Source organism: Moschus berezovskii, chromosome 13 (assembly GCF_049115385.1).
Source record: "Moschus berezovskii isolate FMDL1 chromosome 13, NW_MosBer_1.0, whole genome shotgun sequence".
Classification (NCBI taxonomy): Eukaryota; Metazoa; Chordata; class Mammalia; order Artiodactyla; family Moschidae; genus Moschus; species Moschus berezovskii.
Genome location: NC_142472.1, coordinates 53,903,494 through 54,042,861, shown reverse-complemented (window position 1 = coordinate 54,042,861; position 139,368 = coordinate 53,903,494). Strand labels below are relative to the sequence as shown.

General features: G+C 47.6%; 1 protein-coding gene across 2 annotated transcripts; it reads left to right on the top strand.

Annotated features, from left to right (window-relative positions):
* The first annotated feature begins 22,157 nt into the window (after nt 1–22,157).
* Nucleotides 22,158–85,320, top strand: USP12 (ubiquitin specific peptidase 12). Of its 2 annotated transcripts, none has more exons than XM_055426346.2 (9): nt 22,158–22,407; nt 56,221–56,301; nt 63,717–63,930; nt 68,977–69,203; nt 71,356–71,432; nt 71,553–71,636; nt 75,051–75,248; nt 78,175–78,253; nt 82,114–85,320. In XM_055426346.2, the coding sequence occupies exons 1-9, from the start codon at nt 22,360–22,362 to the stop codon at nt 82,213–82,215; spliced, it is 1,110 nt and encodes a 369-aa protein (XP_055282321.1). In that variant the 5' UTR covers nt 22,158–22,359; the 3' UTR covers nt 82,216–85,320. The 2 variants fall into 2 exon arrangements, with proteins under 2 accessions (XP_055282321.1, XP_088698823.1); XM_088842697.1 differs by lacking the exon at nt 22,158–22,407 and adding an exon at nt 53,434–53,642.
* The last annotated feature ends 54,048 nt before the right edge of the window (nt 85,321–139,368 follow it).

Sequence of the window (139,368 nt, the reverse complement as noted above, 5' to 3'; positions counted from 1 at the left end):
AAGTCCAAATGAAAGCCAATCCTACAGGTTAGACCGTGGACAGGAGGCAGAGCAGAGAAGGCAGAGACTGGGTCAGAGACGCAAATGGAAACCAGCATGACATAGTGCACACTTGATAAAGGAATGAATAATTGGATTCTGATCTTAAGGGCTTCGCTGGTGGCTCAGTGCCTGCGATGCAGGAGACCCAGGTTGATCCTTGGGTCGGGAAGATCCCCTGGAGAAGGGAATGGCTACCCACTCCAGGATTCTTGCCTGGAGAATCCCATGGACAGAGGAGCCTCCCAGCTGCCCCCGCCTGTTTTGAGACCCATGACCCAGGTCCCACTCAACTCTTACTCTTTCTTTTCTCTTTCTTGCCCTCATAAGTAATTGTCTTATTTCTGAGCCATGTTCTGTTTTTCTTTTCTCCATGTATATTTTGTTTGACATTGTTTAACATCTGCAGAGGCTGAAGTGCATCCTAACTGGAAAGCCAAGCATTATTATTATAATTTGTATCTTAAATCATGGAAAATTCATTCCTTTCCCCTTGTAGGGTCTATTCTGCAATACACGGACATTGTGTCGTTCTTACTTTTCATGCATAGGCAAAACCAGAATTTATCTTTCAGATCATCACAGTATCCCTTTTCTGAACTCCGAAACATAGTTATTCCACTAGGGAAACTGAGGCATGGGAGAGAAGACCTTTGATGTTCAGGGGGTTCACCTGCTGTCTCTACCTGCCCCCAGCCCTGCCTGGGGGCAGCAGCACATGCCGAGGTCATGTGTAATCTCCACTTGCAGTATTTAATGCCACCTTGTCAGCATGTTTCTCCTTAAGGGTCACCCTAAGTCACTTTTGCTTCTCCTTCACTTCTCTCCAGTCTCAATGGAAATGAACAGCTGGCCGGCCATCCTTGCTCCCCTCCTCCCCTCTGCTCTCCTCGGGAGCAGAGTCCTTTTGTATCAAGAGATCATTCTTTAGTCACCCTCGAGCCATTTCTCTCCCTGGAGGACTCACACCCCTTTCTTAAAGGTCCGACCTCAGTTTTATCATTCTGAGCGGTTAGTCATCTTAGTCATCAGATGGCTTTTCTTTGAAATCCTCCCTAAGCGCTTTTCCTCTCTAAGCGCTGAGGTCGGAATGAGTTGGATACTCTTTGCAGAGCATTTCCAGGAGGGCTGAGATCATAATCCTTTTCATAATTCTTAGGATTAAAACATAAAACACAATGAAGTAAACCACTGACAACTGTGCCCTGACAAATAAGGAAGCAAATACATGGAGTTAGGGGATTACCCTCATTTCTCTTAAACATTCCTGTTATGTTTCTTGCTCTGAACCAGGTCCTTACCTGCTAGGCTGCTGTCCTCCCCGATGTCCATTTTCTCCTTTGTAATCAAACCCCCACTTATTGGCTGGACAAGTGACCCCTCAGATTAGGGACTCTTTCTTAGGCTCCATCCTAGCTCATTGGGGCTCTGATCAGCGGAATGTTATTGGAAGTGTTGCTTGTGACTACTGACAAATAGTTTTAAAGGGTAAGCTCAGGCCCTGCGACCCTTTCTCCCTTCTCCTTGCCTGGAAAAGGAGATGAGATGGTAGGGACCAAGCACCTTCAGGGGCCATGAGGATGCTGTCTGCAGAGGGAGAGCTGGACAACTATCAGCCTGGACCCAGATGATCACGTCAGAGCAGCCTGGGCTGCCTACCTTCTGTTTTGTTTTATGTGTGAGAGATACTCATTTCTATTTTCATAAGTGTGTGTGTGTATCTGTGTGTGTGTATGTAGGGGCAAGAGTATGTATTTATTTCACGCAGCTAAACTTGACTCAATGGCCCTTAGGAGGTGTTTGTATATGGTTTATTTTGTTTCACTTGCAGAGAATGATACAGAGACTATCCAGCTGGTTATGTTTTCCTCTCCTCTGTGTAAGAATAGCTCAAGTGTACCAAATGCTTACTGGGCTTCCCAGGTGGCTGAGTGGTAAAGAATCTGCCTGCCATTATAGGAGATGCAGGAGATGAGGGTTCGATCCCTGGATCGGGAAGATCCCCTGGAGGAGGAAATGGCAACCCTCTCCAGCATTCTTGCCTGGAGAATCCCATGGGCAGAGGATCCTGGTGGGCTACTGTCCATGGGGTCACAAAGAGTAGGACATGACTGAGTATGCACGCACCACTAAATGCTTACTCTTTAGCAGGTATTTGGTATGCCTTGATATTAATCCTGACATACATGCTTCTACGATGCTGCTTTTATTTTCATTTTCAATGAAAGTACCCTGACACAGAGAGGTAGATAACATGCTAAAGGTCACACAGTTGGTTAAGAGCGGATACAGGATTTGCATCCGACAGCCTGGCCCCAGAGCCCACCGTCTTGGTACTTCATATGAATGTGGATTCTGTTCCCCAGTTCAGTTCAGTTCAGTCGCTCAGTCGTATCCGACTCTCCGCAACCCCATGAATCACAGCACGCCAGGCCTCCCTGTCCATCACCAACTCCCGGAGTTCACTCAGACTCATGTCCACAGAGTTGGTGATGCCATCCAGCCATCTCATTCTCTGTCGTCCCCTTCTCCTCCTGCTCCCCAAGGACCTATCAAAAAGGTGTTCATAATAGCTACCGTTCACTGAGTCCCTGCTCCATGCAGGCGCACTGCTGAGACAGAAAGCAAATTCTAGAAAGCTTGGACTGAACTGGGCAGAGCGGAAGCAGAGTGACCAAGGCAGCCAGGGGCCTGAATGGCACGTGTTTCCAACATCAGAGCACCTTTCAACAGTGCTGGGTAGCATAACTTTCCTCTCTTTCCACTGATGTATTTTGAAATTGTGATTGATAGATGCATTCTTTTTGAAGCTCAGTAATCCACGATTCTTTCTTGTACTTCTGTCTAAATTATTCTCTTAAATTGCTTCATCTGGACTCTCCCTGTGTTTTATGTTGAGAATACTGATATCATACAAATCTTATTCATCAAATGCTTAGATTAATTCTGGAAAGTACTTACTCTGAGGTACATCTTGTCTTACTGACTCATATCCAAACTCATCACGAGACAAAAGAACATGAAGTATAATAAAAATACAGTAATTTCTCAGCTATTAACCTGCAGATATTATACATGACTTAAGCTACAAATAAAGTCAAATGAAAGATTCTTTGGTGTCACTTAATGAACTAACATTTAAAAATCATCCCCTTTTAGACTAACAGTCTTGGGAAAATTCAATACTCAATATACTCAATAAACTATTGATTGATGGCACGTGAAAATAACCATTCTTTTTTAATTCTCCTTCAGCTGTTCTTTAACAGGAGAAAACTCTTCTCCATTTGCATTTTGAACAATTAGTAAGGTGAACTTTCAGTCCAAATTAAGCCATCTTTCCCCATGAAATTCTGTCATACATTTTCATGCTCCTCTGCTTCTTGAATAATCAATCTCACCATCTTTTTAATTGAGAGCTACATGTGAAAGTGTGACTCATGAGTATAAATCCTACACACTGTAACTTTGAACCAATACTGCAAATTAGGTTCTCTGAGCCCAATTTTTTTTCATGCTGATGCACTGTAATGATACAAATAATATCAGCTGCAGGATATAAAAGCTACTTTTCATAGCAAAATTGGTTATAGGGCTTTGAACTAACCAGCCAGTGCTTGACTATGAAAGCCGTACAGTTTCTGTAGTGTCACGCAGTACTGTCAGAACAAATGGTGAAGCATGAAAACCACTCCTTGTTGTACTGCAGCACGCCAGGCCTCCCTGTCCTTCACTGTCTCCTGGAGTTTGCTCAAACTCATGTCCATTGAGTCAGTGATGCCATCCAACCAGCTTAACCTCTGTTGCCCTCTTCTCCTCCTGCTCTCAATATTTTCCAGCATGGGGGTCTTTTCCAAACCACTTAAAAGGAGACAAACTCTGTAGTTTTGATCACTATTAAAAAATAAAGTTCTGTATTGCAAAAATGTGGCATTCAAAAAAGCAAACTACAGATTTGTAAAATTATACAAGACAAAAATATAGAGAGCTCACAAAAATAACTTAAAAAACCATAAGATACCAACAGAAGCATAGGGAAAGACTACAGATACAAAATTCATGAAAGAAGAGGTACAAACAGCTAATAAACATAACAAAAGTTATTCTAAAAATCAAAGAGATGCAAATTAAAATACACAGTGATTTAAAATATCTCACCTTAGCAAACATTTTAAAGTAATGCTTTGTTAAATAGAAGTGATTGGAGTGTACATTCTTGCTTTGTTCTGATCTTAGGGGGAAATCCTTTGGTCTGAAGCCATTAACTATGATGCTAGTTGCACATTTTTCATAGATACTCTTGATACCATTGAAAAAGCTCCTTTTTATTCCAAAATTCCCTTTTGTTCTCTAGTTTGCCAACAATTCTCAAGGCTGGCAACAATGTCACAAGACAGACACAGATTCTCTGCTGTGGGAGTGTATGCTTGCACACTGTCTCTAAAGTCAAGTTAGCACTATGTATCAAACATATGTGCCGTATGTTTAATTTTTTTTCTTTGGCCACACCCTGGGGCACGAGGGATCTTAGTTCCCCACCGGGGATCTAACTGCCTGCAGTGGAAGCTTGAATCCTAAACCCTGGACCACCAGGGAAGTCCCTGTGCCATATTTTACATCAGTACTTTTGCTTCCACAAACCAGACCTAAGACAGTCATCTGATATATGTCTAAAGATTTATTTACAAAAATATCCATTGAAATGTTATTCGTAATAGTGACAAACTGAAAACTAAGGTAAGGTCAGTGGAGAACGGTTAAGACAATTATGGCTGAACAGAAAAGAATAATACGCAACCATTCCTTTTCAATTTGCAGAGGCTTTTTAATGCTTGTAAGTGGGGGGTGGTGGTGGGGGGTATGATAAAGATCAGTTCTGGGCCAGGAGTCTGGCTTCAGTGTCAAAGAGGTGAGATGAATGGATGTGAAGTGACAGGGCTCTGAGATCCTGACCAGGGACATGATTTGGGGACCAGATACTGAGGGAAGACTTAAATTAGGGTCAGTTCAGTTCAGTTCAGTTCAGTCGCTCAGTCGTGTCCGACTCTCCGCCACCCTGTGAATCACAGCACGCCAGGCCTCCCTGTCCATCACCAACTCCCGGAGTTCACTCAAACTCACGTCCACAGAGTCGGTGATGCCATCCAGCCATCTCATTCTCGGTCATCCCCTTCTCCTCCCACCCCCAACCTTTCCCAGCATCAGAGTCTTTTCCAGTGAGTCAACTCGTCGCATAAGGTGGCCAAAGTATCACAAGCCCACAAATCTGCGTGCAGTGGGGGAAGAAGTAGAACCCAGTGTAGAGAAGAAGCAGAGCGAGAGTCATCTGTGAGGGTCAGAACAGAGGAGTCAGGGACCATGCTGCCGATGCAGGAGATGCAAGAGACGTGGGTTGGACCCCTGGCTTGGGAAATCCCTGGAGGAGAAAGTGTCAACCCACTGGGGCATTCTTGCCTGGGAGATCCCAAGGACAGAGAAGCCTGGTGGGCTACAGTCTATGCAGTCCCGAAGAGTCAGACACTACTGAGCAACGAACACTTAAAGTAACTAAGGTTCCGACAGGGAGAGAGGGGAGGAAGCCATGATTTCCCGGGGGGCAGGAATATGTTTATCTTATTCCCTACTGATTCCCTAGCTATTAGGAATTCCCTGGTGCTTAGTAGGTGTCCAGAAAACATTTCTTTAACAAATGTTTGTATGCAGGGTAAAGAGAAGAGACACATAATCAAATTCCCAGCCATAAGGAAACAGATTTATTTATAAAACCTAGTTTTCTTTGCTAGGAGGATAAGCTGTATGAAGAGGAGCATTGGAATTTAAATGGAAAAGTTATCTGTCAAGTCCAAGTACGCTAGACTAAGGAGCACACAGTAGATAATCACGATGGTGGACTGGAAATGTTCACCTGCAGTGGTTTTCAGAATCAATGACATAGACCAAAGATGAACAACCAAGTGTAAATCTATTAAACGAGAATTGGGGAAATGTAGATGCAGACTGGGTATTTGACAATGTTAATGTAAGGTCAAAACGGCTTGATAATGTTAGGTAAAAATAACTCAGACACCAGGTAAAGTGGTGCAACAGGCTTTAATGGGGAGGCGCCCCCGGGTGAGATTCCTGGACCCCACAGAACGAGGTCGGGGAAGTCCGCCCACAAAGACAAAAGACAACTTATATAGCTTCACAGCAAGGTTTGGAATGGTGGTCTCTCACAGGTCAGTTAACCGGGGGGCAAGACTGGGTTGGTTGCCCGATCTGCTCAAGGCTGTGCTGACGCAGCGGAATAGTTCTCGCTGTTTCTGGACAGGAGAGGGAGGTTAGGAGAGGAGCCTACAGGGAGGCTACCAGGAGCTGCTACGTCAAGGACATTCCAGCAGTGGGGGAGGGAATGAGAGAATAGAGCACAATATTGGAAAATCCCATGGACGGAGGAGCCTGCTGGGCTGCAGTCCATGGGGTCGCTAAGAGTCCGACACGACTGAGCGACTTCACTTTCACACATTGGAGAAGGAAATGGCAACCCACTCCAGTGTTCTTGCCTGGAGAATCCCAGGGACTGGGGAGCCTGGTGGGCTACCGTCTGTGGGGTCACACAGAGTCGGACACAACTGAAGTGACTTAGCAGCAGCAGTCAGAGTGCAGCAGGGCTTTTTCCCACCAGCGGGAAAGGAAGAGGAGAAGGAGAAGCCAAGATGGTCACCGGGGGTCCGGCCTTACATTCAAACAATTATTGTTTGTTTAGGTGTGATAATAATAGTTTGGTGATCTCAAAGAAATACAAAGAACTATTTACAGATAAAGTAAGAAGATATTTGGATTTTCTTCAAAGTCATCCTGAGGTGTCCAGGGGTAGGGGTACAGATGAAACAAACGTGGATATGTATTGATAACTGCCAAATTGGGTGATGGCAAAGGAACTTTCTGGGGTGATGGGAAAATTCTTTATATTGATAGGGTGTGACAGTCAAAAAAGTATATGCATGCATGCTGAGTTGTGTCCAACTCTATGCAACCCCATGGACTGTAGCTCACCAGACTCCTCTGTCCATGGAATTTTCCAGGCAAGAATACTGGAAGGGTTTGCCACTTCCTACTCCAGAGGATCTTCACGACCCAGGGAGTGAATCCAAATCTCCTGCGTCTCCTGCATTGGCAGGCAGATTCTTTACTACTATGCCACAGGGAAGCCTCAAACAAGTATATGATTTATCAGAGCATATTGTACACTTAAAATCCATGCATTTTACTACATGTAAATTTTCTGTAGAAAAATTGGATGATGAGTAAATTGGGTTCTGTTTGTTCAATGGGTAAGTTGGGTTGTGTTTACCCAATGGGTGAATTGGGCTCTAAATTGGGTTACTATTCCCTCTGCTTTTTTAATATATTTGAAAATATTTATAACAAAAAAGAAAAAAGGAAAGAAGAAAGAATCTACTTCAGTCTTGGCAGTAGGGAAATTATTTAAATTAGAGTTCAGTTCAGTTCAGTCGCTCAGTCGTGTCCAGCTCTTTGTGACCCCATGAATCACAGAACGCAAGGCCTCCCTGTCCATCACCAACTCCCGGGGTTCACTCAAACTCATGTCCTTCGAGTCGGTGATGCCATCCCGCCACCTCATTCTCTGTCGTCCCCTTCTGCTCCTGCCCCCAATCCCTCCCAGCATCAGTGTCTTTTCCAATGAATCAACTCGTTGCATGAGGTGGCCAAAGTATTGGAGTTTCAGCTTTAGTAGTGGCATGGAAAGAGGGCAGGAAGATTAAGAGTGAGATCTTTTAGGTTCAAACAGGTGATGGATTGCTGGATGGAGCAGGATTTGGCCTCCTTGGAACACTCACCTGGTGTTGCAGAACTGTGGTTGGTTTGGGTCGCTTTGACCCAGGCATTAGAACAGGAGAACACATCATTTAGTATTTTCCAATGCAATTCCCATTTTCTCCAACCAGCTTCTTAGCTGCATCATCAAAATGCCTGCTTGATATTCTCATCCACGGAACTGCTACTCCACAATTTCTCAAGGGAAGAAAAAAAGAAAACAGTGAGAAGAAATTTTCTTTGATGTGCTTTGGTTTTAGGGTTGAGACTTTCTCAGACCATTTCATAGTAGAACCAGGAGGAAGGATATTTAGGGCTTTCCAGGGTATGCTTAATCCTAGAGATCTGGTACCTTCACTCTTTCCCTGGATAACTTCTTCTGTTCGAACTATGTCAACAGAATAGACAATATTGCCATGTTCATGTCTGTTGAGTTGTTTTCATTTTTATATTTGAATGGAAGCAATCTCTCAGGTGATATTTTCCTGGAGATCTGATATTCTAATTACTAAAATGACTATGAGTGGTGTTTGATGTAAGAGTTAGGGAGCAGGGGTGGTTGAGGAAAGTTTTCAGGACAGGTTGGCAGGTCCTGAGCATGTGACTAGTGTGAACAGGTTCTAACATGGCATGTGCCTAGGCGGGAAGGCAGGGTATTCACCCAGAGCTTTACAATAACGCTCTGAGTAACTTTCAAACATATCGTTAAATGCACTGTCCCAGAAGTATGCTGACAGGATGGAAAGAAGACACTACCAGAGGCAGCTCTGGCCTGGAGGTGGATTGTTCCCCCAGTCCTCCTCCCAGTGGACGCGTTTATCTAGCCTCTGTTCCTTGCTTCTTCTCTTCTCCCTTTTTTTTTTTTTAAGAGCTTAAATGTTTTGTCTTCTGGTTCTGAAGATCAGAAGTCTGACACATGCCTCACTGGGCTAAACTCAAGGTCTGAGCCAGGCTGCATTCCTTTCTGGACAGTCTAGGGAGGGGTCATTTCCTTGCCTTTTCCAGCCTCAAGGGACCATCCACATTCCTTGGCTTGTCCCCTTCCACCATCTTCAAAGCCAGCGTTCTAGCATCTCCATGACGCCCTCTCGTCATCACATTGTACTTCTTCCCTTCTGACCGAATGCTTGCTTTGGCCAGGGTGGCCCTCATCCCCCAGACAGTCTCATGCCTCAAGGAAAGCTGACCTACAGTACAGGTCTGGGGGCGAGCCTGCTTAGTCACCCAGCCAATCCCACACCTGGACCCTGCCAGTGATCTGCTCAGAAACTAACTTGTGTCCGTTTCTCCACTTAAATGTGGAGGAACTCCATGAGAATGTGGATGGTCATCTGCTTTGCCAAGAACCTGGAACAGTGTTGGGCACAGAGTTCTCATTTAATGAATGAATTCATCTTTTCCATTCCTCTTCGGCAAACTTTAATCGACCACCTACTTTATGTCAGGGACTCTTCTGAGTGCTGGGGATGAGAAGATGTATAAGACTTAAGGATGGGCTTCCCAGGTGGCTTGGTGGTAAAGAATCCACCTGCCAATGCAGGAGACGTCAGAGACACAGCTTCGATCCCTGTGTCCAGAAGACCCCCTGGAGGAGGAAATGGCAACCCACTCCAGTATTCTTGGCTGGGAAACCCCATGGACAGAGGATCCTGGCGGGCTACAGTCCATGGGGTCATGAAGAGTTGTACACTACTGAGTGACTGAGCATACCTAAGATCAAGGAGTCTAGCAGGGAAGACAGACAGTTTCCTAACCACGCGCCATGGGAAACACTGTCGTGAAGTCCCACAGAGAAGGCCGAGTGGGCAAGGCTTCGCAACACCTCCAGCATGGAGCAGATCGTGAAGGATGAAGAATTAGGGCAAATGCAGTGACCACGTACCTTGTTGCCCAAACCAGGACACTGTGGAGAGTGAAAGGAAAGCTATTCACAATTACACCAAACAACAGGTGTAGGCAGAGACTGCTCTGGGCAAACCATGCCATGTGCGCGTTGGCGGAAGCCCGCGGGGACGGGGAGATGTCTGTGTGTTGTGGTGGGGGAGGGACCAGGCTGGCATGGCAGGTGGGGGCCCGTGTGAGGGTGTATTCTGGCCAGCAAGGAGCCTAGGCTTGTCCTCCAGGGTTGGGGCCTATAGGGCTTCTTGGCAGGACAGCAGCAGGATCAGATCTGCATTTGGGACAACAACTCTGGCCATGATGGGGAGAAAGGTCTGGAGGGACACAGATCAGAGGAGGGAGATCAGACCAGAGGAGGGACACAGACCAGAGGAGAGAGACAAGACTGGAGGAGGAACAGAGAATAGAGGGGGAACACCAGACTGGAGGAGGGAGACCAGACCAGACGTGCATGCAGAGGCTTGTAGCAGGATGCAAGGGCGTGTTCCAAAGGAAACATATCGACTAGGTGCTCCTGAGTGGCCCTGACGGACGGGCAGATTGGGGAAGGCAGAAATGGGTGACGCGCATGTTCCCAGCCTCGGAGACTGGTGGCTTCTGCTGGAGACAAGCAGAGAATGACCTCGGCTGCTTGGCAGACTCTGAGAGTCATCAGGGAGCAGACACAGGAAGCTGAACCTTGCAAGGCCAAGTGCCCAGCCAAGCGGGCAATCCAAGGGCTGAGTCACTCCATCCAAGGGGTCAGCACAGGTGGAAAAGAGGAGTCCAGGTGACTCACAGGGCCCAGGGAGGCCCGTGAAGGAGCAGTGCTGAAGCAGCTGGGCAGTGGGGCAGGAACCGAGGGAGGCCTGGTTTCACATTGAGCCACAGGCATGCCTGGTGTGTTTTAGCCTCTGCATCCTAGTAGTGATTCCGAAAGGAGCGGGGACCCCTGGGCAGACCCGTGGGGGCACTCGAAGGCAGGCCTTAGGGTGGGGAGGTATACTGGGTGGCAGAAGAGAAGCTGTAGGCAGGTCAAGGTGGGGTCCAGAGGGTGGAGGAACTCAGGCTAAATGAATGCATTGACATTGTTTGTGTATAAGTCCTTGGTGAGTATTTTTCATGATTATTTTTTATTGTGGTGAAATGTATAATCCATAGCATAAAATTTACCATATTAACTGTTATTAAGTATACAGTTCAATGGCACTAAATGTGTTCACGTTGCTGTGAACCATCACCATCGTCCATACCACAGAGCTTTTCATCATCCTCAATGGAGACTCTGTACTCATGAAACACTAGCACTCCATTCCCCTCCTCCCAGTCCCCTGGCAGCCACCATTCTCCTTGTCTCTATGCATTCAACCATTTTATTATTTATTTATTGGCCACATTCTATGGCACATGGGATCTTAATTCTTTGGCCAGGGATTGAACCCTTGCCCCTGCAGTGGAAGCACAGAGTCTTAAACAATAGACTGCCAGGGAAGCCTCTGATCATCTTAGGTACTTCATGTGAGGGGAATTATACAGTGTGGCCTTTTATGACTGGCTTATTTCACTTAGCATCATGGTTGCAAAGCACTTCCATGTTGTAGCATGCATCAGAATGTTGTTCCTTTTCCAGGCCGAATAATATTCCATTATGTGTATTTGCCATAGTTTGTTTATCCATTCATCCATCGACGGACACTGGGGTTATTTCCTCCTTTGGCTACTGTGAATTCATTGCTCTTCAAATCAAGCAACCACACACTGTTCTGACTGAATCATCTTGTTGAAGAGAAAAGAGGAAAGAATTCATGAGAACGGTCATGCACTCTTTTACGTCACTCAGCCTGGGGGCCAGCAGAGGCCAGTCCTTACATGCAGTATCTCATTTATCTCCCCAACAAGCTGATGATGTCAGGGTCTTCCCCTTTGCAATAAAGAGGAAACTGGAGCTTAGAGGGTGAAGAGTTTGTTCAGGATCACAAACTGGACATCCTGTCGGGGCGAAGGAGGGGATCCAACCAAGATGACACCCTAATACTTTTTTAAAAAAGTGTACTTACTATTGGCTACACTGGGTCTTCATTGCCGCTCGAGGGCTTTCTCTAGTTGCGGCAAGTGGGTTCTCTTCGTTGAGTGGGTGGGCTTCTCACTGCAGTGGCTTCTCTTGTTGCTGAGCACAGGCGTGGGGGCGGGTGGGCTCGGGAGTCATGGTACACGGGCTTCATTGCTCTGAGGCACGTGGGATCTTCCCAGACCAGAGATTGAGTCCATGTTCCCTGTGTTGGCAGCCAGATTCCAATCCACTGTATCACCAGGGAAGCCTGAGATCCCTAATTCTTAAGTTGAAACCCTCTAGTATTTCAGAAGTCAACCACTGCTAACAGCCAGAGAGTTTTATACAATTTTGTTTTTTCCCTTATTTATTATTTTCGATGTCTGTTTCCTATTTCTTACGAATGATTAACTATTGAATCCTTAAAGATAAAAAGCTCCTTGCCGCTTGCAGGCAGCAAAGATGAGGGAGCAGTGGGGACCAGGTGTGGCCAGTTTGTCAGAAGCAGCAGCCCCTGGCTTGAGCATTGAACAAATGGGCATGCGTTTCCCTATTCCCTTGAAGACCTGTTGAAAGAAATACTGGTATCATCTGTCATTTTTGCTCAAGCTTTGTGCCAGTAAGCAGATATATCTGCTCCTGTGTGTAACTGTTGTTCAAAAGAGAAATAAAATTTCTACTATGCTTGGTGAGCTTCTCTGGTGGTTCAGACAGTAAAGAATTGGCCTGCAGCGCAGGAGACCTGGGTTTGACCTCTGGGTTGGGAAGATCCTCTGGACAAGGGAATGGCTACCCACTCTAGTATTCTGGCCTGGAGAATTCCATGGACAGAGGAGCCTGACAGGTTACAGTCCAGAGTCACAAAGAGTCGGACACGACTGAGCGACTAACACAGACACAGACACGCACAGACACACACACACAGAGACATACACACACACATACACACTATGCTTAGTAGAATTGGCCAGAGGGAATTGGGAAAGGCTAAAGCAAAAAAAAAAAAGTCCTACAAAAACGCCCAGAAAAGGTTACGATGCAGAAGTGCCTGGGAGGGTGAGCACTCTTCTGGAGAAAAGCACTGGACCGTTTCCTGGACAGGTGTCAGGCAGGAGGTCACGTGATGGTGGCCGTGGGTTCATTGGTTATATGATCACGTGAGGGTGATCTCAAAAGAGATGAAAAGAAATATCACCTCTTTTCCATTTGGGCCTTGAGGATGGAGCACCAGGAACAGGAGACCAGACAGGGTTTTCTGGGTTCACCTTCTTTCTTCCCATCTCTCATTTCCTCCGTGACCTCTTTCTTTTGACAGAGCGGGAGAAATACCCATGGCTAGACCTCTTGAGGCAGGCACACAAAAGCTTGCCCTTCTGTAAAGAGACTGCTATCTTTCTTAACTCTCAACAGTCTGAGCCAATATAGACAGAAGAGCCCAGAGTCTTACAGGAGGTAGTGTCAGTCGTCAAATGTGTTCTATTTAGGCAGAGATGGACCAGAACTGAACTAGGCTCCCACTGACAAGTTAGTTAACATTTTAAACAAATTTAGATTGTACTCAATAATTTTAAAATATTGTCACATAACTACATCTTTTGGTTTTAAAAAATTCAATTTACTCAACTTTTGAAATTGACATACTTTTGTATATTCCCAAACTCAAAGAGCATAAAAATAGTATGCACCCATTCCCACTTCCTCAGTCCTGGGAAATCACCATGAACAGTTTCCTGTACGTTCGACAAGAGTTTCTGTACGCTAAATATAGTTTGGAATTTTTGCCTTTGTCTAACATCACTATGCTCGGCTGTTTTAATAGAGGATTCTTCTAAAAAGAAGAAGTGGGAGTCACGCCTGTCTGTCTCAAGTGATGACAGAGTTTGCACATCTCAGGAAACCCTCGGGGGCTACAATGCCCCATACTAGGTGCCCTCGGCAGGCTCCTCAAAGTCAAGTGCACAGGAGGCCCGGTGGGTGGTAAGATGCAAAAATGGCAGTAAAATCACAGGTCAGAGGCAAACGTTTACAATACAAACTCCAAGTACATGGTTAAATTCTGGTGAATCATACAGAAAAACTGCCCTGACATTTTTGAGAAGTAAGTCATAAGGAGAGGGCAGGATGAAGTAAGATGCTGCCTGCACAGAAAAATCCTAAAAGCACAATCGAGAAAATCAGAGTCATGACTGGGAAAGTTAGATGTAGGTACTTCAGACTTTTAGAGTCCATGAAGTGCATTTTCTCTCTCTTTTTTGTCCTGATGCACTTTCTTACGAGAGCTGAGCAAATGCTGAAATGAAAATGAGAAACTCCAGACGGAAGAGACTCAGAGAAGCATTGGAGTGTCTCTGAGTGCTTCCAGAGACTTCACATTCACTGTGTGGATTATTCAGCATAAAACAGTTCTACCTGCTCTGGAGGGGGCATGCTTAAAGAGGAGGTGTTTATCAGTTTCTGTTCATTCACTGACATTTATTCATTGAGCACTTAACTGTTCTTTCTCAGGCCTTGGGGATAGCTCTAAAACAGACAGGGTTCCAGTTATCACAAATTTACATACGGTGGCATCAGGGTGGGCCTCCTCGAGGAGGTGACCATGTAAAGGAGGAGAGTGTTTCTGGGAGAAGGAATGGCCAGTACAGAGGCTCAGAAATGGCTTGGAGCTTGTTGGTGTTTGAGGAAGAAGATGGAGGTGAGTGTTACTTAAAAGATATAATTATGTTACTCTGGGATTTTCCAATTTTCCCCTTTGAATCAGGTTACCCTACTGTCTAGTAAGTGGTAGAATTCTGGATGACCTAAAGAAAAAGCAAGCACTTTCTTTGCACAATGATAATACTACAAATCGCACAGTTGGTACTTCAGTTCAGTTCAGTTCAGTTCAGTTGCTCAGTCATGTCCGACTCTTTGCGACCCCATGAATCACAGCACGCCAGGCCTCCCTGTCCATCACCAACTCCTGGTGTTCACTCAAACTCATGTCCATCGAGTCGGTGATGCCATCCAGCCATCTCATTCTCTGTCGTCCCCGTCTCCTCCTGCCCCCAATCCTTCCCAGCATCAGAGTCTTTTCCAGTGAGTCAACTCGTCGCATGAGGTGGCCAAAGTATTGGAGTTTCAGCTTTAGCATCAGTCCTTCCAATGAGCACCCAGGATTGATCTCCTTCAGAATGGACTGGTTGGATCTCCTTGCAGTCCAAGGGACTCTCAAGAGTCTTCTCCAGCACCAGTTCAAAAGCATCAATTCTTTGGCGATCAGCTTTCTTCACAGTCCAACTCTCACGTCCATACATGACCACGGGAAAAACCATAGCCTTGACTAGACGGACTTAGCTGACTTAAAGTGATTTGTGTACATGTTTTCTCTCTCAACTGGATGGCAAGCTTCTCGAAGGAGCAAGCTTTTTGTTTCTGAAGTGTTGGAAGTATTCAACAGACATGTGTCACTAAAAAAATGCAATCCAGATGCACAAAGTTGAGTAATCACATGACTGGAATGGTTCACGTTTGTATCCAAGGTTGTCACTCTGGCTGTCTCTCTGTGCTCTCCCCTTTTTACAGGAGATAGAGTGGCTGATTGAAACATCTGAAAACATATCCACTTCTCAAATCACACTCAGCAGCTTTTGCACTTTTTCTAATCAGCCGGGATGCTCCCCAGTTTTCTCCACAGTCTCCCACAGTCAGGCCCTGCTTAGTAAGGAGCCAAGTACTGAATAAACCATTCTGGGTTACCGTTGTGCTCACCAGAAATCAAGGTTTTTCTCCCCAGTTACAGACCAGTTAGTTTGATGTCTCCTTGAGATTCTCTACCACGTTTAGGCTCAAAAATGGCAGGATGAGGAATCTAAATGGAGAATAAGAAGGACAAGAAGCAGGTTTTTCTCTTTTTTAATATTTGTTTATTTTTATTAAACATTTCATTTTGTATTGGGGCACCACCATAGCCAGTTAATGATGTTGTGATGGTTTCAGGAGAACAGCAAAGGGACTCAGCCATACATATACATGTATCCATGTATTTATTTATTTGGCTGTTCCAGGTCTTAGTTACAGCATGTGGGATCTAGTTCCCTGACCAGGGATTGAACCCAGGCCCCCTGCATCGGGACCATGGAGTCTTAGCCACTGGACCACCAGGGAAGTCCCAGGAAATAGTGGAGTAGGCTGCTTCTACAACTTAGTACGGATGGAGATGGCCGTAGAGGTTCCAGAGACCATAGCCCTTGCTGGTCATTGTAGGTTGGATTTCATCCCCTTAACTTTCCACCCTCATCTCCAGAGATACCATGGACCACTCAGTGCCCCAGCCTTAGATGAGCCTCAGGCTCAGATGGGTATCCTCTGTGGTCCCTTCCCTCACCACTGTTCATCCTGTTCTTCCAAGTTGTGAAGCTGGCCTCACCTCGTCCCTCCTGCAGGCAGACGTTCTTCATTTTCTCAGCTCGTTTTCCATAAAACTCACCTGTTCATCCCCAAAGGACCATGTACTTCCTGAGGGCACAGATTTCTCTTAAGCATCAGTAGATGACCAATTGATATTGGTTTTAAAGAATGAACTAATTTTTTTCAGTTTTAAATAAAGTATAAAGGGGCTGTGCCTTTGGCCCTCTATTTGAAAACTTGGATTTAAACAATGACAACGTTTTGATATATTAGCTACAATACCATGCTGCCCAGCAAAGTGGAGTTGTATATCCATAGAGCATATGCTTCAACTTCATTCGTCTGAATTCGAAATCAGTCTTGAAAAGACAGTCACTGATTTGTTGATTGAAACCAACAAAAGAACATCACTGTTTTGATTAAATGATGGGGGGACGTCCCAGGTGGTGCTAGTGGTAAAGAACCTGCCTGCGAATGCAGCAGACATTATAGACGTGGGTTCGATTCCTGGGTCAGGAAGATCCCCTGGAGGAGAGCATGACAATCCACTCAAGTTTTCTTGTCTGGGAAATCCCATGGACAGAGGAGCTGGCAGGCCATAATCCATAGGGTTGTACAGAGTTGGACATGACTGAGGCAGCTTAGCATGCTGGACAGCTTGTTGTTGTTCAGTTGCTCAGTCATATCCGACTCTCTGCAACTCCATGGACTGCAGCACTCCAGGCTTCCCATCCTTCACTGTCTCCAGGAGCTTGCTCAAACTTATGTCTATTGAGTCAGTGATGCCATCCAACATCTCATCCTCTGTTGTCCCCTTCTTCTCCTGCCTTCAATCTTTCCCAGCATCAGAGTCTTTTCCAATGAGTTGACTCTGCTTCAGATGGCCTAAGTATTGGAGCTTCAGCTTCAGCATCAGACCCACCAATGAATTTTGTTGTTCAGTCCCTCAGTCATGTCTGTTTGTGACCCCATGGACTGCAGCACACCAGGCTGTCCTTCACCATCTTCAGCAGCTTGCTCAAGCTCATGTCCATTGAATTGGTGATGCCATCCAACCATCATTCATTCATTTCAATGAATATTCAGGGTTGTTATCCTTTAGGATTGACTAATTTGATCTCCTTGCTGTCCAAGGGACTCTCAAATTTGAAAGCATCAGTTCCACAGTTCTAAAGCATCGGTTCTTTGGTGCTCAACCTTCTTTATGATTCAGCTCTCACATCCAACTGGACAGGTAAATAATGTTAATTACTTCCACCAATAAGGTTAATTCATTAAACTGTCAAGGATTGGGAGACAGAGGGGAGAGACCTTGTGTTTTCATCGTTTGGGTCTGGCCCCTGGCCCTGCACTGTGTGGGCAGTGCTGAGATGAGCATGATAAAATGAGCACAAAATGATCCAGGTCCAAGGGCCTTGGGAGCTTACGTTAGAAAATGCATCTAAAAATGCACAATGTTTTTGGCATTGTGCTTTGTACCATTTATTAAATAAAAATTTTTTAAAAATGCATCTAAAATACAGATCAGGTGACTGGCACACAGCAGAGCCTTGTCCCATCGGAGGGAGTGAGCTGGCAGCCTGCGAGCTGTACTCGCCCATCCTGACTATGAAAACGTCGAAAAGCTTGCCAGTCTATGCTGAGTGCCAGACACATTTATAACCGTGTCTCCAGACTTTATCCTCATCACACTCCTCTCTCTCTTTATTTAAATATGTTGTTGAGTCACTAAGTTGTGCTCCTCTGTCCTCCACTATCTCCTGGAGCTTGCTCCAATTCAAGTCCATTGAGTTGGTGATGCTATCTGCACATCACACCCGTCTCACCCCTCTGGGGTAGGCATAAACATTACCCTTATCTTCCAACTGAGGAAAGTAAGGCAGAGCACTATCTCTCTGAGTATATTTTGTAGCTAAAACCTGGATTTGGGTCCCAAAGGAGTGAATACCTTTCAATCTCATTCTGTTAGAATCAAAATGAGGCACTTTGACGTTTGCTGGGTTAGCAGAGTATATACAAGTGTGACCTCTGGAGCCGGGTTAAAATCCTGGTTCTATTGCTTACTAGTTGTGCAAGCTTGGAAAGTTATTTTTGGGCCTCTGTCTCCTCATTTGGAATGAGGTGATGGTGGCACCTACTCCATGCCTGGTGCACAGAGAAGCCCTTGATAAGCACATCCTGTCATTGTGGGTGTCTTCTGCACTTCTCCCTACCTCCTCACCATGTCCTTCCTTCCCCATCAAGGGCAACATCTCACTCACTGATCTCAGCTGGTTGCAAACCCTGATGCCTTTCAGGGGAGAAAGAGGCAGCAGAAATATACAAAGTGACACATGGTGAATTGGAGGCAGGAAGAGAACAGAAAATACAAAGTGACTTGCAAGGAACTATACAAGGAAATATATAAAAGATTGTGCAAAATTATTCGGATGAAGCCATTTAAATAAATATCGTGCTGACCAAATGGAATCAGCGTGGCCCTAGGTTGTTTACTTGGTTGGTCCCTAAAGTTATCTGGGTGTAAACTGGAGCTGATATACTCAGGAAGGCCCAAAAGAAGTCAGTTGCACACAAACTCATCTTTTCCCTGCATACAATGAAGCTCTTTGTGAAGCTGATATGGCTGCAGGTGAAAACTGTGTTCTAAGCCCAGATAATCCCTTTCAAGCTCTGGGGGCTAAAGTGTGATATTTCAGCTTAATCTTATCTTCAACTGCATTACAGGTAGTAGAAAACAAAAACCAAAAAATGCACACCAGGGCAGCACCTAGCGCTTGGAAGACTCTCTTTACATTTGTATCTTCCTATTCAACCTTAGGCTGGAGACCCGAGGCATTGAGATATTTGCCTTTCAGATCTGTGATGTCACTCAATTTATTTAAGTTTTTGACCGCACTGCGAGGCATGAGAGATCTTAGTTCCCCGACCGGGGATCAAACCTGCATCCCCTGCAATGGAAGCACAAGAGTCTTAACTGCCGGACCACCAGGGAAGTCCTGCACCTGAATTTTGATGGCTCTAAGTTACAAAAGTCTGTACAGTCAAAGCTCTGATTTTTCCAGTAGTCATGTATGGATGTGAGAGTAGGACCATAAAGAAGGCTGGGTGCTGAAGAACTGATGCTTTTGAATTGTGGTGTTGAAGAAGACTCTTGAGAGTCCTTTGGACAGCAAGGAAATCAAACCCATCAATCCTAAAGGAAATCAATCCTGAATATTGGAAGGGCTGATGCTGAAGTTGAAGCTCCGATACTTTGGCCACCTGATGTGAAGAGCTGACTCAATAGACAATACCCTGATGCTGGGAAAGATCGAAGGCAGGAGGAGAAGGGGACGACAGAGGATGAGATGACTGGATAGCATCACCGACTTAATGGACATGAGTTTGAACAAGCTCCGGGAGATGGTGATAGACAAGGAAGCCTGGTGTGCTGCAGTCCATGGGGTCACAAAGAGTCAGACATGACTGAAGAAACTGAACATCAACCAACACAACTCCAGGTAATTCTACCAGAAATCTATGTAGAAAAGTCCTTGTTCTTAAGTGCACGATTGCAAACTCAATCAGTTGTGTCCGACTCTTTATAACCCTGTGGACTGTAGCCTGCCAGGCTCCTCTGTCCATGGGTTACACTTACACATAAATCTGGCGGCCTCTGTTCCATGGACAAGGAAAGATCTTTGGGCAGCATAGATAGAGGTGGGGCTCAAGTTCTGGTGCAGACCTGCTTGATGGGACAAGATGAAGATGGATTTCAATTCAAATAGGGGAGACAGACAGCATCGAGGGGCATGGTGACACTGGTAGGAGGCCCAGGCACACACTGGAGGCCTAAGCAAGATGAAACATAGAAAGAAGGAATTCAGGTGGGTGATACTTCCTGGTCTGGGCAGAGAAACAGGGAGATGAGCACCCAGCACCCTGAATGTGTTTTTTGGAGCTTTCTAGTACTGGCTCCGGAGAAGGCAATGGCAAGCCACTCCAGTACTCTTGCCTAGAAAATCCCATGGACGGAGGAGCCTGGTAGGCTGCAGTCCCTGGGGTCGCGAAGAGTCGGACGCGACTGAGCGACTTCACTTTCACTTTTCACTTTCACACATTGGAGAAGGAAATGGCAACCCACTCCAGTGTTCTTGCCTGGAGAATCCCAGGGACGGGGGAGCCGTCTATGGGGTCACACAGAGTCGGACACGACTGAAGTGACTGAGCAGCAGCAGCAGCAGTACTGGCTCGGGTATCAGGGCAAAGAGGGTGGGCCTGGCTTCCCAGGAGGCAGGTACCTGGAGCATCAGGCCAGCTACTATGGGACTTGGTTACATTCTGTTTGCAATTTATTTTCCCCCAAGCAAGCTTATAATGGAAATCACTATGGAAACAGCATGCATGTACCAAAAATCTATTTTTCACCTAAATTTTGTTTGAATGTTTTGTTTTTTTGAATGTTTTGAACTGAGGAGATAAGGAATATCTGATTTTAGAGATGTGTCTGAATTTCTGCCCCACTGAAATGGGGGAACCCAAAAAAGCATTCCATGACCACAGTTCTTTAATCGTGAAAAATCACAGCTTTCTAATACAATAAGGGCTTCCCAGGTGGCTCAGTGGTGGAGAATCTGCCTGTCAATGCGGGAGCCACAGGAGATGCGGGTTCGATCCCGGTGTGGGGAAGATTCCCCTGGAGAAGGGAATGGCAACCCACTCCAGTGTTCTTGCCTAGAGAATCCCATGGTCAGCTACAGTCCTTGGGGTCGGTAACAGTCAGACACGACTGAGTGACTGAGCACACATGCCCGCTAATACAATAATTTATACTCTATTAACTTGAACTTCTTTCTCAAATAGGAAGAAGTGAAGCTGAGCTGCCTGACAGGAAGGACAGGGTGCGACGATGCATTTTACAAAAGCGGAAAATAGTAACTGTCCTCCTGGCTAACACCAGCTTCACCATTTCTCACGGGACCTTTTTCTCACTTGCGGGACTACTTGTCCCTGGGAACATCATCATCACTGCTGGGTTGAGATCTTTCCTATTTTGCAACTCGACTTTCAGAACAAATATATTTAGAAACTATATTTATAACCAAATTCTAAATTTATGGCCAACAAGCAGGCGGGAAAGCAGCTTCGCCCCCTTCCTTGTAATTTACCTTTCTTGATTCAAAGAGCTAAATACATATAGTTTCTTCTTTGCCCCTTTCACGTTTATTGAATTAATTTGTCTTTCGCTAAATCATGGTGTTTTGACCCAGGTTATTCACCCAAAGTGTGTAAAAAGAGACAAACCATCTTGAATTTTAGCTGTTTGGGATGTTGGATGACCCGGGCTATTTTAACTGTCCAGAAGCAGGTTTCCTCCCATCGCACCCAGAATTATGGAGACCGCCCCTCAGTTTTCTGGCTGGGCAGTGGGGGCTAGCTGTCCCCTCGGCCTTGGTAGAGGCTGGAGGTCAGCTCCTTTCAGGATGGACTCTGGTTGCCCCCGTGTCCCTCCTTGTCCCTCACCCGAAGCTCAGGCTCTAGGACCGCGAGGGCCGCGGGCGGGAGGCGGTGCCGCTCGAGCCCCGCCCCGGCCGAGCGCGGGGTGGAGCCGGCGCGGGGTGGAGCCGGCGCGGGAGTTCCCAGAGTGGCGCGTTCAGGGAGGCGGAGGGAGGTGGAGGGAGGTGTCCGCGGGGAGTGGGCGGGGCTCGCGGCGGCGGGCGGGGCTCGCGGCTGTGGGCGGGGCCGGTACGGGAGAGGGCGGAGGTGCGCGGCGGCGGGCGGGGCCGGCGCGGGAGTGGGCAGGGCGCGCGGAGGTGGGCGGTGGCGGAGGGCGGGGCGGTGGCGGAGGGCGGGGCGGGGGCGGGCGCGGGCCGCGCAGCTGCCGGGCAGGCCGGGCATTAGGGCCTCGGCGGAGCCCGCTCCCCAGCGCGCTGGGCGGGGTGCGCGGCGGGCAGGCGCGGGTCTCGAGGCAGCGGCTGCGCCCTGCGCCGGGGAGGAGCCGGGGGCGGGCGGGCTGCCGGCAGGCGGGGGCTGGGGCCCGCGGCGGGGAGTGCCGGAGCGCCGGCGGCGAAAGCGGCAGCGGCGGCTGAGCAGGCTCGGTGCGTGGGTCCGCGGCGGCTCGGGGTCGGCCCGCGGTGCGAGCGGGCGGCCCGGCTGCCTCCCTCCCCGCCCGCCGCCGCCGCGATTGGGTGGAAGATGGCGCTGGGCGGATGGAAATCCTAATGACGGTCTCCAAACTCGCCTCCATCTGTACCATGGTAGGTGCGGCGGGCGGGCGGCCCGCGTCCCCTCCCTTGCCGCCCGCGGGGCCTAGCGCGGGGCCAGCCGGGGGCGGTTGGACGGTGCGGCCCGAGCGGCCCCGGGGCGCGCGGGGGCAGGGAGGGGTGGGGGCCGGCGGTGCTCCCGATCGCCGCGGCGCTGGGGGGCCGGAGGTGGGAGCACGCGCGCGGGTCCCCCGCCTTTGCGTCCGGAGCGCGCGGGGCCGCGGCGGGGTAGGCAGGTCCCCCTGCCGGCCCGCGCGCACGGAAGTCGGCGCAGGTCTCCTCCCCGCGCCCTGGCGAGGCCGCGTCCCCGCGCCTGGCCGGGGGACGGGTGTGTGTGTGTGTGTGCGCGCGAAGAGGGAAACTTTCAAGTGCTGTCGAAACTGGTCCCCCCACCCCCACCGTGTCTCCTCCTCGGAGGGGACCGAGCCCCCCGGTTTGCAGCCGGGGAGTCGTGTCTGGGAATGCCCGCCGGTTCTGAGAACAGCTTAAGCGTTCCTGTCGTTTGTTTACTTGAACGCACCAGACACATCGGTGTGTGACTTGGAAGTATTTCTGTGCGGGAACTGACGGCAGCATCTCTGTCTTGTGTCGTGTCGGGGGCCTTTAAGTCGAAGGGGGAAAGAGCTCCTGCCTCGTGGACAAGTCCCGAGTTAAACAGAGCGAGCGTGCGTTTAAATCATGGTGCTCTGTGCGTGCCCGGGGGACCCGTTGTCACTCCACACGGTGGGGGCGAATTCGTTTCCTTAGCTCCTCATGGCTTTAACATCTGGCGATCTTAGTTATGAGCCGTCTCAGAAAAAAAAAAGTTATTCTTCTACCACGTGGGCCTAGCGATCACGTTTATTAAAGACTCCTGCAGTCTTTCCTTCTGTTTTACGCCTTCCCAGCCCTTTTTGTGCCTGTGGGAGATTCCCCCCGCCCCCCACCAGCTGTCTTCCTTGTATGGCTGGTACATTTCCTGTACCTTTCTTTAAGGAGCGGCGAATCCGATCGGAAAGATGGCTTTTAGCAGCAGATTTCTGAACTGCACCCTGAGGAACAGTATTTTAAAAAATGGCTGAAATCAGGTGGGGTTAAAATCTACACTATTAAAGACATCACGCTGAAGAATGAATCAGGAAGAGTCCATTTCCTCAAGTGGATGTTTTTCTCACACAGTTCACATTTTAGGAAAGCATTGATGTTAAAGGGACCGTATTAAAGAGTGATTTCCAAGGGTCAGGTAGATTAATTACGTTTAGATGTGCCAGTTATCATCTTACTCTGTTTCAGAAGGAATGTGATAATTAAGTCTTTGAAAATGATAATCTTACCAGATTGCTGAGCCTGCACAGATTGCCGGGTCATGGTTCCCTGTCAAAGTCTAGAGTTTCTGGAGAGATGTGTCTGTCTTTCCTGACTGCTTATCCACTCCAGTATTTCAGGTATACATTTAGCACCTACTTCGTGCAGGAGGGTGTGCTGAGCACTGGGGATACAGCAGTGGTCAAGTGGGACTCTTGCTTTCAGGGTTGTTAACTTTCTAGTTAAGGGAAACAAGCGTCATTCACATCAACGAATTTATGGATGCACTAGTCACATTAAGAAAAGGAGGCAGAGCAATTTGCCACGTCAGACACTGAGTAAGTGGGATCTTGATCTCAAGAACCTTATACTCTAGAGTTCTTTCTAGGGCTTCTGCTCTGGTGCATTAATTGCGTGTAGTGTGGTGTGTGTATTGTTGGCAGATACAGAAACATCAGTGCTCAGCCAAAAGAGATTGCTCCTGAAGCAGTGTTAAAATTGGGTGTGTCAGTGGTCATATTTGACTAAAAACTCTGATGCTGTCTGAGATAGGGCTGAACATCTCAAAGTAGCCTGCTGTCTTTTGCTTAAGGAACACTTCAACTTATCTTCTGAGATATCACCAAGTTGACAACCAAGAAAAGCAAAGTATTTACCTGTGTGCCTTTGTAGATTTCTGGTGCATTCACTGCTCTCTCTCAAGCAGGTAGCCTTGCTTGAATAATCTTACACCTGTCCATCCCCAGCCTTCATCCCCACTCATGTCTTTTCACAGCATTTTTTAAAATCTCAGTGGTACTTCCCACACTAGCTGTGTTGTAAAGTTTTCTCTTATTGCCTTATTATAATAGACTGTAAAGGCCTTAAGCGGAGGGACTATTGTTTATTTGTGCAGTTTGGTACAGCACTACCTTCTGCGGACAGTCAAGAGTTTCTTTGGGTCCCTTCCGTCCCATGTCGATGTCTGGAGGGAGTGAGTTTGGCTAAACGTGGATGAGATTGAGGTTATGTGTTGGGTGATGGGAGGAGGGGGCTGGATCTCTCAGAGAATCAGCAGCTGTGAAAACATTTATAATGAGTTGACATTTTATTCTATAAATAATAAAGTTGACAGTATTTTATTTCACCTGTCAATATAAGGCACTTGGGCAAGTCAGCAGTCCCTTGATTGGATTCAGTCAGTCAGTCAGTTCAGTTGCTCAGTCGTGTACGACTCTTTGCGACCCCATGAATCACAGCACACCAGGCCTCCCTGTCTATCACCAACTCCTGGAGTTCACTCAAACTCATGTCCACAGAGTCGGTGATGCCATCCAGCCATCTCATTCTCTGTCGTCCTCTTCTCCTCCTGCCCCCAATCCCTCCCAGCATCAGAGTCTTTTCCAGTGAGTCAACTCGTCGCGTGAGGTGGCCAAAGTATTGGAGTTTCAGCTTTAGCATCAGTCCTTCCAATGAACACCCAGGATTGATCTCCTTTAGAATGGACTGGTTGGATCTCCTTGCAGTCCAAGGGACTCTCAAGCGTCTTCTCCAACACCACAGTTCAGAAGCATCAATTCTTCAGCGATCAGCTTTCTTCACAGTCCAACTCTCACATCCATACATGACCACGGGAAAAACCATAGCCTTGACTAGATGGACCTTGGTTGGCAAAGTAATGTCTCTGCTTTTTAATATGCTATCTAGTTTGGTCATAATTTTCCTTCCAAGGAGTAAGCGTCTTTTAACTTCATGGCTGCAGTCAGCATCCGCAGTGATTTTGGAGCCCCCAAAAATAAAGTCTGACACTGTTTCCACTGTTTCCCCATCTATTTTCCGTGAAGTGATTGGATTAAGTACCTGTTAAAACTGAATCTCTTCCGAAGTGTCTTCTCCTAGATCACTGTTCTGCTGGCACGGGAATGTTAGTCAAGTTTGTTGCTCTGAAGTGAATGTTACAGCCTAATCGAGTGAGGGATTGCATTTAGGCTGCAGGGAATCCATCTGCAGGGTGCCTCCAGAAACGCCTCTTACTTACGATGTCCAGGAAGTAATTTCAGTATCGCATGGTGCTTGTTTTGCCGCCAAAGTAGCTTCTGACTTGGCCTGGCATGGAGTAGCTGCTGCTGCTAAGTCACTTCAGTCGTGTCCGACTGTGTGCGACCCCATAGACGGAAGCCCACCAGGCTCCCCCGTCCCTAGGATTCTCCAGGCAAGAACACTGGAGTGGGTTGTCATTTCCTTCTCCGATGGGTGAAAGTGAAAAGTGAAAGTGAAGTCGTTCAGTTGTGTCCGACTCTTCACGACCCCATGGACTGCAGCCCACCAGGCTCCTCCGTCCATGGATTTTCTAGGCAAGAGTAGTGGAGTGGGGTGCCATTGCCTTCTCCAATGGAGTAGCTACCTAATTTTAATATTATACTTCATCATGGTGAAATAATGGGAAAGTGACAAATGCATGTAGAGGGGTGACCTGTGTTTTGAAATCGAAGTGAAGCTGTAGAGCAGCTTGTAGTGGCCGGGACCAGGTGACCACACTGGTCAGGGCCGTCAGGAAGCACAGTAGTGGGGGCTCCGGGGATGTGAGAGGCATCTAGGCTTGTTTGGGTTGTAGGAGTCCTGGCCGGGAAGGGGGCATGGGCTGGGGCTTGAGTAAAGGAGAAGTTGTAAAGGAAGGTGGTAGGCGTTGGGGTGGCCTGGCTTCTTACCCATCCCCAGGCCCTGGGGTCAGTTAGGTCCCCTGGAACATGGGACTGCTGAGCCAGGACCACAGTCTGACAAGTTTGCTTTGAAAAAGGTGTGGGAATCTTGAAACTGACTGTACTTACTGCAGGAAAGTCACAGGTGAGACTGGCTACTTGTCTTTTCTTATTGAGTCTCACTGGGGTCACTCACCCATGGTGCCTTGTTCATGTTGGTGAGGGTGTGGGGTAGGCTCTTCTTGTAGTCTGAATGTTCTATTAAATAATGACATTCTGTGTTCCTTCTCAGGAAATAGGGTGGATGTGCTGTGCTTAGTTGCTCAGTCATGTCTGACTCTGCAACCCTGTGGACTGTAGCCCATGGGGATTCTCCGGGCATGAAGACTGGAGTGGATTGCCATTCCCTTCTCCAGGGGATCTTCCCAACCCAGGGATCGAACCCAGGTCTCCTGTGTTGCAGACAGATTCTTTACCATCTGAGCCAACAGGGAAGGGTGGATGTAGTTCTTTTATTCGTGAAATATTTAATTAATTTTTATCTATATTTTAGTAGTAAAATTAGTGTTGCTATGACAGGAATAAAGTGAGTTGCTGTTGGTTTTCTAATTTTTCTGTTTTTATGTTAACTTAGGAGGGATGAAAACTTCAAAAATAAGGAGCCTTCTGTCATATAATTGGTTGGATAGGGAATGTTTGAACATGTGTTTGAGGACCTTAGTGGATCAATTTGGCCAGTATACATACTGGACATAAAAAATTATTCTCATTATAGAAAATTTGGAAAATATTCTATTAAAAAGAGTTTGGAAACTCTGAAGGCAGCAGAAAATACTTTACCTCCCAGAGCTTGTTTTGTCCTTTTTTTTTAAAAAAAAAATCATTTACTTTTGGCTGCGCTGGGTCTTTGGTGCTGCCCGTGGGCTTTCTCTAGTTGCGGTTGGGGCACAGACTTCTCATTGTGGTGGCTTCTCTTGTTGTGGAACCACAACTCAGAAGTTGTGGTGCATGGGCTTTAGTTGCCTGAGGCATGTGAGGTCTTCCACCATCAGGGATCGAACCCTCGAACCTGTGTCTCCTGTATTGGCAGGCAGATTCTTTACCACTGAGCCACCAGCCTCCCTTTAAAGTCAGATTAACTGAAGCTTTCCTGAAAGTTTTACTGTCTCCAGAAAGATTATGTAAGCATTTGTTTATTTAGCATTAATTCGTTTCCAGCAATCTTCATTTTTTAGATTTAAATGATCTGATGTTGTTTTGATTTCTCTCTCAGTAGCTCTGTTCTAGAAGCTTAATATAGTATTTTATAATGTGTCCTACCGCATGGTATAATTAAAAAGAGCAGTTGGACCAGAAGGAAAACTCTAGTCCAGATTTTGACATTTAGATCTGCACATATGGGAAAGTCTCTTAAAACTTTCTGAGTTCATTTTTCTCATCTGTAAAATAAAGGGGTTGGACTAGACACTAATAAATATTCCTTCTGTGTTTGTTTCCTTCTAGATCTAAAACTCAGTATTCTCTGATCCTTTTAGAGTTTATAAATGACTGTTGATTTCATCATTTTGGGAATGTTAATCTGTTTAATTAATTAATTTTACTTTTACATTTTTGACCCCCTTCACCCAGTTCTCTCCACACTCCACCCTTGTTGCCTCTGGCAGCCACCACTCTTGTTTTCTGTATCTGTGAGTCTTTTTTTTTTTTTTAAGATGCCACATATAAGTGAATTCATATGGTATTTGTCTGTCTGAGTTACTTCACTTAGCATAAAAATAATATCCATTCATGTTGTTGGCAATGGCAAGATTTTTTTTTAGTGGTTGCGTAACATTCTGTTGTATACATATACCTCATGTTCTTTATCCATTCATCCATTGATGAACAACCTCCTGTTTATCCATGCATCCACTGATGAACATTTAGGTTGTTTTTCCATATCTTGGCTATTGTAAATTGTGCTACACTGAACATAGGGGTCCATTTATCTTTGAATTAGTGTTCTCATTTTATGTGATAAATATCCAGAAGAGGAATTGCTGGATCATGTGGTAATTCTATTTTTAATTTTTGAGGAGCCACCATATTGTTTTCCATAGCCGCTGTATCAACTTACATTCCTGCCAACAGTGAGCAGCAATTCTCTTTTCTCCACATCCCCACCAACACTTGTTATTTTTTGTCTTTTTGACACATCCTAAGAGGTGTGAACGGAGAAGGCAATGGCAAGCCACTCCAGTACTCTTGCCTAGAAAATCCCATGGATGGAGGAGCCTGGTGGGCTGCAGTCCGTGGGGTCGCTAAGGGTCGGACACGACTGAGCGACTTCACTTTCACTTTTCACTTTCACACATTGGAGAAGGAAATGGCAACCCACTCCAGTGTTCTTGCCTGGAGAATCCCAGGGACGGGAGCCTGGTGGGCTTCCGTCTGTGGGGCCACACAGAGTCGGACACGACTGAAGTGACTTAGCAGCAGCAGCAGCATGAGGTAAGGACTCACTGGCACTTCTAGTTAACGTCAGATTGGCAAATACTAGTAACGAAAATGGAAATCTTTTAAATAAGATGCAGTTATTTTAGTTCATTTTCATCACAAGAAACATGAGTTTATTAATAGTATATGCTTCTGAGAAAGCACACATTTATTTTGAAGTTAAGTGGGTTAAATCATAATATTCAAACTAAGAACATGGATTGTCTTTTTTTTCCTGTTTTGAGTAGTTTGTAGGAACTGCTGCTTTTGTCTGGGAATAAAAATGTTCTAAATTTGCAACATTCTGAAACATGTTTGAGAAGTTTAGATAAGTTGGGAATAGTAGTTTGAGAAGAAAAGTCTTATTTTTTACACTGAAAAAAACCACACCAACTTGTCATCATCGGTAGAATGAAGTTTGTGTGTTAAAATCAGCTTCTGGCCTTATTTCCTTTTGGATTTTCCTGTTCTTTCCTGGGGCCACATTGTTGCACTGGATTCCTTCCTGCCTCAGTCCCTACCGGGGTGACACCTCTTGTTGGCCGGTGGTGCAGTTACTGAACCTGCTTTTCAAAGAGGATTGTTGAAATGTCTGTAAAATGCTTTGTGTTAAAGATAAATGCTAGGTATAATGGTAAGTCATATGAGATGCTGAGTCAATAATTGAGAGATCCAGTACTGTTGAAAATACCCATATAGAAGTCGTCATCATTTAAAACCTTATGCACAGTATTTGTATTAGAAGAAGAGAGAGATGGTTTGTATACATAATTCATCTTGGAAGAAAAACCCTGAAGTCTACTTTCCCAGAAGTACTCAGTCAAGAAGAATTTTGTGATGGTGTAAAGTACATGATATTTAATATAAAACGTGATTTTGTGAGTGGCTGTGGGTCTTCATAATCCTGTGTGTTCACTGGCTTATCCTTTGCTGCTGTGGCTTCCAAAGAAAGATCAGCTTTTTCTCAGAGTTGTGTGACATCTATAGAACGATGTCGAAGCTTGCTTAGGACCTCCATCTGTAGTAATCCACACATCGAAAGCTGCAGGCCAGTAAAAATTAGTTTCCAGCTCAGAACAAGAAGTGGATATTTTTCCAGTGCCAACTGACAGATGTTCTTATTGAAATGCTTCATAGGTTCAGGGAACCAACCCTGCACTTCCTACTTGTGAATAGTGGTCTCATAATGATATATTTTAAAGGAGTTAGAATATTGTTGCCTTTGATTTTATTTTAGCGCTTTTTCTTTCGTGACCTAGGCCAGGCTTCTTCCTGATGCTAAGTGTGTAAATGCTTTTCATGGAAGGCGTGATGGATTTATTCTTTTTAAGCTAACAGCAATGTGTTCTCCCCCCCCCCCCCCATTAAGAGTGCCTTTTCTTCATAAGCGCTTTGAGGAAGTATTCACGGGGACCTGCATGCTGTCAGGGTGCACGCGGTACTGAGAATATGGAGATGAGCTTGATAAGCTCTGGTCTCACAAGAGCTTCCTGTTCATTGTGTCCCGAATAGGTCATAGTTATGCCCAGAGAGAAATCCTCTTGGCTGCTGGGCAACCAGGAGCTGTCTGGATTGACCAGAGACCCTTGACCAATTGCATCCAGAAAAGAACCTGCCTGCCAGTGCGGGAGACATAAGAGACGTGGGTTCAGTCCATGGGTCGGGAAGATCCCCTTGAGAAGGAAATGGCAGCCCACTCCCACTTCTTGCCTGGAGAATGCCATGGACAGAGGAGCCTGGTGGGCTACAGTCCAGGGGGCCACAAAGAGTCAGACACGACTGAAGCGACTTAGCAGACATGTACGCGTGAGAATGGTCTTACCTGTGTGTTCCTATGGGCTCCATACTTAGGACTCCCTGTGTGTACTATGACGAGAAGAAGGTTGGGAAGGAGGCCAGCCGTATACAGCACATCGGGGGTGAGAAATAATCAGTGTGTGAAAGAGGAAGTGGTCATTTCTCCCTGGGAGAGAGATGAGGGCTTCGGGAGGAAACCTCTCGGAAGAGATCGGAACTTTGTGCTGTTGCTGTCGTTCAGTCGCTCAGTTGTGTCCGATTCTTTGCGATCCTGTGGACTGCAGCACGCCCGGCTTCCCTGTCCTCCAGTATCTCCCGGAATTTGCTCAAATTCGTGTCCATTGAGTCAGTGATGCTATGTAACCATCTCATCCTCTGCCGGCCCCTTTTCTTGCCCTCAGTCTTTCCCAGCATCAGAGTCTTTTCCAGTGGGTCGGCTCTGTGCATCAGGTGGGCAAAGTATTGGAGCTTCAGTTTCAGCATCAGTCCTTCCAGTGAATATTCAGGGTTGAATTTAGTGCAGGGAAGTCCGTCATTGTGTGGGCAGGAAGAGAGGGGATTCCAGAGATGAGCAGAAGTGCAGCCTCCTGGGATCTGCATTTATCCTGAGAAGGTGTAAGTTCAGAGGAGAGTTGGGATAAAGGTGCAGTGGAGTTAATAAAGGTACATTGATAAATTTTACTACATTGATTGTTAAAAAGTTGTTTTTAAAAAAAGATGGTGACAATAACATGATGAAATAGAAGGCACTATTTAATGGTAGTTAAAAACTTGTTAAAAGTCTTGTCCCCTATCCAAAAAACCTCCTAAAAAACAATATTAGAAAATTTAAAGTTGTATATACATGGTAAAAATTAAGGCTAAATATATACCTACACAAGAAATGATTTTTCTTGCTTCCAAACTAGCTGAAACCTTATCACTCAAATTCTGAGGGCAGGAAAATAGGAAAGATAAAATTAAAAAAAAACAAAAGAAGAAGATAAACAGAAAACCAATGTAAAATGGAAGATATAAGCTGTTTTATTAATTATAATAAATCTAAATGGATTAAATTTACTGTATTATAGTGAAGGAACTATCAGATTACATAAAGAAAAAAATATCGCTTAAAAACCTTTGTAAAACAAAAGGACAATGTGTATAACAATAACACAATACTATCACCACTTCTTAAGAACTTAATGTACAGAGAGCCTTTCTAGATATTTTAAGATCATTTAGTCCTTTTTTTGTTAGTCTCGTACTCGTGTGTGTGTGTGTGTGTGTGTGTTGAGTCCCACTCCACTTACTAATTTTGTGTATTTGGATGGACCACTTACGTGAGATGCAGTCATTCTCCCCATTAGATCAAATGAGAGAATGTCCATGAAGGGAGATGATCCACGTGGAATTGCTTTCTTTGCACTGGAAACAAAAATGGAGACCCCCGTGGTGGTCGGTGATGGGCATTCGTCCTCAGGGGCAGAGGGCGGGGCATGTCTGACCACCTGGGCTGTGGCATGGCAGCGGGCTCCCAGGTTCCCTTTGACGAAGTAGAAGTCAGTGCAGAGTTTGAAAATGAGTATTTTAGTGATCCTGGTCTTGCGGTGCTCAGGTAACTGATGAAGCACAGTTTTAGGTTCTCTTTCATAAAAAAAAGTCTTTTAGGAATTTATGGTTCATAGACTTTTTTTTTCTTTTCTGTTTTTTCTAATGAGGTATCTGTGGGCTTGGTTCTCCTACAACATGCAGTTCTTTGCCAAATTATTTGTGCTGTGAGGGAGCAGTTTACTTGTGATGTCAGCTAACTTCTTGTTTCCTTCTAGTGACCTTTTTTTTTTAAGGTCTAAAATTATAGTGACTCAACTGTGTTAATCTCTATAGTATTCATCTACCTGGGTTTTTCAGGAATGCCTGAAAAGAGAGCTTTAGTAATTCTTTCAAATTAGGATTGTAGAAAGAGAGCCCTTCTGGGAACAAAGAAAGGAAGTGGTGGAGTATGTCCTAGGGGCAAGGAAAGAAGAAAATAAGAGCCCCCTATTCTCTGGAGTGGAAAATATGTTTATAATGTGAGATCCTGTAGACAAAAGCATTTCCTCTGCTCTGAACCTCAGTCCAGAAAGCCAGCCACTGTCATTTTGAAGAATTTTGTTTTCTTTTTTCCCTAGAATGTTGTTCCACAGTTTTTTGTTTTTTGGTTTGTTTGCTTTCCCTGATGTTGGGACGATTCCCTGGTGTTTAGTCTGCTTCACACAGGTGCTCTTCTGCGGGATGATCAAGGTGGTACCTTGGGGTAGCAGTTGGTACTTTTAAGTTTGCACGAGGAAGATGTGTCTTGAAATAGCAGCGGAAGGGTGTTCTGGTTTCTACTGAACAAGACAGCATGTTTAGACGGTTTCAGACTTCGACCATCAGTGAAGTGGCTTTGGTTCATCCAGCAGCAGGCAGGGAATGGAAATCAAGTGTTCTCCGTGTCCCCTTGAGGGAATCAGGGTTACTAAAGGTGAGCAGAAGTCAGAACAGTTTTGAAATGTCAAAGGCTCAAAACTAGATACAGTTAATCAAAAACGAAACCCCAGGTACTGTATTAACGACTCTGCTAGGCAAATTTATTATTTTTGTTTTCGTTAATTTGCATGTCATTCTTGACTAGTTTCTCTAGTTTACTAGTGAGTTTCATTTGTTTTGCTGCATATTTTAACTCGAAGGAGACTTACGTCTCCCTCCCAGGGGACGCAGCTAGCCCACAGGACGGTTCCCCTCCCTGGTTAAGCAGGTGCCGCGGGGGAGCTGGTCAGCCCAGCAGGAGAAACCTAGGGGAGGCACCTATGAGCTCTCTGGTGGGTTTTCCCTGTGAAAATCCAGTCCTCGCCCCGTGACCACGCTTGCAAATCTGCCCCGTTGTCTTCTTGTTTGAAGACATTCATGCATTGCCCTTTTCGACGGAAAAGACATAAGTGGACTCTCTCATCTTTTCTCATCTCTGCTTGTGGTTTGTTTTTATTCTTGTCCTTTCGAGGTGGCGTGGCTGCCTCTCGCGTGTCCTCCCGCCTCTCCACTGTGGTTGCGGTGGTTTCACCCCCGATGCCATCTTCTCTCCTTTTCGCTCCTGGAACTGCGCTGTGGTTCTTATGCCACCCCTGTATGTTGTGTTAGTCGTGAGCTGGCTCATCTCCGTGGTCACTTTTGAGGCGGGGTGGTGCCTCTCTCTTGTCCTCCCACCTCTCCCCCGTGTGTTAGACATGGGGTTGTAAATATGCCTCTGAGGTTGCATAAATTGTCTTGAGCTATCAAAATGAGGATTTTAAAAGGGAGCACTTTGAATGCGTTACACCACCTCGTCAGCCTTGCTCCTGCTGAGAAGTCAACTGTCAGTCTTACTGGCATCCCTTCTAAGTGACTCGTCCTTTTTCTCACACCGCTTTGAATTTTGTCTCCTCGTCTTTGACTTTCAATGTTTTCACTGTCACGTGCCTGGTTGTGGGTCTGTGTGTTTATGACCTATAGATTCTTAAATTTGGATTTATGTTAAATGTCTATACGTTGAAAGTTTGTTTGTTTTTTTTAGGGGGGTACGTTTCAGTTATGACATATCAACTTCATAGGCCAGAGTGATTAAATTCATTCAAAATCATTGTGTCTCAACTGAGAATATATTACTGCAGTTAAATATTACAAACATTCTCAGAGAAGACATTCTTGAGAAAATTGGAAGCAAACTAAAATGAAATGATAGTATGAATTCCTTTCATGAGTTGTATATTGGCATGCCTTCAGACTAGCCTCGCTGAGTATTTATGCTGTAGATGAAATTGCTCGGTGTGAGCTCTTTGGAAAGGCAGTAAGTACTCCTGAGGATGTCCTGAATGCTTATCGGATGGTGTATTGGCTTCCTAGGGCTTCTGTAACAGGAGCTGCAAACTGAATGGCTTAGAACAAGGGAAATTTATTGTCTTACAGTCTGGAGGCCAGAGTCCAAGTCCACAGTCTTGACAGTGTAGTGCCCCCTTGGAAGGTGCCGGGCTCCCTGCCCTGCCGCCATCATCTGAGAGCCTCACTTGGAAGCCTGAGCCTCAGGTGTCCCGTGGCTTGTCAGTGACCACCGTCCCCTGTGTCCCTTCACATCATTTTCCCTCTCTGCCTGTCTGTGTCTCAGTTCCCCTTTTTATAAGGACACCAGTCATACTGAATTGGAGTTCACCTTCGTGACCTCATTCTAGCTTGATTACTTCTGTAAAGACCCAGTTTTTAAATAAGGTCACAATCCACGCTCCTGTGAGTTAAGTTTTACATCTTTTTTTTTTTTTTTTTGGTGGGGAGGGCGGGAATGGACACAGTTCAGTTCTTAACGGGTGGCTTAAAGGAACATTACCATCTCAATCCTTTCAGAAATCAGATAGGGACGTAAAGAGCTGTAGTTTTTTGGTGGTGAAGGGGGAGCAACCAGTTTAAGTGTCTTTTAAACTAACTAGTGTAAATACTCTATTTACTCTATATACTTTTTTTTTTAGGTAATTAATTTATTTTTTATTGGAGGCAAATTATTATACTCTATATACTTGTGAGCCAAGATTGGACCTCTGCAGTGGTGGACACTTAATATTGCATTAAACCAATGATGGCTGACATTTTCTGGAAGTGGGTATAGTTGGCTAGCTGTGCAATTATTTTTCCTTTGTGATTGATCGTTTGCTACCTTCTACCCAGCTTCCCACTCCCAAGTATTTCACAGATGTGTGGTGTTTTCTTTTAGTTACATGGATACTTACTAAGAAATTTTACTGTCTTACTGATTATAACAGGAAAAAAATGTGATGGACAGCAATGTGTAAAGAAGCCAAAAGTCACCAGTAACCCATTCATTAATCATTTACTCGTATTTGATAACATGTTTTTGTTTCTCTACTGGTCTTTTCCATACATGGCAGACATGAGTTTTAAACACAATTTGTATTATTAAATATGCTCTTCCCGTCTTGTGGGTAATTGAGTTAATCATTAATGCTGGTGCTCTCATAGCAGACGTTTCATTTGCTCTGTTCTCCGGCCTCTTGGAAACCAAGATATGTTTATTTTTGTTGTTTCTCATTCTCTCTTCTGACAACCAGAGTTTGTTGTTACACATTTACAGTTTTGGAGTTTAAAAAGAACCTTTTGACAACCGGCCCTTTACAGTAAGTATGTGGTGCAGGGAAGCTAAATCTGATGTCCTGATATTTCACAATGACGAGCAGATTCTGAATGAACTCCTTAAGCATCGTGGTTTAGATTGAAGCTCAATGGGAGCTAGTGTACGTTATTATTAATTTGTCCTTCCTTCTGAAAAGCTGCCAAACTGGAATGGCAAGCATTGGAAGAGAGTGGCTGTGCCGGAAGTCTCCAGCCAACAGACTGATTTCCAAAGGTCTTTTTGAAAGTCAGTCGATTGGTGCTCATTGACTCTCCCATGGAAGCAGTATATAATTCAGTTCCTTAGCCAAACGGATAAGGCCTGTTTTAGCTGGAGTGTTACTGTGGTTCAGCCACATTATGACACGTGGTTCATGCAGAGGGGCTGCTGTTGCCACCTGGGAAGGTGGAACTCAGTCTCATGTTTTTGCTGCCTGTTGTTTTTCAAGAAGACTCCCTGGGGAAGGTCTTGCACTTCCATAGTGACCTGAAGCTGACCTGACACTGGGGAGGGGCTGTGATGAGGAGGGGGAGCTCTGTGACTCTGACCCGCATTGGGCTTTCCCCTCTGCCATTTACTAGTTACAGCCGTGGGCCTATTGCCTTCAACCCTTGAGTTTATTTTCTGTATAAAGTGGGCCCCACATAATGTGCATAAAGCTGGGTAGTGCTAACTGCGTACTTGTCATTATTCTAAGCACTTTGCATGCTTGAATCCATTTAGTTTTCAGGGTAGCTCCGTGGGGTTGGAACTGTTGTTGTCCTTTACGGATGGGAAAAGTGAAAAAAAAAAAGTCGCCCAGTCGTGTCTGACTCTTTGTGACCATCCCTGGAATTCTCCAGGCCAGAATACTGGAATGGGTAGCCGTGCCCTTCTCCAGGGTATATTCCCAACCCAGGGATCTAATCCAGGTCTTCTGCATTGCAGGCAGATTCTTTACCAGCTGAGCCACCAGGGAAGCAAACTGAGGCACGAAAAGCTGAAGGAGTTTTCCTACTGTCATGCAGATCTAGGGTTCAGATCCCTCGAGTCTGGGTCAATAGTCTTGGTTTATAACTGTCTCACTCAACCGCTTGTCCAGAAGCACTGCTCTGAGGTTACTGGGCGGCTCACTGGTGGCTCAGTGGTAAAATACCCACCTGGCTATGTAGGAGATGTGAATTTGATCCCTGGCTTGGGAAGATCCTCTGGAGAAGGAAATGACAACCCACTCCAGTGTTCTTCCCCAGGAAATCACTCGGACAGAGGAGCCTGGCAGGCTAGAGTCCAGGGGGTGGTGAAGAGTCAGACATAACTAAGCAACATGCACGAGGTTTCTAGGAGGAATAAATGAGATAGTATATCAGGGGTTTGGTTCAGTAAATGTTAGCTCCCTTCTTCAGCTCTTTAGTAGTCTTCAAGGAACCCTGTGTATTCATGGCTGACTATATACTCAATCAAATTATGAATTCCCTGTATCAGCAAGGTAAATTTTAATAACATAGTAGTACTTCGCTTGACTTGTCTGCACATTACCTTCTTACTGCAGGTGGAAATCCCCAGTCAAAATTCAGGCAGTTTTGGGGTAAGTGGAAAGGGAGGGACAGACCCTGGGAAGGGTCTGCCCAGGACATGGTGGAATCGCTTGGTGTCGGGCATCATTGGCGGCTGGAAAGTCTGAGGCGTCAGAGCACTTGCCGCTAGAGGGTAGGGCCATCTCTCTGTGGTGGTTCTGAGTTATACTTAGCTCTTTCTTAGTTTAGGTTCTAGTGAGAGAAATTAATCTTTCAATTAAAAGTTATGTGTTCGGTAAAGGAATTGAGTTCTAAGTGGGCAGATTCTGATGGATGATCTCAAAATCAGGGCTTCCTTCGACCTGACAAATCCGTTTCTCACCTGTGACAAGCCATCGCAGTTTTCTAATGCTGTCTGTCATGTACAACATGGTACCTGTGTGTGACTCCACCTGCATTTATATATATATCCTAAGATCCGCTGGAGGAGGGCATGGCAGTTTACTCCACTGTTCTTACCTGGAGAATTCCATGCACAGAGGAGCCTGGTGGGCTACAGTCCAGCAGGGGTTGTGAAGAGTTGGACGCAAATGAAGAGACTTAGCATGCACGTACCACATAAAATAATTTAAAGTGGGCCTAGGGCTTCCCTGGTGGCTCAGATGGTAAAGTGTCTGCCTGCAATGCGGGAGATCTGGGTTTGATCCCTGGCCGGGAAGATCCCCTGGAGAAGGAAACGGCAACCCACTGCAGTACCCTTGCCTGGACAATCCAATGGACAGAGGGGCCCTGTAGGCTACAGTCCATGGGGTCGCAGAGAGTCGCACACGACTGTGTGACTTCAGCTGGGTGTATGGAGGTGCTGTAGGAAAGCTCTGTCTTTCTAAAGAAGTTTCTGCCATTAAAGTTTTATCTAAGAACATCTGTTTTAGAAACAATTTTATACACGTGTGTAGCACAAACTGGAGGAACCTTACTACTATGGTAGGAATATTGGATGTATCAGCATTACAGAAATTAATCTTCCTTCATTAGATGTAAACTAAGGAAAGCTCTGTTGAATGTGTCTACAGCTTAAATATTATATTTTGATCTGTACGCTGAACTTCTTTAGCAAAGAAATTATTACTCTGGGCAAAGTCCAGCAACATGTTAATGGTAATAGAGATGTGTAGTGTGTTCAGTTGGAGCAAACTGAAAAGAATTAAAGGTGCAGTAGTGCTTGGGAAGATAATGATTTAAGGTGTAGAATGTGAATACAAGGCTGCGGGACCTGTTCCCATTTCACCTGGGGCCCTCTGGGACGGAAAGGTGTGCTGACACCTGGCGCACACCGTCTCAGGCAGAGCAGGGCACCGTCGTCCTCCTGCAGGGTGAACGTTGGTCTCTCTGTTGTATCCTGGAGTTCCAGAATTAGTGTTTCTTTAAACACAAGAGACGGAATGATGGCAAGACTAAAGGGGCAAACACTGCACAAACTGTGACAAATGTAGAGCTTCAGACTTGAAGATCATCACAAAGTTCGCAGCTTAAACCAGCACGCGTTTGTCATTGAGCAGATCCACTGCCAGGGGAGGCTCTGATGAGAACTGACCTCTGGCCAGGGCACCAACTGCAGCCTTGCAGAGGGCACAGGTTGGAGGGGCCTGGCTTTTGGCCAGCTGTCTGTAGGAGATAACCCTCAGCACTGAGAGGTCACCTACAGTTCCTGGCCGTGGGACCTCTCCATGGGACCCCTGCTCCATGTAGCCCTCCCCTCCACGTGGCCCCGCTCTGTCCTGGGATGGTCCTCTCAGCGCCTGGCAGCCTGTTCCTTCAGAGCCCGTCAGTGAGTCAGACAGCACGCCAGGGAGCGGTGCAGAGTCTTCTACAACCAAAGAATCGTCGTCCCACGACCTTCGTCAGGTTCTGTTGGTTAGAAGCAAGTTGCCAGCCCTTCCTGCAGTCGAGGGGAGCCGTTTAACTCTGTCCACCACAGTGGTGCCTTCCCAGCAGCTTACCAGTGTGAAGGCAGCCTGGCTGAGACCTGTTTCTCCCCTTGCTTGGTAAAAGTCCTCCTTGTGATTATTTTCTGTGAAGGGGCCCCCTCTTTCTAAATGAGTCCGTTATCTGAATCACTTCTTTGGCAGTTCATCATGTTTCCCATTCTGTTTTAACCAAGCGCAGTCTTCTTTCCTAAAGAAAAACATTCGTCTCTCGGGTCAATGCTTCATGTCACGTGCCGCCATGCACCATCCGCTGTCTGCAGCCCAGAGCGTCTCTTGACCAGCCTGTGTCTTCTTCCTTCCCACCTGCTGTACACCTCCTGGGTTCTTTTGAGGCGAATCCCAGGTACCGTGTTATCACTGAAATTAACTTTTCCTGTTGGGCCCTGATTCTCCTCTCCTACACTGTGGGTTCCCTGTGAATAGGGATCGCCTCGTCCACATCTTGCTTTGTCCTGGTGGCCACGTGGGTAGGCAGCTACACACATGTGTGCAAAGTCATTTCAGAATCCCCATCGCTTTCCACATGGACTTGTGATGGCGAAGCAGTCCTTTGATAACAAGATTCCGCAGGCCTGTGGTGGGAGGATTCCTAGATGGAATCCTGCCTAAGTTCTAGCCGGAAGGAACCCTGTTCACACAAAGCTTGTGTGTTCTGGGTGGGGGAGACATGTGTCCTGGCCCCCTCCCCAGCTTGCTCCTGGCTGCACTTGTTGATGGATGGTTGTATCCTCCGTAGAGACCAGCCGGTATCTTAGGATTTGTGTATTTCATAGACCTCAGTGGCTAAGTATTTCTATAAATGTTTGGAGGTGCAGCTGATACCATAAAGTGTTCAGTTTAGTTCAGTCACTCAGTCATGTCCGACTCTTTGCGACCCCAACAGCACGCCAGGCCTCCCTGTGCATCACCAACTCCCAGAGTTCACTCAAACTCATGTCCATCGAGTTGGTGATGCCACCAGCCATCTCATTCTCTGTCGTCCCCTTCTCCTCCCGCCCCCAATCCTTCCCAGCATCAGAGTCTTTTCCAGTGAGTCCACTCGTCGCATGAGGTGGCCAGAGTATTGGAGTTTCAGCTTTAGCATCAGTCCTTCCAATGAACACCCAGGATTGATCTCCTCTAGAATGGACTGGTTGGATATCCTTGCAGTCCAAGGGACTCTCAAGAGTCTTCTCCAGCACCACAGTTCAAAAGCATCAATTCTTCGGCGAGCAGCCTTCTTCACAGTCCAACTTTCACATCCATACATGACCACGGGAAAAACCATAGCCTTGACTAGACGGACCTTTGTTGGCAAAGTAATGTCTCTGCTTTTTAATATACTATCTAGGTTGGTCATAACTTTCCTTCCAAGGAGTAAGCGTCTTTTAATTTCATGGCTGCAATCAGCATCCACAGTGATTTTGGAGCCCAAAAATATAAAGTCTGACACTGTTTCCACTGTTTCCCCATCTATTTCCCATGAAGTTACCTGTATTCAATGGATAAATTTTGTTACACTTAGAGATCTGAGATAAAAAAACAAACTGTTTTCATTCATTTTATGATGCTGCTTCGTTCATCTTCAGGCTGCTTGTAGGTGCCTCTAGGCAGCAGCGTTTTGTTCCTGATGTCTCTGTGTCATCCGGCCCAGCTGGTCTGCATGGCATCTCCTCTCTCGTTTAAGTGCATCACGTGTAAGTCTGTCTTTATGACGCTGGTGGATATTGTGGCTTGGGATGGCATTCCTGTTCACAGAATATGGACCACTGTTTTTCGTCTGCTTGTTTGCTGATATCCCCACATAATATATCACTGATTGCTGACCTGCTGCTGCTGCTAAGTCACTTCAGTCGTGTCTGACTCTGTGTGACCCCATAGATGTCAGCCCACCAGGCTCCCCCGTCCCTGGGATTCTCTAGGCGAGAACACTGGAGTGGGTGATTGCTGACCTAGTCTCTCCTTTATAAACGTGATTTTTTAAAGACTATTCATTTTATTTATTTGGCTGCACTGGGTCTTAGTTGTGGGATGTGGCATCTAGTTCTCAGACCAGGGATCAAACCTGGGCTCCCTGCATTGGGAGCTTGGAGTCTCAGCCACTGGACCCCCAGGGCAGCTCCCTGTAAAAGTGATTTTAAAGCTTTGTTATAACATCCATCACATTCTGTAATGAGGGCACATCTCTAGCATTACAAAGTTATGTTCAAGTTGTGTTCAAGTTCCTTACTTCTTCTCTAGAGAAATTAGAATTACCGTTTGTTGGGGTTGTTTCAGACTTCCTCGGCTTACTCTTCGCTGTTCAGAATGAAGTAACTGTGAGAGTATTTTTGGTAGTAGGAAAGACTTTAGGGAGCCTGAATGGAGAGCAGGCCCCATTCTCTGGGATCTGGGGGAGGGGGCACCATGTGTCCGGGCAGGTGATGTGTGTGTGCTCACCTTGGACTCACATTTCCCTCCTCAGACTGGATAGAGGAGACCTGTTCCCCACCTCTGTGTCAGTTTCAGAATATAATGGAAGATGATTCTAGACGGCAAACCAAATGTAATAAGGATATTTTTGAAGTTGAGTCACCTTTGGTCTGCACACTGCTTCTCTCCATGTTCTATCCTGAGGGAATCAGCATCGCTATTAAAGAGCGGTCCTTTAGTCCTTTTCTCTGGAGTGTGGTGACACAGTTGTAGTGTGACTAATACAATAAGCTTTCAAATTTGTTCTAATTTATAAAAACTATTCTGAGGTAGATAATGGATCTATGAGTTTCCTTTACATTTCTGGATGTAATAAGAAAGCATTGTTGGAAGTGACTGCAGGGAACAGCGGTCTGAGTGGAACAGCCTTTGCTGTGGGGTGGGAGTTTCTGCTGAGGTTGGTTTAGCACCAAGAAGGACTCCTTTCATGACTGTAGATGTTTATTAGCAGAGCTTGTTATAAGATTTAGATATATTAGTGTTGTGTGGAGAGCAGACTACTGGAAGTGGTATTATCCTTGTTGATATAAAAACTCTTACTTTATACGAGATCCGCTATAAAGGACCCCGCAGCCAGTGTGAGCACATGCACGTCTGCTTCTTCAGTGGCACCATCTGTGGGAGTCACAGAAAGGCGTGTCTGCGTGCATGTGCCGAGTGGCTGGCTGTTGGTGCTTCGTCTGTTAAACTGCAATAGAGCTAGAGGGTGAGCGGTGTTACTGATGCACCAGATCCTTTGAGGGATTCCTAGAGGACTGGAAAGTAGTGACAGGAAAGAAAAGAAGCAGAAAACAGATCAGCCAGCCGTGGTCCTCCCCAGAGAGCCCCTGTGGAAGCTTGAACTTGGAATCTGCCATTCACGGTCAGCTGTGGCTGTGACGCCGTCACCATGGTGATCACATCTATCCTCTGGCTTGGGAGAGCCGGGTCAAGGAGTCTTCTCGCTTCCTATTGACACAGAGTAGTGGGCACGTGGGGTCAGGCCAGAGACCTGGTCTTTTCAGAGAGTGGCTGACCTTCTGTCTGGGGGTGGGTGGACTTGCCATTAGGGCTGGGGAGAGCAGGGACTTGCATGTGATGGGCTGGGTACCCGCAGACCTAGGGCCAGCCCAGGATGCAGCCACGCCCCCTGGCACTCAGCCTCCATGTCCCTCCCAGCTGTTTCAGGACCAGTGGTGAGGAATCCCAATCAGAGATGCGGATGCTGGCCATCTTTTCTTTCACAAGTTGGATCTGCTAAGCGGTGGTTTCTAGACACTTAAGGGAAACCGGGGAGCGAGAAAGAGGACAGGAAACTTGAAAGATTCTCCTCTAAGGGGCAGTACTTAAATGTCTAAGGGCCATGTGTCTGTTCCTTAGGTTTTTTTCTTGCTGACTTTCCTGAACTTTTTTTGTCGCAGCGATGATTTTTTGGTGTTTTGATAGTTACTTGTACAATTTTGCCGCCTTTGTAACTCACCTTTTCTTACGTCGAAGTTACTCAACGTCTTTTTGTCTGCTTTCGAGTCGAGCTCCCGGGCAGCATTGGCTGCCCTCCAAGCCGCTGTCTGTGGAGCTCCTGTGTTGTGAGTGAAGTGTGGTGGGTGAATTGTCACAGAAGCAAATGTGAGTGATCCAGCCTCTGCCCAGGTGAACAGGTAGTAGGCATGGGGAGGATGGAGAGACATAGAAGAAGAGTTTCACAGCAGTAATTTACCTACTTTATGAGATTGGTGAATCAGGCTAGAGAGTTAAATATAGAATTACTAGATTCCCTAAAGCAATCTTATACCCAGTAATTCGTAATAAAAACCAGGAGGTGGCGTGGGGAAGGAGAACCGGAGGTGTGTGTGCGCCCGTTTCTCATCTGCAGAGCAGTTTAAAGCTAGTGACGAGACATCTGTAATTTACAGCTGTGATAATAACCGCTGTAGAGCTGAAACCAGGCTGTTAGCAGCCAGTGTCTCTGGGGAAAGGAACTGAAGGGTGGGGGTGACCAATAACACCTTAGTTTTACTCTCTACCCTCTTCACTTGGCATTGTTTTCAGTGTGTGAACTTGCAGTATTTATTAAATAAGGTGTTACAGGAGGCGCACAAAAGGGATTTGGTGCTTGTTCTAGTATTTATTACAACTGTCCAGGGGGTGCTAACTTAAGACTTCTGGATAAAGAGCTGTGTGTTTTCTTTAACCTGCCCTGTAGCTTCCAAAACAAAGTACAAGTGAGGTAGTCTGCTGTCTTCTGTTGGAATTTTCCGTTGTGTTGTTCTGTTTGGTTGAAACCATCACTTGAGTGACTGATGCTTCTGATAGCCTTACAAAGGGCAGCTTCACTCTCGTTGTTTGCTTTCCAGCCCCATGAGCTTGGCAGAGTAGGTGTTTTCCTGTATTAGGAGGTGCAGAGACCACACTGGACTTGGTGACTTGTCCGGAGGTGGTGCTGAGCTTGGGCTCAGACTCTGTCCCTGATTCCCAGCCCCCACACAGGATCTCTGTAGCATTCCCAAACTCAGGCTCCCACTCCGATATCTCCCTGCACTTGGAACATTGTGTTCTAGTTGTATTTAAAATACATAAGCCTGTGTTTATTTTGAAAGGCGAATTTTATTGACACTTTCAGAGTGTGAATTTTATTCACACTTGCTCTCTGCTCTGCTGTCCCCATCTTTCCTCAGACAGTGTGCCTCCTGGAAGTTTCCTGATGTCTTTATTTTGCACTCTTGTAGCTAGCTCAGTCAGAGTAGTGGAAGGTAGGTGTTGTTTGCTTCAAAATTTAACTCATCTTTTTGGGCTTGTGACACTAAACAAGCAGCGCTTGGCCTTATCCGATCCTCATGGTGAGGTTTTTTACCCAAGAAATTATGGATTTCAGTAGTGACTTGCACTCCAGGAAAACAATGGTGGGGGAGAACGCGTGATTAACTCTTGTCTTGGGATCCCAAGGTAACAGTCTTGACCCTTGATCACGAGGTCCTTTTCTTAAAATTGTGGTCAGATATATATATAACAAAAAAATTGCTATTTCAATTAATCTTATGTATAGATTTCAGTAACATTAATTACATTGTGCAGCTGTCACCACTGTCTTATTCTAGAAGATTTTCATCACCCCAGCTGGAGCTTCACGGCCATTCAGTAGAACTCCCCATTCCTCCCTGTCTGCAGACTTTGCTTAATCTAAAGTTAATCTACTTTCCGTCTTCTGTGAATTTACCCAGTGGAGGTGTTCCATGTAAACGGAATCCTACACTATTTGTCCTCTTGGGTCTGGCTTATTTCACTTAGCATAATGTTTTCAAAGTTCCTGCACGTCGTGGCATGAATCAGTACTTCATTTCTTTTTATGGCTCAATGATACTCCATTGTATTAGTTCACGTTTTGTGTACCTGTTCCTCTCTTGATGGACATTTGGAGTTCTTTCTACTTTTTGCCTTTAATGACTAGTGCTGCTGTGAATGTTGACATTCCTGTTTTCAGACCTTTTGGATAAATAACCTAGGATTGAAATTGTTGAGCCATATGGGAATGCCGTATTAAATTTTTGGAGGAATCACAAAGTTTCTTTACATCCTCACCAACACTTATTGTTTTCCATTTTCCCCCCTTGATTCTGGCCAGTTTGATGGGTGTGAAGTGGCACCTTGTGATTTTGATTTGCATTTCCCTAGTGAGTAGTACGGAGAAAGCAATGGCAACGCACTCCAGTACTCTTGCCTGGAGAATCCCATGGATGGAAGAGCCTGGTAGGCTGATGTCCATGGGGTCGCTAAGAGTCGGACAGGACTGAGTGAATTCACTTTGACTTTTCACTTTCATGCATTGGAGAAGGAAATGTCAACCCATGCCAGTGTTCTTGCCTGGAGAATCCCAGGAACAGGGGAGCCTGGTGGGCTGCCGTCTATGGGGTTGCACAGAGTCGGACACGACTGAAGCGACTTAGCAGCAGCAGCAGCAGTGAATAGTGCGGAGAAGGTGATGGCAACCCATTCCAGTACTCTTGCCTGGAAAATCCCATGGATGGAGGAGCCTGGTAGGCTGCAGTCTATGGGGTCGCAAAGAGTTGGACACGACTGGGCGACTTCACTTTCACTTTTCACTTTCATGCACTAGAGAAGGAAATGGCAAGCAACTCCAGTGTTCTTGCCTGGAGAATCCCAGGGACGGCGGAGCCTGGTGGGCTGCCGTCTGTGGGGTCGCACAGAGTCGGACACGACTGAAGCGACTTAGCAGCAGCAGCAGTGAGCAGTGATACTGAGCATCTTTAAATGTACTTGTTTGCCATTTGTATATCATCTTTGGAGAAATGTCAGTTCAAGTCACTTGCCTATTTTTTGGTTGGGTTGTTGTTTTGTTCTTGAGTTGTAAGGGTGCTTTATTCCGGGTGTTTATCCTACTTGGTCATGGTCGGTAATCCCTTTAATATGTTGAATTTGGTTCACTAGTGCTTTGTTGAGGTCTCTCCATCTGTATTCATAAGGGATAGCGCCTGTAGTTTATAGTGTCTTAGTCTAGCTTCCGGAGAAGGCAATGGCAAGCCACTCCAGTACTCTTGCCTAGAAGATCCCATGGACGGAGGAGCCTGGTAGGCTGCAGTCCGTGGGGCCGCTAAGGGTCGGACATGCCTGAGCGACTTCACTTTCACTTTTCGCTTTCACACATTGGAGAAGGAAATGGCAACCCACTCCAGTGTTCTTGCCTGGAGAATCCCAGGGACGGGGGAGCCTGGTGGGCTTCCGTCTATGGGGTCACACAGAGTCGGACACGACTGAAGTGACTTAGCAGCAGCAGCAGCAGTCTAGCTTCAGAGTCAGGGTGATGCTGGTTTCATAAGATGAAAAAGTATTCTCCCCTCATTTTTTCCGAAGGGTTTTAAAGCCTGTGGTTTTAAGTCTTCTGACATAGTTGATGCTGAGGGTTTTTCAGCTGTACAGTGGTGGTGGAGGGCCTGACCCCAGGAACTCCCCGCTGTGTCTCCTCTGTGACGTTGTTCCATTCTGCGGGGTGTTTTGGACAGGACTCCACGCGGTGCCAGCTGCAGTCAGTTCCTTTCGGTGTCTAACAGAACTATTTCAGTTTGATGATAATTTTAATTTTTATTACAATTAGCCCGTGGAATCTGGAGCATGACCCCTGTTGTTACAGTAACAGAATAATTCAGTCCGTCAAAAATTTACGTAGTTTTAATTTCACTTCAGCTTAATAACACGTTGTAGCTGGATGGTGATTTTCCTTGCAGGAGTGTGAGGGGCTTTTCACATACTTCACTTTACTGTAACACAGGATTTGGGGAAAACAGAGGGGTTCACGTTTTTGTAAGTGGGGAAATGTTGCTCCCCGTTTTCTGATTAAGCATTTTGGCAACTAGACCTAATATGTGTGTACTTGAATATTGGAACAGGAGTCTCATGAACCACCATTGACCTGGTAGGGAGAGGCACTGTGATCTCTTCGTCTTCACTGAAAAGGGAGCAGTGGTTGTGATACTCTGCTCCCTACTGAGGGGTGCAACCCTTTTGGTTCTCAGATGCTTACTGAGGTTCATCTTTTCTGAAGGACTACTGCTTTGGGATGACTTTTAGAATGCCTGAAACTGAGGGTGTGGAAATGGTTTATTTTCTCATGAAAATGTTTGTTGTCTCTGGTTTAGTGCCGGGGTATGGCGTCCCTGATTTAGTGCCGGGGTATGGCGTCTCTGGATTAGTGCCAGGGTATGGCGCGTCTGGTTTAGTGCCAGGGTATATCGTGTCTGGTTTAGTGTTGGGGTATGGCATCTCTTGGAGAAGGAAATGGCAACCCACTCCAGTGTTCTTGCCTGGAAAATCCCAGGGATGGCGGAGCCTGGCGGGCTGCCGTCTATGGGGTTGCACAGAGTTGGACATGACTGAAGCGACTTAGCAGTAGCAGCAGCATGGCATCTCTGGTTTAGTGTCAGGGTACAGTGTCTGTCTGGTTTAGTGTCGGGGTACAGTGTCTGGTTTAGTGCCGGGGTACGGCATCTCTGGTTTAGTGTCGGGGTACAGTGTCTGGTTTAGTGTTGGGGTATGGCATGTCTGGTTTAGTGCCAGGGTACGGCGTCTCTGGATTAGTGCCAGGGTATGGTGTCCCTGGTTTAGTGCCAGAGTACAGCGTACCTGGTTTAGTGTCAGGGTACGGCATCTCTGGTTTAGTGTCAGGGTACAGTGTCTGGTTTAGTGCCGGGGTATGGCGTATCTGGTTTAGTGTCGGGGTACAGTGTCTCTGGATTAGTGCCGGGGTACAGCATACCTGGTTTAGTGCCGGGGTACGGCATCTCTGGTTTAGTGTCGGGGTATGGCGTGTCTGGTTTAGTGCTGGGGTATGGCGTGTCTGGTTTAGTGTTGGGGTACAGTGACTGGTTTAGTTTCGGGGTACAGTGTCTGGTTTAGTGTCGGGGTACGCTTACTCCTTGGAAGGAAAGTTATGACCAACCTAGATAGCATATTAAAAAGCAGAGACATTACTTTGCCAACAAAGGTCCATCTAGTCAAGGCTATGGTTTTTCCAGTGGTCATGTATGGATGTGAGAGTTGGACTGTGAAGAAGGCTGATCACCGAAGAATTGATGCTTTTGAACTGTGGTGCTGGAGAAGACTCTTGAGAGTCCCTTGGACTGCAAGGAGATCCAACCAGTCCATTCTGAAGGAGATCAGTCCTGGGTGTTCATTGGAAGGACTGATGCTAAAGCTGAAACGCCAATACTTTGGCCACCTCATGCGACGAGTTGACTCACTGGAAAAGACTCTGATGCTGGGAGGGATTGGGGGTGGGAGGAGACGGGGATGACAGAGAATGAGATGTCTGGATGGCATCACCGACTCTGTGGACATGAGTTTGAGTGAACTCCGGGAGTTGGTGATGGACAGGGAGGCCTGGCATGCTGTGATTCATGGGGTCGCAAAGAGTTGGACATGACTGAGCGACTGAACTGAACTAAACTGACAGCGTCTCTGGTTTAGTGTCGGGGTACGGCGTCCCTGGTTTAGTGTCAGGGTACAGTGTCTGGTTTAGTGCCGGGGTATGGCGTTTCTGGTTTAGTGCCGGGGTACAGTGTCTGGTTTAGTGTCAGGGTACAGTGTCTGGTTTAGTGCCGGGGTATGGCGTTTCTGGTTTAGTGCCGGGGTACAGTGTCTGGTTTAGTGTCAGGGTACAGTGTCTGGTTTAGTGCCGGGGTATGGCGTTTCTGGTTTAGTGCCGGGGTTTAGTGTCTGGTTTAGTGTCAGGGTACAGTGTCTGGTTTAGTGCCGGGGTATGGCGTTTCTGGTTTAGTGCCGGGGTACGGCGTCCCTGGTTTAGTGTCGGGGTACAGTGTCTGGTTTAGTGTCAGGGTATGGAAGTGTCAGGGTACAGTGTCTGGTTTAGTGCCGGGGTACGGCGTCCCTGGTTTAGTGTCGGGGTACAGTGTCTGGTTTAGTGCCGGGGTATGGCGTTTCTGGTTTAGTGTCGGGGTACAGTGTCTGGTTTAGTGCCGGGGTACGGCGTCCCTGGTTTAGTGTCGGGGTACAGTGTCTGGTTTAGTGTCGGGGTATGGCGTTTCTGGTTTAGTGCCGGGGTACGGCGTCCCTGGTTTAGTGTCAGGGTACAGTGTCTGATTTAGTGTCGGGGTACAGTGTCTGGTTTAGTGCCAGGGTACAGTGTCTGGTTTAGTGCCGGGGTACAGTGTCTGGTTTAGTGTCGGGGTACAGTGTCTGGTTTAGTGCCGGGGTACAGTGTCTGGTTTAGTGTCAGGGTACAGTGTCTGGTTTAGTGCCGGGGTATGGCGTTTCTGGTTTAGTGCCGGGGTACAGTGTCTGGTTTAGTGTCAGGGTACAGTGTCTGGTTTAGTGCCGGGGTATGGCGTTTCTGGTTTAGTGCCGGGGTTTAGTGTCTGGTTTAGTGTCAGGGTACAGTGTCTGGTTTAGTGCCGGGGTATGGCGTTTCTGGTTTAGTGCCGGGGTACGGCGTCCCTGGTTTAGTGTCGGGGTACAGTGTCTGGTTTAGTGTCAGGGTATGGAAGTGTCAGGGTACAGTGTCTGGTTTAGTGCCGGGGTACGGCGTCCCTGGTTTAGTGTCGGGGTACAGTGTCTGGTTTAGTGCCGGGGTATGGCGTTTCTGGTTTAATGTCGGGGTACAGTGTCTGGTTTAGTGCCGGGGTACGGCGTCCCTGGTTTAGTGTCGGGGTACAGTGTCTGGTTTAGTGTCGGGGTATGGCGTTTCTGGTTTAGTGCCGGGGTACGGCGTCCCTGGTTTAGTGTCAGGGTACAGTGTCTGATTTAGTGTCGGGGTACAGTGTCTGGTTTAGTGCCAGGGTACAGTGTCTGGTTTAGTGCCGGGGTACAGTGTCTGGTTTAGTGTCGGGGTACAGTGTCTGGTTTAGTGCCGGGGTACAGTGTCTGGTTTAGTGTCAGGGTATGGTATCTTCCGGGGAACAGTCGTGGGCTCGCGGCCTCGTCTTCCTTCTCCGTCTTCTGGTTTGGGAGACAGGAGCTTGCCTCTCACATCTCACTCTGGATTCACCCTTTTCCTGCCCTCACTCACTTCCTCCTTGCTGTGTCCACATCCTACCTCGCCCCTTCCTGTGCCTCCCGCACTGTTCTCGGTTTGTAGGGTCACTTGCTTCTTTGATCTTCAGGAAGCCTTTCCTGCCTGTTTTGGCAGTTCTCCTTTGGCTCCCGACCTGATCTGACCCTCTTCAGTATTATTAAACTGGGAATGATAAATGCTGGATTTCAAGACAGGATTTGAAACACAACAGTGGGGGAAATGTGTTTTCTCATATTTGTATATACAGGCCATCTAGTGTAAAGAACCATAAGTTGTCCAATGGAAAGAAGAAAGTGCCGGCCCTTTATGTCTGTGGGTTCCGCCTCCCAGGATCGAAAACATTTGTGAACAAAGTCCCAAAAAGTTCATAAAAGCAAAACTTGAATGTGCCGTGTGCTGGCAGCTATTTACATGGCATTTACACCACACTAGGTGCTACACGTTGCTGAGAGATGGCTTACGGGTCATATGCAAGAACTGCATTGTTTGGCATGAGGGTTTTGGGATCTGTGGAGGTCCTGGAACCAGTTCCCTACAGATACGGGTGGATGACTATGTTCTTGATAAGTCCCTTTTCTAGATGGAGGTGTTCATCTTTTACATTTTCATCACTTTTTATTTCTTGCTAAAATGCTAAAGCTGAAACTCCAATACTTTGGCCACCTCATGGGAAGAGTTGACTCACTCGAACAGACTCTAATGCTGGGAAGGATTGGGGGGCAGGAGGAGAAGGGGACGACAGAGAATGAGATGGCTGGATGGCATCACTGACTTGATGGACATGAGTTTGAGTGAACTCCGGGAGTTGGTGATGGACAGGGAGGCCTGGCGTGCCGTGATTCATGGGGTCGCAAAGAGTCAGACACGACTGAGCGACTGAACTGAACTGAACTGAAAATGTATAAAGTTTGCTATTTTCTTAAACAGTGTATACTGAACATAATTAGCTTTTCCAAATACATCTTCACAGATAACCATTTTTTAATCATAGTTGAGCTTTAGATGGTAGAAGAGATTTCCTTAATTTACTTCCTTGAAAACATTGCTGGGTGTCACTTTGCTTTTGTGTTATTGTTTCTTTCTCTTAACAGCAGAATGCAGGGCGGTCAGATGTGTTTTCCATGGTTGGCTGTGTAAACATTGTTCTTCAGAACAGCCGTTTCCCGACTGGTTTTCTTTTTTCCTATTTGCAGGTGTGTCCTCAAAACGTATCTTTATTGGTAAATAGAAGGTATCCTTGTAGTTTCTACTTCCTCTTCCTTCACATGGGTGGGTGGTTAATTTTCAGTGAGACACTCAGCTTTCTAAGAATTAGACTAGGCCAGGGTGGTGGTGTTAAGTTGCTCAGTCGTGTCTGACTCTTTGTGACCCCATGGATGGCAGCATGCCAGGCCTCCCTGTCCATCACCAACTCCCGGAGCTTGCTCAAACTCGTGTCCATTGAGTTAGTGATGCCATCCAGCCATCTCATCCTCTGTTGTCCCTTTCTCCTCCTGCCCTCAGTCGTTCCCAGCATCCAGGGTCTTTTCCAGTGAGTTGGCTCTTCATATCAGGTGGCCAAAGTAGTGAAGCTTTTTTTTAAAACTGTCTCCATAATTACTATTGATTTTTTTACTTTCAATTATAATTTTCAGATTTGGAAATTTTATTTGATTCTTTAAAAACAAATCAGCTTGGGCTTTAAATTCTCATGTTTGTTCTTATAATCAGGCTTTTGCTGTTTCTTTGTATATGTCTGAAATATTTCTGATATTTAGCATCTTGAGTCTAATTTGTCTGTGTTTTCATTGGTTTTTATACATGGTGCTTTGTTTTTCTGCTTTTGTGTGTATGTGTGGTTTTTGACTATGAACTCAATCTCTTGGGAGTTTTACTTGCGGGAATTCCTTGTGGGTGGATTGAATTTGCCTTCTGGAGTGAGTCTGTAATTCCACTGGTTGCTAGTTCTGGGCACCATCCGCTCAGGACCTCGTTGAATTATGTTTTCTGCCTGATTTTTGTTTGTGTGTGTGAATTCGGGTCACAAGCTTTGATGGGGGCCAGCTTGTGGTTATGACTGTTGGGAAGATACTGGTTGTCTCTCCTGGCCGCAGGCCAAGGACAAGTCTAGCAGGTTCCTTTGCCATCTCCTCTTGTTCCGCCTTCGCTGAAGACACAGCCTCTTGGCTCCCTTGCCATGCTCGGGTCTCCTCCCGGTCCCTGTCTTGAGTGGCCCGGAGCCTCAGCCCTGGTCTCCATGCCCGGTTCGATCCGGCCATCAGCGTAGGGTGCTGGGGTCGCTGATGCCGGCAGGTGTCTCCTCGTGAAATCCGTCTTTGGCATTTGCTCATCTCCCAGGTTCTCCCATCACTGGATTTTTGGTTTCTGCAGATTTCTTATTTTCTCACCAGCTCACTAAATTACTATTTTTTTTTAAATTAAAAAGTTCATTCACTTTTTGGTGGTTTTCATCAGAAGGGTCATGAATATCTAATCACTTCTTGATGGATTTGTAGCAATAGGTCCTGAGTCTAAAATAATCTTATGTGGTGACAGAAGAGTCAGAAGGAATGTTTCTTCCTTCAGTGTGTTGTGTTCTCAGACAAAACAGATGACATTCCTGATCCCCACGAAAGCTTTAGAGCAGAGATTCCAGAGAGTGCCAACATTTCTTCCCTTTGTCCCAGTGAAGGATCGTGATTTCATGCAGCGTTGTTAATTGCAGTAGGAACATATTTCTCAAGTGTGGGTATGGGAGACTGTTCAGAGCCATCACTATTGGATGTTGACAGGTTCTAGGGTCAATTTAAATCTTGGACTGCTGGAAGGACTATTATTTGACATGATAGGGTTTGGCAACCTTCAACAGAATCTTAGAATCTTCAGGGGATGGTGTTTGAGAACTCTTGTAAATGTACTAAAAAAAAAATTGTATAGCAAATTTTCAACTTGGTGGGGTTTTTTTCTTTCTTTTTTTTAAATCCAATTAATGTCTAACTACAGTGTGGCTCAGACGGTAAAGCATCTGTTTGCAATGCAGGAGACCTGGGTTCGATCCCTGGGTTGGGAAGATCCCCTGGAGAAGGAAATGGCAGCCCACTCCAGTATTCTTGCCTGGAAAATCCCATGGACCACGGAGCCTGTAGGCTACCATCCATGGGGTCGCAAAGAGTCAGACACAACTGAGTGACTTCACTTTCAGTGTTGAAAACACTTCTAAATTAAAAAACAAAAAACAGCCACTCATCAGCAACTGGATTGCTCTGTCTACACTCTGCCTTTGTAGTTAGCGTTTGGCTAGAGGCAGGAATGTGCTCTGGTTGTTTCTGCAAGAGCGTCTTGAATTCCTGCCATGAGACTGTCCTCCCGCACGTTCACAGAATCAGCGCCGCAGTGTCATCGCGCTGCACGAAGGTATAGTTTACTGCGCTGTACCTTAACTCGTGTCCGTCAGTCCCGTGCTCTCTGTACTTTCCACTGCAGTCTGCTGCCCTTGCTCCATCTGTAACCATCTGTGGTGCTTGTCATGTGCTGGTTGACTTGGAGTTCCCTAGAGTTTTGTGTTAATCTAGTAATGTCCTCAGAAGTATGGATAAAAGTGATTAGACATGATAGAATGTTGAGTTAGAAGAGACTTTATAAATTATCTGACCTTTAGCTGTGAAAACCTAAGTTGGTGTAAGGGCTTCCTTGAACACCCAACAGATGAGCTTAGAGCTGGGGTTTGGAAAATTGCTGAGGACATCTACCCTGGATATTCTTTGGAAGGACTGATGCTGAAGCTGAAGCTCCAACACTTTGGCCACCTGATGCAAAGAGCTGACTCATTGCAAAAGACCCTGATGCTGGGAGGGATTGAGGGCAGGAGGGGAATCGGGGACAGAGGGTGAGATGGTTGGAAGGCATCACCGATGCAATGGACATGAATTTGAGCAAGCTCTGGGAGATAAGGAAGGACAGGGAAGCCTGGCGTGCTGGGTTCTCGATTCACCCTGAGGGTGAGAGATGCTTTCCTTGGGTGTGCCAGCTGACTTTTACTGTTCCAAGATGTCCTTTGGTGATAGCACCTTTTCTCGCTGTGTGTGTGTGTGTGTGTGTGTGTGTGTGTGTGTGTGGAAAGAGGTTATACTTGTTTGAGTGACTCCAGTATCAGTTTGAATTCTTAGTCATAGTTTTCAGCACACGCGAGGAGATTCCGTGATAAGACACTCAAGCTGGCCGTGTGGACAGTGGCTGGTAGGCTCCCCACAAAGGGCTCTGGCTCAGTGGATCTTGAAGTTGCTGTCAGAACTGAACTTCCTGTTATTATTAAACAGTTCATGGAGTGCCCAATTTTAATAGTATCTGTGAGCTAGGGATTGTATAAAGGTCTTACATATAGCTGAGTAGTATGTCTTAAATTAAACAAGTAAACATCACGTATAAATACAGGTGCTGGGTGGCTGGAATGTATTCAGGCAAATGTCTGGTTTTGGTCGAGCTTGACCACCAGCCCACGCGGTCCCTTCCTTCAGGCCTTATTTTCAGCCTGGAGTATCAGGAAGCCAAGGAGGCGCGGTCTGACAAAGGGCCGGGCTTCCAGGCTCAGGAGACAGCAGGGGCATGCCGGGCACCGGGTGGCAGTGAGCGCGGCTGTCCCTCGGGGAGGCGCTGTGTGCGCGTGGTCCTGTCCACAGCTACATACCCAAGGCAGCGCTCGGCTGTTTTGTGAGCAGCGTCAGTTGTATTCATCTGGTCCTGTGTTTTCTGCGGAATTTTGAAGTTAAGGGCTGCTCTGTCTCCAGAATCGCTCTTACTTCCCTTTCAGGCTGTGTCTCGAGTGCATTTGCTAGCACACGCCGGTGCTCGGGGCCGCTGTCCCCCTGGCCCCACACCTCCATCCCTTGTCCTTAGGGGCCTCAGATGCACAGACGTGAGTCGGTCCTGTCCCTGAGACTGTGGCGCGTGGTTACAGTCTGCGCAAGGCCCTTCTTTAGTTGGGTGTCGTCTCAGTTTCCACTGTTGTTTTTCACCCCCTTCACTTCCGCATCCTGCCTCTCCCGGCCCCACTCAGGTGCGTGTCATGTGCATTCTCCTTGCCCCCTTGCCGTGTGCTATTTTATATGTATGTGGTGGTGGTGGTGGTGGTGATCTCCTTGTTTCTTTGTGTGTTTAGTATTATGTATTTGAGAAATATCTGTGTGTTTGAATGAACTCTGCTTCATTTATTCTGACTGCTACATGCTATGCTGACATTTTATAGACCACCTGTTAATAGATCGTGGTCAGCTGTGCTGTCATCAGGAAGCGTTCTTTCTTTAAAGTTTTTTTTTTATATTATTATTTATCTATTTTTGGCTGTCTTATGTTGGTCTTTGTTGCTGTGCAGGCTTTTTCTCAGGGGCTGTCCTCTAGTTTCTTGTTGCAGTGGCTTCTCTTGTTGTGGAGCATAAGCTCTAGGTGCACGGGCTTCTGTAGTGGCAGCACATGGGCTCAGGAGTTGTGGCCCACGGGCTTAGTTGCTCCGAGGCATGTGGGATCTTCCTGGACCAGGGATCGAACCCGTGTCTCCTGCGTTGGCAGGTGGATTCCTTACCACTGAGCCACCAGGGAAGCCCTAAACGTTCTTGTCCCCTTTGTTCTGCGAGAGAAATTTTCATGCGTAATGAAGAAGTGTTAGGTTGCCGAAGGTATGCCTATTTAACGTCACGATGTCTCTGAGATCACTCACGCACCTATGAGACCACAGATACAGCAGGGGCTCTCATCCATCACAAAAGAATCATGTAGGAAAAGGAGCAGGATTTAGTAGAATTCCTTGATCCAACTGTTCCTGCAAACTGTTTTTTTTTTTTAGTCATATTTTTAAAAGACTTTCTTCTTCATTGTCACCTTTATTTAGGTAGTTACAGGAAACAAAATAATTTTAATGATCTCTCTGTAACGTGTTTACAACTGTGATAGTATTGGGAAAATTCCCTAAATACTGAGATTTCTCCTTTTCATCCCATAGGGCGCCAATGCCTCGGCATTAGAGAAAGAGATTGGTCCAGAACAGTTTCCGGTCAACGAGCACTATTTTGGATTAGTCAATGTAAGTATCTGTTAATACATAAGTAGCCTATAGAATTGTGCTTGGAAGTAGTCTTAAGGATGATGAATGCAGTTCATAATTTATTAAAGGAAAATTGTTCATTCGTATCAGCAGATTTAATGCCAAGAAACTCGACTTGGAATTTCAGAATTCTCTCTAATGGAAGAGAGAGAGGCACTGCCTGAAGCCTTAAGAGTCTTGGAACAGTTTCTAATTTATCAGCCTGATTTTTTTTTTTTTCTATTTTGTGTCAGAATTTTCTCATAACCAAAATCTCATATGGTCTAGACCAAATGATCTGATTCTTTGAGAATTATTTACATGTCTAAATATAAGTGGTCTACATGTACAGATAGAAATAAATATAGCTTTATAAATGCCTCTGTGTGTCTGTAGAGTCTAAAGAACTTTCTGTAGAATTTTGAACTCTTTCCTGAATCATCAGAGAACACCACAGATCTTTACACGTTTGTCATGGTAGTTTATGCTATTGGACTGTACTGTTAGGTGGATCTGTGGCATTTTAAATATATATATATATATATATATATATATATATATAGGTGATAATACAGGTAACGAAAGTAAGTTTTATTAAACTTGGTTCTAGCATGTCGTTATGTACACATGGATTTCTTGTGAGATTTGAGGAGGGCAGATAAAGTGGTGTGTGGTGTCACCTTGCCGGGGGACCCTTTTTTGTCTGTGTTGGGACACAGAATCAGCAGTGCCCACCCTTCTCTGTATTCCCCTCCCTGGAGGAGACTACTCATCAATCCTCTGGCTCTTTTTTCTGGAATGTGTCCTTATAGAGTAAATAAGGTATTTATACTTCAACTTCACTTTCCCTGGTTCTCCCAGTATGAAATTAATCTTGGCCTTAATTGTCACTTATTCTTAACCAAAGTCTTCAAGAGAACCAAAGAAAGCCAAGAAGACCTTCTGTCAGTTTCCACGGAGCTGTGCCCAGCAGGTCCCCTCTGCTCTCCTGGTGCCTGGCAGCATCTCTTCCATTGCCCTGCACGGTCCCTGCGCTTGTCTCCTTCCCTCCATCCCGACCCCTTCCCAGTGGTCTCCTCCCTTGCTTTGCAGAACGCAGCCTGGAGTCGCTTGTTCAGGAAGTGTGCACAGATAGAAACTCTGAGGCCATGTGTACTGAGGACAGGTTTGGTTATCTGTCTCTAAGTGTCAAGTGGACGTCCATCTAGGTATACCCGTCCTTCAGAGTCTTTGGGGCTTGCTCTGGTGCTTTCTGGCTTCTCTTGATGCTGAGAGGGCCCTTGCCATTCTGGCTCTTTCTCTCTTAAGAACGTGCCTTCTTTTCCCCTTTAGAAGGTGTTTGGGAGTCCTTAAGGGTGTTCTCTGTCCCCATTGTTGATGGGAACCCTGTTGTTGTGTTGTTTACTGACCCATTCAGATACTATTATTGGGACAGTTTTCTTCCTGTTACTGTAATGTCTCTGTTTTGTCTTTTTTTTTGATATGGTTAATTGCATATTGAAGCAGACTGATTGCTTATTTTTATTTTTTCTCCCATTTTTGATCATCTGCCTTAGTCTACATTTTAGACTGTATCTTCAACTTTTTTGTCCACTCTTTGGATTTTTCATTTTTTAGAGTGTTACCTTGTTTGTTTTTTTAAATCTTGTTTCATGGAGGCAATATCTTCTGCTCCTTTTCTTATGATATTATTCAAAGATTTTGTTGTTGCCGAGATTTTCTTGTGCTCACTGGATTGTTTCTGAGAGCTTTGAGTTTATTTCCAACCCCCACCCCGCCCTCTTCTTTAGCGTCTTTACTATTGGAAGGTTTCCTCAAATTTTGCTCATCTAAAAGAGTGAAATTTTCTGTAAGTTTGCTGCTGTCTCTAGTCTGTTGTCATCTTCTTTACCCTTGTGAGTTTTTGCCTAATCTATTCTTTTACTGTCATTTTATTTGGGGTTTCGTGGGGAGGAGGGTAACAGGAATGTTTAACTTCCCTTGTTTATTGAGAAGTCTGGCCTCGACTTGTGTGTCGTATCGGAAATGCTCGCACTTACATATAGAGTTGCCTAGTGATCAGAAGCCTCATTTCAGCTCTGGGGGAGCAGACCCCACTTTCTCAGTGTCAGTGCTCCTTTTCTGTGGGGACCACCTGCACCTGCTTCAGACTCCAAAGCTCATTTGTGTCTTGAATTGTCGTAAAGCTGTGCCCATTGTTAGTGTCGCAGGAGAACCTCTTTTCTTTAGAACAGTAGTGTTTTCTATATTGAAGGCTGTCTTGCCTTTAGCTTGTCCTGCGTAAGCATTCCAGCCTTCTCCCTTTTGTGCCTAAGTAACTTTTTTGCAAATAACCTCCAAACAAGTAAAACAACGTACGAGATACGATATGAGTCCTAAAGCTCTGGGGGGCTTCTCTGGTGGCTCCGTTGGTAAAGAATCCGCCTACAATGCGGGAAACCTGGGTTCGATCGCTGAGTTAGGAAGATCCCCTGGAGGAGGGCATGGCAACCCACTCTAGTATTCTTGCCTGGAAAATCCCCAAGGACAGAGGAGCCTGGCGGGCTGTAGTCCATGGGATCTCAAAGAGTTGGACACGACTAAGCACAAAGCTCTGTTTTTTTTTTTTTTTCTGCTGATGTTTTTAACTCAATATGATACCAGTATCCAAAAACCATTGCTGATTGTGTTACCAAAAGTTTCTAAGAAAATATCATTTTTATTACTTCATATGCACCAGTCTAAATTCAAAAGGTGAAGTTTGTGTTTCTCCCTGAAGCTGAATAAATGAGGTTCAATAAAGCCAGGGAAAGCCGGAATTTCCGATCTCTGTGCCTCCTTACGATGATGAAGAATTGAGATCCCTGAGGTCCTGAGGTAGCCAGGGCTCCAGCTGTGAAGGGTTGATGAGCACCTCGAACTCTGCTCAGAGATCAGTGGTGGTGAGAGTAGGCTCAGCTGACCTGGGACACCGATACACATTGCTGTGTATCAGTGCTCTTGGGCCACTTTACAGCTGTGTTGTGTGCCTTGAACCGTTTTCCACCAGCTCTATTTTCAACTCTTACATTGTCATCATCCTTCTCTCTAGTTTCCTTCCCCCTTTGTTATTTGGAGTTACCACACTATATAGAGTCCCTTAAAAACTAAGGTTGGAGCTCTGAGGAGTTGGGGAGATGGCTTCGTTAATTCAGAGGTGAACATTTGAACATTTTCCTCCTGTTCCTATGCCTGTCTGCGAAGTCGTTAGTGTTTATGAACAACACAGAATGCAGCTGCTTTAAGGAACTTGGTGGTTAATCTTTCCTAATAATTGGATTCTGTTAAAATGAGGGGCGTGTCTGTTTTCTTCTGATCAGTCTGTTCTTAGCATTTCCAGGTTCATTTTAATCACTCTTACAAAAAGCAAATACTGAAAAGAGTTCCTGTTAGGTCTGCCTGATTGAATCCCTTTCTGCAACTAGTAAAGTACTAGAATCACTCAAAGGTATTTGCTTTTGGGAAACTGTCTGTGCATTTGGGCAGTTAGAAAAGTAGACTTTTTTTTTTTAAATGGAGAGAAGAAAAAAAAACCCACTGTTTAATTAACCTACAAGAAAATTCAGAGTGGTTAACTCTTCACTATGTTAATAACAATCTAGTTTCCATTACTTTCAGTTGTAGATATTTTTATCTTGGAGGAACATTTTCACAAATGATAGCTTACATGGCAGTTGGCTCTTCATGATAACTCTGATGTCTATCCGTTTGATTTGCATAATACATATAGTGGGGGTTTCCCTATTGAGTTAACCCTTGTGGATACGTTAGCATTTCTGATGTTGCAGGATGTCAGGAGAAATATGGGTGTGCCTGGAGGGGTACAGGGGAGTGCAGAAACCATCTTGAGAGGCAGAGGAGCCTTTGGGTGCTTTCTCTTGCTGTAAAATCCCTCTTTTACATGTCGGCTGTTTGTGCAGTTAGCTGAATTCTTTGAAAACAAATGGTTTTAATCTGATCAGCCAACTTGCCTGTTCCCCTTTATGTCTTGTAGCCAATAAATACTTAGTCTAGTGAAGTTGAGTGAAGAGTGATTTAGACTACTAGTGTCTCTTTCCTACTTTTTGTGTAGTCATTCCATTTTTAGCAGCCTTTCGAGAATCATTTTAACTGTCTAATACACAAGCCCCCAAACACAAGTCGGTTGGGAGTAATGAATCTTTTTGTGAGGCTGAACCATCTTATAAAAGGCTTTCTCTGACCTGAACTGATAGTAGTCATTAGTTGGAACTCTGAATGCAGGGAACAAGGGTCACCATGGAGGAGAGAGAAATAAAAATGAAACTTGCCATTTGCAGTTTACAGGGTCGAGGAGGCTGATGTCTCTTGGTTCTATTTTCTTTTGTGTTGATTTCATTCTCCTTTAGTTTCTCCCACCTGGTGTCCTTAGGCTGCTCAAAGCCTATATTATGAGAGATCGCAGAATGTTCATATCAAACCTGACCAAAGAACTCAGGCCAGATTGGATCAAGTGCCTGACCCTGTGGCAGCATTTGCAGAAGGGCTTGTGACTGACCCCCTTACAGAATTTGCATAGAGAAGTCAGTTCCTGTGAGGAGGCCTGGGGCTGGGGAGCAGGTGAGGGGGGAGGAGCAGGTGAGTAGGGGGGAGGAGGAGGGGGGTTAGGATGGGGGTCAGGTAAGGGGGAGGAACAATGTCCCTGAGAATCTGGATTAGGTACCCTTGGCTGCAGGGAGCAGGTGGCTGGGGACGTGGGGTCTAGAGTTACATGGAACAGAGCCACCTGAACAGAAATTGTGGTGGAGAGAAGAGGGTCTTCCCTTAGAAGGGGATGTTCATGGGACAGGCACCGTCACCAACCAGCGTGGGCGACAGTGGAGCAGTTAGCCATTTAAAACATTCTGTTCACATTCTGTTGACCTAATAGTGGTTAAAACCAGTAGTTTCCAAATGGAATATGTTAAGATGATTCATTGGGGGGCGGGGGCGAAAGTATGAGCATTGCTAATGTTTGCTTTTATCTAAAAATGCAAGATAGATTAAGCTTTGCTGGTTTGTAATAAATGGGCGATGCTGGCACCCGTATGCTGTCCACACGTGTGATGGTTCTGTGTCACTTCAAGTTGCACGGTGCTGCAGGCTGATGGTACCACCCCTCTGGTTTATTTGTTCTGTTGCCATCTATCATGATTTAAGTGTTGACCTGGGGATTATAGGATTTAATCTGTTTCAGCTAATCTTATTTTCCAAAAAGGACAGATGACTCAAAAGGGTTGTTTCAAAAATAACCATGTAGTGATGAGGTATGCAGAACTACACTAAGTTCTTCATGCAGATCACTGAGTTACTGATTGTAGAGGTTGGTGCTGGTATAAACGTCATTTACAGATGAGGAAACCGATAAAGAGAGTGGCTTGGTAGCTTCCCTAGGAAGGAAGGCATTGATAGTAAAAACCCATCCTGTGTTTTAAAGTCATTTGAAGTCATTCTTTAAGTAATTCTGCCACCCGCTTGATAGACACTTAGGTTTATTTCTGTTTATTTTCAATTTTAGGAATTTATTTTTTCTTCCTGTTTTAATTTAGTTTTTTAAAAATATGGATACAGGGACTTTCCTGGTGGTCCAGTGGCTAAGATTCTGAGCTCCCAATGCAGGGGGCCCAGGTTCGATCCCTGGTCAGGGAACTAGATCTCACATGCTGCAACTAAAAGTCTGCATGCTGTAACTGAAGATCCTGTGTTCCTCCCAGGGCAGGCAAATAAATCTTTTTTTAAAAATATGGGTGCAAAAGAAATTTCTTATAACCAGGTACTTGCACAGTGGTCTCACTTTCGTTGCTCTCTCCTCTTTTCCTTCTCTCTATAAATAATCGTTTATATTAGCTTTTGATTTAGCCTTCCTAATTTTAAAATATCAGCAGACGTGTGCATGTGTTTATGGACATAGTTGAAGGGTTCCCATTCTTCAGCACTCCTCTGCAGGTAGCCTGTTACAGTTACCGCATACAGGACCTTACCCTGGGACAGTTCTCTGAGAACTGTCCTCGGTCCTTGTTTATTCCCTGGATCCTCCCTGATTGACTTCCAGGTGTTTTATTAGCCTGCTTTTCACGTCATCGTCTATTCATGGAAAGGAAGAAGGAAGGCTGAAAATATTTGTCAAGCTCTGTGTTCTTCTCTTTGTAAAGTAAGACTGTTTCCTCCCTTGTCATTAAATAGAAGGAAACTCGTGCCTCCCTGGTGTCTAGTGGTTAAGACTCTGTGCCTCCAATGCAGGGGTGCAGGTTTGATCCCTAGTTGGGGAACTGAGATTCTCTTGCCCCACTTGGGGCAAGGCCAGAAAAAAAAAAGAAGGAAACTGAAGCTGGGTGAGTCGTGGTCACCTGCTCCAGGCCACACGGCTAGTGAGAGGTGGGGCTGCCGTTTAGGATTCAACTCCAGAGCGAGTCCACATCCTCCTGATGGATTCAGCACGGTGTCACCTGGCATTTCAGCATGTCAGTGGTGGTTAGGCTGTCACACTGTTGATTCTTTCATCTAATACTTCAGATTATCTTGTTTTTTTCTTATTTTCTGTTTTTATTTTTTGGATGGCACTGAAGAACTTGATAGTAAACTTCACTATTATGTTTTTATAAAAGAATTTTTGAGAGTTATATTTTTAAATGTACAGTATAGAAAATGGTACTTATACAACCAATACTATCAAAGCAGTGGGAATTGAAAAAGAAAAAAATTCTCCAGAACCCTAAACCTTAACTAATTTCACTATTTAAACTGTAGTTCTTTAACTCAGTGGTCATGAAGGCCAAATTTATCGCATGTATCTTTCTTCCATTTTAACCTGAAACTGGTGTCAAGAGCATCCATTTAATGTTAAAATCTCTAATTTGCAGTCAGGACAATTATTTTTACCCTCAGTTCAGTTCAGTTGCTCAGTTGTGTCCAACTCTTTGTGACCCCAGAGTGCAGCACGCCTGGCCTCCCTGTCCACCGCCAACTCCTGGAGTTTACTCAGACTCATGTCCATTGAGTCGGTGATGCCATCCAACCATCTCATTCTCTGTCTTCCCCTTCTCCGCCTGCCTTCAATCTTTCCCAGCATCAGGGTCTTTTCAGATGAGTCGTTTTCAAGTGAGTCTTCACATCAGGTGACCAAAGTATTGGAGTTTCAGCTTCAGTCCTTCCAGTGACTCTTCAGCACTGATTTCCTTTAGGATGGACTGGTTGGATCTCTTTGCAGTCCAAGGGACTCTCAAGAGTCTTCTCCAATACCACAGTTCTACCCTCAGGTACCTTTTAATTTATGAGGATCATAAATATTCCCTATCTTGCTCTTTTTCTCTCAACACTCTAGGCTTGGGAATTCTCTCTCTGGAAATTGTTTTACCCCCAATTTTAACCCCCCCCAATTTTTTTTTCTTTTTCTATTCTAGTTTGGGAATACCTGCTACTGCAATTCAGTTCTTCAGGCACTATACTTCTGTCGTCCGTTTCGGGAAAAAGTTCTCGCGTACAAGAGTCAGCCCCGGAAGAAGGAGAGCCTTCTCACGTGCTTAGCAGACCTGTTCCACAGCATCGCCACCCAGAAGAAGAAGGTTGGAGTCATACCTCCTAAGAAGTTCATAACGAGATTGCGGAAAGAAAATGGTAAATAACTCTTCTGCTTCTCAACCTGCTGCTGAGGTAACAGGATGGTCGGGTGCAGCAAGCGTCGGCTGGTCATCCTCATGCCCGATGGTGCGGCGGCCTCTGAGAAGCCAAAGGTGGTGTTCCTGCCTGGAAAGCAGTGCCAGCCGGCTCAGTGAGGACACAGTCCCTTGGATTCCTGTGAGGTGTGGCTGCCGTCTGAAGTGTGCTGTACAGAGATTAAATTCTATACGCCCGGAAATGAGAAATCATCATTTCTCTTTTTTTGCCTGCTTGGCTCTTTGATCAAGGAAATTTGTTGGGGGACGCTTCCCTGGTGGTCCAGTGGCTAAGACTCCAGGCTCCCAATGCGGGCGGAGGCGGGGGAGTGGTTGGGGGTGGCTGGGTTTGATCCTTGATCAGGGAACTAGATCCTGCATGCTACAGCTAAGACCTGGTGCAGCCAAATATTGTAGAAAGAAAAGTTGTGGGGTCTTCTGCAGTTTTTTTGTGGATTTTTTTTTTCCAGTTACTGTTCATTTGTGTTTTTTTGGTAATGCTTTTTATAAATATTAACTCATTTGATCCTTACAATAACCTGATGAGAAGCCATTATATTTCCCCCACTTTAGCCATAAAAAAAAAATAAATAAACGGACGCTAAAAGACTTGCTGGGAGTCACACCTCAGGTGAAGGAAAGTGCCAACACAATATATAAAACTTTCTGGCTTAGAATATATGGTGTTAACTCCACCCCCTACCCCACCCCACCCTTTAAAAATAGTTACTGGCTACACCCCCACTTCCCTTTTCTCTCTTCAAATGGTTTTCATTTGATTTCCTTAGCAAGCTCATCGTTAGTCACTATTTCCTCAGCTGCCCTGATGTCACTGGCATTCAGGGATGTTAAGGTGACCTGTCAGACCTGTGTCCTCCCTGACGTCTGAGTCCAGCGTCTGTCCAGGGTGGTGAGCCACCTCGGGAAGTTCGGACGGACTTGAGAAACATGTGGAATTCTTTTTGCTTGTTTGTGTGGATGTAGGCATTTCAGTCACTGTAGAAAGAAAATTGGGTGTTATTTTTAGTTTCATTTGTTATCTGTCGAATATAATGATGCCCATAGAAATATGATTTGAGAAGTTTCTAAGGTTGGTTATTAGTGGGGAGTCCTGCCCTTAACTCAGTTGACACTGTTCATTGTCACATGAATCGAGAGAAGCACGGGTCATACTGAATTTCCTAAAACATATGAAGGTGCTGGAATAATATGATTATAGGTTACTATTTTTTAATCTGATAACCATGTTAAAAGTTTTATTCATTGTCTCCATATACAAATAGATTAATTGCTCACAAAAGCACTTTTTAAAATATTTCCGTGATTCAAGCTAAAAGTACTTACTGTCTTAAATTCCAGATGTGTCGAGTGTCTGCTGTTTGTGAGAAAGCCAGATACAACTCTGTTAGAATGAGATTGATTCAGGTCTTCTCGGAGAGTTTTTTTTTTTGTCTGTGTTGGTGGGACACTTAAAAAATTTTGTCCTGGTAAAAAACTCATGTACAGTTGACCTTTGGACAGCATGGGTCCACTTATATGAGGATTTTTTCAGTAGTCAATACTAGAGCCCTGCGTCATCTGTGGGAGCTTAAATCCACAGGTGCATGACCAAGTATGGACGAGCCTCACATACAAGGGGCTGACTATGGTTTTACGTGGGTTTTCACCAATGCAGAGGATCACCTCTCCTAAAGTGGCTTGAAGTCAGAGCAGCTGGCTGGTAGCAATGTGCGTCGTTCACATTGCTGTTGGGGGCCGAGTGTATTCTTCTTATGTCACCTTCACCGTTTCAGTGCCTACGGTCTGTTCATTCATTCATTCATTCAAGAAATGCCAAATGACCTCTTTGGTTTAACATGCGATTGAATGTTTTTTCATGTATTTTATTTAACCTTTAAAATTTTGTTTCTATAAGTTGTTGATTTCAAGTCTTTTGCCGACTTTGTCTTTTGTATAAATTCTTTTTATGTTGAAGATGGTGATACCTTTCAGGTTTCACCATCTTAAACTTTTTAAATGATTTCTAATGTGTAGAACTTAGTCTTATGTGGTCATATATGCAGCTCTTCTAAAATGTAAGTTTTAAATTGCTTGTGTCTTAGGGAGGCTTTCCCTCGATTTTCTAATCGGTTTCTATCATTTTGAAAATGTAAACCGTAAACTTCCTGAACTTATATAAGCTCTGGAGGTGAAACTTCCTGACTGGGTGGTGGTCTGAGTGCATCTTGTTGGCTGGGTGCAGACGCCTCTGTAGCCAGGTGGCCTGGCTGCCCGAGTCCCCTGGGTGGGGCCGGACAGCCTGGCTTGAGTCTCCTGGTCCTGCTGATTCCTGGCAATGTCTTTACCGCTCTCTTCCGTTTCCTCACTTGTGAAATACTGCTAATAGCGGTGTCACGGGGCTAGGAGGATGGCATGAGGCCCTGCCCTGGAAGGTCTTCCCCTCCAGGCTCAGGGTACATGATGCGAGCACAGGTCAAGTGCTTAGTGTTGCCATGACAGCGACTCATTTGAGTAGCTATGGGGGACTTTCCATGCAGTTATAGATCTTTGGAAGGGCCCTTAGAGATTCTCTGGATTAAACAGATTTTCCATGATGCCTTTGTTCCCTGAACCTGACTGCACAGCAGAATCACCTGGGGGAGCTTAGAGAAGTTCAGGTTCCAGGCCTCACCTGACTCAGTCAGAGGGTGTACACGGGGCTGTGTGGCCCAGTGATTTATCATGTTCAAGGCTTCCTCTCTGGTTCGTATACATTTGCCCTGGCACTGCCACGAGGTTGTCCACTTTCTGCTTAAAAACTTGCCCTGTTGTAGTATTTATCAGTTCAGTTAAATCGCTCAATCATGTCTGACTCTTTGTGACCCCATGGTCTGCAGCACGCCAGGCCTCCCTGTCCATCACCAACTTCTGGAGCTTGCTCAAACTCATGTCCATTGAGTCGGTGATGCCATCCAACCATCTCGTCCTCTGTCATCCCCTTCTCCTCCTGCTTTCAATCTTTCCCAGCATCAGGGTCTTTTCCAGTGAGTCAGTTCTTCGCATCAGGTGGCCAAAGTATTGGAGTTTCAGCTTCAGCATGAGTCCTTCCAATGACTATTCAGGACTGATTTCCTTTAGGATGGACTGGTTTGATCTTCTTGTAGTCCAGGGGACTCTCAAGAGTCTCCTCCAACACCACAGTTCAAGAACATCAATTCCTCAGCACTCAGCTTTCTTTATAGTCTGACTCTCAAATCCATACATGACTACTGGAAAAACCATAGCCTTGACTAGATGGACCTTTGTTGGCAAAGTAATGTCTCTGCTTTTTAATATGCTGTCTGGGTTGATCATATCTTTCCTTCCAAGGAGTAAACATCTTCTAGTTTCATGGCTGCAGTCACCATATGCGGTGATTTTGGAGCCCAGAAAAATAAAGTTTGTCAGCTATTTCCATTGTTTCCCCATCTATTTGTCATGAAATGATGGGACCGGATGCCATGATCTTAGTTTTTTGAATGTTGAGTTTTAAGCCAACTTTTTCACTTTCCTCTTTCACTTTAATCAAGAGGTTCTTTAGTTCTTCTTCATTTTCTGCCATAAGGGTGGTGTTATATGCATATTTGAGATTATTGGTATTTCTCCCGGCATTCTTGATTCCAGCTTGTACTTCATCCAGCCCAGCGTTTTTCATGATGTACTCTGCATATAAGTTAAATAAGCAGGGTGACAATATACAGCCTTGACATACTCCTTTCCCTATTTGAAACCCACCTGTTGTTCCATGTCCAGTTCTAACTGTTGCTTCCTGACCTGCATGTAGATTCCTCAGGAGGCAGGTCAGGTGGTCTGGTATTCCCATCTCTTTCAGAATTTTCCAGTTTGTTGTGATCCACACAGTCAAAGGCTTTGGCATAGTCAATGAAGCAGAAATAGATGTTTTTCTGGAACTCTCTTGCTTTCTCCATGATCCAGTGGATGTTGGCAATTTGATCTCTGGTGCCTCTGCCTTTTCTAAATCCAGCTTGAACATTTGGAAGTTCATGGTTCACGTATTGCTAAAGCCTGGGTTGGAGAATTTTGAGCATTACTTTGCTAGCGTGTGAGATGAGTGCAATTGTGAGGTAGTTTGAGCATTCTTTGGCATTCCCTTTCTTTGGGATTGGAATGGAAACTGACCTTTTCCAATCCTGTGGCCACTGCTGAGTTTTCCAAATTTGCTGGCATATTGAGTGCAGCACTTTGATAGCATCATCTTTTAGGATTTGAAATAACTCAACTGGAATGCCATCACCTCCACTAGTTTTGTTCGTAGTGATGCTTCCTAAGGCCCACAGGATGTCTGGCTGTAGGTGAGTGATCATACCATCGTGATTATCTGGGTCATGAAGATCCTTTTTGTATAGTTCTTCTGTGTATTCTTGCCACCTCTTCTTAATATCTTCTGCTTCTGTTAGTCCACACCATTTCTGTCTTGTGTTCCCTTGGTATCTCTAATTTTCTTGAAGAGATCTCTAGTCTTTCCCATTCTATTATTTTCCTCTATTTCTTTGCATTGATCACTGAGGAAGGCTTTCTTATCTCTCCTTGCTATTGTTTGGAACTCTGCATTCAAATCGGTATATCTTTCCTTTTCTCCTTTGCCTTTCACTTCTCTTCTTTTCACAGCTATTTGTAAGGCCTCCTCAGACAACCATTTTGCCTTTTTGTAGTATTTATGGGACAATAGATTAAGTGAACTGATAAAAAGCAGTTGTTTCTTACCACCTCAATACATTATGTATGAGGATAGGTTTTCTCTTTTTTGATCAATTAGTATTTTTTAGAAGATTTTTATTCATCATAACTTTATTTTCCCCAAAATTGAGTCATAATTTGTATATATGAAAGATACCTGTTTCTTGTCCATTACTAGCAGTCCCAAACATTTTATGTAATTCTGATAGAATACTAGATATTCTTTTTTTAATTTAGTTTTTTAATGAAGTTATTCATTCTGAAATAATTCTCTATGTATTCTTATTTTTAGAGCTCTTTGACAACTACATGCAGCAAGATGCCCACGAATTCCTCAATTACCTACTAAATACCATTGCTGATATTTTACAAGAAGAGAGAAAGCAGGAGAAACAAAATGGTCGTTTGCCTAATGGTAACATCGACAGTGAAAATAACAGCACACCAGACCCGACATGGGTTCATGAGATCTTTCAGGGAACACTGACTAATGAAACCAGATGTCTTACTTGTGAAACCGTAAGTATATCATAAAATGTCGTATAGAACACGTCGAACCCATTGTGTTAAAAGTTCTTTGAAGACGAGTGTGAGAATGAACTTGAGAGTGGTGGTGCCTGTGGCCGATGAGCCTCTCGGCTGTCTGCCTGTTGACTGAGCCCTGAGCTGGCAGAGGAACACTCGCTGCGGTTTGAACTGTTTTGAGACTTCGCATTGCACAGGAGGGCTGTGTTGTGACTGCAGCGTCGTACAGAGTAGTCTCACTGCTCTGACGACCCTCTGCGCCCCATGTATTTATGCCCCCACCTCCCCCAACCCCTGGCGGCCACTGGTCATTTTACTGCCTCCACAGTTTGCCCTTTCCAGATGCCACATGGCCTTTTCAGATTGGCTTCTTTCACTCAGCAGTAGGTATTTAAGGTTCCCGCCCGTCTTTTCACAGCTTGGTAGTTCATTTCTTTTTATTGCTGAATTACATTTTATCGTCTGGATGTACCAGAGTTTGTCCATTCACCTGCTGAAGGACATCTCGGTTGCTTCCAGGTTTTGGGGATTATGAATAAAGCTGCTCTGAGCACGCACATGCAGGATTTTGTGTGGATATAAGTTTTCAGCGCCTCAGTTAGTGGTCAAGGGCGCAGTTGATAGATCGTAAGGCAGGAAGAGTACGTTTAGTTGTGGAAGGAACACATTCCCACCAGCTATGAGGGAGAGTTCCTGCTGCTCCACGTCCTGGTCAGCACGTGCTGATGTTGGTGTTTTGGATTTTGGCTGTTCTAATAGGCGTGTAGTGTTGTCTTGTTGTTTTAATTTGCATTTCTCTGATGGCATATCATGTGGAACATCTTTTCATGCACCCATTTGCCGTCTGTATCTCTTCTTTGGTGAGGGATCAGTACTAGTCTTTGGCCCATTTTTCAAATCAGCTTGTTTGTTTTCTAGTTGTTGAGTTTTAGGAGTACTTTGTACATTGTAGATACCAGGCCTTTGTCAGATGTGTCATTTGCAAGGATTTCTCCCAGCCTGTGGCTCATCTTCAAATTCTCTGAACTGTGCCTTTGGCAGATCAGAAGTTTTTAATGTTGTAATTTTAAATTTTAATAAAGTCCAGTTTGTTTGTTTTTTCCTTCATGGAAATGCTTCTGATATTCTTTAAATGCTTTTGGTGTCGTATTGAAAGTCATCACAGACCATCTGTGCGTGGAGAGTCGTGTGGTGGGGGTGGGGTCCTGGGGACCGGGACTAGCGTCCCTCCTGTTGCATCCAGTCGAGGGAGGCAGCCAGCATGAGTGATGTGTCCTACTCCAGTTCACTGAATAAGTAGTAACTTTAGATCATTTAGAATTCCCTGGTGGCTCAGACGGTAAAGCGTCTGTCTGCAATGTGGGAGACCCGGGTTCGATCCCTGGGTCGGGAAGATCCCCTGGAGAAGGAAATGGCAACCCACTCCAGTACTCTTGCCTGGAAAATCCCATGGACGGAGGAGCCTGGTAGGCTGCAATCTATGGGGTCACTACGAGTCGGACACGACTGAGCGGCTTCACTTTCACTTTTAGATCTTTATGGATGATTTATTCATAATTCAAGCAGAACGTGGTTAAATCAGAGGATAAATGAGAGAAGGTCATAAGTGAAGGCTCAGTTTGGCATGCTGGACTAATATTTTTTCTTAAGTGGTAATATTTTTCTTAAATAATTAAACAGTACAGAGATCATGTCCTTTACCAGCCACTCTCATTCAGCCTTGTCCTGTGTTCTTTTAAGAATTACTGTATATGGCGTAGTTTGTTTTATGCTTTACACCATGGACACAGGAGCCTGGCGGGCTGCAGTCCATGGGGCTGAAAGAGCGGGCCACGACTGAGTGACTAAACCACCCCCAATACCAGGATTTGAGGAAGTGATGGGATTTCACGTCACACCAGCCTTTGCCAGGAAGGAGAGCAGCTGTAGGTGCTCTTTGGTGTTTTGCTCTAAATATAGCGAAGGGTATTGATTCAGCATCCTTTTGTAAACTTGCGTGACTCAAGTAGTTTCTTTTCAACTTGGGGGAAAAGGTTCTTTATATATTTAATAATACTAACAATAACCCGCATTTAATTCTGTCATTTTGGAACAGTAATTTACATCTAAATAAATCAAAGGTAATTAATTTCTCTTATTTTTACAGATAAGCAGCAAAGATGAAGATTTTTTAGACCTTTCTGTTGATGTGGAACAAAACACATCAATTACTCACTGCTTAAGGTAAGTGTGGAATTATTTATTTTGACAGTTAATGATTATCTTTGGTTTTTTAGAATATCTTTAAATGAATACATCATTTTCTGGTATAGGCAAAACTAATTTATTTTGAATTTTACACAGGGGTTTTAGCAACACAGAAACTCTATGCAGTGAATACAAATATTACTGTGAAGAATGTCGCAGCAAACAGGAAGCACACAAACGGTAATTTAGTGTTTTCTGAAATTCATAGTGATTCTTTGGCCATGGACGTTCTAGCCAAAAGTGATCTCTCGCAGTTTGCATTGAGTAATCATCCTTCATTTTATCACCAACCGTTAAGACTCATTAGGTAATTACTAGACAAACACATTATGTAGTTATCAGGCAAACAGGGCTCAACTCTGTGCTACCTTGACTGTCCACACTTGGTGAGTGTTTAATCACCATAAACCAGTACAGTGAGAGGAGTCTGCTGTGAAGCTTCCCTCACGCCCACTCCAGTCTCCACTGTTCCCCCATAGGATTCATGCCTTCCCTCAGTGTGTCACCATGAAGACCATATTCTGGTATCAGAAAATGGACTCATCATCATCCTGATTATTTTACTTTTTATTTTGAAGCAGCCTCAAAAGTCTTGTGAACAATATACCAAGAATGCTTTTTCACCCTTAACCATTTGAGAGTGGCTCCCTGCTGTGACGTCCCACAATTCTGAGACTTCGGTAGCGGTGTCCTGCCAGCAAGGAGGCTTCCCCTGTACTATGTCCATCCACCAGGAGAGCAGCATTGACATGTTACTGTTGCCGTAGACCTTATTTTAGCATCACCAGTAATGTCCTTTATAGAAAAAAAGGATCCAGTCCAGAAGCACACGTTGCATTTAGCATTTGTGTTTCTGTCATCTTTTTACATCGGGAGCAGTTCCTTATTAGTCTTTGCTTGACTTTCACTCTCTTGACACTTACAAATTACAGGTTAGATATTTTACAGAATGTTCTTCTTTGGGTCCATCTCATGTTTTCATGTGGTGAGGTTCAGATTATGAATTCTGGACAGGAATCACACAGAGGTGAGGCTGTGTTCTTTTTAAATGGTACACTATTTTGATACATGTCATGTGTCGGGGCCCCCATGACCACTCCTGGATTTGATGCTTCCCTAGAAGGACTCACAGGATTCAGCGTCTGTAGTCCTGCTCACAGCTAAGGTTTGTCACAGGGAACAGTGACAGGTCCGATCAGCAAAGGGGAAGCCAGGCCAACTTCCAAGTGTCCTGTCCCCGTGGAGTCACATGGACATACTTGTTTCTCCAGCATTGAATGTGACAGCATTGTCTCCCAGAGAAGCTCATCACAGAGTCAGTGCGGCGCCCGAGATTTACTGGGGGCGGGTCACCTAGGCATTCCCTGCCTGTGTGTGCATACATACTCAGTCACTCAGCGTCCGACTCTTTGCGCCCCCATGGACCACAGTCCTCCAGGCTCCTCTGTCTGTGGGGTTCTCCAGGGAAGAATACTGGAGTGGGTTGCCATTTCCTCCTCCAGGGGATCTTCCTGACCCAGGGATCAAATCTGAGTCTCTTATGTCTTGATGCATCTCAGGCGGACTCTTCACCCGCCAAGCCATCAGGCGTGTACCGAAACTCCAGGCTTCTGGAAGGGGAGCAGGTGTTCAGCATAAACCATATGATCTGCACAACAAGTTCAGGCACCTTGAGAACCACTTACCAGCTAGGGAACAGTGGGAGCACCGCCAGATCAAGTTCCCGGATGCCAGCAGAGGGTTAGCCCCATAGCCAGCCTTTCCCAGGACGGTCTGGGGCCTGCTCCGTATGTCCCGGGTCTGCTCCCGTTCTCTCTGGTCACTTGAATGAGGTGCTGTCTCCCAGCGTTAGGCTGTGCTTTCTCCCTAGTGTAACTTATATACATTTTATGCGGAGGTATTCTGAGATTGTAAATATCCCTGTTTCTCAGTCTCATTGAGGGCTCAGGGATATTGTATTTGAGGTTCAGTTCAGTTCAGTTCAGTCGCTCAGTCGTGTCCGTTGAATCACAGCACGCCAGGCCTCCCTGTCCATCACCAACTCCCGGAGTTCACTCAAACTCATGTCCATCGAGTTGGTGATGCCATCCAGCCATCTCGTTCTCTGTCGTCCCCTTCTCCTCCTGCCCCCAATCCCTCCCAGCATCAGAGTCTTTTCCAGTGAGTCAACTCGTCGCATGAGGTGGCCAAAGTATTGGAGTTTCAGCTTTCGCATCAGTCCTTCCAATGAACACCCAGGATTGATCTCTAGAATGGACTGGTTGGATCTCCTTGCAGTCCAAGGGATTCAATTTCTAGAAATGGAATTATTGAGGAAAAGGGCATAAATACTGTTGATTCCTGTGGCTGGCTGGTTTTCCAGGAAAGATTAGGTTTTTACATTTATTTTCACTAATGTTTTCCACTTGCCAGGTTAGTAAATATTTCTGGGATAATCAGCTGCTCCTCTACACTTAAGATCTGTAGAACGCAGGTTTCGAATAAGGGTATAAAATGATTTTTTTTTCCACTTTATTAGAGGCAGTGGCTTAGTAAATTAATTTTTTAAATTATGAAAAGTGTTTTGCTTCACTGAACACATACAGAATTCAGTCCTGCACTGTTGTCAAGTACCTGCTGTGTGCCAGGCATATTACTGGGTGGTGGAGAAATACGATGAAAGAGATGGTCTCTGTCTGCCCAGAGTCCAGGTCCTAGACAAAGAGAGAGACCACAACCATGTCTGTATTTTGTAGTGTAGCAAACTGTACCAAGACAGTGAGTCTGTAAAGTGCTGATGGAGGACCGAGGAGAACAGCTGTTTCTGTCAGAAGGGAAAGCGTTGGTGGTGAATTTTGTAAGAAGAGGCTGCCGTGCGGTGACGTGGGAGAGCAGAGATGGTGTGGAGGGGGTCTTCAGGATTGTTGAGGATGAGGAGGCCTGGACTTCACAGGTAGAAGCCTCATTCCTGTGTTTTCAGGTTATTTCATTGCCTTTCCAGGATCCACGTGGTCAGAGCTGTTAGTAAGGAGCTGTATCCCGTCTCTGAAACGCCCTGAGTGGCTGGTCTTCATTGCTGTTCTCTCTCTCTCTCCTGCTCCCAGGCTGTTCCTGACTTATATAGATGAGTGGAGCAAATGGATTTCAGTCTCTGCTCATAGCAGCTCTTAGGAACCAGTTTTTCCTCTACCAGACACAGGCATCGCCTGCAGTCTGCCTTGTCATAAGGGACCTCTATTTCAGGAGTACAGAGTTCTTAAAATAAAGGGCTAGACCTCTCTTTGGGAGCCACATGGAGTTCTTCGTCGCATTATGTGGTTTGAGATGATGGGGAACAGGGGGCCATCTTAAGACCGTCAGAATGTTGCTCTGCTGATGTAAGAGTCACAGTAGATCGCTGTTCACCTCAGACCATCCCAGCATTATTAATTGGCTCTACCCCAACACAAAATGAAAAGCTTAAAAAAGGCACAGGTAGAAATAATGCGGAAGTGGGCAGTGCTGGGCTAACAAAACTGACTGTCAACGGTTAATTGAATCCTGCAGTTTGATAGTTCTTTTAAGGACATGGTGAATGTCTGTTACAAAATTCTGTCTTCATGTTTATTCTGACAGTATGAAAGTGAAAAAGCTGCCCATGATTCTAGCTCTGCATCTGAAAAGATTTAAGTATATGGATCAACTTCATCGATACACAAAACTTTCTTACCGGGTGGTTTTTCCTTTGGAACTTCGTCTGTTTAACACTTCAGGCGATGCGACCAATCCTGACAGAATGTACGACCTGGTGGCCGTCGTGGTTCACTGTGGAAGGTAACGGGCGTGGGCCATGCCAGCAGGTGGCTTGGGGGCGGGCAGTGCGCACAGGACACCCTGGAGCTGCTCAGAGGTGAGCCTGCCAGAGATTCTGTACCCCCGGTGCTCTAGGACCGAGATGAGTTTATTTCCGAATGAATATTTCAGATCCATTTTACTGTCTCCTCCTTAAAGCTTTTATATGTTAAAATAGTATGTTATTGCTTGGACCTGATACTTGTTCTTGTTATCTAAATAGGGGCTTCCCTCGTAGCTCAGTTGGTAAAGAATCTGCCTGCAGTGCAGGAGTCCCAGGTTCAGTTCCTGGGTTGGGAAGATCCCCTGGGGAAGGGAATGGTAACCCACTCCAGTATTCTTGCCTGGAGAATCCCATGGACAGAGGAGCCTGGCGGGCTACAGTCCATGGGGTTGCAAAGAGTCAGACACAATTTAGCAACTAAACCACCACCACTGCTGCTGCTAAGTCACTTCAGTCGTGTCTGACTCTGTGTGACCCCATAGACGGAAGCCCACCAGGCTCCCCTGTCCCTGGGATTCTCCAGGCAAGAACACTGGAGTGGGTTGCCATTTCCTTCTCCGATGTGTGAAAGTGAAAAGTGAAAGTGAAGTCGCTCAGTCGTGTCTGACCCTTAGCGACCCCACTGCTACCATCTAAATATTACTCTGAGAACTTTTAAGTCCTGTTAGTTTTCTTTTTTGTTTTTCTTGGTTGTTGGTTAAAAAAAAAGAAAAAAGATGCTGCTTAAAGAGATTTTATAAAATAAATTCTTTATTTTTACAAAATAGATAAATCTGAGACTAGTTGGATATGTTCATCATGTTAATAATTATGAAAAACCCTTTTAGAAGGCTTTGGAGATAACCTTCAAAAATAAGTTTTCCGATTTTACAAGTCTGTGTATATGTTTCCTATTAGCTAATTTAGTGTACTTTCTCATCTATAGACCTTAATTTATAAAATAGTTCAAAAAGATTCTCAGACCACAAGAGCATTGCATAATCAACGTTTATGTTTGGAACATACAGTCTTCATTGACTGTTTACAATTTCCTGTATTAATTTTATTTTATATATATATAAATATTTTGGCTGTACTGTACAGCTTGTGGGATCTTAGTTCCCTCACCAGGGATTGAACCAGGGCCTAGCCAGTGAAAGTGCGAGTCCTAACCACTGGACTACCAAGATATTCCCTTCTTGTAATAATTTTAAAACAAGACACGCCTCCATTTCCTCTGGTGTTTGGAAACTTGTACTAACAGTATATTGTATCTGAGCTCGTTAGCTGTCCCGCCCTTTCTGCTCAGAACATGTCAAGATAGCGGGGAGGGGGCTCCACGTCTGTCAGTCTTTCTCCTCCATGGTCTGCGTCAGCCCATTTTCTGTCGTTTGTCCTCAGCAGTAATCTTGCTTTTCCATTTTTGGAGCATTCTGTTTCTAAAGTAAGTGATGACATCTGAACAGAGGAAAACAGTATCAGATAACTTACAGAACCCTGCTGTAATGACCAGACTGGAGGTTTACGTTAGCATTAACATTTTTTTTTAAGTTTAAGTTGTTTTCTTCTGCAGGGAAAAAGTACTCTCCTCATATCTTTCTGTTAACAAAGATCCTCATTTTAACTACGGACCAAAGATCTAAAGAAACTGGGAGACAGCTTATTCTCAGATCTGAGATTGCTGCTTGTAAAATAGTATTCAGAACCATAAAGGATAATTTGTGTTGAAAACTTTTTCAAGGCCTATAATATAATAATTGTGGTAGAATTGTAATTTAATTTAAAATTATATAAGCTTTTCTAGTGAGTCATACTTAAGTAACTGGGAGCAGTTAAAAAAATCTTTGATACGTTCTTTAAAAAGAATTGCTTTTAGGGAATTTGCTGGTGGTCCGGTGGTTGGGACTCTACGCTTCCACTGCAGGGGACATGAGTTCAGTCTCTGGTTGGGGAATGAAGATCCCACAAGCCATGCAGCATGGCCAAAAAAGAAACATACTCCACCCTTATTTTTACATTTTTCTAGATTTCTGTATCCCAGATTTATTTAAAGTGAAATGCAGAGGCAATTATAATAATTACATGTTGCTAAGAATTAAATACTTAAAACTAGTACTCAGTTCAGTTCAGTTCAGTTCAGTCGCTCAGTCGTGTCCGACTCTTTGCGACCCTATGAATCACAGTACGCCAGGCCTCCCTGTCCATCACCAACTCCCGGAGTTCACTCAAACTCATGTCCATCGAGTTGGTGATGCCATCCATCCATCTCATTCTTTGTTGTCCCCGTCTCCTCCCTCCCCCAATCCCTCCCAGCATCAGAGTCTTTTCCAGTGAGTCAACTTGTTGCATGAGGTAGCCAAAGTATTGGAGTTTCAGCTTTAGCATCAGTCAATACTAAAAATAAGTTATTTGTTTAGAGAAGTTTATGAAGTTGGAGCTTGATTGCAGATCCAAGGTTTCAATATCTTTTTCAAGCATCTTGTGGAATTTTTCCTCAAGAAAAACTATTGCCAAGGGTTAAGACTCAGAAATAATTCTATGTACATTGTTCAATATTTATAATTCAGTGTGTTCTGGCCTCTCCTGCCCGACAAAAATGCTAGAAAGTTTTATTTACGTCTCTTGCAGAATCAAATTTGAATATTACTTCAAAAATAATAATTTTAAAAGGCAACAAAGATTTTGAATAGTATAGCTTTATATAAATAGAATACTGGCTATATCTCTCAAAGTAGAGTACAGATTATTTTAAAATCGAATGACAGTTCAGATCAATGTAGCTTGATCTCTTGGGGGGAAAGAATAGGTAAGGAACATTTTTATCTGTTTCAGTTTTTCTTCTTTACAGAACATGGAATTTAGGACATAGAAAAGTAATACTAATAAACTTTGTATAAAGTTAACTTTTATTTCTCTTTGTTTTAGTGGTCCCAATCGAGGCCATTATATTGCAATAGTTAAGAGTCATGATTTTTGGTTGTTGTTTGACGACGACATTGTAGAAGTAAGTAGTTTTCCTGATTTCTTGTTTTCCTTCAAAGTTATGTGTGTATCTTGCTCGTGACTTTTTCCTTCCAGCTTCTCATTGTATATGACAGGTCTTCAGGTTGTAATCGAATTCCTTCTTCTTACTCCCTCATACCCAGTTCCAGTGCTGCTGGAACAGTCAGCTAGCCTTGAAAATGTTTAGAATAAAACAAGTGAGATCTTTCAACCACAGAGCTAGTTAAGAAAAGAAAAATAACTTACACTGTTAAAGAAATAATTTATTGAGCTATAAGACACAGTTAAGTATGCAGATTTTAAGCAACAGTTTCAGTTGTTACATGGGAACACACACACATGAGTGCACACACATCATTGCCATTTGGATCAAGAAATAGTGTATTTCAGTACCCCGACAAGCTCTTATTCCTTTCCCCCTTCAGCACCTACAGCTTTCCTCCCCCACCCCCATGGCCTGAAACCCACTATTTCTAATTCTGTTATCTTACTGGGGCTGATTTTGTCTGTGTTTGAATACAAGTGGACTCGCCCAGTGTGACTTTTTGGTGTCTTTTTTCACTCCTTCCTATTTATGCACTTCATTCTTGACACTTGCGGTAGTAGTTCTTTTTTTTTAAATTGCTATCTAATTTTCCATTGTACAAATATACCATGTTAGAAACTTGGCTTTTTGTCCATGAATGGCTATTAAAATAAAACTGCCTTGGTTACCCTCGTATAAGTCTTTCACTGATCACTTGCACTCGTTTTTTTCTTGAGTATATATTAGATTGGACCTTACGAAATTGCCATGTTCATAGATCCCGAATGGTTGACAATCCGTCGTTTCTTGTAGTTCGGCCTGTCCCTAGGAATAGAATTGAGGGGTCACAGGGTATGTTCAGGCTTCAGTTCAGTTCAGTCGCTCAGTTGTGTCCAACTCTCTGCGACCCCATGAATCACAGCACGCCAGGCCTCCCTATCCATCACCAACTCCCGGAGTTCACTCAAACTCATGTCCACAGAGTTGGTGATGCCATCCAGCCATCTCATTCTCCGTCGTCCCCTTCTCCTCCTGCCCCCAACCTTTCCCAGCATCAGAGTCTTTTCCAGTGAGTCAACTCGTCGCATGAGGTGGCCAAAGTATTACATTTTCAGCTTTAGCATCAGTCCTTCCAATGAACACCCAGGATTGATCTCCCTTAGAATGGACTGGTTGGATCTCCTTGCGGTACAAGGGACTCTCAAGAGTCTTCTCCAACACCACAGTTCAAAAGCATCAATTCTTCGGCGATCAGCTTTCTTCACAGTCCAACTCTCACATCCATACATGACCATCGGAAAAACCATAGCCTTGACTAGACGGACCTTGGTTGGCAAAGTAATGTCTCTGCTTTTTAATATATTATCAAGGTTGGTCATAACTTTCCTTCCAAGGAGTAAGCGTCTTTTAATTTCATGGCTGCAATCAGCATCTGCAGTGATTTTGGAGCCCCAAAAAATAAAGTCTGACACTGTTTCCACTGTTTTTCCATCTATTTCCCATGAAGTGATGGGACCAGATGCCATGATCTTTGTTTTCTGAATGTTGAGCTTCAAGCCAACCTTTTCACTCTCCTCTTTCACTTTCATCAAGAGGCTTTTGAGTTCCTCTTCACTTTCTGCCATAAGGGTGCTGTCATCTGCATATCTGAGGTTATTGATGTTTCTCCCGGCAATCTTGATTCCAGCTTGTGCTTCTTCCAGCCCAGTGTTCCTCATGATGTACTCTGCATATAAGTTGAATAAGCAAGGTGACAATATACAGCCTTGACGCACTCCTTTTCCTATTTGGAACCAGTCGGTTGTCCCATGTACAGTTCTGACTGTTGCTTCCTGACCTGCATACAGGTTTCTCAACAGGCAGGTCAGGTGGTCTGGTATTCCCATCTCTTTCAGAATTTTCCACAGTCTATTGTGATCCACACAGTCAAAGGCTTTGGCATAGTCAATGAAGCAGAAATAGATGTTTTTCTGGAACTCTCTTGCTTTCTCCATGATCCAGCGGATGTTGGCAATTTGATCTCTGGTGCCTCTGCCTTTTCTAAAACCTGCTTGAACATCTGGGAGTTCACGGTTCACATATTGCTGAAGCCTGGCTTGAAGAATTTTGAGCATGACTTTACTAGCGTGTGAGATGAGTACAATTGTGCGGTAGTTTGAGCATTCTTTGGCATTCCCTTTCTTTGGGATTGGAATGAAGACTGACCTTTTCCAGTCCTGTGGCCACTGCGGAGTTTTCAAAATTTGCTGGCATATTCAGTGCAGCACTTTCACAGCATCATCTTTCAAGATTTGAAATAGCTCAACTGGAATTCCATCACCACCACTAGCTTTGTTTGTAGTGATGCTTTCTAAGGCCCACTTGACTTCACATTCCAAGATGTCTGGCTCTAGGTCAGTGATCACGTTATCATGACTATCTTGGTCGTGAAGATCTTTTTTGTACAGTTCTTCTGTGTATTCTTGCCACCTCTTCTTAATATCTTCTGCTTCTGTTAGGTCCCTACCATTTCTGTCCTTTATCGAGCCCATCTTTGCATGAAATGTTCCCTTCTCTAGTTTTCTTGAAGAGATCTCTTGTTTTTCCTATTCTGTTGTTTTCCTCTATTTCTTTGCATTGATCACTGAGGAAGCCTTTCTTATCTCTCCTTGCTATTCTTTGGAACTCTGCATTCAGATGCTTATATCTTTCCTTTTCTCCTTTGCTTTTCTCTTCTCTTCTTTTCACAGCTATTTGTAAGGCCTCCTCAGCCAGCCATTTTGCGTTTTTTGCATTTCTTTTCCATGGGGATGGTCTTGATCCCTGTCTCCTGTACAATGTCACGAACCTCCGTCCAGAGTTCATCAGGCACTCTATCTATCAGATCTAGTCCCTTAAATCTATTCCTCACTTCCACTGTATAATCATAAGGGGTTTGATTTAGGTCATACCTGAATGGTCTAGTGGTTTTCCCTACTTTCTTCAATTTCAGTCTGACTTTGGCAATAAGGAGTTCATGATCTGAGCCACAGTCAGCTCCTGGTCTTGTTTTTGCTAACTGTATAGAGCTTTTCCATCTTTGGCTGCAAAGAATATAATCAATCTGATTTTGGTGTTGACCATCTGGTGATGTCCGTGTGTAGAGTCTTCTCTTGTGTTGTTGGAAGAGGGTGTTTGCTATGACCAGTGCGTTCTCTTGACAAAACTCTATTAACCTTTGCCCTGCTTCATTCCGTGCTCCAAGGCCAAATTTGCCTGTTACTCCAGGTGTTTCTTGACTTCCTACTTTTGCATTCCAGTGCCCTATAATGAAAAGGACATCTTTTTTGGGTGTTAGTTCTAAAAGGTCTTGTAGGTCTTCATAGAACCGTTCAACTTTGGCTTCTTCAGCGTTACTGGTTGGGGCATAGGCCTGGATTACTGTAATATTGAATGGTTTGCCTTGGAAACGAACAGAAATCATTGTGTCGTTTTTAAGATTGCATCCAAGTACTGCATTTCGGACTCTTTTGTTGACCATGATGGCTACTCCATTTCTTCTAAGGGATTCCTGCCCACAGTAGTAGATATAATGGTCATCTGAGTTAAATTCACCCATTCCAGTCCATTTTATAGGAGATGATAAAAGCATTTAACTGTGTCTGGTGCCGTTTTGCACTCCCAGCTGTGAATTAGAGTTCCGTTTGTTCCATGTTCTCACCAATACTGGGCATCATCCAAGCCGTTCTGATTGTGCAGAGCTGTTTTACAAATGAGAAAATGAAAGACACTATCCTAAGAAAGGTTGACGCTTTTACTGGATTCCAGGTGTCCAAAGAGCTCACTTTTCTACTGACATCTGTTTTTTTCCCTCGCAGAAAATAGATGCACAAGCTATTGAAGAATTCTACGGGTTAACATCAGATATCTCGAAGAACTCTGAGTCTGGCTACATCCTTTTCTATCAGTCCCGGGACTGAGGGAACCGTGATGAAGAGAGACTTTCTGCCTCATTTCTTCTCTGGTTATTTGGGAAAGGATCAAGAACCGATTTTTCCGCGAAAAGAGAACCGCAGGAAGCTCAGGGGGGCAGCAGCGCACTTTGCACACAATAAAGCAAAGACTGTGGGTTAACACGCTCTTCCTATCCTGGCAGTTGATTGATTCGCTCAGGTATCACGCTGTCTGTGCAGTTCCGCACAAGGCAGTGCAATCAGAGATACCAGCTCCTCTTGTAAAACAGCCTTCCAGTAACCGACATGCATTTTCTCTTCCTTCATTGCACCAGTAGTGATTGAGCTCCTTGGGGGTGCAGCAGCGAGAACGGGAGTCTGTGCGAGGTTATACTGACGATGGCAGGAGGTGACGCTAACACGCCGCACGCGCACGCGCCTGGGTTGGACACGTAGAGAGAACACTGGGTAGTCTTTTCGAGCGTAAACCAGAAATGCTTTTTGGGCCCAACACTTGCAGTCGCCTTCCTGATGTAAAGAGACTTAACAGATATGAGAATCCAGTGTCAGGAAGGCAAATACGTTTGCTTCTCTGAAGAAGCTTATAATCATATACAGTATATGTATATCTAGGGAACAATTGGTCAAAAGTGGCTTTTTGTTTCCCCAAGGGGAAAGACTGGCTTTGTAATTATAATTTTTTTCCTTATTTATTTTACTTAAAACTGGTAGAGTCTAAGTATTGTATGAAGTGCCCATGATTCTGTCGGTAAATTTGAGCATATTTTTATTAGTTTTTGTCAGTTTAATGAATCCTTTCATTTGTTTCTATTTTTAAGGTGGATTTTTAAACTATTTTAAATCATAAGTTACCCTAAGAAAAATGGCAGTGAGAGAAGGTAAATTATTCTTTTTCCAGGAGGAACTGATATCTCTGGCTCTAAATATTTGTTCCTGGTTGTAAGTTTTATTCAGCTTTAATTTCAGTAAAATTTTTTAAAAAATAAAAAAATCCCCTATTGTTGTGGAATGATGGAAGAAATCATGGTGCGGTAATGGTGTGCTAGTCTTGAGGGTTCTTCAGTGCTGTTTCAGGCTGAGGCCATATTTGGAAAACTCATGTCACCGCAGTTCCCTTATTTTCAGATGTTCTTTATTCTGGAAAGAAGTGACCGTCCCAACCCCAGCCTTCCTGGGGAGCTGACAGACCCTGTGAGGAGTGCATTAATGAGGTCAACCAGGAGTACTTTGAAAGCAAGTCCTTTTTCCCCCCTTCCACCTTTACAGATCTTACTGGAAGAGTGTTTAGAAATTTAACTTTGTGTTTGTAAAGACTTCATTCTGTTGGCAGTTTCAAGAAGTGACATGCGTGATGTAAGATGTATGTAAACCATTGCAGTTGACACTTTGCTATACATCAGTAAGTTGTCTGACAGTGGCCGAATGTAACTTGCAGAAAATAATTGAATATATATTCAAGATAATAGCAATCAGGTCTTAGATGTTCTTTACTCAAGTCTTTTTAAGGCAGTAATCTTTTTTTTTTTTAATTGCTGTAATTTTCTAAACTTATTTTACTAATACTGTTGAATCTGAAAAAAAAAAAAGCAACAAAGAAGAATGTTTTTGTCTGCTGCTATTATTAACATTTATTATCTGTATCTTTTAGCTCAGGAAATGACTTCACCTATTCGTTCCACGAATAGATCTTTAACAGGGTCACTTAGCTAATTGGGCTGTTGAAACAAATGTGCCAGGAGAAAATGATGATGTCTTCTGACAGATTGCTTTGGCAGATAACAGTTTCTAAAGCCTTACCCCTGGCTGGGATGGTTTCGTACAAATTACATGGCCTGCCCAATCTTCCAGTGTGGCTCAGAGAATCACAACCAAGAATGTGGGCAAGGTCAGAGCTCTGGAGGTGCATACATTTTTTTTTTTTGCTTTGAGGGCTTCAGCCAAATCGTCTTGTAATTTAAAGCTGAACGTCTGCAGCTTTTAGTCCAGAGACGAGGAGTAACGTGAAGCTGAACCAGCTTTGACTTGCACTGGGCTGCGGCTTATAGAAGAAAGATAGATGAAGTCATTTGCATAAAGGTACAGCGTTGGGATACTGTGTTGTGTTTGTAAACTTTACATTTTGCATTAACAAGAAAAAAGTACAGTAAAGTAAAAGCCAAGGTTAAATTTTCTCTGAAAGCAAGTTCTCGCATTTTTCTTGAGTTCCACGGTAGTCACACACTGTTCCCATCTACACCCTGTTTAGTAGGACGACCTGTCAGGTGCGGGACAATGGCATGATGCTTCTCCAGTTACTTTGTCCTTTTAAGTGCAGCTGCATCTCCATGTAATGTCTCGAAGCTCCTCAGAAATGCAGTATGTTTTAAAAACACGGAGGGTTTCGGGCTAGGGGGAGAAATGCAGACAGAGGAAGAAGAGTGGCGCGTCTCGAAAGCGACATGAGGTTGCGTGTTGGCTGACCAACTGAAAGGAGGGGCGGGTTTCAGTTGTACACGGTGGTGATCGCTGTCCAACTGTGTACATGTTTGTTGGGATGGCTGTCCGGTGTTTTGTGTATTGGAATAAGAATTTCTATGAATTATCGTAACAAAGTAAATATTCTAAATTAAGTCTTACTTCTAAGTCATGCGGCTTCTGCCTTGGCAGCGGTACCTTTAGAAGCTGGCCAGAGACAGGAGCCCTGAGACTCTAGACAAAGGGAGAAGGGGGTGTGTGTAATATATGGGTCTCGTCGCCTCTAACCATCCGCGTAGAGTTTTTCCTTTCCTTGATGGCAGTAGAGAGACCTCACTTCCATAACATACTACTCTTGATACTTTCTTTAAAGCTACTTTTTCATTGAAGATTTCTCTCATGAGGTATTTAACCTGGGAGCCGGGAGGCTAAGGCGCTCAGGTCCTGGCTCTTCAGTGAATTTAACTGTGTGACCTTGGGCAAGTCACTTAACCTCTCTGCTTCAGTCTCCCTATCTTGTAAAATGGGAGTAATACCTACCTCACAGGGTTGTTGTGGGGATTAATTAGATAAAATGTCTGTAAAGCATCTAAGGTTCTTGAAGAAGGCGCTATATAAATACAAAATAATATCTATTAAAGTTGGTCTATTTGTGTCCGTGGGGTTTCATGTGGTTTTTTTTTTTTTCTCCTTAAAATGCATTTTACGAATTAGAAGTATATACTGTGGGTGCTGTCTTACTGCTTTTCCTCAAAAGTTTACTACTCCTGTTGCCCAAAGAGATTTTCCCAGAACGCATCCCACAAGTGTAAACCGGTGTTCCATCCATGCCTGCGTTTATTCACCATACACGGTGCATGTATTCGTCTTTATTTAGTAGCGTTGTCTTTCCCCAGATCCCAAGTTTAAAAATTTAAATTTCGCATCATAGAATCTTAGAGGGCAAGATACCTTCACAGTCACTGTTCGTAACGCCCCATCCTCCCTTCCATGGGCCTACTTGCTCTAAAATGATCATGTGAACTTGAGACGAACCCTGGTCCTCTGTAGAGTGACTTAAAAATTGCTGTTTCTCGATCCCCCGTGGTTCTTGGGAAGCCTGGCCAGGCAGCACTCTGATTGGAGTCTCTGAAGGATGGTTCTCCGAGTTAAACACAGTAACAGGGGAGCCAGGTACCTGGGGACCTGAGATAAACATCTGTAACATACTGAACTTTGAGTAAATGACATTGTCTGTATTCAAGAGAGTGTTTCACAGGCCGTTGAAAAGCCATGACTGCCCCTCACCTTTTCCACCTTCCTGTGATCCAGTGCTTGTGTGTAAGTTATTTGAAACCCTTTCCACCTTTCTTCATTGGTCTGTTCTTTATGCTAAGCTATCAACCATTTTTTAAAATCTCCAGGTCTGCTGAAATAACCCATCATTTTTGAGTTGAGTGTGTGATAGGCTCTATACTCAGCATTTTACATTTCTTAAAAAGGTAGCTTGAAGACTGTCACAGAGGTCATGATATCCTCACTTTACAAAAAAGGAAACTGGGTCTCTCCAAGGTTAAGTGACTCCAAACTCACTCAGCTGGAAGGTGTCAACTAGGTATTAAGTTCACTGCCAAGCTTTTAACCCCTTGGTTCTTAAAGAGGGTTCCACAGTGCTCTTAGGAATTCTCTCTCAAGTAGCCACTATGGACCTGATTCCTGAAGAAACAAGCTCACACTATTCATCATATGCCACTTACCATGAAATAGTAGTGAAAGTATAAGGCGTTCAGTCACGTCCGACTCTTTTTACAACCCCATGGACCGTAGCCCAGCAGGCTCCTCTGTCTGTGGGATTTCCCAGGCAAAAAGACGAGTGGGTAGCCCTCCCCACCCAGGGATCGAACCCCAGACTCCTGCATTACAGGCGATTCTTTACCATCTGAGCCACCAGGCTTACCAAGTAAGCCACTTATAATCCACCTTTATAACAGAGTACTTTCTTAAATTTCCTCACTTGCTGTCAAGGATTTGCCTATAATGAAACTGATGCAGAACTTAATGAACACTTTATTTCTCCAAATTGTTTTTAAATAAGCAAAACTTTCAAGAGCAAGAAAAATCATCCACTCTACTGATAAGTCAATTCCAAATCTGGACAATCTCAACTCGCTGGCATTGAGAAAGTTCATTCTTAAAGGCTCCCAGGTGGTTCTAATCATCCAGTTTGGGGCCTGTGTTAGGACTCCTTTGAAGTTCTAGATTATGTTTCTGTAAGGTCACAGCCAGTCGAGTGGACCTGATGGGAACACTGTTGAAAAGTCAAATTATGCAATGGTCAGGGTTGATTTCCTTTAGGACTGACTGGTTTGATCTTGTTGTCCAAAGGACTCTCAAGAATCTTCTTCAGCACCACAACTCAAAAGCATCAGTTCTTCGGCACTCAGTCTTCTTTACGGTCCAGCTCTCACATACGTACCTGACTACTGGAAAAACCATAGCTTTGACTATGTGGACCATTGGAAGGGCTGAAGCTGAAGCTCCAATACTTTGGCCACCTGATTCAAAGAGCCAACTCATTGGAAAAGACCCTGATGCTGGGAAAGATTGAGGGCAGGAGAAGGGGATGACAGAGGATGGGATGGTTGGATGTCATCACTGACTCAATGGACAGGAGTTTGAGCAGACTCTGGGAGATGGTGAAGGACAGGGAAGCCTGGCATGCTGCAGTCCACGGGGTCGCAAAGACACGATCGAGCAACTGAACGACAAATTATCAGGTCATTCAGAAATGGAGTCCAGAATGGGAGTCAAAACAGCAGAACTGGCTCATCCGCGTCACACAGAGTGACTGTGGTTCCATCTATCAGAGAAGGTGACGGGGCGGTGGGGGGTGGGGGCGTCTGGCTGGTGGCTCTGGTCTGATGAAAACAGGTGTCAAACACAGGTGCACGGCCCAGAGGGACAGATCTGAGCCTCAAACTCCATCCTCATTCCCAAGCAAGATTTGAAAATCGCCTTGAAAGCTGCAGTGAAAAATTTACCTGAAGGATGATAAACATTTAGCTTTGCTTTAAGAGCTCATGGCTGATCCTACATCTGAATTGGGTTGCGGGATGGCGGGCCAGAGCCCAGGAGCTTCTGAGGCCCACACATCTGAGAAGGTGGGAGGGGGAAAACTTATATAACCAAGGTGTGCGCATGTGTGTGAGCCCACCAGGCTGGGACCCCAGCAGGGGGCCTTTGGAAGAGGGTGTCAGTGAGTGACCAGACCAGGAGTGTGGGGACAGAAGACCCACAGTTGAGGTCAGTCTTCCCATCGGCACGTAGGAGACAAGTGTAGGCAATGTGCAGACAGGTCAAGAGAAGTACTACAATGTTATTAAAATTTGCTGATACAGGGAATTCATAATTTGAGTACACAGTCAGCCATGAAAACAGGGTTCCTCAGACTACTGAAGAGCTGAATGAGGGAACTAACATTTACTGGACCAGACCCCTGACACACTATCTCATTTACTCCTCCTAGTAACCTTGTGTGAGCATCCTTCGTCGCTCAGTCGTGTCTGACTCTTTGTGACCCCATGGACTGTAGCCCGCCAGACTCCTCCGTCCATGGGATTTTCCAGGCAAGAATACTGGAGTGGGTTGCCATTTCCTTCTCCAGGGGATCCTCCTGACCTAGGGCTTGAACTCACGTCTCCTGAGTTTCCTTCATTGGCAGTTGGATTCTCTACCACTGAGTCACCTGGGAAGCCCCTTCACCACATCTAGCTGCCCTCAGTTCGCTTTTCTGATTCTCTCCCATGGTGCCAGACCGGTTTCCATCACAACGGCCGCATGCTTGTGTCAGGGACTTGCATTCTACAGAAGGACTCTTCCACCTCTGCTCGAAGTCTGACTGGAGCAAACTCGCTGGCAGCTCCAAGTGAACCTGGAATCTCTCTAACTCACCTGCACGCCTTTGAGGGGAGCTTTGTTTTGTCCTAAACCAGCTGATGCCTGAGGTTCATGATATTGTGCTTAAGACATGTGCTTACCTACTACATCAGTCAATTAAATATTACATACGCAAATATAATGAGTTCGGAAGGGAGAGTTGCTTCTTTGAAAGCTCAGTTGAATGATTTGAAAAGATTCAATAAAGGTAACAATATTTGCTTTAAATTAGGTGTAGGGGACACCGGGGGAAAATAAGAACAGAAGGATTCTGTACTGAAATGGTTTTTCAACAGTCTTTAAGATCTCCAACCCCTTTAAAGAAAACAAAATCTGAAATTGTAGATAATTCATTACAGGTGTGATTTACGCAAAAACCGAGATAGCAAGATTCCCCAGTGAGGGCATCACTCAAAGAAAGACTTCGGCCTTGGGTCAAAATATTGACAAGTAAATTACCTTGTATGTGTTTTAAGGTAAAAGAAAATGTTGAAAATATTTATATAATTTTTAAATCCTTGGTTCATCCACGTACTTATTGACAGCCTACTACATGTCAGTGTTGTTAGCTCTGGGAATGAAGAAATAATTGATTCAGACCAGCAAGTCCCTGGTGCGGAATGTACCTGCTAGTGTAGGCCAAGGCAGGAAACAGGCCTGTAAAACATACCTATGATGTCATGTACGTGTGTGGACCGCACAGGAGCGCAGACCCCGGGATGCAGTGAAGAGGCAGGGGCAGGGAAGGGCTCTGTTATGAGGGGACATGAGAGCAGAGAGAGAATCCGACCGGAGCCACCTGGACATCTTAAGGGGAGACTCGAGCGGCAGAGGGGCCAGCGGCAAGACCCCCAGCCCGGCCTTAGCTGGATGTATTGAAGGAACCTGGAGAGCAGGTTGGAAGATGAGCACTAAGGAGAGAGGAGAGACATAGGTGGGGCCGTGTCATGGGGGTGGGGGTGGGGTGGGGACGGGGGGGCTGACTTGGGACCATATCCAGAAAATGAGGGAAGCCACGCTGGGGAGGAGCCTGGGTAGGTCTGATTTCCAGGGTTGTTTTTTTTTTTGGCTGAGCAGGGCACATGGGATCTTAGTTCCCAACCAGGGGGTTGAACCTGTGCCTCTTGCTATGGAAATGCAGAGTCCTAACCACTGGACTGCCAGATTTTCCAATTTTAAAAGGACACTCTGCTACTGTATGGAGAATTGAGGCCAGGGCGTGGGGTGTGGGGGGAGGGGGGATGCTGTGCTGTGCTGTGCTGTGCTTAGTCTCTCAGCCCTTTCTGGACTCTTTGCAACCCCATGGACTGTAGCCCACCAGGCTTCTCTGACCAAGGGATTGTCCAGGCAAGAATATTGGAGTGGGTTGCCATGTCCTCCTCCAGGGCATCTTCCCAACCCAGAAATCAAACTTGTGTCTCCTGCTTTGCAGGTGGATTCTTGACCGTCTGGGTCAGCAGAGAAGCCCGTGGGGGTGGGGGTGGGGTGGGGTTAAAAGTGGAAGCAAAAAGCCAGAAATGGGCCAGACAGGGTTGAGCAGAGATGCTGAGGACAGCAGGGAGGCAGGATGCCCAGGGCGGCAGCGGAGAGGAGCAGGTGGGGGCGGAGGGAGTGACCCCCTACCAGTGGCCTGATGGACGCAGGAGGGAGGGGACCAGGGAGCTTAGGGAAGAGACAGGGGTGCTGGGGGGGGCGGGGCGCCTCGGGGAGGGGGGCGAGGGGCAGGGGGTGCCGGGTGGGGCGGGGAGTGGAGATTGCGAATTTTTTCATCACCAGGGAGAAGGCCGGTGGTGAAGCCTGCTTTCCGTCTGTCTCCGGTCTGGGGGTGGGGGCGGGAGGTGCACCCGGCTGCTCTTGCCCATTTTTGGCGGCGCTGCCAGGGCTGCTGCTCGGCCTGGTTCCCACATGGAGGGAAAATAAGCCCCAGGCTTACATTTCTCAGGCTTTAAGTAGACGCCCTGCGGTTGGAAAGCTTTTGGAAAATGTCTGTTTATAGGAATCTATTTTATATACAGGTGTCAACAATCTATTAAAAAGAAGAAGAATTTCTGGAAGCCTCTGGGCCTGGCTCGGTCCCCATCGTGGACGGAAAATACCCTGAGTGGGGTCAGTCTTGGGGACCATGTGCTTCTGCTGAGCATGGAAGGCATGTGACATCTTCAGAGATGTCACCCTGCCCGCCTGACTTTAATTTTCTGTCATTTCTGCCTCTGCCCCTCTGTACTGAACTTTGGGAACAGATGAGGCCAAAAGGTTGAAGATCTGAAATGTTTGAATTTTGCTCCAACATAGCCCTTGCTTGCCCTTGATAAGTGCAAGACCGAGAAGGTGAACGCAGATGTGTGCTTTTTACAAGGAGGAAGCCCCACGTGGGTTCTTACAGACTACTGTGGCCCAATGAGGAATTCCTTTTTCCCGGCTGGAGGTAGGTCAGGGCCCAGAACCAAGACTGGCTGGGCCTTGCCTGCCAACCCACAGCCGCCTCTTTCCTGGTGGGAGATGTCAGTGGGGGAGGGTGTGGTGTTGGGGGGCGGCCGGGCAGCGGCGGGGCAGGGAGGAGTAGGAACAGTTGTCTGAAGGGAGCAGAGAAGAGGAGGGTAGAGCTGCTCTGGGCAGCACAGCTCCCAGGGCCTTTCCACCCAGTTTTCTTAAGTTCGAAAAATATTGCCTTTGAAAGTGAAAGTAAGTCGCTCAGTCATGTCCAACTCTGCGACCCCATGGACCGTAGCCAACCAGGCTCCTCCGTCCATGGGATTTTCCAGGAAAGAAGACTGGAGTGGGTTGCCATGCCCTTCTCCAGGAGATCTTCCCCACCCAGGGATTGAACCCTGGTCTCCTGCATTGTAGGCAGATGCTGTACCATCTGAGCCACCAGGGAAGTCCCAAATAATAGTCAACATACCTGAAGTTGCTATGAAAGTATCGAGTTGGCCAATGAGGTCGTTCAGGTGGTAATAGAAAAACCCAAAAGAACTTATTGGCCAACCCAAATATACATACAGTCTCATACCTAGGAGACCCCCGTGTGCCTCTCTCTCTAGTCCACCTCCAACCCCTCAGAATGACCGCCCACCTGAGTGTCCACTGCAGTGTGAGCACTCAGGTCTCTACCTTAAGCACAGCACGTGAGCTCTGACTTTCTAAACCGTGTAGGAGCGGCGTCATACTCTGTTCCTTTATCCCAGCATTCGGGCTTTGAGATTCATCCGTGCTGTTCTGTGCAGACTTAGTCCTCTGGTTCTACTGCCGTGTAGGATTCTCTCTGGTGAATATATCCCAGTTACTTACTCATTTGACTGTGGATGGGAATTGGCTGTTGTACAAGGCCGTTGGCAACGAGCAGCGCTATTGTGAATATTTTTGTATATGAGTCACATGTGTCGTTTCTCTGCAGCTTGTACCTTGCAAATTGAGAGTTCTGGGTTTGCATATCTGTGATTTTAAAGATAATGCCAAGCTGTTTTTCAAAGAGATATCTGGCTTGTCCAAATCTATATCCTGGCTGATTTTTATCTGTTTGTTAATTGTGAAAATAGGTCAAAATCACTGAATGTGTTTGTAGATTTGTCTGTTATTTATTCATTGCTTTATATATTTGAATCTCCCAGGTGGTGATTCAAATCGTCAGGGGTGCAGTAAAGAATACACCTGCCTAGGCAGGAGACGCAAGAGACATGTGTTTGATCCCTGGGTCGGGAAGATCCCCTGGAGGAAGAAATGGCAACCCACTCCAGTGTTCTTGCCTGGGAAATCCCATGGACAGAGGAGTCTGGTGGACTACAGTCCACAGTGTTGCAAAGAATTGAACACGACTGAGCGCACACACACATATATTTGAATCTAGGTTATTAGACACATAAAATTATTATATCTTCTTGGTCAGTTGATCATATTCAAAACAATTTTGATTTAAATGCAAGAATGTTGATAAGAGGGACTTCTCTGGTGGTCCACTGGTTAAAAATCCACCTTGCCAAGCAAGAATCCACCTTGCAAAATTTCCCAGTGGGGACCTGTGTTCGATCCCTGGTTGGAAAACTAAGATCCCATATCCCTCAGAGCAACTATGCCTTTGCACTGCAACTAGAGAGTTTGTGCGCTGCAACGGAAGATCCCTCTTGGTGAAATGAAGATCTGGCATGCCGCAAGTAAGACCCGAGGCAGCTGAATAAATAAATATTAAAGGAAGATTGTTGTAAGAGCATTGTGCACCGTCAACAATGCCGAACAGCCCCAAGTGGGCAACTGTCCATGTATTATCATTTTATCACCACGAAGTGGCCCTCGTCATCCCTGCAGATGCTTTTTGCTGTAAAGTTAACTTTGTACTTCTCACCCTGTTGCCTCCAGGATCCTGGGAGAAAGAGAACCAGAGAGAGTGAAGCTGCTGAGTGAGCTCAAGAAGACAGGAGAGTCAGGCTGCCCCTTCTTGAGCCACCTGGTCCTTGGGGCGCAGGGAGGTTGGGGGACCCTCAGTTCACTCCCTCCAGGGGCTGGAAGGAGGCGGGAGGAGGAGCAGAGACTTGAGGCCAGCGCTTCTCATTGGGACACCTGCTGGCTGGGGGTCAGCTGTGCACTCGGCCTCCACAGGGGCTCACCCCAGGGCTCTGAGATTCTGTTTCTAAGGCTCCTGTTTCTATGCTATGATGTGGTTATTGACCATATTTTCAGAGGAGAAGATGTAAAATATGAAGGCAGTTGTGATGGTGGAGGGACTCTGGCTGGGCCTCTGCTCTGGGGGGCTGGGGAGCTGGGTCCAGTGTAGGGGGCTTCGTTGGGTTTGTAGGGCTTGTTACTGCGCAGTCATCAGGAGCCTGGACCCCTTCAACTGAGATTCAGGCTCCTTGCCGGCCCCCACGAGGTGGGAGGGATGCTGGAATTTGGCCTCATGGCAGGACTGGCGGCCCAGCTGGCATGTCACAGCTTCCATCCCCATCACCACAGGCAGGGCAGCCTTATGACTCACCCCCTGCTCATCTCTGCCTCGTGTCTCCTTAAAGCCCGTCAGCAGAGAGGTCACGTGTGTCTGTGCGTGAGTGGGGTCCTTCCAGTCGTGCCTGGCTCCCTCCTCACCCAGAAACTGTCCTGTCTTCCTTTGGAGCCCCAGCCCTCTATCAGCAGTCCCCTGGTCCCATGGTCATCGGAGTTATGTACCCCTGCAGGTAAGAAGTGATCCCATCACTTCATATGGGATCAACAAACACCGTCTTACTCTTACTGGGTGAATTTCAGTGTTTTTAATCTTCATGTATCTTAAATCTGACATAGAGCCTAAAACCCCAGATGCACTCCTTGCATCAGGCCCTCTCTTCTGTGGTCTCAACCGCCTGGAATTCTTGTCTGTTCAGTAAACCCTCTTTGGAACAGAAAAGAGTAACCATAGATTCTCCCCCAGACCTCCAGACACAACTCTAAAATATTGTCTCTACCCAAGAACCGGATGCCTGTGGACTATGCACCCTGTATCATTTTCTTTCTCTCTCTCTCTCTCTGTGTCACTGGGTGGTGTTTAGAAGCCTCTTTTCTATAGTTAGAAATTATTTGGCAGGTCACCAGCGAGCTCCAGGCCTTATTCTGTCTTGAATTTATAGACGAAGCACCTTAGCTCCAAGAGGCTGGTTTGAGATAGCAACAACCTGTTTCAGCTTTTGTGTGGAGGAGCTGGGACCGGTCTGCAGGGATCTGGAGGGGCAGGGAGACATGAGAAGGCAGGTCCAGGCCTGAGGGCTGCGGGTGTGACAGCAGGAGAAAGTTAGAACAGATGCTTATAAAATAGGGAAGAGCAGAAAAACAGGTTATGAGAGTTCAGGGTCAAATAAGTGGGACGTGGCATCTCATTCCTTGTGTGTTTTTCCCAGGGATCTAGAACTAGTTTTTCCTCCGTGGTCATGTGTGTTGCTAGGGACACGGAGAGGGGCCCAGACTCTTGGCCGCCAGCATGGTCACCTCAGGGTTGGGGCTGTGGCATGCCCTTCCTTTATGAGATATGGGAGCCCCGGCTTCAGCTTCCATCTGTTCCAAAGCAGGGTGTATGATGCATGCGTCCCTTTCCCCAAAATACTAATTTAATGCTCTTCAGTGCAAGGCACCCGGAGAAGGCAATGCAACCCCCTCCAGTATTCTTGCCTGGAAAATCCCATGACGGAGGGGTCTGGTAGGCTGCCGTCCATGGCGTCGCACAGAGTCGGACATGACTGAAGCGACTTAGCAGCAGCAGCAGCAGTGCAAGAAACCACCCGCAGCTGAATTTTCACACTGAAAGTGGCCGTTGAGTCCTGGAGTTGCTCAGAGTGATTTGACGCCACGGTGCTGGCGAACAGCTGAAGCCTCCCTTGGGAGCAACTTGAGGGATAAAAGCCAAAAGGCCCAGGGCCCAGATGCCAGAGGAGCCCGCCATTGTCCACTGGGGTTGCCCTGAGTTCCTGCCTCCTCGGCAGAGGGTGTTTGTGTGGATAATGCACAAGTCAGCCTGGAAATCAGTGACTCAGGTTTGAAGCCAATGCACCCTTGGGTGCCCCTCACGCCCCCTCCAGCTGTGCACAAGCAGACCCGAGCCCTCCCCACCCCTATGTTAAGAGCCATGACTGCCTCTCAGTGTCCTCTCTTGGGGTCAGTAGGCTTATTCCTAATCGAAACAGAGCCTCACCTGGTTAAGGAGATCAGAGCCTGAAGAATTCTGCCCTGACCCCTGGCCTGGCCAGTGACCGGCAGAGTTCAGAATTAGTCCTCGTGTTTCTGGCCTCAGCTTGTATCTGTCCATCACCCCACACAGCATGTTTGCCATCTTTGCCTCTTTTGTTTCCTTCATTCCCGCTCTCCAGAGAGGCTCTGCGGAGGAAACTCCTGCTTGCACACAAGGACACTTTCCTGGCAGTGGGTCCCCCAGCAGGTACTTCTGACTCCCTGGGTCTCCTTCCCCCACACAAGCACCACCCCCCAGCTGTGGACCGCTGGGCAGCAGAGTGCATGCCTTGTTGTCTTTGCATCCTGGGGCCGAGCCCTTCCTGGACTGCGGTCAGTGCTCAGTGTGGACAGAGCCCCCACCTTCCTGCCTCTGCACTGGTCCCACTAGCCTTTCCTCCCGCGCTCCAGGGTTCTGTCTGTCCCCCACAGCCACCTATGTGGCCTTTCTCAGCGCACTGCTCTCTCCTAGGCCTGAGGGAAGGAGCACGGTGGGGACTGGGCCAGAGCATGAAGCCCAGGCCGCAGGGAGGGTCTGAGCGAGGTAAACTGACCACCTCAGGGTTCACACCTGACTCTGGTTTCCTGCCCGCAGGCCTGTGTGGGGCCCCAGAAGGTGGGGGAAGTTAGCATTCAAGTTTCCTGCTGCTGCGTGTTGGTGGGCAGTTTGCTCTGTGTTTGAAAGAAAAGCTAATGTTTAGCTGAGCCCGTGACAGGAGGGTTCAGGACAAAGAAGTGGCCTATTAGTTGCAGGGCCTGGGGTATGGTTTTGTGGCCTCGGGTAGGCATGGGCTGACATCAGTGATGGCTTCTATCTGTCTTAGTCCGGGCCGCTGGTGGGACCCCTGCAACCTGGGTGAGAAGAAACCTGTGCTCGGGGCTGGCCGTGTAGGGTTGGAGACCCACCCACCCACCCCAGGGAACAGAGCAGCTAGAGAATCAACCTGGAGGGCCGGGTTGCTATCCCCCAGCCAACCCTGCCTGTGAAGCTGAGTCTGGAACCCCATAGCCTGGTGGCCACATTACAGATCAAAGGAGACTTGACTCACACGATTTGAGGCCTATTTTGCCACTGAAATACAAAGTACTGATCACAAGCCAAAGCACAGGAGTCTGTAACTATCATGACTTTCGCCTTGTTGCTGTGTTCAGTTGCTCAGTTGTGTCCGACTCTGTGACCCCATGGACGGCAGCACACCAGGCTTCCCTGTCCTTCACTATCTCCCGGAGTTTGCTCAGATTCATGTCCACTGAGTCCTTGATGCCATCCAGCCATCTCATCCTCTGTTGCCCCCTTCTCCTTTTGCCTTAGAGTTGCCTTAAGTTTTGTGATAAAAACAAAATTCGACTGAGCAAACTTGAAGATGTGTCGTGCTCTGTTAGCTGAGTAATGAATTGGACAGCAGCATCTCACCCAGGTGGGCTTGTACAAAACGGTGTGTTTTTATAGGCAGAAGGGGGTGGGGGAAGGGGAGTTATTAGCAGAAGAAAAGAAAGGATTGTCCCAGGCCAGGCCAACTCTTTTGAGGGAAGGGAAGGCAGGCAGGGGTCTTACCTCACTAGACTCGATCAGGAAGTGTCAGATTGGCTGTTTCAAAGATGACATCTGGAAGGGACTGAAACTGTCATTAAGTCTTGCTTTGCTGCAGGGGTGGGGGTGGGGCACACATGGCTCCATCTGGGGCTTGTAATTTCTTATTAACAGTTTTCTCAGCAGGTGGCTCTCATCTTCTGTAAAGTCCTGTCCCTAAATGAGGGCTTCCCAGCTGGCTCAGATGGTAAAGAATCTGCCTGCAGTGTGGGAGACCTAGGTTCGGTTCCTGGGTTGGGAGGATCCCGTGGAGGAGAGCATGGCAACCCACTCCAGTATTCTTGCCTGGAGAATCCCCATGGACAGAGGAGCCTGGCGGGCTGCAGTCCATGGGGTCTCTAAGAGTTGGACACGACTGAAGTGACTTAGCACAACAAATACAAGTGGCGCTAGTGGTAAAGAATTCGCCTGCCAATGCAGGGGACGCAAGATACGTGGGTCCAATCCCTGGGTTGGGGAGATCCCCTGGAGAAAGGAATGGCTACCCACTCCAGTGTTCTGGCCTGGAAAATCCCATAGGCAGAGGAGCCTGGTGGGCTGCAGTCCTTGGGATGGCAAAGAGTGGACTGAGCAACTACATATGCACACACACACACTCTCCATAAATGACCAGGGTGTATGTAGTTCAGGCTTCCTTACAGAGAGCTTTATCACATTTGACTTCTGCTCCAAAGTTGATGAATGTCGGGCAAATTTTTCATCGCATGAATGCAGCGAGTGCTTGGATGACATTTTTATAGACACCCAAAATACTTTAAATTATAATGATAGCAAATGAGGAAATAATGACACTCGAGCCATCAAAATCCCTCCCATACTTTGGTTTCTGAAGTGTCTGGAGTATAGAAGCTGAGGTTTATCTTCCAACCATAGTTAGCAATATGAACACAACTTACAATTTCCCCATCCTACCAACTTTGGAACTGTATGGATCTTGATGAATTCTTACAACTTGGAAACATTTGAATCACTTTACATTTTGCAGACAAAGTGAGGCTTTATTAATATTTTGCATGACACCATTTCAACTTTGCAAAATTTGAGTTAGAAAGGGATATATTCATTCATCCCACAAATCTTTTTGGAGTCTGGTCTTCTGTGGACCAGACTCTTCTAGGTCTTGGAGATTCCACAGGGACAAAACCAGGTCCCCACCTCGGAGGACTTAACAGTCTCGGGGGAGGACTGACAATAAATAAATAGTCAATATGCTATGAGGTCAGGTCAGGTAAGTTCAATGAACAAAAATAAGGCAGAGTAAAGATGGAGAAAGGGGTGCCTCTTCAGATAGGGTGCCATACAGGAAGGGAGAGGGCAGGGCAGGGAAGGGCAGAGGCAGCAGTGAGCAGAGTGCCTTTGGTGACTCTTTAACACACACAGGTTAACTGTGTGTCTTTGGGCAAGTGATTTAATTAATCTCTCTGTGTCTGTTTGCTCATCTGTGGAGCCAGATGTAATAGGACTTGGCTCGCAGGTTTGTGGTAAATACAGGATGTGATCGTGTGCATCAAACCTCTATCTCTGACCCCAGCACATACCGAGGATGTGCTGAGAACAAGGTGGCTGTCACTATTATTATTATCACCAGGATGATATGGAAGAGAGAGTAGTACTCAGAAAAAGGGTGGTCTCTGTGTTAGTTTCCACTCACAGGCAGTTCTGTTATGAAGCCTGAGAATTTGTTCCAGAGCAACTGATACATTAGGGCAGCTGTCCCCAACCTTTTTGGTTCCAGGGACTGTTTTCAGGGGAGACAATTTTTCCATGGAGTGGGGGTGGGTGGGGGTATGGTTTCGGGATGATTCAAACGCATTACATTTCTTGCTCCTGTGTGTGCATGCTCAGTCACGTCCAACTGTTTGTGACCCCTTAGACTGTAGCCCGTCAGGCTCCTCTGTCCATGGGATTCTCCAGGCCAGAATACTGGAGTGGGTTGCCATTTTCTTCTCCATCTTCCTGACCCAGGGTTCCAGCCCATATCTCTTGCATTAGTAGACAGATTCTTTAGTACTGAGCCACCTGGGAAGCCTACATCGGTTGTGCACTTTATTTCTTTTATTATTACACCAGCTCCACCTGGGGTCATCAGGTATTAAGTCTCCAGACCTTGGGGATGCCTGCCATTAGGGGAAATTTAAACATAACATGAAATTTTGTGTTTGCTTATGAGCGTCAACCTGCACCCACCTAAAATGAGCAGGGTAGAGATTTTGAACATGGGCATGTATACGCGTGTGCGAATACGCTCACTAGCACGTGTGCCCACATGAGTGCACGCACTGGTGCGAGTGCGCATGTGCACAGCTCTCTCAGACAGCTCGCAGCGACTTGGATTCCCTGCACCCGTGGTCCTGACAGGCTTCGCTCTGCTTGTGCACATGTGAGTTTTTCTCTATTAAATAAGAAAGAAGAAATGGTTATTCCACACCCAACTCGAGTGTGAGGCTCCAGGCCCACGATTCCAGGGAGCACATTGCAGGTGTGCGGACACCTTCGCAGGAATCTCTGAGCCCTGCGGAAGCTGCCCGGCTCTGCGCCATCCCGGTGGCTCAGTGGTTTCAGGTCCTGTTGCGTTTCCCCAAGCGCTGAGCGCTGATGAGAAAAACAAGAAGGTCAGAAACACATTTCCAGCAGGGATTCCCAAGTTGATTATAAGAAGTCGATAATACTGGATTCGATTTAATAAAAGCAGATATTTACCATAAACACTTGGTATGTTTACCTCTCAAAGGCAGGAAACCAGACCTCAGGATAAAAGGCTGGAAAGGTTGCCTCCCTTTGGTCAAGGATAACCAAGAATAAGGGGCCCTGCCCCGGGACCATGGGTGTCACACTTCCCAACTTTCACGAAGACACAGGCTGCAGCCCTGCCCGGCCCCCTCCCTGAACCACTTCAGGTCATTTCCAAGGTACAGTGCCATGTTCATTCTCCTCTTTTTTGTGTTTGTGAACCATTGATCGTGTTAAAATACGATCCCTACGGTCCTGTCTGTGTATGAAGGTGTCCTTGGTCTTCAGGGTTGTTCCACGGGCTTGATTTACTCCTGTGAGTCCAGGGTTGTTCATAGAGTGATTTTTGCTTTTGTGCCCGGAGGGGGATTTTTCGGAACACAGGCATCACTTTAAAGCACAGCAGACTGTATTTGGCAACGGTTTGTCTGCTGCAGTTACTTAAGGAGGCTTAGTAATCTCCCCACGTGGCTCATGGAGTATGTGGGTGGGGGTGGGGAGCCAGTGTTAATATTCTGAGGAGCCTCACGTTTGTTTATTAGTTGAGTTTTTATTACGTTGTTTTCCAAACATACACAAATGTTGAGAATACTTCTCTGGAGCTCATGATGTACACGAAAGAGCCTGGGACTGAGAACCAGAAAAAGGACCCCAGGACAGGCATGAAAAATCCAGTTAGGGAAGTGAGACCTGGGGACAAAACCAACCAGAGGCAACTTGAGAAAATACTCCCAGCGTGGTCCGTGATCTTTGAAGACTCGGGTCAGAGCTGTGAGCTGAGGGTATCCTGGAGACAGGGGGGCTGGTAGGATTTGGGGGTAGGCAAGAGGGGGCATCACAAGCAAGAGAAGAGCAGGTCCAAAAGCCTGGGTTTGAGGAGGTCACCAGACATCATCCGTCAAGAGCAGTGACTCATTCGGGGCTCCTGGCATCCACTGCGGTTCTGTCAGTGATGCTTGGGCCTCTGACCATCTTAGATGGTCCATCAGCAATCTGAAGCCTCCCAGCTGCAGCCCTGGGTCCATATGGCAAAGTGACTGCCTGCACAATGTGTAAAATGCCCCAGCAGAAGTCACCAGTTCCATAGCTGGAGGGAGCAGAGGGTATGACTCCTTTCTCAGGGCTGAATGAGGTCACGGCAGCCTCATGTCTTCACTGGGGACCGGGCTGAAGGCTCAGAGAGGCTGGGCAAGGCAGAAGGGATGGAAAGAGCCTTGGGGAGGGATGGCGTCATGATAACCTGACCCCCTACCCAGGGTTATCATGGAGAAGGTAATTGGAGAGGCCAGGAAGGGGTTGCCCCCAACACACCCCACCCCCAGGATCACGCTCACCCGGTGTTCAGCTGTCAAGGCTTGTGTAGAAGCTCAGGGATTAATCCCTCCTCAGCTGCTCTGTCCAACTTCCTGGCATTCCGTAGGTCTGACTGCACTGCTGGTGTGGCTTCCCGCTCTGGGCTGGGGGCTGCAGTCCCCTCGCTAGCTTGGGAGCAGTGGAGGGAGCAGAATCTCTCCTCCTCCGTGTGGGCAAGGAGTGATACCATCACCCTGACCAGTCCCTGCTGGAAATCCTTCCTTCCCACTGACCATCTCCCTCCATCCTCTCCTATCACTCCCGGCTCAGATGGAGACTGTGTCTGGGGCACCTGTGAGCAATCTTGACGTAGATGATCCAGCATCGCTAGAGCCCGTGGGTACCTAAGCCACGGGCCCTCAGCTGAAACACCAAGACAAGGGCAGTGTCTGGTTACAATCCTGCACACACAGATCTTCTGTGAATTTCCTGCTCTGTTCCACTGGCCGCTGAGTGTGTCCTGTGCCACAACTGCGGTGTTTTTATTTCTAGAACTTGTTGCAGGTCTGATTCTCTGGAAATGTGGCATATCTCTGACGATGGGATATGTTCTAAGATCAAAAAAAATAGCAGAGAAATCTTGAATTTCATTCACTGTTATTATCTGTAGTAACGTTGGTCTAGTGATTCTGAAGCTAATTACATAGGAGGATGAAATCAACAGGTAAATTTGTTGATGCAGTGAGCCAAGCTTTTCAAGGTGAGAGAAAAGCTACAATGTAGTTCAATGACTGTAGTTAACACTACTGGAGAAGGCAATGGCAACCCACTCCAGTGTTCTTGCCTGGAGAATCCCAGGGACAGGGGAGCCTGGTAGGCTTCCGTCTATGGGGTCACACAGAGTTGGACACGACTGAAGTGACTTAGCAGCAGCAGCAGCAGCAGTTAACACTACTGTATGTTGTATTTGACAGTTGCTAAAAGAATATATCCTAAAGGTTCTCATCACAAGTACAAAATTTCTCCTTTTTTTCTTGTTTCCCCTTGTGTCTATATGAGGCAGCAGCTGTTAACTAAATTTATTGTGATAACCATTTCACAACAGCTGTAAATCATTATGCTGCACACCTTAAACTTACACACTGGTCTATGTCAACTTTACTGCAATGAAACTGAAAGAAAAAAACTGATTAAAAATGTGTATTCTAGATATAAGTTCTTTAACAGCTATATGATTTTTCAGATATTTCTCCCAGTCTGTGGCTGGTTTTATTTATTTTCTTATTCTCTTTATAATAGTCTCAAAAAAGCAGAGGTTTTAGTTTCGATAAAGTCTGCCTTTTTCTTTTATGGATCATGTTTACTTTGCATCTTTGTAAAAAGTCAGTTGTGCGCTTATGTGTGGGTATGTTTCATTCATCTCTTTGCCTTCTGCCTTGACTAGATAATTGTAGCCTATGCATAGTCTTGAAATTAGGTGGTGTTATTGGATCTTCATTTTCAGAGTTGTTTCGGTATTCTCGGCTGGGCCATGGGGGTGCCCAGATATTTAGTCAAGTGTAATTCTGTGTGTTGAAGTGACGGTGTTTGGGATGAGATTAACATTTATTTATTTTTATTGGAGTATAATTGATTTACAGTGTTGTGTTAGTTTCTGCTAATCACAGAGTGTATCAGCCAAACGGATACACAGAACTCCTCCCTCCTAGACCTCCCTCCCACTTCCCGTCTTACTCCTCTAGGTCATCACAGAGCACCGAGCTGAGCTCCCTGGGCTATACAGCAGGTTCCCACTAGCTATCTATTTTGCACATGGTAGGGTATATTTGTCAAACCTAGAGATTAACATTTGAATCAGTAGACTGAGGAAAGCAGGTTGTTCTCCCTAATGCAGGTGGGCCTCGTCCAATCAGTTGAAGGTCTGGCTAGCACTGGAAGGCTAACTGGAACATCGTCTCTTCCTGGGCCTAGAGTCTGCTAGCCATCTGACTGGAACTTACATCACTGACTCTCCTGGTTCTCAGACCTTCAGCTTGGACTGGAGTCATACCATCGGCTCCCATGGGTCTCTAGCTGACAACTTACCCTGCAGGTCTTGGCACTCCCCAGCCTCCAGGATTGCATGAGCCAGCTCCTTATAACAAATCTCTGTCTTTTCTCTCTTGATAAACAGATAAGTGTGTGTGTGTGTGTATGCATATATATGTATATATATATGGATGGAGATTGGGACTTTGTAGGTGGCACTAGTGGTAAAGAATCCACCTGCCAATACAGGGGATGTAAGAGATGCAGTTTCGATCCCTGGGTGGGGAAGATCCCCTGGAGGAGGAAATGGCAACCCACTCCGGTATTCATGCCTGGAGAATCCCATAGACAGAGAAGCCTGGCGGTTTACAGTCCATGGGGTTGCAAGGAGTCGGATATGACTGAGTGACTAAGCATCTGGGAAGGTTTTTCTCCTTGATGAAAAGGAAGAGCCCTGGGAGGAGAAGCACTCTTGGCTTTATAGTGTTGGGGGAGGATGAACTGTCTAGAGCTGTGACGGTCAGCTTTGATGACAAGAGCATGAGACCAGGACAGTGGTGCTGGGGAAGCAGGGTAGAAAGACAGAAGACCTGACCCCTGGTGACGTGGCCAAGTCACTGGCCCCACGGTCCAACAGCCTGATCCAGTCGTCTCCTGGAAGTTTAACCATTGCCATCAGAAGTGTGGTCCACAGCTCACCCTAATTGTACTATCCATTATCTTGGCCAATTACATTGTCAGTTATGTTCCACATTTCTAATGAGCTTAGGCCCCACCCCGGGTCTTCTCATTTGAATCATTTAAAAATCAGCATCTTCATTTTAATGAGATCCCCAGGTGATTTGTATACACTCTGAAGTTTAGAAAGCCCTTGAGTGACTTTTTGCTGGGTGTTAATTTTCTTGTACCTGAGCATATCCTCATATAACTGACGTGACCTCATTCGGATTCATGGATATTTGGCTTGTGTGGTTTTCTGACCGTGTGGGGCCCCTTCTTTCTTGTTTGTTCCTTTGGACAGTCTGATCTCTGTCCCTTACTCCCAGTTTTTCATGCAGCTAGTGCTTCTGCTTCATGACTCAGCTAAGGCCTGATCACCTCCTCCAGGAAGCCCCCCTGACTCCCCCCAGGTAGAATACAGAGTGCTTCCTGTAGTGGCTGTTGTATCCTGTTTCATTTTCACCTTATTGAGCGCTTCAGCTGGAACCCAGGTGCCTTGAGGAGAACTGATGTTTACTCTTCATACCCTCCATGCCTGCCCACCATCTGGCACAGTTAACAGCTGAGGAAGTGTTTCTGAAAGGCTGGGTGTAGAGCGCTTTGCCAGCGATCCTTGCTGCTGTGTCTCACTCCACCAGGGTTCTGGGCACCCGAGGAGGCACGTGGATGGGTTAGGAAGCCGAGTGGTGTTAGGGAGAGAGGAGGCCAGCTGGCCCAACAGCTGTCTCTCCCTGCACCCCCCACCCCACCCCTGGTCCCCAGAGTGCGCAGACGTCAGAAGCAGCTGTCAGGGCTGCCCTCTCCCTCCCTTTCCCAGAAACAAATGTCACAAAGCACCAGACAGCTGAGGAAGATACATTTGGGTGAAGAGTGCATGTGTGCTCAGTCCCTCAGTCGTGCCTGACTCTTTGCAACCCCATAGACTGTAGCCCATCAGGCTCCTCTGTCCATGGGGATTCTCCAGGTCTGAATACCGGACTGGGTTGCCATGCACTCCTCCAGGGGATCTGGAGACCCCACAAATGAGAGCTGGAGTACTCCTGTCCTCCCTATACCGGGGCCAGTCTTTGGAGGCTATCAAGCTGCTCAGGCTCAGGCTGTCGTTTTAAAAGCTGAGTGAGTGGGGATAAAACCTCAGAGGATGGGTCTGGGGTGGCCCTCCACAATTACACCGCGGGCCTGGCATGTTCATGGAGCTTTCTTATTAAGACATAGTTAGAGCTGTGTTCAGAGAAGGCAATGGCAACCCACTCCAGTACTCTTGCCTGGAAAATCCCATGGACGGCGGAGCCTGGTGGGCTGCCATCTGTGGGATCTCACAGAGTTGGACACGACTGAAGCGACTTAGCAGCAGCAGCAGCAAAGGTGCGCTGTCGCTCCCTCGCTGGATGCAGCGTCATTTGTTTGTGTGGACGGAGGCTTTCAGCAGAAGCAGTCTGACTGTAATCTTGGCCTTTGCTGGGCGCAGACTTGCTGGGCAGGTGAGGCGAGGGGGTCAGTTGCGGTTCCCCAGAGCCTGAGGCAGGGCCCAGACCTCACCAGGGCGCTCTAGCGTCTGGGGCATCCCCTGTCAGGGACTGCTTGCTGAATCAGCTCTTGAGCTGAGCAGCGGCCCCTCCAGCTGGTGCCCGCCTGTCCTGATGCGCAGATATGCTAAATGGCCTGACTGCAGGTGGAGCAAAGTACTGAGGACTCGGGGTGGGGGTGTGCGTGCATCTGTCCCCACAGGGGCCCACGGGGAACAGTCCCCTGGGTGGAGATGGAAATGGTGAAGCTGCAGTGAATTTGCTCATTTTGTACATTTGCAGGTGAGCCCCTGTCACCAGGATCCAGGTGGGCCTTGGGAGTCAGAGTTGGAGGGCCTATTCCTGCTCTCAGAGTGCCCCATCCAGCAGGGGAGACAGACAGACAGACGGACAGTCTGATGTAGGAAGTGCTGACCTAGAGGCGACCACAGGGAGTCAGGGGAACAGAACCCAGACTGAGGGGTCAGAGGACGTCTCAGAGGAGGGGTACTCGAACCCCTTCCTGCAGGGCCAGGGCCAGAAAAGAGTAGACTGATGTCTGTCAGTGCTGGCCTACTGGTAGTTGTCCGTGGTGTGTATATATATCTTTATATACTTCTTTATCCAGTCATCTATATATGGGCACTTAGGTTTCTTCCATGTTTTGGCTCTTGTAGATAGTGCTGCAATGAACATGAAGGTGCATGTGTCTTTCTGAATTACTGTTTTTCTTTTTTCTGGATAAATACCTGGGAGTATTTACTCAAATTGCTAGATCATATGATCATTCAATTTTTTAATTTTTGGAGGAATTGGAGGTAACTTTAAATTGGGTGTCATGAAGCTGTGTCAGAAGTGGTCAGCACAGTGCGTGACAGTACGGGCGTTTGACCTGTTGATGTTTGTCCTGCAACCAGGTCTAGATTCCGCCCACAAGGAAGACACATCTGCTTTGTTGGTGGCTGCGTCCCCGTGCCTAGCACAGTGCCTGACGCAGAGCCAGTGTGCAGTTCATCGTGGAATTGGTGGATGAAAGAGCTGATGAATAGGTGATGATTGTTCCCACTAGCTGATTAAAGACCTGGAAGGCCAATGGCAGACTAGTGGCCAAATCGACCAAGAACAGTTGTCTGTGACACAGCTGTTATAGTTGTTTTCTGTACAGATACGAGATCTGTTTGTGGAGAATTTTTAACAATGTGGGGAAATGCTTATGATTTATCATGGAATGACACTGTAGAACATGACTGTTTATTAAATTTCAATTATTTGAAAAAAGAAGAGGAGAGTGAAATAGGGTCCAGCATTGAACCTCACGATGACTGAATATCCTAATATATACTCTGATAAAGTTTGTTGTTTTCTACATTGAATTTATTTAACTCCTCTGTTTCATTTGCTAGGTGCCTTCACGTCAGGGCTAAAGAATGATTAGCACCTTTAAAAATTAGAATCCTATTAACTATCCTATATTCTTTGGGGCATAAAAAATGAGGAAATGAAAAATAAATAGGGCCTCTGGGCTAAGATAATCTTATTTTTAGTCACTCATTTTGCCATTAATAAAACCATATCTGATAGAATGTAAAATGATAGGTTGAAAGTTATTTTGCACATTTATTCTTTAAAATTAAAAAATGATTTTTTTTCTGATTTCAGAATTAATACATGCTCATTGTAAAAAGGTTCAAAATCAAAGTAAAGTAGAAACTTAAAGTGCTCTAAAATTCAGCTTCAATCAGAGCAATAACCGTTAGTTGCATTTTGGTAATATTCTCCAGAGCTTACTCTAAACACACACTACCCCATACAGATGTTGTGTAGAAATGAATCCATAGTACAGGATGCTCTACAAATAGCTTTTTCAGTTAAAACATTTCTTTGGCTAAAGCTTCATGTCAATTTCCATCACTTCTCTGGTTCTTAGTATCCCAGGAAGGTCTCAGACTCAGACTCGGCCACTTAGGATCTGAGAAAGGTCTCTGAAATACAGGAAGGTGGCTGCACCCAAGGGCAGGATGGCCACGGTCCAGAAGCCTAGACTGGTTCATACTCTGTTGATCATCGCTCTTCTTGGCTGTGGAGACCAAGTTCATACTCCACGTGTGCTGGGTGGTTGGATGAACCATTTGTGGAGTCCTTTTGGATAGAAGCAGCTGTGTAGGTAACATTACAAGAGAACCTGGGCTGTCCTCTGCTTACTGGAGTTAAAAGTCCCACCACTTGGTAGGATTCTCTGAAGGTTAATGGAGCTATTTCACTATCATTCGGAGCTATGATGGAATATATGGAACTGTGTGAAAGGGCTAAGCATACAGATTCAATGGACTTCTCCAGGAGCTCAGCAGTAAAGAATCCTCCTGCAATTCAGGAGACATGGGTTCAATCCTTGGGTTGGGAAGATCCTCTGGAGAAGGGAGTGGCAACCCACTCTAGTATTCTTGCCTGGAAAATCCCATGGACAGAGGAGCCTGGTGGGCTACAATCCATGGGGTCCCAAAGAGTCAGACATGGCTGAGCAACTAACACATTCTCATTTCATGTAGTGATGGTATGGGGTGTGTGTTATGCGTGTTTGTGTGTATCTGTACGTCTGAGTGTTTTACTAACAATTTAGGAAATTTCAGTCTCCACATTTTCTTGTTAAGTTATACTCTACATGTATTCTCAGTGATTTATAGATACTCTTTCCCCCCCCCCACCCCGCTTGGTGAGTAAAAAATTGTATCTCTAAGTATACTGATACATTAATACATCTGAAACATCAGAATTATATTTTGAGGTATATAATGAAAATCAGGGGTTACTGCTGTTCAGTCGCTGAGTCATGCCCCGCTCTTTGAGACCCCATGGACTGTAGCCCACGAGGCTCCTCTGTCCGTGGGATTTCCCAGGAAAGAATACTGGAGTGGGTTGCCGTGTCCTCCTCCAGGGAATTTTCTTGACCCAGGGCTCGAACCCATGTCTCTCGAGTCTCCTGCTTTGGCAGGAGGGTTGTTTATCACTGAGCCATCTGGGAAGCCCAGTGGTTACTGCAGGGTCCGTAAATAGCCTTTGCCCTTCAAATTTGGAATGCCTTGAAGTGCCAATGTTACTATATGTTTCAAGGCTGATTTTTCCAAATGAACCCTGCCCTGCCCTGTTTTCCAGCCTCTTACCTTGTGCAGGGAGGACTTCATGTTACATTCCTGGGGGATGATGGTACATCCTACCACACTGACAGTAAACAAGGACATCAGCTTCAAGCTGCGGGAAAGAAAACCCCTGCGGAGAGGAAGACTGCAATTTGAAGTTAGTTTGAAAATGCTTTCATTGTCTTATATTTTATAGAATGCTATATAAGATAATCTATTGATTATCCCATACTTAGAACAGCTTTTTCGTTCATTTAACAGAGCAACCCTGTTCACCTTCTTTCAAGGTACAGAACAAAACATAGCAGCCAATGATTATGGGTAACGGGCTCAGGGGAGCTTTATTCCTGCCTGTGGTGCACACCTCATCCATGTTTATTGGTTTCACCTTTGAGACTAAGCAAAGCATCAGACACATCCTTTTATGTCAGAATCAGGAGATTCTGGAAAGAAGAGCAATTGCACAGTATTTCAGAGATAAAGACTTAGGAGCAGATGGCAAGGAGACATGAAGAAGGACTTGGAGCTTGAACCTTGATTTTGAATGTCATCGATGGTACTTTCCTTGTCTGGGCGGCAGGGAGGAGGGGACTGTCTGCTAGTCTATCACACACAGCCCAGGCAGGAGAGCATTTGGCTTTGCTAGTCAGTCTGCAGCCAGAGCTGGGGTCCTGTACACAGCAGGAGCATGCCTGACAAACACTGCTCTCACTTCCCAGTTGGCACTAGGGGTAAAGAACCTGCCTGCCAATGCAGGAGACCTGGGTTCAATCCCTGGGTGGGGAAGATCCCCTGCAGGAGGAAATGGCAACCCACTCCAGTATTCCTGCCTGTAGAATCCTGTGGACACAGGAGCCTGGCAGGCTACAGTCCATGGGGTCTCAAAGAATCAGACACGACTGAAGTGACTTAGCACGCACACAAATCTGAGTGGGCCAGTGGTGCCCAGATAGCTGGTTAAGCATTATTTCTGGGTATGTCTATGCGGCCATGGTTCTATTTCTCTGAAGAACCCCTACTATCAACAATAGACTTAGGGTGTCAGTTTTGCAAGATGAGAAGAGTTCCGGAGATGGATGGTGGCGACTGCAAGGCGATGTGCAAATGTGTGTGAGGCCACTAACCCATGCACTCAAAAATAATTCAAATGGCAGGTTTTATTACGTGTATTTTACTGTAATAAAAAAATGGGGGAAGAGGTAGTACATGATTTGCTCTCAGTCACACAAGGGGTTAATGCTGGGGTTCAGATTTAAAGTGGGATCTTTCAGATTCCAGAGTTCTGACTAAACACTGCACAGTGGGTTTGTCTGTCTGCGTGACTGAGCCTGACCACATCTTGCTGTGCTGAATATCTTGCCATCGTGAAGGTGGCTATGGCGGTGGTCCACCACCCTGAGAAGCTGGGAAACAGACGCCCAGCGTGCAGAGAGGTGGGGTGGAGGGGCTTCAGGGAAGCCACAGGGATGCCCCTGTGGTGGGTGTGGGCACATCCGGATGTTACCCCGCCTCTGTGCTAGGACCTCAGCGGCTGGGGGTGGGGAGTGGGAGAATCTAGGAGACGCCCCCGCCCAGACAGAGGGTCCTCTCTGCGGCTCAGCTCTGCCGCCGTCTGCCCCTGTCACACAGCAAATGAGAATGAAATTAAACTCTGGTTGGAAAAATTAAACAACTGGGATAGAACAGATCCCTTACCATGTCTGGAAGATTCTCCTATCTAATTCTGCTGTCTAATTAGAAATATTGAAGATGCCAACAGAACAGACACGACGTTCATACAAGTGAGAAATCTCTGTTTCTGTTTCACAGTCTCTGGGAGAGGGTGCAACTGGCTTGTTAATAACAGTGTGTGTGTTCTCAGTCGTTTCAGTCATGTCCAGCTCTTTGCAATCCCATGGACTGTAGCCCGCCAGGCTCCTCTGTCCATGGGATTCTCTAGTCAAGAATACCGAAGTGGGTTGCCATGTCCTCCTCCAGGGGATCTTCCTGACTCAGGGATCGAACTTGTCTCCTCTGGGTCTCCTGCGTTACAGGTGGATTCTTCATGCTGAGCCACCGGAGAAACTCTGTTAATAACAATGGCGGACACTGATCAAAGCTTTGCCGCCCAGGCTCTGCAGTGGCCCAGTTCTCGGCACTCTCTCTGATCTGCCCTCTTCATGAAGTCTGCAGCCTGCTGAGCTTTCCTTGGCCCAGCTCTTCCTTGGATTCTCTGATTGACCCCAGCATCCCTTTAGTAACTTACCCCCCACTTTTTTTTTTGGCTTGAGCCAGTTCAGTGGGCCTCTGTTACTTTCACCCAAGGGTCCATGACTGAGGGGTTATACCCATTATACAGATGATGGACCTGATGCTCAAGGGAGCTGAGTGATGCGCCCAAAGTTCGCAAGTAGCAGCTGCAAAATCTACCCTTCAGTCTGTTTGGCACTGAAGCGCGTCACCTCTTCATGCTGCGTTCCCAGGGTGCTTGTCCCAGGGGGTGGCTGGAGGTGCAGGCTGTGGGAAGGCTGGCACACCTCGCCTGCTGGTCTGCACAGAAGAGAGGAACGGGCTGGGCAGGGGCCTGAGGTTGGCAGCTGGACAGCCCTGCAGGGAGCGTGGAGTCAGGAGGTGGGAGTGCGAGAGGGGCACCCGTGTCCACTGCGCTGTTAACATCCCAAATGCTCTCACGGTCTAGGTCTTGGTTGGTCGTAGCGTTTGAAAAGGAGGAGGGCTGTCAGTCAGGATTTTACTTTGAACATCCATTTGCTTGAAGGCAGTTTTGGCGAGAAAGCTCTTGGATGGATTTTGCTTTTCCACCTTCCTGCTCCCTGCCCTGCTCCCCGGCCTCACGCTTGCTCACACACACAACACACACACACAGACACACACACACAGACACTCGCATCTGGTTGGCAGAGCCCCATCTGCTAAGGAGTGTCCCCGCTGAGGGCCAGACAACCTAGCTTTGTCTAAGCTCATGGGCTCTTCTTCGAAACACCGCACTGGGCTGCTCTGGCCTTGGGGAGCCCCTGTGTTTGGAGGATGTGTGTGTCCTGATGGAGAAAGGCTGGAAGGTCCATTTTCTTTAAGGACCACCAGCCGTGTCTCGAGGTGCAGGCAGAGAGCTTTGCTTGCTGGCTGGGGCTCTCAGGGCTTGTTGAGGTTGCCCAAGCAGAGCGAGGCTGGCGTCTCCCCTGCCAACTCACCTGGGCTCCTGGCCTGGAGGCACAGGTCACTGGAAGGAAGAAACCAGGCATGGCAGTGAAGCAGGCAGCTCCCTGCCTTCTCCTGCCTCCTGCCTCAGTGATCAGTGATTGAACTGGCACCACCTGGCGACTCGGCGCTCCCCTGGGCTGGCACCGACTGCCACCCACACTCCAGCTGGCATTCTGAGATAAACCCATCCGGACTGTTCTGAAAACATGGAGGCTTAGTGATATTGTTGAATACTGGAAAAAAAAAATCAATACCCGAGGCTGCTTTTAAAGTGTAATATGAATATAGAAGTTAAAGTAGTGACTTGTCCATTTAGCAACCTGCTCTGAGGGCGGTGGCTGAATTTCCCCCTAATTCATGCCTCCTTGTGATCGCCAAGGTTCTGTACAGGCCCCGGGCTTGGGTCGACAGCTGAGATATCTAGGGGTGCTGAGCAAGCTGGCAGTTACCTGCTGCTCTCTGCCCAGGATAAACCACTTGAATTGGAAGACTCACAAATTGCCTGTTCTGAACTGAACACCCAGAGTAAGTGGTCTTAGCAGAGAAACTGGTCAGTTTGTTGCTTAAACAGATGTTTCAGCGGTCTTGAAGTACGATTCACATCATGGTGTATAGCAGCCCAGCATCCGATGGTTTTTATTTTTTTTTAATTTTATTTTTGGTTGCGCTGGATCTTTCTTGCTACACGCCAGCTTTCTCCAGCTGTGGAATTGAGGGCTCTCTTCCTTGTGGACAGGCCCACAGGGGGTGCAGAGTCAGGAGGTGGAGGTTTACGAGGGGCGCCCAGGGACGGGTCCAGTGGGCTCCTGTTCTGTGCTAGTGACATTCTCACTGGGGGGACTTCTCTTGTTGTGGAGTGCCGGCTCACGGCATGCAGGCTCACTGCTTGTGGCCCACAGGCGTTCAGGCTTCAGCAGTTGCAGCACGTGGGCTCAACAATTGTGGCTCACAGACTTAGCTCCTCTGAGGCACGTCGGCTCTTCCCAGACCAGGGATTGAACCTCTGTCCCCTGCATTGGCAGGCCGAGTCTTATCTACTGCACCACCAGGGACGTCCCGATGGCTTTTAAAAGGTGTCCACTTATTCCTTCAGCAAGTGTTTGTCCAGCACCTGCTTCCTGTGCATGGTGGGGTTGGTCCCGCCCCTGGGGGCACTGACTGCTGGAGAAAGTGGGGCAGGGGCTACGAGTTCATGCTCTACAGGGAAGTACAGCTTGGACGGGAGGCACTTGGACTACTCAGGGCTCCTGGGGGGGCTCCTCATGGAAGGCTGTCCAGGGTCAGACCCAGCAAGTGGCTGGGAGTCAGCAGCAGCAGGTGCTGCAGGCAGAGGGTGTCCTGGGAAAATGCTCAGGACATTTGTGTCCTGAGAACACAGCTCCCACCTCAGGTCAGCGGTGGGTCGATGGGATGCCCTGGGAGGACTTGCATCGATGGATGACTGTGCCCGCAGGTCCCACTGCCCCCGTCACCCTTTCAAGCACATAGGGTCTAGGGGAACCACTGCCAGCCCTGGGTCCCATAGGCCGTCCATCCCACTCGGGGGAGCCTTGGGTAGAGGTGCCCGGGGTCCACACCAGTCATCAGGCTACTCCAGGAAGGTCCCCATTTCACAGAGTCACTTGTGCTCTGTGGTCCACCCAGTCCACCCCACCGTTCACAAGTGAAAGCCCTGTGTCCAGAGACGAGGGACTTGCCTGGTGACCTTAGCTTGTCCGGTGCCCGGCCTGGTCTCCTGACTCACCAGCGTGGCTGCATCTGGGCTTCTTGCCCAGAGCCTCTGAGTTGTGCCCAGAAGGATGTTTTCCAAAGCGCTAATGGATGTGACGGTTTCCTGCTTAAACCCTCCTGAGGTTTCGTTTTGCATCAGCAATAAAATGCATGCCTGTCATCAGAGTCTCCAGGACTCTGGTCAAAGACTTTGTCTGGGTCAGTGCTTTGTCTCTGGGGGGCCCCACCCAGAATCCCCTGGATTGTTGATGATGCTTTGTGCAGTGTCTGGCACGCAGTAGGAACTCAGCAGGTGTTTGCAGAATGCTGTGTGGACAAGCCGGATTTCCTTGGGTCCAAGTGGCTCCGTTGGAGCAACCATCACACTTGGTGAGCTTACACCGAGCTGTTTGAGGACCAGCATGGGCATCTCATTTTATCTTGGGCGCTCTTCCCGGAGGGCTGGGTGAGGCCAGAGGTCAGCCAGGCTCCTGGAGAACCAGCCCCAACGGGCGCATGGGAGCTGGGCTCCCTCTTTGGTCTGTGCTCTGGGAACACACTGGACATGGGGCAGAGTTGTCAGGAACCTTAGTGCAGGCCCTTGCTGTCTGATTTTCTACATCTGGAGATTGACAGATTAACCAGAGTCAGAGGCTGTCCCCAGACACAAACCTCACAGTTACCAAAGGCAAGGCTTCCCGAGCTGAGTTGATGTGAGGTCTCGACATAACATGCGAAATAGTGGAGGGTGACTGACGTCATTTCCACCTGAACAAAGCTGGGAAGGTCCACTGGAGGCTGCTCTGTCCAAGGAAATGTTAAGTTGCAGTTAGAAGTGACTGAAGATCAAGAGTCATCTTTTCCTCTGTCCAAGTTGACACATGACATCCTAAACCTGCCCACAGACCCCGGGGGGCTCCGTGGCGCCGGGTGAGAAGTCCTTGGTGTGGGGAGGGGTCCTGGTCAACTGGGCCGAGTTGAGGCAGGAGAGGGACTGGGGGACCTGCTGCAGGAGGGGACAGAGGAGGTGCCCTCGCTGGCTGCTTGGGGTCTGGGTGTCTTGACTCAGAGTAGCTGCTGGGCTGGCTCTTGTTTAACCGGGGACCCTGGTTTCTTTCCTGTCACTTGAATTTCATGTCACAAAGGGAAATGATTTCAGAGGAATGTGGAAACTAGAGTCAAGGTTCAAGGTCAGGGAGGGTAGTTGTTCAGATCAACCCCACAGTGCGGCAGAACTGGGGCAGGGAGGAGCCTACCTGGCTAGGGACGTTTCCAGGTGAGGGCCCTTTTAAATTTGATTCTGTTTATTTTGTGGCCTTGTCCACCCTGGCCCTGCCTGTATCACGAGAGAAGAGAGTGGCCTTCTCTTGTCTTTGACCCTACAGGTTATAAACTTGAGGGCAGGGAGGTGGGTGCATAGTGGTGGGTCGGGGCAAGGGGAGGCCTGGGATGATGAGCTGGGAGCCTGGACCCCCTGCCGCTCCTGAACCCCCAGGGTCACTGTCCCGCCCACTGTGGTGTCCTCGGGTGTAGCGTGAAGTGCTGCTGACCTCTGCCACAGAGATCTCAGGCCATGATGAACGCGCATACACTCTGCCTTGTCCAGTCCCCACAGTCACGGACACAAATATGTACGCAGGACAGAAAAGTAAATAGAGAAGAAAACTGGAGTGAAGGGAAACTGTGGGCAGAAAAATGTGATAAAAGGCATGCTTACACGATCCTGTAGAGAAGGCAGAATAGGGGAACGTGGGTGCTTGGGAAGGAGGGGAGGAGCTCGGGGTCGGGGGCACGTAGGACGGGGAGGGTGCTCTGCTCCCGGCCGCTGGGGACGGCAGGGTGGGCGAGGCCAGGGGGCCATCGGATTTCCAGCTTAGCTCCTGGGGACAGTGGAGCAGAGCCTGGGCTTGGGGGCAGACCCCAAGCTCACCTGGTCTGTGGAGTTTGAATCCTGCTTTGATTTCATTGCCCTGGACTTTGGGCATCACTGGTTCTAGGAAAGCAGAGGTCGGGCTTGGTGTGACTGTCACTCCTGGGGGTATCCAGGGGCTTTCATTAGGACGTTTTCTCTGAAGAGAGGAGGCAAGAGATGGGAAGGTTTGGGAGCAAGAAGCAGCTGAGCGTTGGTATGTGAGGTCTGGGGAGGAAAAGAGGAGAAAACGCCCTTATTTAAAAAGAGCTTTACAAATGTGTCAGCCTTGAGTTGAGATCTTAGGTGAATTTTCTGAGAACTGAGTGTATACTTTACACTCACCAGGGTTCTGGGTGAATGGCGTTCCTCTGGGAATTCCTGAACTGGAACCAGCACACAATCAATTCAGGAGAGTGGGTGTGTCTGCAGCTTGCAGCCAGCAAAGGGAGGGTCTCTCCTTGGGGAGTTCTTTCCTTGGGGAGTTCGCACGTCAGGCTCCTGGCAGGAGGCCGTGTGCCTAAGGCGTGTGGCTACACGGCACAGCTTGTTTCGTGCACAAACCAGGAACAATCATGGGACACGGAGATCCTCATCTGGAACACTGAGGGTGGGGCCCGGACCACCGCCACACCATCCCCACCCCCGGCCACGTGTGCAGTTACACACTCCTGTCATTTAAAAGACTGACTCAATGTTTCTGCCATTGGGCAAATTGAGCATCTTTAAGCCTCGGCTTTCATCTCTATGATGGAAGGATGATAATCACAGCCTCACTGAGGTGTGGCTCCTCTCACGATTCTGGGCGTGAGCACTTAACATGCTCAGGAAATGGTACGGAAATCACTGAATCCTGGTTTGAGCTGTACGAGGAGCTGGGGGAAACCGAGAAGGAAAGTGAATGTGCTTTGGTGCCTGAACTGCACAGTCTAGAAGTTACTGATGTCATCTTGGAGTCAGCATGGTGCCCTGCTGAAGAGCTCGCTCTCGCGTGTGCAGGACAGAAGCGATGCGTGTTTATTAGAAACCCCCCTCCCATGCCCTCACAATGCTTGTGCAGGAGACGCAGTGGGGAAGCTCTGAGGTGTAGGCACTCAAGGACCTTATGGAGGAGGCATCAAGCCAGAGAATCGGACCCTGCTTAGGGCCTGTGTGTCTCCAGCGTCCGGCTCAGCCCCCAGGACACAAAGGACCCTCGAAGGTTGTTTCCTGATGATACAGCGAGGGTACTGACTCGATGAATTTGGAGACCTCATCCTGCAAAGACCATCTTCCACAATTTAATTTTCTTAGCTTTTTTTTTTAAAGTCCTTAAAAGCACCACATCTCAAATTACACTGTTTTTCTAACTTAGGATCTTTTCTGACTTCCAATACCTGTTTAAAGGTAGTTGGGATCAAGGGAGGAAAAGAAACGTAGAGAAAAGGAGCTATAATTCTTCATGTTCCTTTTGCTCCTTAGGTTGTTGGCATAAAGACAGAGATTTGATTTATTTGATGAGTGGGTCACACCCTTTCTGAGTGGAGGTACATTTTTAGGTTCACAGAAGTAATTAATCAACCCAGAGGTGTTGCCTCGTAGAAAATAGATTGTCTTAGCCTGACATCTGCTGGTCAACCTTGGGCTTACATGTTTGTGTAACGACAGATCCAAGTTCCACCATTGTTTTTAATGTAAAATGGTCCATCTAATCAAAGCTATGGTTTTTCCAGTAGTCATGTATGGATGTGAGAGTTGGACCATAAAGAAAGCTGGGTGCCGAAGAATCGATGCTTTTGAACTGTGGTGTTGGAGAAGACTCTTGAGAGTCCCTTGGACTGCAAGGAGATCAAACCATTCAATCCTAAAGGAAATCAGTCCTGAATATTCATTGGAAGGACTGAAGCTGAATCTCCAATACTTTGGCCACCTGATGCAAAGAGCCAACTCATTAAAAAAGACCCTGATTTTGGGAAAGACTGAAGGGAAAAGGAGAAGAGGCAACAGAGGATGAGATGGTTGGGTGCCATCACTGACTCAATGGACATGAGTTTGAGCAACCTCCGGGAGATGGTGAAGGATAGGGAAACCTGGCCATGGTGCAGTCCATGGGGTCGTGGAGAGTTGAACGACTGAGCGACTGAAGAACAGTCAAGCACTTTCTCATCTCCACCCCTCTGCCCCCTGCCCTCGAGCCAGGTTGTCCCTTTCTCCTAGATCTTGGAAGCTAGAAGGCCTCACCCTCTCCTGCTTTCTTCTCCTGACCAATCATTGACCTCTCTCTGCAGTCAGCCCCAGGGGGCATCTCTCTCTCTGCTTTGCTCTTTGTCACCTGTTGCTTCCCTCCGACCCGGCTCACAGCCTGCGTGAGCACCCCTGTCTGCTGGTGGCTGCCCTCCAGAACAGAGCCCAGGATTCCAGTGATCCAAGCTCTGAATACAGCACCTCCTCCCCACTGACCGGGGGGCTCCAGTTGTTAAACCCCTCCAGGGAAGGCATTTATAAAGAGCCTTCCAGGAGTCTCTTGCCCTGTCTCCTGTTCCTGGAACTGCGGCTAACCTCTGCCTTAAGAATGATCCCCCAGAGCCTTGACAGCAAGGGAGGTGTGAGCCCAGGTGTAGCGAGGGGCCCATCCACACTTATTGTCTCTATAGCAGCTCAGATGTGGTGGTGGTTTAGTCGCCAAGTCGTATCTGACTCTTTGTGACCCCGTGGACCGTAGCTCCTGGTTTAACATTTGTGGAGCTTGGCTTTGAGGCAGCAGGCATGGGGAATTTCCAGCCCACTGAGCTCCGCCTTGCAAGATTAGAAAGGCCTTGCAGCTGGTGTGGAAGGCTCTCGAGTGGGACCAGCCCGAATGCCAAGAGTCCAGGTGAGGTAGTGGAAAACAGATGAAATGGTCATTTGTGACCTGAAGACGTGTAAGCTTGCCTTTGGGAGCGCGCTGGCCGTGGAGTGATGCCGGTGCAGAAGTTGTGGGCATTTTATTGGTGCTTTGGGGTGACATTCTGAGCGGCAGTGATGCTTACTCACTGCTGGTTATCAGCGAGCTGTAATGCTTCCAACTGCCAGCGGACATCAGAGATAAACATGGGCAGCCTCAGACTGAGCGGCGCCTGGGCCGTGCTTCACGTGCTGGGTTTCCTTTCTCTTTCCCTTTTACTGTAGGGTGAGCATTATTTTTTGACCTGGAAATATTTATGCAAATTACAAAAAGGAAAAAAATAATCCCCCAAATCTAAGGGGCATCCTTAGAGAGAATTCTATTAATCCTATTAATGTACTCCTCCTGTCTTTGCCTTTTTCTTCTCTGTATATGATGACAGAGAAGTAGAAGAATACACAAGACAGTCCGGGTTTTTTGGGGGAAGTGCGTCCCGGGAGAACTGAGCGAGCAGGGTGTTAACACTCATTGATTTCCTGGTTGTGTGGTTGGTGGGGGAGGACTGCACACGGGTTAAGTTCTGATATCAGCACAAAAGGCAACAATCGTGTCCAACCAAAATTACCTTTGAAATTCCCTTCAGCCTCCCATAAAGCATCCTGAAATGGTTTTAATTCAACAGTTGTGCAGGATACTTATAAACACGTGAGTTTGAAAACCACTGACCTTGACCAGAAGGGAACTCTGTAGGTAGACTTTGGTCTTAATATTGCAATATAAGAAAACTGTCAATACAGTTGTGTACAGAACAGCGGTGAAGAATGCCTGTTTCCCTGTGGAGTCCGTCTGTTTTATTTCAGTCCCTATAACTTTAACCCTGGGAAGGAGGTTTGCCATTTAAGGAGTGACTAAGATGGGGAGCCCCCTCTTAACCTCCGGTCCATGAAGTGGGGAGCCTCATTTCAAGTAGGACTTTGAATGTAGGCTACTGACAAGATCTTTGGGAACCATACACTTTTTAATTAAATTAAAAAAAATTTTTTTGGCTGCACCATGTGACATGTGAGAGCTAATTCCCCAAGCAGGGATTGAACCCACGCCCCCTGCATTGGAAGCACAGAGTCTTAACTACGGGGCCACCAGGGAAGTCCGAGAACCTGGCATTTTTGATGCCATTAATAAGACTGATGAGAACTCTGCAGACAGTCAGCATCCTTTTCTCTTTGGCCATCTTGCCCCAAAAAGGACTCATCTAAACCCCCTGCTGCCACCTCTCCACCTGGCACCAGGCACAGAGTCTAAGCACAGTCATCACAGACTACCTCCAAGCAGCAAGCCTATGTGACCACCTACTCACGTCCTCTACGGACTTCCCGGTGGCTCAGTGGTAAAGAACTTGCCTGCCAATGCAGGAGATGCTGGAGATGCAAGTTTGATCCCTGGGTCGAGAAGATCCCCTGGAGAATGAAATGGCCACCCACTCCAGTATTCTTGCCTGGAGAATCCCATGGACAGAGGAGCCTGGTAGGCTACAGTTCATAGGGTTGCAAAGAGTCGCACATGACTGAGCAAACACACACACACTCATATCCTATATGCCTTCAGCCTTAGACCATTTCCTAATGTCAGTTCTGCTGCTTTGGAGACCCATTAAAACCAGTTCCACAGCAATCCTTCAGGCTTTGGAGAAGATCTGAGTATTTAGACACTTGAGTTCTGCCATTTTGTTCAAGTTGGTGGAGGGAACCATCTGGAGTCCAGGGCATAGCTTGTCATTGCCTGGTGATGCATCAGACCTGATCAGAATCACTTAACTCCTTCTGACTGGCTGGGGCCCGCAGAGACCAACTTGAGTTGCCAATGTTAGATTGAAAGGTGGGATAAGTAGCTTTCATGAAAGAAACAGATATAACATAGAAACAATGCACTCGAGGCTGCTGGAACAAGGCCGAGTGGCATGCCACCAGCCCAGGGACAGGAGCTGCCTGCGGTGTGGCCGCCTGCTGACCGCAGTGTCCCCTGGCCAATCAGGAAGGGCTGTGATTCCAGAAGCATGGGTAACACAGCCATAAGACTCGCTGGTGGATGTGGGGACAAGTGGCCCAGCTGCTTTTACCTCTGTGGCTTTAGCTAAGCTACGGAGGCTGAGATGTGTAGAGACGCATCTTCAGGAAATAACACACAGGAGGTGCCGTGAAACACTCATGGGGCTTCGTGTGCTCTGTTTACTTAGCAGTTTGTGAGGTGAAAAACACATCAGGGTAAACCGCTTTTCCTCCAGGCTTTTGTCTTACTTGTTTTATTGCTATCTCCGGGCTTTTGAACACTCAGCTCCTTTTCCTTGAATACAATTTAAATCATGAGTTGGGTGGGGAGGACGGATCTCTGAAAGCAGCGTCATCAACTGATGATGCTTGAGATGTGCTGCGGACCCTTGATAATTGGCCCGTGCGGTGGCGTGGAGTCCTTCCCGGAAAGGGCTCCGCTGTCCTCAGTTAGTGTCTGCCCCGGGACCCTGGGAACGGCTGGAGCGGGGGCTGGCACGGGCGAGGGGGGCCAGGCTGGAGGTGGAGGGGGATACTGACCCCTTGAGGGGAGGCTGCCCTCACGGCCCACCTGGTCACCCCTTCTGACTGCTCAGCAAGAAAATATCGCTGATGATGGTGTCTGGGGAGAAAATAAAAGGGCTGAGTAGGGCCTGGAGAGGGAGAGGAATGGGGAAGGGGATAGGAGTGGAGGCAGAGGAGAAAAGAGGGCTGAGCCGGAACGTTCTAGAAAGCTGCCCTCCTCACTGGGACGTGGCTGCAGTTGGGAAAGCTGCAAACCCGGGAAGTCTGGCAGTGGGTCATGGCTTGTGTCATCCTGGGTACACTCTCAGAAGCTGATCACCGCCGTGGGCAGAGTCCAGGCCACCCCCTCCCCACCTCTGACCCCCAGGGCCTGGTCACCCGGCTCGGGGCTGGCCAGGCTGGGCCCGGAGCTCCTCAGAGTTTCAGAGCCGGGAAGGGACCCTCTGACTCATTGGTTCAGAGAGCAGTTTTGTCTCCCTGGGGCCAGGTTAGCGGTCAAGGGGGGTGGCCTTCGCAGGAGGGCCCATGTCCTGTGAGTTCTTAGCCACAGTCAGCCGCATCTCCTTGCAGCACAGCTGCCATCCTGATGTTGACCAGCTCCCCATGCAGGTTGCCGCTGGGCCCTGAGTCGGGGCTGAAGCTTCTGTCCAGTAGGGAGCTGGGGAGCAAGCAGGCACAGGGCCCGAGAGGCCTGGATAGGTCTTCTCAGCGCTTTCCCCATGGAGCCTGCCAGCCAGGCAGCTCACAGCCTGGGAGCAAAACTCCCCGAGTTCCACGCCGTCCCCACGGCCCTCAGAACCCACACCCAGCCCTCTGACGGCAGTGGGCGCCTCCCCCGTAGCAGGCATCTTTTTGTTTAATCTTTATTGTTAGAAAATTCAAAGGTACGCCAGGGAGTTCACACCAGGTTCTGTGTCTGCAAGATGGTTTCTCATCTTCGCTGGCAAACGAGGCTGAAGCAGCCTCCCCAGCCCAGAACCTGGCAGGTTACAGTGGGGTCACCATGGGGGGCTGTCCCTGGCTGTCACACCTGTCCAGTGAGCATTTTTCCAGGGCCCTAGCACTGTTCCTTCATCTGCTGTGGGTTCCTTCTGAGTTACCAGGTGCTGGACAGTGTTTCAGAGGAAGCCCGTCAGCACCCCCTTCCAGAGATGCCCTGACCCTTCCCCTACCCACACAGCTGCACAGTTCTGTGCCATGGGCCACAGACATCCAGAGAGCAGATGCTGCAAGCCATTAAAAAGGGAATGTCACAGCCAGGGCCTGGCTCACAGACCTCAGTGCTTGTGAGAATCACCTGGAGAGGACGTCCCTCATCGTCCAGTGGTTAAGAATCTGCCTGCCAATGCAGGAAATGCGGGAGACGCAGGTTTGATCCCTGGGTCTGAAGATCCCCTGGAGGAGGAAATGGCTACCCACTCCAGTATTCTTGTCTGGAAAATCCCCTGGACAGAGGAGCTTGGCAGTCCAGGGGCTGCAAAGAGTTGGACATGACTCAGCATGCACGCATTTAGCAAGTGTTTCTTGAGTATCCTCCAAAATCCTGAGGTACAGGGCTGGGCTCTGCTGGTGGTGGAGACAGTCCCGTCTCTTGGCAGTAGCTTGGAGAGGAGGCCTCCAGTCTGCAGAGCATCAGGTGAGGGTGAGAGACAGGAGGTGGACTCCTGAGGGAGCTGGGCCTCAGAGTCCACTTTGGGGGCCGAGGCCACTGTGTCCCAGGCTGTGACTGTGGAGGGGGCCACTGCCGGAAACCACGTGGGGTGCCCTCAAGGCACTGGCTTCTGTCTCCACCAGTGCCGTTCCCCACTGGCTCTTTCGTACTCCATCGTCTCTGGCTCTCTCGCTGGCCGGGGTTGGGGTGGGAGGGGTGCAGTGTGTCCAGAGGCGCCCAGAAGGTGGGCAGTGAACCTGACCAGGGTGGTGTGGCTCTCGGGGCCCGCGATCTTCCCAGGCCCGCACCCCCACAGAGTCCATTTACCATCAGGGTCCCATGACCCTGCCTCCAGCTGCCCATCGCTCCCTGCGGGCACTGGGCATCCATCAGTCAAGGAGGGACAAGGAGAGGTAGGCTGTGGGCGGGGGAGCTCCCAGGAGCTTCACTTGCCCAGGAACAAGGGTCGGTGCACATTTGGGGGTGTTCCTTACTCTGAGAACTTGGGATGAGGGTTTGGGGAGGGTGTGCTGCAGTTTAAGAAAAATAAGACTGAGTTTGCTGCAGTTTCTTTTTTTTTTTAAGAATAAGAAGAGAAAAAAATTTCATCAAGTTACAAATTTTAAAAAGCCTACAAATACCACAAACAGAAATGGACCTGTCTGTGAATCAGCTGCCCGATGGAACATTTTTCTTCTGTTTCTTTAGCCACGTGCCTCTTGATTTTGTGATGCATTTTTCTACAGATAGAACAGAGAGAACGCGGTTGCTGGGCTTCGGGGGCAGGGCGGCCTCTTTCCCATCACCCCCTCAGGGAGCCAGGCTCTGGCTGCAGGGGTCAGGCGGCCCCCCCCCGATGCGTTCTCTCTGTCCTGGAGGACTGATTCTAGAATGAACCTGGGCAGGATGCAAAGAGGTCTGACACGGGGGAAAAGAGGACACACGTCCCCACCTAATCTTGGGGGCAAATGTGTCTGTGTTTGGCAGTTGGCGTCTTTCCTTTTTCCAGCTGTCCTCTCTCTCCTCGTGGTTTGTGAACTCCTGCCCCAACCTGGGGCTTCCGCAGTGGCTCAGATGGTAAGGAATCTGCCTGCAATGCACAAGACCCTGGTTCGATCTTCACCCCGCCGTGTGTGCAGGTCTGTGTGTTTGTGTGCCTTTTCCCTCTGAGGAGGCAGCCCGCTGTGCTGTCTTCTGCCTTTGTTACCATCAGAGCTGGTTCACAGAGGCTGCCCTGGGTCCCTCCTCTTTCTGGCTGCAAATAGCATCAGGTCCTTTTCCCTAAGCCACCCTCTCTATGTAACCTACATGTGTATGTTCGTTGCTCAGTCATGTCCGACTCTTTGCAACCCCATGTACTGTAGCCCACCAGCCTCCTCTTTCCATGGAATTTTCCAGGCAAAAATACTGGAGCGGGTTGCCATTTCCTTCTCCAGGGGATCTTCCTGACCCAGGGATCGAACCTACCTTCTCAGACCTACAACCGGGCATCTTCCTTCTCATGGGCTCAGGGCTCCCTCTGCTGGCTTTCTCTCCTCTTCCTGTCCCCTGACAGCCTGTCTTCCACGGTCCAGCTCAAATGCCGCCTACTCCAGGGAGCCTTCCCTGATATTCAGGGACAAATGATTCTCTTCTGCCCAGAGCTCCTTAGTGGCCTTTTCCTCTGGGATGGTCCTTCTGGCGTCCAGCCTTGTGCTGGATGTTCCTGAAGCACAGTCTCGCTCCTAAGAGCAGAGATTCTTATCTTCATCGTTCTCACGCCCATCACAGCGTGTTCTGAACAAATAACTCTCCTCTTTTGACAGAGGAAAGCATCAGCGCTTGGAGAGGTCAAGTCATACTCACAGGGGTTATTTGCCCGAAGTCTCTCAGCTGGTGACTGGCGGAGTCAGATCAGCGTCCATGCACCCAGACGCGGTGTTTCTGGAACTCATCATGACCACACCATTCAGAACCTGTGGGCCCCATCTCTGTGCCCTGGGGCTGTATTAGGCTAGGATCTGTAAGAGAAGGAGGGCTTGGGGGCTCTTGAGCCTGTTGGTCCAGGTGGAGATGAGAGGGCAGGGAAGGGGCCCATTACAGCAGGTGGGGTGTGGGTCCATCCTTCACATTTTCCTTATCACTGTCTCCAAGCATGGCGGGTTATGGAGAGGTGTCTGAGTGTTGCTTTGTATTTGTGTACATGTGTATGTGCCAAATACTTGTTATTTTTAACCCTTATTATCAAAATTTCACATATTCATAGAAGCAGAGTAAATAATACAATGACCCCACCCCCACCCCGCCATGTACCCAGCAAGGATAGAGATCAATCAATATACAGTTTCCAGTGTTCTAGATGCTGCCACGTGCAGCCCTGGGTGTCGTTTAACATTTTCCTCTAGTCCTGTATTTCCTGTACACTAGTTGGTAGATCTGGAAACTTGATAGGGCTTGTTTTATTTTTCTTGGTCCAGATTGCTTCCTTTACAGGAGGTGGTGTTATTTCCATCAACAACACATAGTGTTTTATTTATTTATTTTATATTTTGCTTATTTATATTTTAATACATTTTATTTATTTTTGAAAATTTATTTTAAAAATTTGTTTACTTGTTTATAGCTGCGCTGGTCTTTGTTGCTGTGTACAGACTTTCTCTAGTTGCAGCGACTAGGGGCTAGTTTCTAGTTGGCAGTGTGTGGGCTTCTCATTGCGGTGGCTTCTCTCTGTGGCAGAGCACAGGTTCTCGGATGTTCGGGCTTCCGTAGTTGCGCTGTGAGGTTGATTGTTGTGACTCACAGGTTCAATAGTTGGGGCTCAAAGCTTATTTTCTCCAAAGCAGGTGGGATCTTCCCTGACCAGGGGTGGAACTTGTTGTCCCCTGCATTGGCAGGTGGATTCTTAACCACTGGACCACCAGGGACGTCTCTGTGGGCATTTTAAAGTACAGCATATTTGAGAGAAGATCGGCACGATCATACTCATCTGAAGAAGGGGAAAAAGTCACTTGCCCAGTCGACCCTGACTGGAGAGATAAGGTGGGGTCTTGGTACAAGCTAGCTGATGAATTAGATCACAAATAAAAGGCTCTAAGCACATGGCTCAGCGGGTGGCCTCCTGAGGTTAGAGGATCCCAGAGCTGGCTGCCTGCTCACCAGGACAGGATGTCAATATTTGATGACATCCAGGGACCGCCTGGAGTGCCAGGTGACGGGTGTGTCGGCAGGAATCAGGATCAGCTTTTCCAAGGAACAGTACACAGCTCCTGTTCTACAAGGAGAGCTTGGAAAGTGTTCCAAGAGTCTCCTAGCTTCTGTCCTTAGTAGGAAAGGTGCTTCTGACCCTTGCTATCCATTCAGAGGGGCTGGTGGAATGGAAGGTAAAGGAGTGACAGAGTGAAATGTCTCTGAGTTGGGACTCTGTTGGTGGATGAGGACCCCGATAGAAGGTTCGATAGAAGGTGTTGGAGCCGGAGCTGGGATGGCGGCTCATGGCACCATCTTCGTCCTGACAATGCCCGCCAGTGAGTCTTCACATCTGTTTGCAAATTGGGAGACCCCATTCGTCCTCTGCTGACATTGTGATTTCCTAGAACACTGAGGCTTTGTAGGCCCTTCATCTTAGGTAATTAATTTATTTTACTGCAACGGGTCTTAGTTGCGGCATGAGAACTCTTGGGCTTCCCAGGTGGTGCCAGTGCAGGAGAAAAAAAGAGATGCAGGCTTGATCCTTGCCTCAGGAAGATCCTTGGAGGAGGGCACGGCAACCCACTCCAGTATTCTTGCCTGGAGAGTCCCATGGACAGAGGAGCCTGGCAGGTTACAGTCCATGGGGTCGCAAAGAGTTAGACACGACTGAAGTGACTTAGCACCCATGCACTTGAGAATTCTTAGTTGTGGCATGTGGGATCTAGTTTCCTGACCAGGGGTGGAACCCAGGCCCCCTGCATTGGGGGCAAGAAGTCTTAGCTGCTAGACCACCAGAGAAGTCTCTTAGAGTCCTTTTTATTGTTATTGTTTCTCTGTTGGCCTTGTCTCCGCAGTGAAAGGATTCTCCTGCACTCTGCAAAGCACGATAGACCCAAATCAGGGGCTTAGCCGTCCTCACTTGTTCTGCATTTGAAGTTATTCAGGAACTTTGGAAGAAAGTTGCTGGAGAATTTCACTGCAAGATGCCAAAGTGCTTTACAAAAAAAAAAAAAGCTGAAATTCCTGCTGAAAATCCTTTCTGAGTTTCACTCCTCTTGGAGAGAGGCCCTCCAAGGCTCAGGACCGGCAAGCCATAAAGATAAGAAGTCACAGCCTTCTCATCTTGGAAGGGCTTATCTGTATTGGGTCAGGGGAAAAGCTGCCTCCTAGAGGACACCCCCTGTTGGCGTCCTCACTGTGGACTTTACCAGGGCTGTGTCCCCAAGCTCCTGACGTCAGGCCCCTGTACCTGTGGGCAGGGCCACGTTGGGTCATTGAAGTGAGCATGCCCTGGAGAGGCAGGAAGCATTAGCTGGAGTCAGAGTCGGGCGCCAGCAGGGCCCCTCCCCGGGGCCCTCTGCACTTGAGATAGCTGGGGAAACTTTCTCATTATCAGTATGACCTCCAGGGCCCCGAGCTGCCCGTTAATCATTACCTGGGCAGGGCTGTATCCTGGGCTCTCGGGCCTGTTTTTGCAGCCAGCTGGGTTTATTACTGGCCAAGGGGCCTTGGTGGTTGTTTAGATTGCATACTGATGGGTGGCCACTTGGCTCCAACTCACCCTTGCTAGATGTAGGACACAGGCCTCTCCTGGGACACTTGGGTCATCTGGGAGGCTGGTACCCTGTCCCTTGAGCTACTGGAGGCCCTGAGCACCCAACATCTCCTAGGGGAGAAAACCCGAGATGGAACTGGGGCACAGGAAGGCCAGGCCGAGAGGTGAAACCTCCGAGTTGGACGGTGAAGAGGCCAAGATGAGTCATGGCCATGCTCCTGGGGGGCCTCTGCTCAGGGTCCAAACAGCTAGGCTGGATCGGGCTTCCTGTTCTGAAACCCTCTCTCCTTCTTGAAAACCGCCTCCTCCTCCTGTTTGTCCTCAGAGCTGCTGAGAACTGCCAGAGATGGTTGATGCACCTGTTGCGAAAGCGAGTTGACTTTCCCGGTGGCATCTCCCTGCTTCCTGATGACCATAACCAAGTTTCAGCAATCAAAGAAAGTTGGCGGGGGTGGGGAAGGGGCCCGGGGCCACCTGCCCAGATGGCCTCCCCTGAACGAGTCAGGTTTCACAGAACACCTGGCCCTGACCCAGTCACTTGGTTCAAAATCCCCGTGCCTCCCCGGCCCCGTCTCACCCGTGTGCGGTGCTGTCCACACGATGCTGCCCACCTCTGCCCCCACTGTCTGCTTGCCCACCGTCTCCCCTAACTGGCCGCCTCCTAGCCCCTGCCCTTGAGCTAGCGGCCTTCCCTAGACTGCCCGTCTTATTCACGGCCTGAACTCGTTCCCTTCCTCCAGGTGGGGTCTGCTCCCAGCCACCCTCAGTGCTGAGGGCCGGGTCTGCATTGCAGTCCACACTCCATCTGTTTTCCCTGAAGCTGGTGCCCAAGCTGCGCTGGGCTGGGCAGGGCTGCCCTTTTCTTTGGGTCATTCCTGGGCCTGCTTCAAGTACAGGAATGTCACAGAGGTGACGCTGGGGCCCCTTCTGTGTTGCTGGGAAATCTGGCTCTGCTTGGGGTTGGTGTCTGTGCAGAACAAGAGGGGACTCTTGGTTCAGATGCACGTCCTCCTGTGTGCATCGCATGAGCCCCTCCACCCAAGGGTGGTGAGGGGGAGGCTACACTCACAGCTCCTCCATCTCTGTAAACCAGGCAGTGGGGGTGGCTATGGGAGCAGCCTCCTCCCGGGGAGGGGGCTTAAACATAGGCTAGACCTGAAGCCACCTCCCCCTTGCACCCCCAGGGCATTTGTGGGTGGCTCTTTGGTTGGCGCAGGGCACAGGTGCTGTTGCCAGGCAGGCACCCGGGCTAGTGAGTGGCCTGCATCTAAAGCTGCCTCCTTTATGTTCCCTTCCTCCTGGCCCTCATTCCTGAGTTTGCATGATGGGAGAATATGTCACTACAAAGCCTCCTTCCTCTATTTTATGTCACGTGCTCGGTTAATCAGTTGTGTCCGACTCTTTGCGACCCCGTGGACAGTAGCCCACCAGACTCCTCTGTCCATGGGATTCTCCAGGCAAGAATACTGGAGTGGGTTGCCATGCCGTCCTCCAGGGGACCTTCCCAACCCAGGGATCGAACTGGAGTCTCCTGCACTGGCAGGCAGATTCTTTACCACTGAGCCACCAGGGAAGTCCCACTTTTATGACACAGTTGACAGCATTAGTTTCCTTCGTGATTTCTTTTATTACCCTCAATTTTTATTAATCCTATGGCTGCAGGTGATAACAATCTCATAAAATAATCACTGGATGAAGCTCTGCTGGGAGGCCCATTCTGATGAGTTTGAGAGTGTCTCTTTGCCCCCAGGATATTGGGATATTGAGATTTGCAACCCCATGGACTGTAGCCCACCAGACTCCTCTGTTCGTGTAATTCTCCAGGCAAGACTACTGGAGTGGGTAGCTGTTCTCATCTCCAGGGGATCTTCCCAGCCCAGGGATCGAACCCAGGTTTCCCACATTGCAGGTGGATTCTTTACCATCTGAGACACCACTTCACTTCACTTTGTCCCCCAGAGTGAGGGGGTGCTGAGCACAAGGGCAGGGACTCCTCAGCGCGTCGGCATCACCTCCAGGATTTATGACAATGGGTCCTTTCCTGTGACAGGCTTACTTGGGGCTTAGAGCAGAGACAGCTTCTCTAGAGCCGTGAACCTCACAGTAGAGGGTTTGGATGCAGATACAATAGACGGGGAGGGGACAGAGGAGGTGCTGCCCACAATGTGCTGTGTGTCCTGGATTCACGGCAGGGGGGGTGGTTGGAGCTGCTGGGGCCAGTTTGACTAATGGACCCTGAGCAGGGGAGACAGAGCCTCTGCACAAGGTCAGCTGTCCTACCTGGGAAGCCCCGGATTCCCTTCAAAGTGAAAGCACCAGCTGCTCAGCCGTGTCTGACCCTTTTCGACCCCATAGAATGTCGCCCACCAGGAGTGACGGGATAGGGTGGGTTTCAGCTTGCCCTCAGAACCCAGCTCATCTCGTCACTGTCTTTTTGTGTTTTCAGAATGTCTTTCCTTTAGCATCCCTCCTGCCCATACCAGCCTTGCTACCCCCTGCCCATCAGCCCCACCGTGTGGTCCTTCAGAGGGAGAGAGCGTGAGGGCACCTCCCAGGCTTGGACGGTTCATCCCAGCAGCCGGAGCAAAAGCTCCTGAGAACAGGGACGCGGCTGCCCCCAGCTGGGTCCCCCCAGGGTTCTGCCTATCTCAGCGTTTACGGGTTTGATTGGAAGTGGGGCTCGGGAACGTGTGGGCGTGGCCTTCACTGCTTTGGCCACAGAACTGCCCCCAGGCTGCCCTCCTTCCTGCGGGCTTGGAACCGCCCTGCAGGCCCCCTTGGGCAAGTGTGTCCATATTCTTTTCCCCTTCCTGTCACCCCCAGCTAACTCCAGATATTCAAGGAGCAGTTTTTGAAAAGGGGCCACCTTCCTACTGAAAATTTCCTCCTTTTTCATTAAGAGAGAGTGAGGAGGGCTTTGGGAACTTTGCACGGCGTGGAGCAGCCTCCAGGGACCCCTTTTCACCCTGAGAGTCGGCTGACTTCACGACCAGTGGCCACGCTCGTGTACGGGCTGAAGAGGACAAGGCAGTCAGACCCCGTGCCCCGGGGAATCGCCCTGCTTGCCGCCCAGTGGGGTGAGGGTGGTCGGAAGGCCAGGTGAGGCTGTGATGGATGCCCAGTGGGGAGACGGGGCTGGGTGTGGGGACGCCACCCTCGTGCAGCCTGGTCCCTCCTGCCCCCAGGGACTGGGGTTCTGATCTCAGCTCAGTAGCCCCAAGGCCCGCATGCTCCTCCAGCCAGTCCTGCCCAGCACCACTCCCGGGTGCTCCTGCTGTTTCTGCAAACTGTTTCTGCGACGTTTATGACCCACTTGCCGGAAGCTGCGAGCGTTTGAAGAGTCATTGGTCTGCACTTTAGTAGCATGTTATCTCTCTCTCCTGGCTTTTATACCCACTTTCATTAAAAATCAATCCTCTGCAAACATACTCAACTCAACTTTTCATACTCAACCCTTGCTTATTTAACTCAGAGAGAAAAAGGACAAACAGATTCCCTGGAGTCCAGCCTGGTCCCCAGCTTGATGTGCGCCCAGTAGAAGAGCACGGTGTCCACTGGGAATACACCAGTGTGTGCTCTCATCACGATGGCCCAGACCATGACCAACCCTTAGGAGCACTAGCAGGAGAGGGGCAAGTAGACGGTGACACGTCCCCGTGGGGTCCAGCCCTGGGTGAGGGTAGTGAGCATGGGGGTGAGCCAGCACACGCATCCGGCTGACCCAGAGGGAGGCAGGCACACAGAGAATGTACAACACATTTAAGGCCAGGCAAGACCTGCCTGGGGTGTGTGAAGTCAGGATGGTGGTTACTGGGGGAGGGAAGCGCCTGGAAGGGGTCTGGGGGCTCCTGGGGCTGGTCGTACTCTGTGCTGTAATTTGGGTGCAGGGCCCACAGGCAAACACCCTGGGTAGGGGATTCATTGAGCTGTATTCTTGCGATTTGTGTGCTCTTCTGTTATTGATATACTTCAGGAAAAGGGCTTCTGGAAAATACCTGCCCCCCAACATCAAATTCACTCTGGGTTTGGTGCTTTTTAGGAATTTGTCATTTTAACCATGGCCCATTTCTTCAGCTCTTGGCAAGGACTGCTCTGTGGCGTGCTCAGGACCGCTGGTTCTTGTCTGCGTTGTGTTCTGATACTTCTTGACATCAGCTTGACCCCAAAGCACTGTGCAGCCCTCATTGGCGTGATTAACAAGAAAGGCACTGATTTTTTTTGCTGGGAGCCGAGGGGCAGGGAACAGATAGCACACGTCGGATCTTCACGCAGAGGGTGCTGTCCTAGCTGGCCCCTCTGCAGTATGAGGCCAGCACACCTGAGCCCCATGCCCTGTCCTCGCCCAGGGTCAGAGGTCACGCTTCGACTGCACCCCGTGTGGGCGACCCTCCTGCCCTGAGCTGGGCCTTTGGGGGAGGCCGAGGGCTGGGATGTGCCCCTGGCCTTCAGTTTTCAGAGGGTTGGGGTCCAGCGAGCACAGCATAAGGTAGCCAGCCTGGAGGAGTGGGAAGAAATGAGTGGGGAGCAGGGGTGAAACCACCTCCCACGGCTGCCCGAGGGGCGCTCACTGGTTACACATTAACCGGGGACCAGCCGCGTGGCTGCCCGGGGCCTCCGGCGAAAGCTGCGCAGGCATGTTTATAGCCAGCAGCCCTCCAAAAAGTGACCTCTCCTGCCACACGCGCCCGCTCCCCCTTTCATGTCAGCCTCGTCACCAGGCTGAGATGACAGGTGAGCAAACATCTGGGGCGACGGGCCAGGGAAATCCCTGTGCTCAGCCGGGCCACAAAGCTCCCCGCACCTGACCCTGGCCCTTTATCGCCTGGGAACAGCCTGTGCAGATAACGGAACCGCGGGGGCGGCTGTTCCCCTGGACGGAGGCTCCGGGGGGTGAGGGGGCGGAGGGGGTGTGGGGAGGGCTCTGGGGAGGGGATCACTTCATCTCCACCAGGGAGGGAGCCTTTGGGTTTTCTAGAACTAAGACGCTGAGAGGTGCTGGGGAGGAGGAGCCTCTGTCAGGGCCCAGGGGGAGCGAGGTGATGGGGTCCTGGCCAATGTGAACCTCTGCCGCCGCGGGGCCCTTTGCCGTGGATGCTGATCGTGGACAGCTGAGCCCCTGTGCTCACGTCCAAGTTCATCCGGGCCCTGAAATGCCCAGGACAGGAGAGACCCGGAACCCACCCCCCCAGCCCTCTGGGGTTTCAGAATTCTGGGCAGTGAAATGGGGACAGGACTCATCAAGTCCTAAAATAAAGCCAGGGCAAGTTCTGAGAGCCTGGAAAACCCCCTTGGTTCTCAGGGCATAAGCACGCACGTGATGCAGAGAGGGAGTCGTGTTCGTCCGCCCCTGCCTCGTCTGTCCGTCTGTCTGCTCCTCTTCTCTCTCTCCCACCCTCCTTCCCTGCCACCTGTCTTTACTGAGTACCAATGTGTCAGGCCCTGCCTGAGTAGCAGGGGACCCGAGAGGGGTGAGCTTGGTCCCCTTCCTCTGGGCAGCTGCAGCCCTGCCCCGGGCACTGAGCAAGCATGGGCAGGTGGCTGGGAAGCAAGGCCAGGTGTCCCCTCGGGGCACGGGGAGGGTGCGCTGACTTCCTGCTGGGCGTGGACTGAGGCGGCGAACCCCGTCCGAGTCTCTGAACAAATTATGGTGAAATACACTTAACGTCAAATTGACCACCTTCACCGTTTTTAAGCACTCAGTTCAGCAGTGTTGAGTCCATTCATGTTCTTGTGCCGCCACCCCCAGAATCTTTTCATCGTGTTAAACCAAAACTCTATCCCCACCGAACAGTGGCTTCCCACCCCCAGCTGCTCACCCCCTAGCCCCCGGCCCCACGGGCCTGCTTTCTGTCTCCACAGGTCTGACCGCTCCAGGGACCTCATACAGGTGGAGTCCCGCAGCCCTCGTCTTTTTTTCCCCAATTATTATGTCCTTACTGCCCTCCATACTGTAGCCTGTGTCAGGGTTCACTGCATTTTGAGGGCTGAATAATATTCCATTGCACGGACACATTGCAGTTTGTTTGGCATTGGTCCGTCAGTGGACACTTGGGTAGCTTCTACCTTCTGGTTGCTGTGAATAGTGCTGCTCTGAGCATGGGTGTGCAGATACCCAGCCTCCAAATTGTAAACTGGAATCTTTCAACTTGTGCCGGATGAGGGGACTTCCCCACTGGCCTGAAAGGAAGGCAGGGCAGCGGCGGCCAGGGCGCTCGAAAGCCACCCTGGGATGGATGGTGTCTGTGAAGGGGGACTGCCCCCTGCCCATCTGCCCCGAGGAACATGCCATATCCTCACTACACGTTCGCCTGCCTTAACCTTGGCCAGGGATTGTTGGGCTGGGGTCTTTGTTGCCTTTAACTAGGATGTCCCTGTGATCCCATCTTCTGGGACAGCCCCTCCCTCACCCTCATCCCTGTCCCTGCTTCTGACCTACCTGCACCTCCACCCCGGCCCAGCTCGACCTTTCCTCATCATCCCGTCCAGTCAGGACCAAGCAGAGTCAGGCTCCAAGCCTCAGAGGTGAGGTTCACACCTGCTAGCCATGCTTGGAAACCCATTCCAGATCTTGGTTGCCTTGCCAGTAAAATGGGGCTGATCACCACATCCACTCTATGTGGGATTTTGTGTGTGTGTGTGTGTGTGTGTGTCTGATAACTAAATGGGCCATGGGCTTCCCCAGTGGCTGAGTGATCAACAGTCCGCTTGTGATGCAGGAGATGCAGGGGTCAGTCTCTGGGTCTGGAAGATCCTCTGGAGGAGGGAATGCAACCCACTCCGATATTCTTGCCTGGAGAATCCCATGGACGGAGGAGCCTGGTGGGCTACTGTCCATAGCATCACAGAGTCAGACACGACTGAAGTACCTGAGCACAACTGGACAATACCATGAGAAAGAGTCCCAGTTTTTAGGTATCGAGATTGGTGACGTCAGCGTGTGTAAGAAGCAGGAAGTGCCACCCTTCAGGGCAAAACTCAGGCTTCATACAGAATCTTTTGTGGGTGTGAAATGCGCATGAAAATTACAAGCTGTTTGTTCTGAGCACTAAGGAGGAAAGATGCTGGCAAGGTCTCAGAATCTAAAGATGACGCCAACCGGTGTTGAGGGTTCCCGGTGCCGCCCTTGCGCCGTCTCATCCATTCTTCACGGTGATCCAGCGAGAGCCGAGGTTTCAGCCTTCTGAGTCTATAGAGGAGAAAGCCCAGCACAGGGTTTGGGGCCCAAGGTCATGGAGTAGGAAGTGTGAGGGCGGGTGTGGGGCCTGGGCAGTTGGCAGAGGGCTTGTGCCCGTGACCGCATCCCGCCCTGCCTCCTGACTTCCGGGAGATGCTCGGGACTCTCCTGGAGGGCAGAACATAGGGCCCCTCATCTCTCTCCCTCAGCCGTCCCAACAGCTAGCTCCCTCCTCTTCCTGAGGTTCTAGGCATCGGAGGGCTGTGGCCTTGAGACAGCTACCACCTGACAATGGTCCATCAGATGGGGTTTCTGGAAAGGTCCCCTGGGTGAGCTCTCCATGAAAGTCCAGCTTGGCTCCCTTGGTCCAGAAGCACTGGAGACACTTCAGCTCTGAACCTCAGAACATAGCCTGTTTGCTCAGAGGGTCCTGTGTCTTACGGAATGGTTAGTTCATCTCTGCCCACCTCAGTGGCTTTCGGCCAGACCACTGTTGAACAGGGCTAGTGCCCGCACGCTGGGACAGCTCAGATGCTGCCAGCTGCGTGTCCTTAGCCTGGAACGCTGAAGCCCACCCAAGCCCACCTGCCGGTCAGTGCTCTGGGCACAGAAGCCGAGCACAGGGGTTGGAGCAACTTTGGGCCCCCTTCCTGGCCCAACACTGTCGTCCACTCCAGGTGCTCTCAGTGGGGCAGACGCTTCCAAGATCAGTCGAGGTGGCCGCCACCCTCTGAACACAGAAACATTGAAAGGAAAGCACAGTGGACACACAGATCGCACCGCCCAGGGGCCCCCGTGTGAGGACGTGTGTAGATTGACTTTGTGCTGAGCGGTGAGGCAGGTGTGGACCTTGAGTGAGCCCGACAGGTGGGCACCAAGGAGAAGGGCAGGAGAGCGTCTCCCAGCCTGGGGACCTGGAGGGGTGGGGGTGGCGGGTGGAAAGGCTTTTGTGCAGGAGCGTGGCTCAGCCAGGGGTGGGGTTGTTCAGCAGCCCCCACCCCGAGGGTCCACCTTTTCATTTCTCATGTAGTTGTCAGCCAGTTGGCCAGGCAGAAGATATGAGAGACCTGGAATCTTCCTCCCAATCAATTCAGTTATCCTTTGATTATGTTGCCTTCGAGCAACTTGAAGCAGGAACTAACTACAGCTGTTGCTATGGTGTGTGTGCTTGCTCTGTTTCTCTGTCTCAGCTCAGGTGTGCTCTGACGGCTCCTTGACTGCCTGTCGCATCTCCCGTCTTGCTTCCTTTCACCTACTCATCCTTCCTCGGACGCCCACAGTGCCAGGCCCCTCCTGCAGCGTGCGGCCACCAGCTTTCCCTGCCCTGAAGCACGTTCAGATTCCTAGAGGAGTTTCCGGTCACTCTCACTATGTTTCTCTCCCTTGTGTGCACTCAGGCGCTCAGCTGTGTCTGACTCTTTGCGACCCCACGGACTGTAGCCCTCCAGGCTCCTCTGTCCATGGGATTCTCCAGGCAAAAAGCACTGGAGTGGGTTGTCATTTCCTCCTCCAGGGGATCTTCCTGATTCAGGGATTGAACCCAGGTCTCCCGCATCTTCTGCATTGCAGGCGTATCCTTTACCCACTGAGCCATCAGGGTAGCCCAATGGTCTTGGCTTTCTTTATTTCTAGATTCTTTGAAGACCTGTGGGTTCAGCTACTCACCTGACACCTGCCCAGTAAAGTCAACTAAGAAAGCTCCCGGACAGTGGGGGAGTTGTGAGGGCTCTTTCTACTTCTGCTAAACTCAGAGAATGCCATTAATGTCCCAGAAAAGAAAACAGAAGTTAAAATAAATATTACCAAAGTTATATTTTGTGACGGGCCATGAAAATGCTACTCTTCTCTTTTCTAAACTCAATCATAGAATATTAGTTTACTTTGTGGCATCAAATGACTCTTTATTTCTCAGTGACTGAATTTTTATTGTCGCTCTGCCCCCTCCCTCTGTCTTGCCCGGCCGCCCCGGTGCCCGTATCAGCTCAGAGAATTTCAGGCGGCAGGGTGGCGGGGGGTGGGGGGTGGTTTTCCTTTATGGGTAAGGCTCCAAACAAATTCTGCTAATCTCAGGGCTTGGTGAAACTCTTTGCTCAGAAACTTTATGGCCAGTGAGAATTGATGGTTTGTGTTTGTTCTTCAAATAAAGGAACCTTGGAGGCAGAGAAGGGCATTTTCTCCGTAGCTGCTGAGTTTTGAAATCTTGAACCTCTTCCTTATCAGGCCTGTTTATTACAGGTTTCATAAATGTTTTATGAGGCCATGGTGAGGCCCTGCTAACTTGGGGTGGTGGCAGCTGTCTCCAACCTTCCACATTGTTGACAAGATCAAAGGACAGATTTACCACCTGATAAGATTGGGCGGATAAGATCGGGCGGAATCCCAAACTGACTTTTTGCCTCCATGCACACGGCAAACACCCTGGGCTGGACAGGGGTGGGGGGTGGGCTTTTTCTTTGCTGGTTGGAGCCCTTTGTCTCCCGCATCATTTGTGGGACCAACCACACCTCCCAAGAGATTCCCACCCCAGTCACCGTTCAGATCAATCACTGTTTCTCTTTCACATTTTCAGAATTTTCATTTTAATGTGTGTTTTACAGATTGAAAATTATCTGTGTGCTTCCACCCCCCCACCCCTACCCCACGTGCTGATACATGTGACACAGATTTTAAAATATGTGCAATGGAAAAGAGGGAAAATGTGTGCTTGGAAATAATTTATGGCCAAATCAATCACCTCTAGTATATTTATGTGTCCATGGACAGGAATGATATTGACTTTATTTCTAGCCCTTGTTGACATTTGACTACCATTGCCTTGAGCATGACTGCTGCAAGTTGGAACCTTCCTTTTATTAGAAATCTCTCTTTTTCTTGAGACAGAGGGGCAGATTCTTTCCTGGGTCAAAAGAAGTCTTTCTGATTTTCCAGCATGCCCAGCTCCTCGCCCGCCTGACTGCTCTGTGGCTCGCCCGGCCCCTCTGCTCCTGGCTGTGGCGTCAGGCCTGATGGATGGCCCTGCCTATTTCGGGCTTGGCTCTAAAAGTATCAGGAATGTTCTGGTATGTTCCGGGATTGACACACATCTGGGTGATGCTTTACAGCTGTCGAAGTCTACTCTGCTGACTATTAATGGGCCGCTTTATCATCCACCTTGTTCTAGAAGGGCTGGCAGACCCTGAGGGAACCTGTGAGGACAGCTCTCCTCCCCTGGATTGGGGTTTCCATCCTTCCAGGCTCCCTGCTCCCCAGCCCCTGGGTCTCCCTTTGCCCTGAGCTCCCCGATTTTTCTCTGTCGGGGTGCCCTCCCCACCCCTCCACAGCTCTGCGTCTTCTCCTTTTCATCTCTGTTTCAAACACACCTGCACCTGCCGTGTGTCCTGAGGCTTCTTGGAAAGCAAGTTGATAAACGAACCCCCATGAAGGTGAGCTTGCTGGTTAGCCCTCTGATTGACTGTGCCTCTCCGCTCCCTTGGTGCTCAGGTTTGCAGAGCCCTGGATGGCAGTGGTGGCGATTGCGCCACCAGGGTCTCACCATGTGCCCCCTGTCCTGCACGCTCATCTGGACCTTGCTTTAGGAGATGTGGGTGTCTTCTGAGCCACCCCTTTGGCTCTCCCCCCAGCGCCAGGATCTGGGCACAGGTGTTCACACGGAGATCATTCCAGCATGGAAACATGGCCCTTCCCCACTCTGAGCACAAGCTCAGGCCAGGGCTCTGTCTTCTGAGTCACATTTGGGAGGGTAAAAGCGTACCCATGTTCTATAAATGCTTCTCAGGGGACATGGGATTGTCACGGGGACTGAAGGACCAGCCTTGGGTTGGGTCAGGCTTGAAAAGAGACAGGAAAAGTCACCTGGAAAAGGACTTCGGAAAATAAAGGAAAGGTGGTTTAAAAAGACTTGTGTGTAGGTTTCAGAAGCAGCAGTGTGTGCCTGGGAGTAGGTTTACTTCCCTGGTGGGGTCAGTCTCTTCTGCACTGTTGCACTTACAGTTAACTCAGGAAGAAGCCAGTTGGAGCCCAGCCCCTTGGCCTCTTGTCCACACAGCGGCGGAGGCCTCCCAAGGCAGCGCTGGGTGCACCGCATCTTCTTGGGAACAAGGTGTGTAAGAAGAATAGATCTGTTGAAAGTGCAAATTACTGGCCAGCAGGAAGCTAGTGTGGCCTTGGAACTGGCATTTGATCCGAATACTCTGACTGGCCCTGATGCGGGATGCAGCTCACCTTGCGAAGGCTGGCCTGGCTGGCCGGACGAGCCCTGAGCCGCTAGGGGAGAGAGCTCACTTCCAGCCTCCCCTCTGCTGCGTGACCTTGGACAAGTCACCCTGACCAGATGGGTTACAGGGTCCTCTGGCCCCTACGGCCCCCACTGCACCCCCCCCATGCCAGTTTCAAAACTGGGGAAGCGAGGTAGTATCTAGGCCTTTCCCGGCGGCTCAGTGTAAGGCATCCACCTGCAGTGCAACAGCTGCAGGAGACTTGGGTTCAATCCCTGGGTCAGGAAGATCCCATAGAAGAGGGCATGGCAACACTCTCCAGTATTCTTGCCTGGGGAATGCCAAGGTCAGAGGAGCCTGATGGGTTACAGTTTGTGGGGTTGCAAAGAGTCAGACATGACTGAGCATGCACATATGCAGGTTAGTATCTAGATATTTTGCTTGGCTCAGCTCTGGGGAACTTCAGAACTCTGAAGAGGGATGTATCTTTATACTTTGATCCAGAAGGCCATGTTGGCAGAGGGCTGGCTCTCTGACTCCTGTCTGACCCTGGTCCCTGCAGCCACCAGGCCAGGTGGCTACCCTGACCACATGACCATTACCCAAGCCGTGCAGCCCTACCTCCACACTTTAGGAGCAGCAGGGGCATTAGGCCACCTCTCATTCACCAGCTGTGTGACCTTGAGTCCCTTTGCTTCTCCTAGCCTTGGTTTCAGCTTCATTGAAATGGGATAACAGTAACAGTATCTCCATCATAGGGGCTTCTCTGGTGGCTCGGACGGGTGGTACAGAACCTGCCTGCTAATGCAGGAGATACAAAAGTTGAAAAAAAAGTTGGAAGTGAAAGTTGCTTAGTTGTGTCTGACTCTTTGCAATCCAATGAACTATACGGTCCATGGAATTCTCCAAGCCAGAATACTGGAATGGATAGCTGTTCCCCTTTCCAGGGGATCTTTCCAACCCAGGGATGGAACCCAGGTCTCCCGCATTGCAGGCAGATTCTTTACCAGCTGAGCCACAAGGGAAGCAAAACAACATTGGAGTGGGTAGCCTACTCCTTCTCCAGAGGATCTTCCCGACAAGAAGTTGAACTGGT

What these genes read in the sequence shown, in the direction of transcription:
- USP12 (XM_088842697.1), top strand. Translation starts at nt 53,538, where the DNA reads ATGTGCTCTGGTTGTTTCTGCAAGAGCGTCTTGAATTCCTGCCATGAG. An exon ending in GATGTCTTACTTGTGAAACC is followed by an intron (nt 69,204 to 71,355) that starts GTAAGTATATCA and finishes TTATTTTTACAG; the next exon opens with ATAAGCAGCAAAGATGAAGA. An exon ending in AAACAGGAAGCACACAAACG is followed by an intron (nt 71,637 to 75,050) that starts GTAATTTAGTGT and finishes TTATTCTGACAG; the next exon opens with TATGAAAGTGAAAAAGCTGC.